The 104,260-nt window shown below is 37.0% G+C and overlaps 3 protein-coding genes across 3 annotated transcripts; all 3 read left to right on the top strand.

Annotated features, from left to right (window-relative positions):
- Nucleotides 1-48,560: 48,560 nt before the first annotated feature.
- On the top strand, nt 48,561-53,100 carry LOC135743730 (melatonin receptor type 1B). The gene is made up of 2 exons (XM_065261532.1): nt 48,561-49,464; nt 51,884-53,100. Exons 1-2 carry the CDS (start codon nt 48,660-48,662, stop codon nt 52,210-52,212), a joined length of 1,134 nt encoding a protein of 377 aa, XP_065117604.1. The 5' UTR covers nt 48,561-48,659; the 3' UTR covers nt 52,213-53,100.
- Nucleotides 53,101-66,563: 13,463 nt separating this feature from the next.
- Nucleotides 66,564-72,489, top strand: cyb5b (cytochrome b5 type B). Its single transcript, XM_065261481.1, has 5 exons — nt 66,564-66,896; nt 69,852-69,980; nt 70,268-70,294; nt 70,383-70,414; nt 70,511-72,489. The coding sequence occupies exons 1-5, from the start codon at nt 66,735-66,737 to the stop codon at nt 70,599-70,601; spliced, it is 441 nt and encodes a 146-aa protein (XP_065117553.1). The 5' UTR covers nt 66,564-66,734; the 3' UTR covers nt 70,602-72,489.
- A 674-nt stretch (nt 72,490-73,163) lies between these two features.
- On the top strand, nt 73,164-103,837 carry dhx38 (DEAH (Asp-Glu-Ala-His) box polypeptide 38). Its single transcript, XM_065261480.1, has 27 exons — nt 73,164-73,326; nt 73,843-74,202; nt 75,466-75,677; nt 75,763-75,918; nt 76,222-76,384; nt 76,477-76,595; nt 76,796-76,875; nt 77,542-77,697; nt 78,765-78,926; nt 79,821-79,928; nt 80,638-80,756; nt 80,855-80,992; nt 81,084-81,270; nt 81,998-82,183; nt 82,700-82,840; nt 82,923-83,033; nt 83,570-83,686; nt 83,771-83,878; nt 85,636-85,748; nt 86,007-86,215; nt 89,825-89,979; nt 91,497-91,652; nt 91,819-91,953; nt 92,049-92,174; nt 95,777-95,872; nt 95,959-96,080; nt 102,761-103,837. The coding sequence occupies exons 2-27, from the start codon at nt 73,883-73,885 to the stop codon at nt 102,840-102,842; spliced, it is 3,777 nt and encodes a 1,258-aa protein (XP_065117552.1). The 5' UTR covers nt 73,164-73,326; nt 73,843-73,882; the 3' UTR covers nt 102,843-103,837.
- Nucleotides 103,838-104,260: the final 423 nt, after the last annotated feature.

Here is a 104,260-nt window from a genome sequence, read left to right as displayed (position 1 = left end):
ACGGAATCCAAACGGCATGGCCGGTTTATAGCGCATTCGGTCTTTTCCGGTGCTTTCGGTTTTAACATTACGCAACTTAATATCTGACTCCAAAGATATGAAACGTATTGTAATATGAATCAAATTGATGTAATTTTGGAATTTGGATAAACATTTGACCATTCTATTTACTCATGTTAACATTGGACCCATTCATTCGATTACCAATATCATATCAGCCCACACCGGCCGTTGTGCGGGTTCTGAAACATAAACTCAACCACACCAGAGGTCCTGACTTATATAGCCCTCGAATAATCATTACAATTACCCTCAACTTAGTTAGGGTTAAATAACTAAACTTAACCGCACCAGAGGTCCTGACTTATATATTCCTCGAATAATCATTACAATTACCCACAACTTAGTTAGGGTTAAATAATTAGTCTATCCGTGTAACCAGAGGAAATGGTTGAAGCAACTGCCCCATGCTGGCGTGCCCTTAATTATCATTAGAAAATATTATGCAACCCAGCCAACTATATCCAACTTAATACAGAACTCAAAACTATAATTATAGTAGAGATACTGATCAGAGGTCCTGACTTATCATCTGATAGTCCACATATAGTAAAGTAATGGCTGAACCTCTAAGTTCATAGGTATAGACAATTAGCATGAATTTATACCCCGGTCGTAGATTTATGGTGATAAAGGATCTCGTAATACCTGTAGTAACTTAGAATAGTTAATGAAACAGAGAAGATAGAATGAATTCAAATGTAACAATTTATTTACCAGGTAAGAAAACATAATTCAGAAGCCAATTTACATTCCAATTCGAATACGAAAATCAAACGAAAACCCATTGCATACCTGGTAATGAGATGAAGATCTGGTTACAGATTCCTCAAAGTAAAATAACAATACATGATGCTGTGCCAGGACAGCATCATGGGGGTGCATTTCTCGATATTGAAAGTCCCGCCTAAATCTTCTACACATCTCCTTAAATAACCAGAGAACAAAGCATATAGGAATTTTGTACTGATTGGTTGTTGTAAAAACTAAAGGCTGTCCTTAATCTGTATACAGTGGGTGATTGGTTTATGCTCAGAATGGGAGGTGTCTATCAACATTGAATGAAGTTTCACATATACTTTAACATTGAATTCTGTTGTTATATGAGACCATTGTAACCACTTGCGATGAGACATTTCAATAGAAAATAAATAAGATACAGATTTTAGATTCTTTGTGCATGTAGCATTTCATATACAGTTTGCTTTTAGAGAAAAGAATACAAATGTATGACACCCTAAAGGTGTGTCTTTGAAACCCAAATGTGTCTCAGTGGGAAGTCCACTGTGAATCGTGGAGAGAGGCTTTTCTCGCGCACTCACTTTGCCCCCATGCAGTGTCCTTTGGGGAGGTGCTATCTTATTTAGGAAATTTTCTTACACCAGTAAACCATTCTCTGCAAGCATGTGAAAAAAATAGGTCATTGAAATTTAGCTCCCCTTGTGATGTCAGAAGGGGATACTATGGTATTTTGAGTTAAACACAACATGTATTCTGGGGACACCAAATATTTATTTTACATCTAAAAAAAAAGTCTTATGAAATGTCCCCTTTAAATTTTCACTGACAGCCTAAATTTAGCCTTGTTTTAGCCTAGACGTCTGGGCTGTGTTTAAACGCTATTGGACGTTTTTTATGCGCACTATTGCTTGTTGGGGTGTTGATTAATTATGCAAACAGAAAACATATCTATTGCACACAGTATACTTGTATTATTTTGACACTTCACTTACAAAACTTAGTGTGATGTTTGCCTTAGCAATTTATTTATTTTTTATTATCCCACTAGTCTATTTCTATTACTTTGTGTATGATTTATCTGTCAGGCTTTCATGTGAGAAATAAATCTGCATTGTGCTACTAGTTTCAATAGGTACAAACACTTTCTGTGTGGCAGGCAGTTGCATTTGAATTTCTAGATAACGTGCACAAACAAACAAAATCCGAACTTCAATTGATGTGCGTGTATTTGATGTCTGCCCTCTTTACTTTGCATTTCTGATGTAAATGAATGTTCAAAGCGCAGGCTGCACATCACAAATGTGGCATTTCAACCTACTGACTCCACAGTGTCCAAAAAAGATGCATCTCTAGCCAGCTGGGGCTGGAAAATCAATCAGAATTTATTAAAAAAATTAGACATTACCCGGTTAGTCTTTCAAATGTTAGTTTCATTAATTCTTCAAAGTTTATTTTTTAAAGGATTATTCCACCTTTATGAAAAAACTATAAAATATTTTTTTGCTGGTAGACCACTACTAGCATAGTTTCTAGCCTTTGCTGGAGTTTGTCCTGATTAATCTGTATGATCATCATGGTTTTTGGTGAAATTAGTTGACCTGTTAAGTTGCTGTTTAATCTAGTCAAGAACTTGTTGGAGCACCAGGCAGAGGATCATCTCAAACTGTTGACCAGCATATAAAACAACATGCAGAACAACATTCAGCAGTTTTGGAGTTGGCCTCTTAAGGTTGTTTTTTTCTTGAGTTTGTGGGCAGTATTTGAGATTAATGTGGTTAATTTAACCCAGGCTTGTTCTGCCTTGCACACAAAGATCCCTGGGGCTAAATTGTTCATGGATTTGTATTTCAGAGCAGCTGTTTAATATTTCATTTTCCCCTGCAATAAATGCTAATGTGCAATTATACGGACTAACATCTTCCTGAGTCTGAAACCACTACATAATTTTGTATGATGAGTCTAGTGTGCAACCAGTAGTAAAAAAAATCAGTTTGGGTCTCAATATAAACGCTTTTAAAACAGCCACTTTTAGCAGTAAGACTTTTTTTGATTGTACTGAATAGTCCAAATTACAGATCTGTAATTGTGAGGAAAACATTAATGTCTTCCAATCCTCACACATAAAATCTTTTTATGTTGCTTACCTTTGCAAATTTACAAATGGGTGTACAGAATGAGTGACCATTTTACTGTGTCTAATGTCAGTGTTTAGGTCATCTCATGACCTTCATTGACTCAATGCATCTTCTATGGATCCTCTAGGGGGGTTTTGATAGTGTCATGGTCTCATACAGGAAAGACCTTATTATACTGAACAATAGACCAGGTTAAAATAAGAAAAGACACAGTTTATGTTAGTCAACTTCAAATGACATTAGCATCCCAATACCCATTTCATTTCACATTTAACTGGGGAGCACAACTCCCCTGATAAAACCTTGGGCTCTTAGTTTAAGTAAGCTTTTTAAGTTCACCCTTGAGAGAACCTCAGTATGTCCTAACACGTCTTTAAATGACTGCATTATTTAGAGGAGAGATTTAAGGCTGCATTACCTTCAGTGGCAGTTTAAACATGTCTACATGACTGTTTGGCTATTGGTTGAAATTATTGATTTTCTTTCTTTAATGATGTCAAGTGTTTACTAGCAAGTTGTTACATTTCAGTGTTTCCCATACATAGGCTCTACTTGGGCGCTGCGCCCAGGTAAATTGCGACCCGCCCAGGTAAAAAAAAATCACTTTACGAATTTCCGTATTTTCTGAACTCGACTGGATGACCCGTGTTTTGGAGAGAGAGAGAGAGAGAGAGAGAGAGAGAGAGAGAGAGAGAGAGAGAGAGAGAGAGAGAGAGAGAGAGCGAAAGATAGAGCGCGAGAGCGAAAGATAGAGCGCGAGAGAGAGAGAGCGCGAGAGAGAGGTGGGGGTCGGGTGACCGTGAAGATGATGCACGCGTCATAAACTCATCATCCAGCGCGGCAAACTGGATCAACTGCAGCAGCACATACGGAGCAGCCAGGGAACACACTGCGACCAAAATGGTCGCATATGCTTATGTGCATATGTGTTTATAGCATCTAAGTTGGCTTCATTTTGCGTGCAAGCACGTTGTGTCTCTCCGGATGAGTGTCCGTTCACGTGCTCTCTGTTTCTCAATGAATTGGGCGCGACGCGAAGCAACCTCAGTGTCACATTGTATCCTTTCATGTTTCTGAACTTGAGCAGAGTTTTACCATTAGAGGTCTTTCTTCACTGAGGACGCGGGACCCGTACGGTTCCGGGTTTATATTTTAAATGGTCAGATGAGTCCGGGTCGGTCCTAGTTCATTACTTCGGGTCCCAAGTCTGATTAATATTGTGTGTAAAACCCGAGTCGATCGGAGAACGGCCGTGAGCGCTACCGCGCTAAAGCTCGAGTGCTGTTTTAGCGTGCCTCCGGTTTCTATGGCGATAGCAACTGGCTCTTGTCACGACCACGCGCCGCTTCATTTTCTTTATCCCATTTTTTAATCTTACAGTTACTCTCAGTTAGCACAGAGATTGTAGCAAAAAGCAGTGCTAATACTGAATGAGCAAAGCTCTAGCTGACTCAGGATATAAAAAACGCAAAGCTGTAATGTAAAGTCTGTCATCGGGACAGCAAGTAGACTTTTAAATCTGAAATAATTAGTGGATTAAGCTTTTTTTAATTGGCAAAAGAGAAATAGAAAGCAGAAGCAGTAAAAGTGCCTATATAGAAGTTATTAACATTATAACATCAGTCACATTTATAATCTATAGACCTGCACTGTCTATTAATATACTGTACATAGTATTGTATATAATAGAGTTTGATAAAAGGGGTCATCAAATTGCTTCATATATCAGTGCAAAAACATAAAGTTTTTTCGTGGTGCTTTGACAAACAGTGTCAGCTTTGTTTATGGCAAAAAAAGTTTGGGGTGGTTAGATTAATGAACTATAATGTGAAATTAATATGAATGTTTTATAAATCAAAGTATTGTGTTGTGTCACACATTATTAGTTCTTTGTTACATGTATAGTAGACCATTTTTTGTCGGTGGATAATAATGATCGCCCTTTTTACCAGCTACCACCACAAGTAAATTTCAGATCTGTGGGAAACACTGCATTTTGATAGAGGGTTATTGCTAACAATTTTGTTAGTAATCTGCATAATTACACATGCAATGTTTGAAACAGTACTTGATGCTGTGGGACCTGGCAAACATCTTCTGTGAACTGCATTTGTTCCTTAAAACTCATCTTTGAGCATCAAAACAGCATATGTATGCCATAAAATAGTTTGAATGTAAGTACATAGATGCTGCAGGTGGCAGTTCCAGACGTGTAGTTGATGGTTTCACAATGTTTCATGCTGATATTAATAGGGTAATCATTTAAATTGAATGTGTGATCAGCACATGTTTGCATTACAGACGTAGAGCTGAAGCAGCAATGCTGCGCTGAGTCCTTGCGGCATACATATCTTTTGCTCGGACAGCCTGATTCACGTTCATGTTTGTGACGTAGAAAACCATGGCAATTTGAAAAATTCTATTTTTTGAAGAAATTAATTGTGTTGAAGGATGAATTTGCACATGGGAATTCAATGCAAATGTCATCCCTGAAAAGTAAAGTTTTTACACAAAGTTTTTAACCATATTGATTTCTTACATCAGTGGTTCTCTAATGTTTTCGGCGTGCAACCTATGTGCCCTTTAAAATATACACAGATGCTTTAATATATTGGTAAATGGATTCTTTGAAAATTTATATTTTAAGTTTTGACTGCAAATGTCTCATCTACAATGCTGGAATTGCTCATACAATCACAATATAGTGACCAGAGGCTTTCAAGCTCAAATAAGGACAAAATAGCACTAAAAATAACAGCCCATGGGTCTGAAATGACATGAGAGTGAGTCAATAATGACAGAATCTTCATTTGAATGCACTGTTGCTTCAAATAAAAGAGCTTTGTGCTCTTGTAACCAGCTCTCTACACAAACACATGTCTGTCAAGAGTAGTCAAAGCATGTTTTAGTTGCCTATTCATACCAACTCCTGTCAGCCAGTGAAAAAATAGTTTGCTAGGGCTGTTATTTAAAAAAGTGTGTCGTTTGGAAGGATTACATTTTGCAGACAGGTCCCTAATATACACTCTAAAAAAAAGCATTGGGTTAAAAAAAACAAATTGGGTTGTTTTTAGCCAAACGGCTGGGTAAATATAGGACAGAACACGCGCTGGTGATGGTTTAATTTTTATTAAAACATTGGGTTAATTTTAGTTCATAAATGGTTTAAAATAATTTTTATTTTATCTTAATTTTATGTTGTTATTTTATTGCAGATAAAATACATTTATCACAGTTAACTTAATCACAATAAAATACATTTATAAACATTTATTTCACAAAAAAAAGAAAACTTTAATATATCCTCTTGAGAAGTGCTGACTGAAGTCTGTTCTGATGATGGTCCAAAATGCCCGCGACAGGTAACTTAACAACGGGGTTGATTTGACACAGCAGATAGCACACAGTTAAGATGCAGGATAAGCAACTTTAACTCTTTACCTGGACACAAGAAGATGTTAAGAAATGTATAGAGAGAGCTGCTTAAGAAGTTTATGCAACTATTTAAATATTATGCAACTTCATTTTTAACATCCAAAAAAGAGTAACCAAGGTATTTATGATCCTGTGGGCACAACTTATCATACAAGCTATATGTATATATGTAAACGTATTTGATTGGTTTGTAGATAGTGATTGCGGAAGTATTTGGTTGTTTGCGCAACCACTAAAAATTAAGGCAACCCTGGCCTTTAAAAAAATCCACTTGTCCCTGATATGCGAACAAGCGTTGATGTCGAGCCCTGCGAATTGTTTAGACTGCTCAGTAGAATAGGTCCAATCTTTACATTGTATTACATTAATGGAGAGGTATGTCAGTTCTTCCTCATTTTTGTCCATTTAATACATTAATTATATTATGCATTGCAGTGAGGTTGATCTCATAATATGTGCCCCCCTGAAAAAATGAAATGCTCGTCCGTGAATTTGTGTCTGGCACGGGTCTGGTTTTATGGATAAATATTATATTAATACCAACCTTCTTTATCCACATAAATCTGCCTCTCCACACCTGAAGTAAATTCAAATAACACTGCGAACCTAGCCAAGCGCTGAGTAATCTGACCCAGCATTTGGGTTGATGTGTCACGGGAGCGGTGGATTCATTCAACTGTCAGTAAAAACGACCCAGATATTAACCCAATATTGACTTTTTATAAATGCAGTCCTGTAAAACATTCAGTACATCTTATTCTCAAGATCTAACGCTCCGAGGGTGACATTAATCAATATTTCTCCTTTATGATGCTATATTTATAGCAGTGCCCTCATAAACTTGACACAGAGACATTTGGGACTGTATTCATGTGACATTTTGATTCCCTTATTTTTTAGTCTGCAATAAAAGTTTATCACTGATGTTTGTGAGTGTATGCCCGAACTTCCTCAGTGCGCCATCATGTATTGTATAATTCACAACAGGGTTAACTTTTGACAAAGCTTTTTTCAAACCATCAATTTGGTTTCCTGATGTTCCCAAATCTGCTTCGAAATATCATGAGCATTATGGGTGGGAGGAGATATTGTTAGTGCCCTGAATGAGCGAAATGCTCTGAAGCAGGTGAGTAGGATGAGATAATAACATGCAATATGTAAACAGCCTCAATTTTTGTTTGGCTTCATTCTCTGAGGAAACGTTAAGATAAAGGAGCCTTGCAAATAAAATAATACTTTAATTTCTAATGTGCACTGACGGCACCTGATAACAAAGGGTTTATGAAGTGCTACAGCTGGGGCTTCCAAACAAAGAAACAAAAGTTTTGCAAAAGATTGATTGGTTAGGTTGCCGTGGCATACACAGACAATGCTTTGAGCAAAAACTTAAAGTATTATGAGAAAGAACTCTATGTACACCTAAATGAAACGTATACCGTCTTCATTTTGATGTGAATATTATTGGATGATTCAACCTTAATATTAAACTTTCTGTGCCTTCAGGAAACTTTACTAATGTAAAATTCATGAGAAGTTAATGTCAGCTATCTTCTGTTCTTAATTCATGACTTTTTTCAAGTACTTTGACCTCCACACTGACCCTAACACATTTACCTGTCATGAAGTGACGCTTACACTGCTCAGTATGGACAACGGTGACAGTGGTTTTGTAATGCAGGGAGTGTTCTTGGGTTATTTCCGGAACAACGGTATTGTAAATGGCAATTAAAAATTCATCAAACATTAACCCTATCCTTAACCCCGAACGTCAAATAACTCAAAAATCTGCTATTTTTAGATTTTTTTTCTCACCCAATTGGCAGATAATTTAGCTTGTTTTAAGCACAAATTCAATTAAATTGTATAATTTTTGTCTAAAAATTAGTCTTATTTTCTTATTTCTTATTTTTTATTTTGCTCATCAAGAAAATACATATTGATTTAAGAATTTTTAGATATTTCTACTGAAAACAAAACAAAAGTTTTATTTGCGTTATCATATTAGCTTTTCTTGTGCTCCACCTTTTTGCCGTTTAGCAGCTGAAGTGTGGTTGACTGTGAGTGACATCGCTTCCAAATACAAACACGCCCTTTAGACGGTTTCAGCAGTAACAACATAAACAAGCGGCTGTCGCGGTCCGCACGTAACTTCCGGTAAACTCCGCTAAGAATAAATAACAATTAAGTTCTTTAAACGTAGTTTATTTATATAACAAGCAAAAAAAAAAAACACATAGAATACATAGGAAACCAAAACATTTGTTATTTTCGACGAGGCATTTGTTCAAGAGATCAGTTTAGCAAATAGTCAGACCATTAAAAAAAAGAAACGGGAAGTAAGGTTCGGATCCAGACGTGTATCACGTGCGTCCGATGAAACTGTCTATACTATAACCCCACCCCCAACACTGTGAATGACAAGTGCAGGCACTGAAAACGCAAATGCAAAGGGGATTGCAATTTCATTTGAGTTTTGGCAGGATTCGTACGCGACGCCAGAGGAAGTAAAATAGCAATTGAGACTGAAATATGGCAGGGTCGTAACGCGAAAGAAATAGGAAATTCAATTTTCCATTTCAAATTTGGCATACATTGTACGTTCGTGTATACGGAAATGCAAACAGTGTTTGAATTAAAGGCGGGGTGCATGATTTTTGAAAAACACTTTGGGAGTCGGGCCAAGTACCAAAACACACTTGTAGCCAATCAGCAGTAAGGTGCGTGTCTACTAACCCAGTGGTTCTCAAACTGGAGTCCGGGGCCCCCAGGGGGGCCGCGAGATGGTGCCAGGGGGGCCCCAGTTTTATGACATTTTTATAAAAAACATTTGTTTATCATGAATTCTGTGAAATTAAACCTAAAAAAAATAAGGCAGCACTACTTTGTATAATTTAATGTTTTGTTTAATTAATATGTGACGTTTTAGAACAGTTTTTTGTCATACATTTTCTTTGGGGGGGCCGCGAAGGAGTGCACCGTACACAAAGGGGGCCGCATGCTGAAAAAGTTTGAGAACCACTGTACTAACCGACTTCATTACCTGGGTTGTGTATGTGTGGGGCGGGTCTATAAAAAGAAGGTCCAGATTCTTTTGGGGTAGGGGTGTTTGTTTAGGTGATTTAAAATATCAACATTGGCTTTCAGAGATCATGCACCCCCCCTTTAAGTCACAATTTTTACACCCACAAGTAGAAAACGCAGCTGCAAATACAATTTGCAATTCCTTTTTAATATTGCCCACAAAAACACCCCACAGCGAATTCTAATATTATAACCCTGTGCAAATCTGGTCACTGGTGACGTTGTGCATCTAGCTTTCTTTTTGGTGGAAACTTGAGCCAAGGTTTGCTCTGGCTGAGTGTTTGCTCCAGCTTCTGTGCCGACACAGAGTCAGTCCAGATGGAAAATTGATATGTGTGTCTGTAGGCCTGTGGTCAGTGGTCTCTTACAGGGAAGGACACACACTGCGAGTCCACATCAGTCATCAGACTCGCTGTAGACTAAAAAGCAGCTAAATCAATGCTATCGATCAGTCAGAGAAAAGTGATATACGTAGACCAGTAAAACATTTGAATCTTTTGGTTAGGAGAGAGATATCCCAGCGTAATGTACAGAGTTAACTAATTTGCATTCTTATTGAAAGTACTTAGACTGTGGCTCTGTTTGTTTAAGTGTCCTGACCAACCTGACATTACAACATTGTCTCTGCCAGTGGCTTGAGGCTATATTATATAATTATCATATACTATAATGACTGTATACTGATTTAATGTAATTTAATTTTAAGTTATGGTTGACTTGCTGTATTTTTATGTTGGCAGATAGTAACAGAACAGACAAGAGAAAGTAACCATAGTGCTTAAAGTAGTAAAAAATTCTGTGATTATAAATTCAATTCAGTGGTATAAAGATTGATTTATCGATATTTAGACAACGTTCGATGACAGACACCACCTGCCTTTCGCTGCTTCCACCATTTTGTAGTTGCATCGCATTCTAACGCACAGAAACAAGTATTCAGTTAACAAAAATGTGCACTTTGCCAGAAATGCATAGAGTGACGTTACGTCTATGCAAAATAAACGTACCTCATATCGAGATTTTATGTTTGTTTTGCATCTTAATGGGTGATCACGCTCCACTTTTCGTTCCACTGACTTTCATTAATACGCCTGCAAATGCGTCAGACTGGAAATGCGAGTTTGTGCAAAGATATTTCGCCCCGTGCCAAAGTTCAAATCTGGTGAACTCTGACATACGAATTCATATCATGTGAAAACGTGACCTGTACATCATGGTGTAACCTTTCTCTACGGAAAACAAAGTTGGACAAATCGCTTCCCATAATCGATGTCCAAGAAATATTTGCATGCTCAAAGTCTAGTGTGACCGCCTCTTTAGACGTTTGATCAATGAATGGATCCATATCAATGTATTGTTACACTCCTACTCCTAAATACTAGAACGTCTATTAAATGACACACCAGACTGCAGTGGTATGTAAAACATATAATATGTAATTCAAATCAACAAGGGTTATGATCCGGTATTGACTGAGCTGCTTCCCTGACTCAATTTTTCTTTGACAAAAGTTGCAGCTTTCTGCCTACACATGTTAGAAGAGCAGAAGGTATTTGTTTATGCTGTACCGTAGCTCATACTAATTTTTATCATATCCGACAGACAGACAGACAGACGGGGGTGTCTGTCTGACTCTGCACGGAGAGATATCGCTTTACGTCTAGAGAAGCGGCAATGTTTTTCGATAAATGGTTAGCTTTGCAGGCATTTAGGTATATCTTCAACACTCCAAACCCACAATTTCATCAGCACCATATTTAGATGCATGGTCCCATTTTGCGCTTGTCGTCTCTTAATTGTTAATCACACTTTAATTAGTTGGTGCGGCGGATTAAGAAACCAGCCGCAGAATCCATGCAGAAGAGTCGTGTGAGGTGAAGTGAGCAGATTTACTTGCATTGTGTTTATACTGAAAGCTATTTCGATGTTTCCCTCCCTGTGTTATTTTACGCACCATGTGTGTGCCCTGATTTGACAGGTTTACACCTCTTCTGTCTGATCTTTTATTTCCACCTGAGCAGCATGCCTGCCGAAAGACCATTTTAGACCAGCATGGATGCTGGCTCAGGCTGGTTTCAGCTGGTTTATGTTGGTCTGTGCTTAGCTATATATATATTTGCCTAGTGTTTTACCATTGTCTGACTCACGTTTTTTAATTTCCTGTTGTGTAGGTGTGTGTTAGTACATGTTAAAGGGACATTACACTTTTATTAAAATATGCTAATTTTCCAGCTCCCCTTGTCATGGTTCTGCCAGCTTATCCTGTGTTAATCTAGTCTTGTGGCAGAATCATGACATGCCCATGTTCTGTGTGGGATCACGTGGTCTGAGAATTGGTTTTACTGGACCACGTGTTCCCGTTGTCTTGTCACTTTTACCTCACTCCCTTGTCACCCTCATTGATTAATTCATGTCACCTGTTGTCTTCATTAGTTCTCCCCTATTTAAGGTCCTTGTGTTTGTTAGTCTGTGCCTTTTCATTGTTGTACCATTCGTTGTTCAATGCCTCATTTCATCCGTGTGAGTACTTTGTCAGTTTAGTCTAGTTTATCCATTGTTTTGTGTTCTGTTAGTTTATTGTTCAGTGTTACCTAGTTTAGTGTCCCATCATATTCTGTTATCCTGCTTATGTTATTTTGCCCCCTCATGGGTTGTTAATTTCTATTTTTATGTCTCAATAAATTCCCATTTTTGTACATCTGTGTCTTGCACTTGGGTTCTGTATTGCGTATCGTGACACCCCTAGAGTTAAACATTAGATTTTTACAGTTTTGGAATCCGTTCAGCTGATCTCCGGGTCTGGCGGTACCATTTGCGGTAATACTTGTGTATTAGAATACACAAAAACACATGGTGCAGGGGTAGGTGGTGACGTTTGTGGTCAGTCGTCAATTTAAAAATTTTACTAATAATCCTGATGGACTTTACTATGAATAGACTTTACAAGAATAGACTTTTACAAAGTCTTTGTATGTTCAGCATTAATGTGCATACACTAAAAAAATATGGGTTATTTTCAACCCACTGTTGGGTTTAAACGGTTGAACCCTACTCATTGGGTTTTAAATTAACCCATGGGTTGTGTCAATGCCCAAAATTGTATCATTTTCTGGGTTAATTTTACCCAAAGGCTGGGTTTGTCGATTTTTTTTGACCCAGCGCTTGGCTGAAAATAACCCTTTTTTTTGGGTGTAATGCAATGGAAAAAGAAATAGACTTTTTGCACCCCGCCTGAGAGGAAAAAATGAAGCTGATTTTCAAGTTGCTTTTCTCACATCTTGCAAGGATGTATGAGTCCAGGAACTGCATGTTCAAATCGAATCTTTTTTTCTGAATGCATTTTGAACACATTGACCTTGTGCATTTAATGTGAAGGCTAAAACTAAAACGTGTTATTTTATGGTAACTGAAGGTTGCTACATTCATCTGTTTGATGTGTTGGATATAATGCATTTACCAGAGCTGTGAAAAATAACTATAACCCGAACCTCACTGTAGATGAATGAGTTGGAGTAAATGAAACGCAAGGCTTGGCTCAAATAGCACTTCAGAAACTGTTTTCTCCTACAGCCCTTCTTCAGAATAATGGGTTCGGCAAAAGATACCAAGGATAGAGATCATAGGCTAAATGGTTCATGGAGCAGTACTGTGAAGAAGGGTCATAAGCTTGGTAAAGAATGAATAGTATGAACAGTTTTTGTGACTGACTGGTCTCTGTTCAGGGTAACGTGTAATGTAGCGTCTGCTATCATCCCTACAGAAAAGCTGCTTGTGTATTTTCAGAAATATATGAGTGCACTGAAATTGGCGTTTCTATTTTTGGCTTACTTGCAACTGCCTAAGATTTGTGTTATATAGGAACAAAAGTGTTGGGATGCCCCCAACTAAGGAACAAGTTAGTGAGCACAAATCTTAATGCTACAGCATATGATGATATTATAGAGAATTTTGTGCTTCTAATTTTATAGCAACATCATATCGAACACTTCTCTATTTCAACATGACAGTGACCCTATGCACAAAGCAAGGTTCAAAAAGAAATGATTGATTCAGTCTAATGTGAAAGAACACTTGAACCCAGACCTGAACACCTTTGGTATGACTTGCATCACTTATCAACCAAACCCATCAATGACTTGTACACAAAAGGTGCTTCACGATGCCACTGAAGAACCATTTCTGTATAATGGTTCTTTAAAGCACCTTTAAGAAAAGGTTCTTAAGGTGAAAAAGGTTCTTAAAACTTTTGACTAAATGATTCTTTAAGGAACCAAAAAAGGTTCTTCTAAGGCATCAGCTTCTTGAGGTCTCATTCTTAGATGCTTTTTAAAAGGTTGTTCGGGTAGCACTTTATTTTACTGTACATGTACTTACCTTGTACATATGGTAAATATGGTGCACATATACATTATAAATACCTGTCATTAACTTACACTTGCCTGCAAGTACTACACATTTACCAAGTATACAGTTTGTACAGTACAGTAGTAGTTTTTGTTAGTTACAGTATACATACACTATAAGTACCTGTCATTAACCCATACTTGCCTGTAAGTAGTAAATACTTATATTGTACATTCATTTGTAAGTACAGTAGTGTTTCTTGTTAGTTACATACCTACACTATTAGCATGTATCTGGTATTACCCAGTACTTAGTTATACCCATAGGTGTCATTTACACTGGGGACGCTGGGGACATGTCCCCACCACTTTTTGAAATGGCTGATTTTGTCCCCACCACTTTTTTAAAGCATTTGGTTAAAATGTTCTGAGAAATCAAGCAATACCTGTGCGACATACACTGCAAAAATGACTTTCCTACTTTTTCTACTTTTGTCTTGTTTTCAGTAGAAATATCTAAAAATTCTTAAATTAAGATGCTTTCTCTTGATGTGCAAAATGACCTAAGAAAATAAGTCTAGTTTTTAGACCAAACATACAATTTAAGTGAATTTGTGATTAAAACAAGCAAAAATGTCTGCCAATGGGGTGAGAAAAAAATCTTAAAATAAGATTAGTTTTTTCTTAAAAACTTAATTTAAGCAAAATTTTCTCACCCCATTGGCAGATAATTTGGCTTGTTTTAAACTTCAAAAAAAGGATTTTTAAGAAAAAAAATTCTTAGTATTCTTAGTATCTTAAATTAAGATTCTTTTTTTTGATGAGCAAAACGACCCAAGAAAATAAGTCTAGTTTTAGACCAAAAATATGAAATTTAAGTGATTTTGTGCATAAAACAAGCCACAAAAAAAAATCTGCCAATGGGTTAAGCAAAAAATCTTCAACCTTTTTCTAAAAAAACACTAAATTCAAGAAAAATTCAAATTCAAAATTTTATTTTGGCTTGTTTTATGCACAAAATCACTTAAATTTCAAATTCACTTAAATTGTATGTTTGGTCTAAAAACTAGACTTATTTTCTTAGGTCATTTTTCACATCAAGAGAAAGCATCTTAATTTAAGAATTTTTAGATATTTCTACTGAAAAAGTAGGAAAGTCATTTTTGCAGTGCACACTGCAAAAAATGATTTTCAAGAAAAAAAATTTTCTTAGTATTTTTGTCTTGCTTTCAGTAAAAATATCTAAAAAATTATTAAATTAAGATAAATTAAGTCTAGTTTTTAGACCAAAAATATCAAATTTAAGTGATTTTGAGCATAAAACAAGCAAAAAAATCTGCCAATGGGGTAAGCAAATTTTTCCTGATTTTAGTGTTTAATAAAAATTTCAAGATTATTTTGCTTACTCCATTGGCAGATTGTTTTTGCTTGTTTAATGCACAAAATCACTTAAATTTGATATTTTTGGTCTAAAAACTAGACTTATTTTTCTTGGGTCGTTTTGCTCATTAAAAAACTACATCTTGATGTAAAATTTTTTAGATATTTCTACTGAAAACAAGACAAAAATACTAATTTTTTTTCTTGAAAATCATTTTCTACAGTGTATGTCTGGTTTTGTGGTCCAGGGTCACATAAGTTGCGTTGTGTGCTTATGGTGTGTTTTGCCCATTTTTATGCGTCATTATTCAATATTTTTCCCGTCCTGCTGTAATGTTTTTTCATCTGATCTTTTGTCCCCACCACTTTTCAACACAAACTGACGCCCCTGCTTATACCACTGGTAAGTACAGTGATGATACCATTTAATTACCATGTAGATTCTCAAAAGTAAGTACCACATATTTCTCTGTAAGTACAACATATTTACCAACAAAACATATATTTATCAAGGTAAGTACATGTACTGTAAAATAAAGTGCTACCGGTAGTTCACCCAAAAATTAAAATTCTGTCATCATTTATTCACCCTCATGTTGTGAGAAACCTTTATTAATTAATTTGTTCTGCACAAATGAAGATATTTTGAGCGATGTTTGTAACCAAATCGTTTTTGAGCACCATTGACTTCAGTAGTAGTTTTTTTTTCTACAATGGAAGTCACTGGTGCTTCTTTTTCTAGCTTAACTACAAATATCTTGTGTTCAGCAGATCATATAAATGTATATAGGTTTGTGACAACATGAGGGTGAGTAAATAATGACAGGGTGAATACATTTTTGGGTGAACTATCCATTCAACACTTTTGAGTTCCCATCTATTCTACAGTAGGCTCATTTTAGCTACTTTTCTTCATTCAGTCTAGGTAGTCCATTAAAAAAAATTGCCCTCAACCTGACATGGAGTCAGGGATTCAAAAGTACAAAGCCTGATGATCCATGTCATTACAGCAGGATTTGACAATATTCCAAAGAGCATCATGTGGCGCTACAGTGGAAGCAAGAAAATATGACCTATTGTGCAGAGGAGATACCATGGTAAATATCAAATTTTTTGTTAGTGACCTAAAAATGTATTGCATGTCATAACATGTCTTTACTTTGCAAAATCCAAGGAAAAAGCTGATTTTCATTGTGAATGTATTTACACTTTTTATTTTTAACCCAGCGCTGGTTCAAATATAGATATTTGCTGGGTTATTTTCTGTGACAATTTGGCTAAGTCTCATTATGCAATTATGAGATAAACACAGTTTGATTTCAGTCATTGATATAAAGGGCACATATTATGCAAAATCCCCTACAATGAAAAAAATCCACCCTCTCATTCTGTTTTAACATTTTCCCTGCCAGCATTTTTTTTAAGAAGTTGCCAGCCAGCACCAGCATTTTTTATGATTTTCACAAAAGTTTAATGCCTTCCAGAAAATGTTCTTCTTTAAATATATAAACATTCAATATATAAAATACAGACCCTCTGCTTTAAAAAAAACTTTCATCCTACCTGCAAATTTTGTTTTCTTTTTATCACCTCTCAAATATGGGTATGGGTAGGTTTCTTAAAAAAATACCAAATATTGAATGCAATTTTGAGATTTGTGTTTTTGTGAAAGACTTCTGATAGAAATCCTATTCAGAGCGATGATCAAAACACGCGCTGCATTTGGGGGGAGGGATTGCTTCCTGGTTGCATATGTTGGGTAAGAGCCATCTGGTGGATAATAGCGGTATTGCGGATTGCCAGATAAACTTATCTTTGGCAGGAAAGCTTTTTCTCTTAAATGACGAGTTTATTCGTCAATGGCAGGCAAAGAGTAAATCCCCATTAAACCAAAGCAATCTCATTAGACATGCTGTTTTGATTCTCTTGTTAATGTGACAAAACAAAAACAAAGCCCCACCCACAGCCACTGACTGCCTGGTTAATTTGACCCAAAAGCTTTTCTAAATGTGTTTTTGTAAGCTATATCTACACAAAGGAAGAAATTTTTGAGAATGTTGTGAGAATGTTGTGAGCCCCATTCAATTCCATAGTATTATTTTTTCCTTTTTTTAAAAGGGCTCATGGTCGTTTTGGTTACAAACATTTCTCAAAATATCTTCCTTCTTGTTCATCAGAGCAATGAAATTTGTACAGGTTTGTAACAACATGAGAGTAAGTAAATGATGATAGAATTTAACATTTTTTCGATGAACTATCCTTTTAACATGAGCTTACTTTGAGATATATATATATATATATATATATATATATATATATATATATATATATATATATATATATATATATATATATATATATATATATATAATCTCCTGTAATATTTAAGTGAACATGAGTATAAGAGAAATTTGTAGAAGTGTAAATCTCAATACCAATGTAAAATAACTGGGACATGTTGGTTGTGCTGTGTTGCCTGCTGATTCAACTTCAAGGTTACAGATTATAATAATCAGGTTTAGGATTACAGATAATACAGTAGATAAAAACAGACTGTGGATGCAATTACATATGTGTAATTCGACATTGGCTAATTTTTGCTCATTATATCAGAGATTAGAGCCTTGTCCAGATGACCCACACCATCACCTCATTATTATACACAAGTAGACCAGCGGTATTGGGTTATCCAAGGACTCCTAAACAGAGGGAGACAGAGAGAGCAAACAGTAATGAGCACAATAACTCTTTAAATATGTCCTGAAGAACAATGCTACACATGCTGTTCTTTAATAAGCTTTAAAAGTCCCATAAGAAAAGTACAGTATTGTACATTTGGTTCTGAAGAGCGCATATTTAGTTACATTTCATAGAGAGGTGTTTCTGTAATGTAAACTCAGAACTGCTTGTTTTTGTATTAATTATTCAGTATTGTTTTGTACAGTTGACATGACTAATGGTAGGTCTTTTTGTGCAAGTTTTATTAAAGTCTCAGCTCGTCCGTACATGTTTTTTTTGTCTGAGAAAATGCTACTGAAACTGCTGCTTCTGTAAATGTAACTGCGTTTTAATAAAATAAATAATTATCTAAATTAAATTATAAGTCACGAAATTATAAATAGTGATTTTTTTTCACAGCCTGTGCTTGTTTACTCGTGTTTATTTCTGCAAGACATTCATGACACATTTCACAAAATATAAATGTGACTTGCCTATATAGTGACAATAGCAAATAGCACAATGCTAAACCTTGATAATTAGTTCATCTGAATTAAACACGTGAATGAGTTGCAACCTAAAACATCTCAATCGATATCTCTTTGCAGACAATAACTGGCGTCAGTCCACAGACGGTTTTATCCTCCACTCAAGTGTTAATAAAATGACATTATACAGGGAAAACTATTGAATATACAGATGAAAGTGTTTGAAATACCATTTTCTTTTCATTACAGATTTTATGCTGTGACATTTAGACGACTGACAAATAAAGACACAAACCAAATTCATCCCCCTTAAAGTAAAAACTCCTAAATGTTTGTGCTACTACAGTGTACTGTATGTACTTTAAATTAAGACTCCTTTATGAATATGTGGCAGCGTATTAACAGTGGATCTTATTGAAAATATGAACTGATAAAGATAAGCAGAGATAACCAAAAATATCCTTTTTAGTCTGTCACATCATCTGAGAGAAATCATTCCCCAGTCTTTCATGCAACATTTCTTTGTGTGATATCGGATGTGGAATCAAAGCATTCAATTGAAATAATATTATTCCATAACACATTTCTGTAGATTTTCCTTTGTGGTTTTGTATGGACGCCTGGGGTCATCAGAATAATTAAAATGTACATAACTCTTTGAATGTTGGTGTCAATGAACCCAACCCTTTGGGTTATATATATATTTTTTGTTGGGTTATTTTTGGGTCAGATATAAAACTTTTCTGTGGAAATTTAACCAAATGGCTGGGATTGTCCCCTCTTGACCAACGCTGGGTTGAAAATAACTTTTATAAAGTTGAATGATTGTAAGTTTAAACACTTGGGGAAAAAACTGCAAGTACATTTTGTTGCTTTATAAACATTATAGTACAGTAACAGAAGGGCTAAGCTAATGTGGTGTAAAAAAACATTTAATTTTAGACCAGACATGTTTGAAAAATATAAAGTGTTAACATGCACAGAGCCAGCAACAAATATCATTAATTTTAATATTGCATTTATATATTACATTTATATTCTCCTAACGCTGTAAATAAAGGATTAGGCTATACAAATAAAGTAGAGAAATAAGGATAGGGTCAATGAAGAACATAAAATAAAAAATAAATGTATTAGTATAATAGTAAAATTGTAGTACTCACATGCTTTTCTCCAAAGAGACTTACAAATGAGAAAGCATTGCATTTAGTCTTTTTTCTTAATCTTTGAAAGCATTCCTACTTAATGTGAAATGTTATTGCTTCAGTATTTTATTAAAATATATTAAAAGCTTCCCATGATGTATGTTTTTTTAAAACTAATAAGGTTGTAATTGTTGATTTATTCTTTGTGTACTCCGTGTAGAGGCGTTCGTTACATTTCCCAGTTTAATCTCCGGCCTGGATCTCGGGAAGCACACGACAAAACACAGGAAATCTTGGTTCAGATGATTTATGAATGTCTTTCGGTGCTGTTTGCTGCTTGGTTTACCGTTTGAAAAACAATGCAGCAATCAGCAGGTAATCCATTACTGTGGACGAGATAATGACAGTCGAATTTCAGACGATCTTAATACACAGACAAACGCTTGCATAACCTTGCCAATCTCATTAGCTCAGCTGGTATAACATTATAATAAACTCTCCATGGGCCATTACCAGAGCAGAACAGGACTTACTGTGTTGCTCATAACACTATTATGTGCTGCTTAGATATGATATTAATGATGCAATCTATGATGCATACAGTTTTTAGTAATAATGTTCCAGTGATTGCAAATAATAATATACCTCTTTATTTACTGTATGTCCTTTTAGCCTCAGGGTTTCTTTGAGAAGCTGGTAACTTTTGAGGTCAAGTTAATTTCACACAGGAGCTCACCAGTTCACCCAGCCAGACCTCACAGGAATTTCGGATGTATTTAACGAGTTGGCTATTTTAATGAATTCAATACGAAGTGAATCGTACAAAAATGTATGATTATCATGAAAACAGCAGGAAACTGCAGGATCTCTTAAACCTAAATAAAAATAAATCCTACTTTCTAATTTTAAAGAAATTTCTATTTTTAACTTCATTCTGCTCAAAAACGCTCAAGATGTGTTTAGTGCCAAGAGCGGTCTCACACACATAGATGATGCCTATAGTAGACATTTAGTCCTAAACATTTTATTTTTTATTTTGTGTACATATTTCCTATATTTTCTGTTTGTATCTTAATAAAATAGATTGAAAAATAACTTCTAAAACAAAAAGTTTAGTGGTGGAGGCCTAAGACTTTGGCAAAGTACTGTAAATATGAATTAACCACCTTGAAAATACAAATTGCCATGAGATTGCGTTGGTTCATCCCAGGTTCATATGGTTCATAGATGTGTCTGATATCACTCCCTTGTTCACTTATTGACCAATCCCTATACAGCGAATGCTAGATAGTCCCCTATATGGGGAAGGACTGGAGCTAATGAAATTGAGCAAGCAATTTCGGACACTAAAGGGGATTGCACACCGGCCGCGCAGCGCCGCGCCACTCTTAAAAAATCGAACACATTAGCCGTTTCTCAATACCAAGTACGCCAAACTCGGACTTGTGTCCTTCGTAGTTCGAACTTGAAAGTTCAGAACGTACTGCTGACGCGAAATGCATTCTGGGAAACTTCGTTCCAAAAAGTCTCCTCTGATGCATCCTCGATAAAATGGGCGGATCAAGAACACATACGGGGATATTATCTGAACTTGGGCTTGATGCGAACTTTGAATTGGAACAGTACTTGGGCTGCGACTGATGACGTTTCACAAGTCCACAAGAACACAAGTACAGACAAGAACGCATATTGAGAAACGGCTATTGTTTTCTATGAGTATACGCACACCAGCGTCGCCAGGTGGCGCCTGTTCGCGCGGCCCAGCTGTGACTCAGGAAGTTGCTCAAATCCCTGTCGCGCCGCACAGCGCCACTCACATAGTTTAACATTAAATTACATCCTATTTGTACCAAATCATTAACGATTAACATTGGCTGCTAACGTATATTTAGCATTTTGAAGTAGACGCTATCTGACGAAGCTCGCGCTATGTAATGTGCACTTCTGGTTTACAATACCTCAGAGTTGTCCTAGACGCGACTCGACGCGGCGCGACGCTGAGCTGCGCGGCCGGTGTGCGATCCCCTTAACATAAAACTATATTAAAAAATTCAAGTTTTTTTTCAACTTAAAATTTTAGGTGAAAAATGTAAATACAAAAAAATGACCAATTAAAGTAATTTTTTAAGTTGATCCAACTTTTTACAGTGTAGTTGATAATAAAAAGGATAAAAACAACTACTTGGTATGTTTATTTACTAGTATGTTTATTTATTATATTTAACAAAATTAATTTCAAATAAAAGTTACTGTCTATCACATATAAAATAAGATTTCGTGTCTATATTATTTGCTTAATCTGTTTATTCTAGTGCTGGGAAAAGATTAATTGCGATTAATCGCATACAAAATAAAAGTGCATTTTTGCCTAATATATGTGTCTGTACTGTGTGTAATTAATTATTATATATATTTAAACACACACACATAAACATACATATATACATTTCAGAACATTTTTATTTATATATTCATTTTTATTGTTAATATAGAATATATAAAAATAGAAATAAATATATATCCACATGTAAATGTTTCTTAAAAACGTACATGAATGTGTGTGTATTTATATATACATAATAATTACATACAGCGCACACTCATATATTATCCAAAAAAAAAACACTTTTATTTTGTATGCAATTAATCGTAATTAATCTTTTCCCAGCACTAGTTTATTCTTAAAAAGTAAATAATATTCGTCAAAGAACGAACGTGAGTATATAATCATAAACTTGGTGTTTAGTATCAGTATCCTCCAGCTGATTCCAGCCATGCATTCATCTTTCGTTGTATCATGGGATAGATAGCGAGTGAGATAGTACATCAAAAGTACACTCAAAATAAGGCTGTATTCTAAAAATGACGCACTTCTTAGCTTCGAAAAAGTTGCTCATGGGTGCCCCCTCTATGGCCCTGTCCCAAATAGCGCACTTCATGTGGATTTTCGGTCTCGTGGCGTTAAATTGCGCATGCTTGCTTAGTCTACTAGTCCGTAGGGTGTCCCATCTGTCATTTTTACACTCCGAAGTGTGCTCATTAGCACCCCTTTTGCACCCTTGGTTTTTGGCCAAGCTCGAACTGCAGCAGGCTTTGCGCACTCTACCAAACCCAGAAGTCCTTGCGAGAAAGCAATCAGACCAATGAGACGACGGAAGGGAGGAGATCACACTGATGGGCAACTTCTCTTCCTATTTCCGCCGTGACATTCGAGTCTGTACCAAAATACGACTCCAGTGCACCCTCTTGGACTCGCGTTAAGAGTCCCTAAGGTCTGCACTACATGACGTCATCAAAGTGTGGACTCTGAGGAGGTCCACAAGTCCGGAGTGTGCCATTTGGGACAGGGCAAAGTACACTCAAAATAAGGCAGTATTCTAAAAATGGTACACTTTTTAGGTTTGAAAGGGTGCTCATGGGCACCCCCTTTACGGTCGATACGTGCCCTTGATGTGCACATTTTCTGATCCCGCATTTGTGCAAGCTTATTTCTGATATTCAGAGCAACAGTACATGAAAGTGCAGATGTATAGGAAGACCGAAGTGTTTAGGGTGCCATTTGGGAGTGCATTTTGGGTAAAATCTAGTACAGAAATGTAGGGCATGAGTTGTTCACTCAGAATTTGGACAGCACTACAAAATTGCAGACACCCTAAATAGTGCACTAAACAGTGCCTGTTTCTGCTCAGGAGCAATATAGAAAATCATGGTGTGTGGAGTTATGTAAAAAATTACTGTTCGATAGAAACAATAAGGCAGAGGATCATTATGATTGCCTGCCATTTTATGACCTTACAATGTCCTTTACCATTTTATTAGAAACATACTAAGGTCATGGCCTTAAAATGATCTGTGCACTGTGGAGGCGGATGTGAAACAGACCGTGCATGACTAAAATGCTAACGACGGTGGGATGTTTTTAAGAAATGTCACATCTCCAGAAAGTGGAAGCTATTTGCATTCCATACCACAAAGTACAGGCTCAACGCTGTGGGTAATTGGGCAGGTCGAACACTTTGGCTCTTTTGTGTCTCTTTAGAAAATTTAGGCAGTGAGGCAGATGATAGCATCAGACGAGCAGTGCGGTCATGCAGGTGGGCCGGTTACAGATGGCTATTATTAGCAGAAGGAAGAAGATGTCAACATAAGCAGTGCACTGTTATTTCTAATAACAAGCAAAATAAATAACAAGTAAATTACCTTAGCCACAGATCCTTGAATTCTTGCCTGACTACCAAACCTATCTTCGCAAAGCTGTGATCCATGCTCGCCATCTCCCATCATCTTTCGACCAAGTATTTGTTCAGAGGTCAGTTTATTACCCAGCCAGACCGATAAACAAACACAGGCCGGAAATTAACTTTGGGCCAGGCGTGTAACCGTGGCAACACATGTACGTCTGATGATACCATCTGTGTCCCAACTTGAAAGCTGGGTCCTTCAAAGGACGGATCCTCAAAAGCGAGGACTCATTCCTTGAAGGTTGCCTTACTAGCCTTCAGTCGTGTTGTTTGAACTGTGGGTTCACACCAGACGTGAGTTCAACGATTTGTGTGAGTAGATTACATACAAAGTCAATGAGTGCGTTTACGCCGATTATGCTCAATAAACTGATAACGTGTGGGGTCATGTAAACGGTTAAAACGGTTTTCCTTTATCGGGGAAAGCCCATAAACGGCGTAAGCAAAAACCGATCGGGACAGGTAGTTTTTTACTCATTACGCCGATTTCGCGTGGCATGTAAACACCTTAACCCGCTTTCTCACGGTTTTGTCCATGTGCGCATGTCCCCGCGTATGAAAGATAAACATCACACGCGGAAGTAAGCGCAAAGTAAGGCATAAAAGTCTCCGCTGGACTAAAGCAGTTGGCAGAGAAACTGTGAAAATAGAAGCTCATGTTACATTTACAGGTTCTGAAGACCTGAGAAGAGATACAACTGTACAGCTTAAGACAGATATGCCGTTGGCTTTTTGATTGACTATTATGTACTATAGGTGGTGACGTCACTGCCTGCGAGAAAACTGATAATTCTCCAAGTCCCACGTAAACGCAGTTGTCTGCATAGCCGGTTTATTGATTTGCATGTAAACGCATGAAAACAGTTTTCTATAATAAGCAGATTTTTTATAGTTATCTGCTTAATCTGTGCATGTAAACGTAATGTACTCAATGCAAAGACCCAATCATACAAATGGGATCAGATATGGGCGGCTCGTTTTCTGCAAAAACACGCACTATTCGCTTCAAACGCGTCTTCGCCCCAGTTTAAAATATTCAAGCGAGCGAAAAATTCGCATGACACGAAGTTAAATCCCGTGAGTAATCTTGAGCGAGCAACACGATGCCCCATGTTTGGTTTGTATGTAGCATTAGAATGCAGCCTTTGGAGGTTGCAGCCTTCGAATTGGGACACAGCTTATATGTCCCATTTAGGTACAGATATGTATACAATTGGTACCAATTTGTATCTTTGGTGTACTTATATGCACTCTTTAGGTTTAGGACCAAGTCTAATTTTAAAATTCATCCCTATGTCTCTGTGATTCACAAGGAAATGTCAGTGCTGCTGTGAACTGGAGAAAAGACAAGGGAACAAGCTGTTCTTGCACCGTTTTATCTGCCAGCCAAAAGCCTGTAAGGGTTAAGGAAGGAGGACAGAGGTGCCAGCTCATCCAGTCTAAGGTATGTGAGAATGAAATACTGCATGACGCCCCCTCTGGCTGTGCGAATGTCTGTGTTTGTCAGATGAACTGTGAGACTCGCAGGCCCTCAGATGTGCTAAACATGTCAGCAGAAGTGTTGCTGACTGTCCCCTGAATGACATGACTCCACCTGGGTTACATTGCACTTTGTCATTGTATTCTCAGCTGGGTAAACATGAGGATACACGGTTTTATTTTATCCAAAGAGCTGTCAAACTGTACTATTTTAAATACGCATCTGAAAGGCAGGGGGGTCAAGCAACTTTTTCGTGTTGACGTCATTTGAGATTTGAGCAAACAAATTATGTGCTGAATATGTGACTTAAATTGAAAAATGTAGATTGGAAAATTTCTGCCACACTTTTTCACCTTCACTAGTCATGCAACTTGGTTATTAAAGATACAAAATAGGTAACACTTTACAATAAGGTTGGGTTATACTTTATTTTTAAGTGTTTGTGTTACTGTAAATTACTCAATATTTAATTATATAATTACAAAGTAACAACATGTACTTACTATAGGGTTAGGGTTAGAAATAAGGTTTTGTTTAGGGTTAGTTGCAAGCAACGTTATTATTATAGTAAGTATAAGTAACGTGTAACAAAGACACTGTAACATAAAGCATCACCGGTGATTGTATTTGTACATTAGATTATGATATTAGGTGCGGATTTCGTATTCCACAGGTGTGTGCTTGGCACAACGTCACGCAATGCTTAGGTTGCTTTACGTTGGAGACGATAACTCGCGTCATTGTTTACTTTGGGGTACCTTTTGCATATCGTTAACATGTACTAATACAGACTTACACACCAAAGGACATGAAAAACGTGAGGCCCTGTTTACACGTACATGGTTATTTTGAAAAACTGAGACATTTCCCATTGTTTGCACCCTTTGTATACACGCAAACGGAGAACTCAGCTCTGAAACTGATTCTTTCTAAAAACCCCGGCCAAAGTGTAGATTTTGAAAAAAAAATCGTTTGCACAGTTGCATCATGTAAACTTAGACAAATGGGGGTGATTCTCACGAAATCCAGATTTAGAAGGTGTCCAGCATCAGATTTTTTTAAAAAGCCCTTAAAGCCATTTTTTTTGCACATATAACATTAAGGTCTGAACTTACTATAATCATTATTTTTAGAGGATTTAAAAAATATTTCCTATAGCATTATTTACATTTTTTAGATTATTATTATCAAAAATGATCATTACCGCAACATGATATTACATTAAATATACGCATTTACAAACTCATGTTTCGGTAATGAGAACTTAAAAGTTGTCTAGGTACTATGACAAACAAAATTTAAACTTTTATTTGGAGAGAAAAAATAAGAACTACCTGGTAGCCATCTTGAGTGTCACAGTCAATTATGTCCCTTCAAATATATATTTTTAAAATGTTGGTTCATTGAGGGCTTAAACAATGATTGAAAATTGTTGCGGAGGATGAGAAAACATTCTTGGAAACATTTATATTCCTTATTATTGTCTTTACATTTACCAATGATCACCAAATACCACATGTTTCTTTACTGCTAATGTAACATGCACTGAAGCTTTAAATATTTTTAATTATAAATATTTCCATGTCAAAGAACCCGAATCCAGTCATGGAAACGTTGCGGTAATGAAAATTTTCCCCTTAAATGTGGAAAAAAACAACAAAATTTGTTTGTATGATGTAATTTGAAAATATGCGCAAAATAATACATGAAGAGATGTTTGTAAACGTATGCTTCGTATTTTGATACTCTTAGTTTGCATTTACTTTTTTTATCAAAATGTTTCATGAGACCTCATAAGTCTAATTTCGCAAGAATCACAGTGTGCGCCAGAGCTCGCACCTACGCCAAAAGTGTGACCAATTCAAAAAAGGTACACAGCAAGTGATAGTTGCTGTTTTCGGGATTCTGATTGGCTTACGTGGGCTTGAGCTTCTTGTTACACCGCCACCTAGAGGTTTGGCATGCTCTTGACGGCATTTATACACCAGTACGTGTCAATGAACACTTTTTTGAGTTATTTTGAAACCGGAGAGGTTGAAATGTCCTTAACAAAAATAGCTGTCCACTTGTAAACAATGTCTTATTCGGACAATGAGCACATCTGGGGTTTTTTCGTGGGTCCGAGCTCATTGTTAGTTTAAGTTAGCTAATGTTAATAAATACAACCTTATTGTAAAATGTTTAAGAATTTATTTTGTTCATTATTTCTTATAATATTTTTATTTTTTAATACAATTGTAATATGTTGTAAATAAACAATGTGTACAGTAATGAATAGGTATTTTTGAAGGCAACTAAATTAAGGAACATAAGGAGCCGGCTCATTAGATTTTGCAACAGAGCCGACGTCTTCTGTCAAACCTGTGCGAAAACTGAAATTGCTCAAAGCCAGCCAATCAGATCAAAGCTTGCCATTTTCACAGCAGAGACTACGCGCATGTGAATTCGCTAATCTAATCGGCCACCATTCTTTCCGCATGCGACTCGAAAAATCCTGTGATAGCGTTTGACAGATTGAGTAGAGTTCGGTGTGGGCACAGCACTAATCCAAAAAATCAACATTCTCAACAAGCGTCCCTTCTTTCATGTTTGTGAACGTGTGCATGAAAACCACAGTGGCAGCTGTGTCACAGGCTCAGTAGAAATGAAAATCCCCCCGGATTACTACATAAGAACTGGAAATGGCTTCCAGCAAGAACGCCATGAGGTGCTGCTGAGAAACAGGAGATGGAGAAGATGCAATGAATGGACACTCATATGCCAGCAGAGATTAGCCATTCTCATGATTTTCCCGTGAAGCTCTGTATTTTCCGTCTCTAATCTGTGCCAATCAGACACCACGCTTCGGCTCATTTCAATGTAAGAATGAATAGCTGAAGGCAGACGTGATAAAGCTTTGATTGTGTGTACAGCTCTCTTTGCAGATTTTGATTAATAAGAGCTCTCCATTCCTCAGGGTGACTTTTAGATCCGTAGAATCTAGCCTTGTAGACTTAGTCACAAATTATACAAATGTTTTATATTAAAAAATGTGACAGCTAGTAAAGATAAAAGTATGTGGGCTACTTGCATGAGAATAACAGATAGCTCTCTTTATTGTTCATGTTGTAGACCTCCTTGAGCCATGTCACTGACTAGCAAAAGCAAATGGCAAATCTTGGTTCAAGACTGTGATATTAACAAAAGGATATTGGATAATTCGAAAAATATTGGACGGGCCCTTTGTTTCGGCCAACCCTAATTTCCTGTTTCATCATGAAATACAGCAACACTGACTTTTTTCAAACTTTGGGGTCTTTAGAAATTAAAGGGCTCATATCATGCCATTATTTAAAATTGCAATAACAATGGGTCCACTTTTAATGTTATTTTTTTGGCACAGAAACAATTATATTTATATATTACTAAATTATGTTTCACCACCTCTTTCACTCTCCAAAAAAAGTGCTTAAAAGGTTCTTCAACACGATGCCATACAAGAGTACCATTCAGTCAGAGAAACAACTATTTTTCTACCTCTTTATAATATGAAGAACGGAAAGGTTTTCAGATGTTAAAGGTTCTTTAGAGAACCATTTAACCAAAACTGGTTCTTTTCACTCTAAAAAAGCTCGTAATCATAGGGGACCATTTTAGTGCCATATAAGAACCAGACATTGTGATATAGCACCACTCATGGTTTTACAGAGCACAATATGGTTCTAAGCAAGTGCCACATAGGTGATATGGCTCTTAAAATGGTTCCACAATGATTACAAGCCAGTGAACCACTTTAAAGGACAAGTTCGGTATTTTACACATAAAGCCCTGTTTTCAGATTGTTTATGATGAAATAGAATGGTTTTGACTGAAATTTGGACATATGATGCTGTCCCGAAAACTTTCGGGTGTTTGTTCTATCACCTCCCACCTCTATAATGGCTTTATAGGTGCACAGGAATAGTCCTTTCTAAAATGCATTAAACTTTCGTTTACAAAGACGTGAAACTCACCGAGTGGTCAGAGGTGTTCACTGATATGCTCACACAAAAATTGCTGCAAAAGATGCTTAGCATTCGTTGTAAACTTGTCGTGTCACTTGCACAAATTTCTATGAATTTTTTTATGTGTCCGTGGCACAGCTTTCTATTTTGTGTCATTTTTAATTATTGTTTTCTCTTCCTCTACTTTTTTTAAATAATTGTCTCTTGGGTTTGGGGTTAGATTTGGGGTTTGTGTTAAGATGTACTTTTATGTATTGGATCTACTTTCTGCTTGTCTTGTTTTCTCCCACGAAGTCTCACCCATCTCTTTTTTCTTTTTGCAATTTCTATGCCATGTTGTTTTTAGCCGTCCTCTTCTTCTCCCTCCTTCTGGCCATCAACCCAAGGAAACAGCACAGTCACTAGTTGGATGTTTCCTCTGCACGTAACCAATCCAGGTCCATCTTCTCCTCCTCACTTAATCTCGGACTCTCTCAGACTATTTAAAGCCAAAGACTGGCCAATGACCAGCTTCATAACGCTCTCCAACCTCATCTGTGTTGCTGAGAAATGCCTACTGCCAAATACAGCCGAGACTTATAGACCACTGCCTAGTCATTTTTAGGATGGATTTCAAAGACTGTAAACTAATGTCGGGAATGATTTCTCAAAAATGCCTAATGCCATCTTCAGTCTATACGAGCAGGGGGTGCTTCACTGACCACAGCTGCCTTATAGTTGTTTCAAGGTTGACTAAGACTAATCATTTGAACAAAATTGTCACAAAATTTAAATCTATTGATTCGTGGCTGCTGCGTCCTGTAATTCTTCAGGCATCCCTCCTCCTCCCCATCTCCTCCTTTCTTCCTCTGTGCAGTTCTCTTGCAGGGGGGGTGAACTTGGGGCTCGAGCCCTGGCCTCAGGTTCGTTCTCTCTGAAGGTTCAGAGTTCAGGTTTAAAGCTCCCTTTGGTGACAGCAGGCCAAGTTTGTTTACCATTAATTATCAAGACTAAATGTGCAGGCGAACTCAGCAGAATAGCTTTAGCTAGCATGTTCCCCACAATATCAGCCTATAAGGCTCATGGATACTGTAATTTTTTACTATTAGATTTCACACAGCATAACCAAAACATTATAAGGAATATTTTTAATATAAGAGTTAATATTAAAATAATTAAATAATAATTATTAAAATATTATATATAAATTATAAATTAATATAAAATAATTAAATATTTTTTATTTAATAAAACAAAGTATTTATTATGCTTACTAGGACTAGATGTTAAAATCCCTTGATAATTAACAAAGTTGTTGTTGGAGACGTCCTCTTGAGTGGGGTTGGGTTGAGGAGGAGGAGAAAAAAAAAAAAAAAAACCCTGGTGCCTCCAATACACCACATCATCAGTTGTGCACCCCGGCCTCATTGGGTGTTTCAGCCTTTTACCACAATACACCCTCACCCGAGGATGGCCCACCACAGGCTGATCAGACCTGGGTGTGTGTTGCACTGGAGGCTCCATGAGGTCATTTGGCTGCCCATACGGTCTCCTTCCGCTTCAGCCACAGCCAGTGACTGCTTCTTTCGGCAGCGGTTGCAAGCTCTTTGATGGTTTTTCGCTGCGCCTGTCCTCTGATTCCAACCTCCTTTAGTAGCCTTGTGGTGGAACTAGCAACAAAGCCCCTGCAGCCCACTTCCACTGGACGCACGCTTACCTTCCAGCCCCGGTCCTCTGCTTCGGCAGCCAACTCTGCATATCGCAACCTTTTCCTTTCAGATGCCTCTTCGATGGCTTCTTCCCATGGGACTGTCAGTTCCACTATGAAGACATGTCGACAGGATTTGGACCACAGGACCAGGTCTGGGCGCAAGTTGGTCGCTGCAATTTCCGGTGGGAAGGTGAGCCTCTGAGCTAAGTCTACCCGCATTTCCCAGTCTCGGGCTGCGTTCAGTGGGCATAAGTCTGGAGGCGATCGATTGGTAGACCTTTTTTCCCCCTCCCGGACGAAGGATTTTGGTTGCATGAAGGTAGTTTTGCTTTCCCGGGGCATGGCGTTAATGGTAACCCTTTTACTCTCCAATGTAGCAGCGAGGCACTTCAGCACTTGGTTGTGGCGCCAGGTGTATCTGCCTTGTGTAAGGCTGGTCTTACAGCCCACCAGGATGTGTTTCAGGGTTGCTGGGGCAAGGCACTGGAGGCAGGCTGGGTCTTCTCCAAACCAGAGATGTAGGTTGGTTGGAGAGGGCAGGACATCATACGTGGCTCTGATGGTAAAGCTCAACATATTAGCGTCCGTGTTCCACAGTTCGCTCCAAGTGATCTTCCTCCTCTCCACACCTTCCCACCTCATCCAACGGCCTTGCTTTGCTTGGGACACTGCTCTGGCACACCTGTCCGCTTCCTCCTGATGGCGCACCTCTTCAACTACCAGGTGCCGGCGTTCAGCTGGAGTAGCCTTCTGCCATGTGGGTGTTGTTGTTCCCAACCCCAAACCCCCTCTGCCTTGCTGGACCTGGCCCACAATGTCTCTGTGTTTTAGAGCGGACTTTGCCTGTGCCACTGCTACACCTGACCTCCACTTCCTCCCTGTGGCTAAAGTGGGAGCAGCCCCTCTGATAAAAGGATCCCTGGATTCTGTGAGGGTCATTTCGAGCCTTGCTTTAGAGCATTTGTACTCCTCCACCAGGCTTGAGATTGGCAGGGAGAGTGCCCCATTGCCATATAGGCCTATGCTGCTGAGGCATCTGGGTAATCCAAGCCACTTTTTTACTTGCACATTCACCAATTGCTCCAATCGATTAGCATGGGAAAGGGTGACTTCGTAGATAGAGAGTGGCCACATGAGGCGGGGCAGAAGTCCAAACTGAAGGCACCAGAGCTTCAGCTTCCCTGGGAGAGCCGTGCTGTTGATCTGCTTCAAGCCACTGATGGTATCCTGCCTAAGTTGTTCCACCTGTTCGGCATCTTTGAGATCTGCGTTGTACCACCGGCCAAGGCCTTTGATGGGATTTTCCAGAATTGTTGGTATCGGCACGTCATTGATGTAGAACCTCTCATTTACAATCTGGCCCTTGACAATGGAGATACTGCGGGACTTGCTGGGTTTAAACTCCATTCGTGCCCATCTGATGTTTTCTTGGAGTTTGTACAGCAGGCGTTTTATTTATTATAATAAAAAATAAATATTTAATAAGGTAGGCTCAGAAAAAAATGGGGGTTTAATAAATTGGTGATTAATAAGGGTATACAGTAGTCGTGTTTACAGTTCTCCTTAATATTACACACACTGTTCTGTATATTAAATTATTTTTAGTTGTTGGAGAAGAATGATTCTTCTTACTAAGATGAACATTACGATTGGCTTTAGTTTTCTTTCTCTTTAAAAATTGAAGTTTTGCAACATATTGCTGCTTTGAAACTATGTTTCATATAAATTATAACAAAAAAATATTTAAAAACACACTAATCTAAAATCTAATCATATGCACAAAAAAAGCTAAATGACACTCCCCATGTATTACCATACAATTTGCATATGCACATGCATTTCCTTTACAATCTTTAATTATATAACAATATATTTTAACTTATGTGAATAGTATGAACCTGTTCGCTTGGTATATTTTTAATAGTAATAATGGATCTGGATCTTATGAGCCATGTATACAGGTACATTCCCCAAAACAATACAGAATAACCTGATTATTACCAAACACCATATCCTCAACAGAAGACGCATAAATACGTCAAGTACAGAACAGAGAGGAAATTACAGTATTATCACTTACACTGCTGAAAACTAACTACAAATAGTTTTACAAGATCTTCCCAGTGTAAGTGTTTTCACAACCTGAGCAGAAGGCACCGTTCCTGCCATCTGTCTCAAAGCTAATCATACAAACCATGTGAAATGTATTGTGTTCATAAATGGCTTTCTGCTGATGCTAAAATAAACCTGCATACGCGGGCCAAAGGCCAACCAAAGCACTGAAATGATGGATGAGTCCTTGGTGGTCGATAAGAAGACAAACACAGTTCTCTCTGTATCATGAAACCTGATAAAAGCATTATCGAAGCCCAGGGGATGGATAGGCTACAATATCAAGGTTTAACTCTCCGATATGTGATTTTGTCATGATGTTACGACAGAACTGATGCGCCCACTCTTGCACTGCTTCATTTGTGTCTCTCCGGTGTGCATGTGAATTTAATACTGTACATCATTTGATAAGAGTCCCAGTTATGATGAGCACAGATACAAGAGCTTACAAACAACAATGTCACAAAGCTAAAAAAAAAACTTAAGATAATTTCACGAAAGTCTAATTAAACACACAAATGTGTTTAACTTCATGCAGCACAATAACAGATCTAACTGAGCTTCTGGTCTTTTCTGAAACAGGAGACTAATGTTCTGATAATTATGTAGCCTATGACAAGGTGTTTTTTTATTTTTGTGATGATGTAACATTAAATTGTCAAATACAGTCGTTGTCGAAATGCTCAACTGAGATGCATTAAAAATCAGCTCTATACACTTCTTATGCATTTTGGCAGATGCTTTTATGCAAAGCAATTTACATTTCAGGTTTTACATTTCCTCATTATGTGTCTTCTCTGAATATAGAAAAAGTGTTCAAAAATTTTCCCAAGCTGTCACTGGGGCAGTGCTTTTTAAAAGGTCCTAATTTAGGTTTGTATACATTTGGCAACAATACCTTTGAGATACTAATATGCACTCTTTGGCACCAATTTGTACACCTGGGATACTATATATGAACCTTTTTTAAGTTCAAAGGTGTACTTTTTGAATAGGACCATTTAAAAAAAAATAGATGAGCTACAAGAAAGCTACAACAAACATCACCGTTACTACAGCCAAGTTTGGCACTTATTAGAGACCCCTAACCCAAATTATTAAAACATTTACACTTTCCTACCCAATTTACAGACATAAATGATACTTCAAATTGTTTGTTGTGCTTTTACATTAGATAATCATATTTATGATTTTTGGATGATTAAAAAAAAGCTTATTTGTACAGTATTTTTAAAGTAAATATTTTTTTTTAGGATGTCAAAGGAAACCAAGGTGAGTGTGGCAAGGGAAACATCTTATGATTATAGGAAAACTCAGAAATGTCACGAGTCCTGTCTGTGTTTCGTATGTTTTAGTGTGCCTTGTTTTTCTGTTGTTTCTGTGTTACTCCGTCCCCTTTTTTGTTATCATGGACATTGATTAGATATCACTCCCATCCCATTCACTGAAGGGCTGTCCACACGGAGACGCGTATCACTGTATACGTATAAATTTGTTATCATATTGGCGTTTCATCCACACGGATCCGGCGTTTTGGGAGACTGAATCCGCTATTTTTTGAAACCGGGTCCTAAAGTGGATAAATCTGAGGCTATGTCCACACGAAGCCGGTGCATTCCCTATCCGATAATTTTTTTTCCTTGCTCTAAAAAAATAATCCGTGAACACGAAACCACTGAAACCGGTTGAAAGCGGTGTAGTATACACGTGATGTGATGACGTTTTCGCTTCACAAAATATACGGATTGGCTGTACAGACGAAACCGCAAGGGTGTCGGTTTCAGATTTATCCACTTTAGGACCTGGTTTCAAAAAATAGCGGATTCAGTCTCCCAAAACGCCGGATCCGTGTGGATGAAACGCCAATACGATAACAAATTTATACGTATACAGTGATACGCGTCTCCGTGTGGATAGCCCCTTAAACCGACACCCTTGCGGTTTCGTCTGTACAGCCAAGCCGTATATTTTGTGAAGCGAAAACGTAATCACATCACGTGTCGGAAGCGTCACACGTAACAGCAACAACAATAACGGCGGATTACGTGATTGTGTTCGTGCTACAGAAGCTACTAAAGCCTACTAGCTTTATTACAGCAAAATCTATTGCTTCTATGCAATTGTGGTGACCAACAAGCGATAATGGACAACACCATACGTTGGCTATGCGCATGCTCAAAGTCTTCTTCTCCGTGTATAGTGTATATCTGTGGCAGAATTACAGCGCCCCATACTGGTCCGGCATATATACTACACCGCTTTCAGTGGTTTCGTGTTTACGGATTATTTTTTTAGAGCAAGGAAAAAAAATGATCGGATAGGGAATGCACCGGCTATGTGTGGACATAGCCTGAGAGAGCACTATCTCACCTATAATAGCTGCATCTGAAATCGCATACTGTGACAGTAGGTACTGAATTAGATGAAGTACTAATTGACTGTTAAAACAAATAGTATGAATATGGATAGTATGAATACATTTGAACGTGGGTGCGCAAGGCAAAAACTAAGCGGGTTAGTTGTCACATGGACCGTTTACATTGTTGCACAGGGTTGCGCGATTTGTTTTTCCTGTAATGATTTTACGTTGCCAAAAGATGGTCTCTTCCACAAATTTATGGAAATGTATAATGTTTTTCCAGAGATTTATTGATAGATGAGTTTTTTGGTGGCATGTAAGTAAATTGTTTCATCAGTTGGGTGTGTAAGATACCAAATCCAATGTTATGTCTAGTCATCTTAATCAGTGTCTTGTTGACTAAAACATAGCATCGTTTTGAAATATGTCTGCAGTGCTTAGCAACTTTTTTGGTGGGCTTAAAAATATTTTCACCCAGCGGGGTTAATTATAACGCTGTGTTACAACCAGTGTTCGAATTGAAGGGGGTCTGGGGGGGTCCCGGACCTCCTATAAGCCTTAAGGGACCCCCCATAAAGCACAAAAATATAAATTAGGGGGGTCCCCTGGTTTTTATTAAAATACTACATGAATTTAAAATTCTCATGTTGCGTGTCACAAAGCGAAACTGTCTTTATTTGTCCCAATTTCGCAATAAACTAATTCAAATGACTTCTGTCTGAAATAAATAAACTCGCAAGTGCGCCTCATGCTGTTTTCTGGAGGAATTGACAGACAAACAGTGGCAAATCTATCCTCTCAGTCTGACGGCTGGTCCACCCAGTCACACAAAATATTTTATTGGGGAAGCAGAAGAAATCACGCTTAAATGATAATAAATGATAGTCTCAACTTCGTTTGTGAGCGGCATTGACAAGTACATAAACCCTGTGCATGTTTGCTGTGATTGTTTTTAATGATAGAGAACACGAACCATTTGATATTTCAGATGAAATAAAACTTATCACTAAGTTAAGCAGATCTTACTTGTAATTGTCATCTATGTGACGCGACAGTCGGCACTCAGCAGCACATCATCATTTGAAATCCGTTTACAAGATGAATTCTCTTGTTATGTTAAATATGAAGTTTACATTGCGTTGTAAAAATGATGAAATTATCTTCATACGTGCTTAATTCATAATGAGAACGTATTAATACAAGCTTTTTTATGCTGCTATATTATATAACAAAATAAACAACACATGTCATTTTATATACAAACTATAATTCTATCTTGACAAGCACATTATCTGCTTCATGTTGGTCCGGTTTAATTCATTGCTTTTGTGTATTCATTTTCATTTTAAGCCTTTAAAAAGTAATTTTTTTAGATGCAATTTTGTAATATTTATAGCTTAAATTATCTAATATAATTTTTAAAACATTTAAAATCATTTTGCAGAATTCCGCAGATTTTTCAAAAACATTTCCAGAGATAAGGCAAAAAAAGTCAGCATATTTCGTCTGTCCCTGATTATCGCTCAAATACGCATCATTCAGAAATAAATAACTATATTTATAGAAAGTATCTTTTGCATGTGTTTTTTTAAACCTTGCAAATGTTAACATGCAAGCGATTTTAAAAAATTTGAGCGGAAGATGTTAAAGTGGGCTGTTTTATGTGCGCAAAGACAAGGACACGTCGCGCACACATACTTAAATGGCACTCATAAGCGGACGCACGGAGACGCGCGATTCCTAAAGCATGCAAACACAATATTATTTGGAAATACCACAGTCTTGGCACCTATTCTCATAAAATCATTCAGTTATGTTTTAAAGTAAGTGCAATCAGTTCAGAAAGAAATCAAATGTTTGTGTTGGTCTGAAAGTAGCAGTTCTTATCTGCTTGTGTTTCTGTCATTTATATTAATTAAACAACAGAAAACAAAGGAAAATCACTTCTGTATCTAAAAACAGATTAATTATTCGATGAAGAAGACAGTGTTATTATTCATTTGATTCTATTTATGTACCTAAATATATCTTACTTTATTTGTTACTTTGTTCTTTTCTATTTTTTCCTTATAATTTCTTAATTTGTTCTTACGTTATTTTCCCTCCCCCAGTTTTGCTGATCTGAAAGTATTCGATCTATGACTCAAAAAACGCAATGTAATCCATTTAACCACTACTATACTGTATAGTAAAATTATGTAATTTAAAAATGAGTTCCACCCTATTTCACCCCTATTCTGTGTAAAATTTCTGCCCTTGCCAGTGTTTCACACTAATTTGAGGGGTAAAAAATGTATTAGAGTTTGAGTTAAGGGTAATTTGGGGTTTCTTTGATTAAAACCAGGATCAGATGATTACTGATCAAGGACGATCACATCTTACTTTGTGAAATCACAGCGATCCTATGATAAGGGGGTGGGGCTTGGCCAGGGGGTGGGGCTTAGCTAGGGGACCCCTCATAAGCTTTGACATAATTCGAACACTGGTTACAACTAACCCCTCAGAACTTACGATATGAAAACAGCTAACGTTAGCGTAATTCTTGCCGTTGTTATAAATAGGCTACACACGAATGATTGCTGGCTGCCAACAAAATAAATGTGCCTGTCTTATCAAAAAATCGTGTGTCAAATTAATTTTTGTTCATATCTTGAATAAGGTCACGTCAAAGATCAAAATCATAATGAAATGAATGGCTAAAATCAGACTTTGATTTTCATTATCTCAGAATTTGATTTTAAGACTTTAGTATAGTTTTTACAGACCGGGTCACATATAAAAATGTTGTTGTTTTTTTTTGTCATAATTGTGCTGCTTTTTCTCACATATTTTGACATTTGTATCCATTTATAATTGAACTATGGTTAGATGAGGGATGAATATTGTAAATACTTGTCTATTATAGACAGATATATAAACAATATCCACTTCAAGTATACAGACAAAATAGTATTGAAATATTTGCCTGCAAACTTAATTTTTAGCAAGTGTTACAACTACCCCCCTGCCTGTTACAATTAACCCCACCTATGGGGTAAGTTGTAACGTTTGCACCTCTGTCCTGTTTGGTGTAATTGAGGTAAGTAATGGAAACAAACTTCGAATGGTCATTTGTAGCAGAGATGTGTGTGTTCCTTGTATAAAAATATAATTAATCAAACTGAAATATTTTTGGAATGATCGAGCCAAAACCAAAAAGCGTTAGGTTGTGCTCCGCTCTCCCCTACTACATCCAGCATGTTGATACATCACTTGATATACGTCATCTTAACAACAAGTTAGTCATTAACTGGAATGATATAAACAAGTGCAAATTAACCACAAGGGACAGCTGTTTAATATGTATTTGCATTTGAATAAAGCTGTGTTAACGCTTTTGGACATTTTGGAATAAAACAACGCCTATTCTTCTTCTTCGTTGCATAACTCCTCTCCCGGGGGCTCACAGGATAATAAATGGCCCATTGACTGAACACTTCGGCCTCTTGCCAAAAGAAGTAGTTCATCTGTGTACTTTTCGTCTACTGTTTTAGGAATACTATGAATTCGGATATACTACTCGCCTCATCTACTGCTTTTTGGCCTACTATATAGTATCAAAGTAGGCGTTTTTGGACACACCCCTTGTGTTATGCATATGGATCCACTTCCGGCTTCATTTCTCCCTGCAACGTTATAAGAAAGATGTTCCAGAGAATCTATTTCTTTCTACCATCACAATAGGACACAGAAAAAGATACAATCCAATCACTCTGTGTGCTTTGTTTCTCAAGTGCACACTTCCATATGCTTCTCTGGCACTTTCACAATATTGTTGTGTGCCACTGAGACGCTCATTAATTTTTAATTTGTGTTATTCTCAACACAAGAGATTGGCAAGAACAACAAATATGTTAGTTATTCCCATGCAAAATCTATTAATGATATGCAAATGAGTTTTGTTATTATCTGATCGGTGACAAGATTGTTTCGCCAAATACACATACGGGTTTGGAAGCTTATTTCCGTTCATGCACATTTCTGTGATATGTAAATACTTCAATTATAATGTGAAGAGAAACGAGACGAGACATTAAGCAATGAGGCATTGTTGAAATCCACCAAAGTGAAGTCACAGAGACAAACAGAGCTGGTGGAAATGAGAAGCAGAGCTAACCGTGGACAAAGATAAGATCTGAAGTCTTTTTGTGTTACAGTGAGACGGAGGCTTCATGGTTATTTTTCACAGCCAGAAGCAGCTAACAGTGTCTCATTAAAGATCCCTAAAGGTCTTTTGTATCCAGTAGATGTTGCCTGTAGAGATCTTTCCTTTTTATGTTGCAGCAGTTGGGACCATTAGATAAACCTTTGACTGCTTCACATTTTATTTTTAAATATATAGAGAACAGGTACCAACTATGGTTTCTGGTGTGAAAGTTGATGTAACAAGCTATATGTTACTAGTTGTCTTTGATTAATGGATACCAATATACAGTACTGTGCAAAAGTTTTAGGCCACCACGCTACCATTAGATTTGTTGTTTTTGCAATGTTCATATATAATTATTTCTCAGGTTCTCCGAAGATAATGACCAGGTAATGTTTTTTACAATTTCATACAAATATTTGGCTACTGCATAGTCTACTAAACTACTGATGATGGTAATAGGATAATAAGAAGTTTATTCCAAGAGAGTAGGCATATAATAATAAAGTAGCCTACCGCGTTTGCTGGCTTATAACGTTTTTACATGATTGCAGTTACATCACAAGTAAACAGTCTATAGTCTATGTCTACTGTATAATTTCATTTGTGTTCTTTTATTGTAATGTAAACATTACAAAATGCCATGACAAAGTTAATTGTGCACATTGCATTATTTCATAACATTGGTCGTTATAATGTCACTATACATGATTATGTTGTTGTTGCGCAACACGATCGCCCAAATCAGCATCTCTGTTGCATCCAGTGCCGACTTTTAGCTCACGCCAACGAGTAAAAGCCTGGCCAAGTGGGACTCTTGTCCGGTTCCTAACGCGGTCAGATTCTCTTTTCCTACTCTCTTCCGAACGCGCTTTCTTAACTTTTCAATCGTTGAGCATCACGTCTCAAATTTGCGTATGCAGTTGTTGTTTATAGGCTTGATCGACTATATCGGGCGCTACAAGAACCGACAGCCGGATGACGTCAAAGTACAGCGCGAATGATTCGTTACGGCACTTTGACGTCATCCGTCTGTCAGTTCTAGCAGCCGCACAAAGTCGAACAAGCCTAATGTGTGTGACGTCATTGCCGTACAGCAAGTCGTGATTCTCGCAAGATTTTTCAGGGGCGCTCCTCTCAAGCTTCAACGGCGTCCTCCCTGAGCTTCAACAGAAGGATGATTCGCCCTACTATGACTTTGTTTGCCACCGAAATAACTTTGAAGCTGTTATATTAAGGTAAAATAACTGCATAGTGTGTCTTTAAAAATAGGAAACAGAAATAAAAAAAATTACGAAGCCATACATGTGCATAAAATGACATCCTAACTCAACCCCAAAATTTAGACCCAAGCGACAATGGTCTCAAAAATAGAAAAAATGAGAAACCAACCAATATAGGAAATGACATGAAAAGATAGATGGTACTGAATGCGAAAGACTGTTGTATCATACAGATGCAAAATTGGACTTTGGCATATGCATTGCATGACTTTTAAAGCAGCGTGCTATTTATATGCAATTCATGACGGGTAGGAGTTTTAGCTCTATCCACAAGGATGTTTACCAATGCTTGTTTTAACTGTTGTTTGGGAAGCACTAAATCCTAAAACTATGCTAAACTAGTTTTGACATTGTTGGAAAACTTACAATACTATAGGTTTGCCAGTATCTGATTTGCTAAAAGCCATTGGGGGTGGAGTTTCAAAGACTGTGCTGTGTGCATGCTGTATTTTATTTCTTATGTATTATTTCAATATAATACAATTTAGAAAAGATACTGAAGTTTATATCTGGAATGCAGAAATATCTCTCAATATTTAATAAATCGTAAGTATCTGAGCGTTGGTAATAGCATGATTTCATTTATTTCAACGAGTGGCTACAGGCTACAGAAATTATACCGCCATTATTTCCCTGCACGTCTAATTTATCTATGAGATGAGACTTCTATTATATGCTTGATACAATGCCAGACTAAATGATTATATGGGCTGCTATTAAATGACCAGTGAATCATAATCTGAGCAAAATTATTCATTATACCTTTCTTACAATAATATTCATTAGCCGTCTTTGGGTGAAAAAATAAAAGCAAATTGTTTTGGTTTTACTAAATGTGTTTATAACATTATATTGGCAATTCAACAGTTCTGTTTAAAAAGGGTTCTTTATGTGTAAGCCAGACTGTAAAATCATGTTTTGTGATGTACTATTTCTACATAAAATCATCCTACATAATGTAAAGAACATTCTGTGAAAATATAACCTTGATACTTTTAACTGAGTAAGATCGTGTCAACGATTGAAATCAATGTGATATCAAACAATGATGCAACAAATCTCATTATTACATTATGAAACTTTTGCCTAAATTTCACAGACAGGATCACAATTGTTACACCATTTTTTTAGCAGTGATGGTATTGTGGGTGTGCACACAAATCACATTGATCATAGTACTGTAGTTTGTCATGAATTTTTAAGGAAAACATGGAAGTGTTTGGTAGCTTTTAAATTCATCTATGTTTGGATCCTAAGGAATGAATGGGGCTACGCTAAATGCTAACACATTCACGACGTGCTGTACAAAGATTAGTGCACTCATTGAAAAAAGATAGGTATGTATTAATTTGTCTAAGTTTAGGTAAGAACATATTAAAATATTGAAAAACAGTGGTGTTTTCCTTTAACAGTAACAACACTGTAATAAATGTCTGTAGAAATTAAAGTATTACTGGGTATTACTGGCAACAAGCTGCAAGTAACTTACTGTAGATTTTACATGTATGTTATTTACTGGCAACAGTTTGTTAAATGAACATGAAACATTTTCAGTTTTTATCTTCTACAGTAAGTTACTGGCAACCAGCTTCATAATTACAGCATTTTTTTACAGTGAACCTTTCATTTAAAAAAATGGTGAAATTAGCATGAACTATGATTAATAAATGATTGTTCAGTGTTAGTTAGCTAATCCATAAACAAACATAACCTTATTGTAAAGTGTTACCATAGTATTGTAGATAAAGTCACATGATAATATCTGAAGATCATTATGCAATGCTCCAAACTGAATTCAGAACAGTGTATTAAAGTAAAATAGGCAATAGCAGTCTTTCCCTTGTGAGACTGCCAAGACAACGTCTCATTATCAGTGTGGTAATACCTGGTGCTTTTGGATGCACAAAATCCACCAGCACACGAAAGTATTTACTCTCAATTATCATGGCAATAACATGCACTATCAGCTTGGAAAATAATGCTCTCCTTTCCATTTCCTGCCCTATCTCTCTCTCATTCAGTTTCTTGGCCAGACCATGATTACTCATTCTTGTCAACACAGTCAGCAGAGCCAATGAGAGCCAATGATAGTCTCAAAGGAAAGTTTGCAAAGCATTCACAGTGGCTCTGCCAGTCGCTTAATGTGGCAATGCTATTTCATTTACCCGCTGGGGTAAAGACAAGCAAAATAAATCAAAAAGGGAGGTGGTGTCATAATCTGCTATCTGTGTGATGATGATCATCATCAAGTCTGGGTGAAAACATTCTTGATCATCTTAAATCTATTCTGTCATTTCACTTTGCATCTTTTTATGTTAACCAGGAGCCATGAAGCTCTGAAATCGTGAATATCTGATAGCTGAAGGTTTGCCGTCTCTTATCTGATTCTTCTATTCTGTAGCTGATGAGATTTTGGTTTCTTTTGAGCGAAAGGAAAATAATCTGTGATGGTTTCTTTTGAGCGAAGGGAAAATAATCAAAGGGACTTTGAGATTGAAAGCAATGGTTATTACTGGCACACACGAGTCTCACGTATGCATGACGTACAGTGTAATAAGCTGTTGACGCACTTCATAGTTTAATGAACTTTTGTTTTGTGCAGAAAAGAGGTTGAGCCATTTAAAATGTGGGCTGCTTTTCCAGTTTCGTCTTGTTCGTGATGAATCATCATCATTTAATGAATCATAATAAGTTTGATGTCTGGACCTGCAGGATTGCTTGAGGGCTGCTTAATAGTCCAACACTGGCATACACACAAACTATTTCTGTTTTTTCCCTAATTCTGATTTTTTTTTCAGAATTATTTTGTTCTCATGGGCAAAGTGCCAAGCAGCTCCCGCTGAGTGCATATGCCGACGGACAGTTTCCTTTTGATTCGGAAAAGGTTAGGACATTGGAAGTCTGCCTAGCAGCCCCTCATCAGACGCCATACAGTTTATAAAATGTGTTTATTTAAGAAGCATTTCCCCGGAGGCAGAACCAAAGGTGATGGGTTCGAATCGATGCTTTCGAACTGACAAACAAGATCGATAGCTTTCGCTATTGTCGACTTTGTAGACAATCTGTGGTTACACAACACTTAAGCGATTTTTTGTTAACTGGGAGAAAAATGCCCTTGTTATTTTTATGCTTGACTCGAAGAAAAAATGGTCAAGAGGTTGAGAAGAGAACTTAGATTTACAATTTAAAATAACTTAACTTTCATGTAGGGCAGCTAAATGCCACTGTAAGATTGAAAACATGTTATTTCTCTATATTTGTAAATATTCATGATTTGCAGTAAAATCGAGTGTTACTGTACGCCCACCACAGCTTATTATTTTATACTCTAATCCTTTCTTTGTTATTCATTTTTATTTAAGTATTCATTCAGATCTAAGTTATCCAGGTTCAACCATGCCACCTCAATGCCAACTCATTGGTTCAGGGGTTTTTTCTGACAGTGTGGACATATATAGACATAGTTGATATAGAAAAATGATGCTAATTTGATTATAATTTCAAATAAGCGGCTTCTGAGAAATGTGGTTTAAATATATCCAGTATGGTCACAGGTGTCTATTTGCAGAAAGTGGGATGTGGGGGAGCAGATGTGATCAAGAGCAGTTCCCCAGAGATAAAACATGCTATTTTAGGGATTTGACTTAACCACGGACATAAACAGCTTCATAAATAGGCTGTGTGTGCATATATCCAAATATGCTAGAATTACATAAAGGGGTAAATAAAAAATGATAATTTTGTATATAAAAATGTATATTATCACAAGGAAATTATTAAAATGGAAATCATTGCCACCTGGACTGACAGTTTTGTTTTAATGGAGTATAAGAAAGATCAGTAATGTTCATTTTATCCAACCAATCTATATGCTATAACAACCACAAACTGCTGATAACTCATCTGTGAATATTCTTCTGCTGTTCCTAGTTAAGTAAATTCGAGGAATGTGTTAGGAGCCCATGGCTCAAGCTATCTATAATGGGCAGCAATTTAAGGCTGTTAGTGTGAACTTGTGAAACATCATTTGACATTCTCATACATATTCGCAAATAGATCGTCTGCATCTTTTCAATAACATCCGTTCCTTACATAAGCTGGTTTCTGTTTAGGTAAGTACAACGCTATCTCATTGGACCATTCTTATTCAGGTAAAGCCAATGTGTTCGGAGTATTCAGGAGATTTAAAACTGAACAGCGTGAATTATTTTGGTTGCATTATGCAGATATTCATTTTGTAAGTAATTGTGTAATACATTTGTCAGTGAATGGATAAAGATACAAATGAATGAAGAAAGGGCATAAAAAATAAGCTTATTACAGGTAGGTTTATTTTTAAAAAAGAAATCTGTTGCTATAAAATAAAATAAGTAAAAGTGATAAAAACTAGCAGTTCCTATTAAAATTAAGTGGCTTTCCACATGGCTCAAACCTTAAGTCTTATGTGTCTCTCTGTGTGTGTGTTTTCAGCAGTTTTTCGCTTTGCATGAACCAGGCTGCTACTTTATCTCTCTGCAGCATCTGTCATGTGTCACAAGTTACTGGTGAGAGTTATATAAACTCAATACATTCAATAGGGATTGATCCAAATCTCATCAGCAGAGCTGTGATATATACACATGTTCAGGCACTGTTGCCTGTTAACATCGGATGAAAGGTTTCATATGATCAAAAATAAAGGCAGAGTAAAAAGATACTGCATACATTTTATTTTAATGGTAAAATATGGGTAATCTGCAAGTAGGTCACAACCCCTTGTGTGTCTAAAAACAGAAAATGTAGGCATAAATACATGCTGATTTGTACACAACACAGATTTAATGTTGAATCAGAATTTCCTCTCACGTCCCACTCTCTCAATCTTCTGCAAGACAGCAGCAATCATAGCTTCATCTCACTCATGTCAGCTGTCATTTGGTGGGAGTAAGTATTGGAAAGGAAAAATAATCTTTTCTAAATCAAAAGATTCAGTCATTCACCGATCTATTTTTGCCATGCTGCACCTCATCTAAAACAGCATTTATTCTTATTCTTTTGTAATGATTATTAATGCATGCAGTTTTTATGACCTCACAGAATACATTTGTGTTTAAAAATCCATTTTCACACAGGCTCTGCAAAAAATTTGAAAGGTTATTAAACATGTAGAAGAAACTGTGACCTCTCATAGCACTTTCTCTAATATTATGTGATCGAAATGTTGATGTGTTATTTTAACTATATTAATAAAGGTTTTAATGAGTAAAAGCTACACTGAAAAAAATTATTAATTCAGTTTACTCATTTTTTTAAGGTAAGTGGTTGCAATCAATTTATTTAAGCTACATTTAAACAAAAAAAGACTAAAATAAAATAAAAAACTTTTGTTTAAATGTAGCTTAAATAAATTGATTGCAACCACTTACCTTTTTTTCAGTGTACACTGTCTTTTAACATTAAGAGAAACAGGACTAGACCACTTCATACAAACTTTACATATAGAAATATCAGTGTTTTTGTCACTCAAAGGTTGTGGCTTTGATACCCTGGGAACATACACTGCCAAATGCTTAAAGTGTCTACCAGATTCTTAAAAATGTAAAAACAGCTTTTATTTTTTTTAGACAATGCCAAAACAATATGTATTGCATATCAGATTATTAAAGAGATAGTTCACCCAAAAATCTAAATTTTGTCATCATTTCCTCATCATCATGCTGTTCTAAACCAAAGAAGATATTCTGATAAATGATGGTAAGCACACAGCTTGTAACCCTCAGAGGCGTCATGCCCATTCAAACTGAGGGGGCACGTGCCCCCTTGTTTGTTTGTTTTTTGCCAAATGGATTTTGCATGCAACCTCAAAATCATAAGCATCCATGCTGTAATTTGTCTTTTAATCTGTTTAATATGCACAATATTATCAATTTTGTGCTGCATCCTTGTCACTTTTTGGGGATTTTCTTCGTTTTGATAGTGTTACATTACTTTGTTCTGGCGGCAGGCGCTGCAGATAGCGCAGTCGCAGACGTCATTAGCGTCTGAGCGCGCTCACGGGCTCTTTGCTGTTGCTGCTGCATTTTGCTATCTAAGGAATGAAAACGTGTAAGAAACGCTCACAACATTTCCAAACCCCAGTACGGTTATGTGCAGTTAACCTCCTCTGTGTAGAAAATGTATGGTTTAAAATGTGACCGACTCTACTTTATATTAGTAGATTTCTAGATTCATCTTGGTACAAAACCAAAGTTCGCCAGAGTTCACGGGGGCACAGAATCACACATGCTCACATATGAGGTAAAATTTGATGCGTTACTCTAATAATTTTAACTACAATTTTTTTTAAATTCATTATTGAACATTAAAATCAATCACGTGCCTAGCTTATGTCATTTTCGTTGTTTAAATACTTTATGGATTTAAAATTACATTAATTTTATAGGATAATGCAGTTTTTGTGCAAAATGCATTAATGACACAATTAAACAAGTAATTTATTAAAACTTAAATAAAACATGCCGTTTCAGATGTAAATATGAAACCAATATGTCATTATTCCGATTGAATAGTATTTGATATGAAAGTTAGTCAACACTTTTATTTTGGAAGTTTTTGCATGAAAGCAGGGGTGTTCAGATTATTAGAAATGTAAGTGCCATGGAAAAGACTGAAAGCTCTATAATATTTCGTTTGATGTCTGTGTATGCACACATTTCTGTGAGATGTGCACCCTAGACTTCCATAGTAGGAAAAGAAATATTATGGAAGTATTGTGATAAATGATGATGAAGATATTTTGATAAATGATAATAAGCACAAAGTTGACGGTACCCATTGAATTCCATCATATTTCCTACTATGAAAGTCAATGGTTATAATCAGCTGTGTGCTTACCATCTTTTATCAAAATATCTTCTTTTGCATTCATCAGAAAAAATTAATTCATGCAGGTTTAGAAAAACAGGATGGGGAAATTTTGACAGAATTTTAATTTTTGGGTGAACTATCCCTTTAGCATTATTAACATCAGCTGCAAGAAAAATAAACTAATAAATAAATGCACATACATTTAAGTGCCACTCTAAAAATGGCTGGGTTAATTTTGACCCATAACGGGTAAATATGGGACAGAACACACAGCTAGGTTAAAATTGACCCAATGCTGGGTTGTTTTAATCCAACTGCTGGGTTATTAAACCCCATGGTTGCATAACAACAACCCAACATTGGATAATTTTAACCCAGCTTGTGTTCTGTCCAATTTTTCAGGGCTTCTTTGTTTACAGTTTGTCCCAAATGGTTTGTGCATAATATAAAGTAATTTATAAGCACATAAAATAGAAATATTTCTGTAACTCGTTTGGTTACTGAACTTACTGATAAAAATGTATAATTTGAAATGCACTGTAAGTCACTTAGGATAAAAGCATCCATCAAATGCAAAATATTTATATACAACTTTCCTGTTAAATAGTCAAATTATTAACATTAGCTGCCTAAAAAAATAATAAACATACATATAAATAAATATTTGTATATACATGCCAATCAATTAATTTAAGTCTTTTTCTGTGATCTTTTTCTCTCTAGTTTGTTTCAAAGTAAATGTGTATATCATTTAAAAACCCACTCCAAACACACCTGTAGTGACGTAATGATTGCTGCCCTTCAATTGAGTGTGATCACGTGACTCCTAACTTGATTTGTGACAGGTGCGGATCTTTACTGGAGCGTGTGCTGTGTAGTCCTGTTAAATTAATCTCTCATTGTTGGAAAAAAGTGATTTTTCAAATAACAATGGCTTGTTACTAACACACACCATGGAAATTAACGTCTCCATCCCGACACCAGTTGAGTATAATGTGACAGAGACGGATATAACGATACAGGGGACGCTAGAGGCTCACCGCCCAATCAAAATTGGGATAATATCAGTTTTGGGAGTGATGATAACGTTGGGAAACATCGCAGTGGTGATGGTCATAGCTTCCGCTGTATCGGGATGGTCGAGAAACTCCCGGTATTTCCTTTTATCGTTAACCGGAGCCGACTCGGCGTTCGGGTTGCTCATCATGCCTCTAAATCTGTGCGTCAGTTTCATGAAGGAATATAACAAGGGCCCGGACCCGTTCTGTCACGTGGTGGCGTTTTTTAACGCGACTATCTATTCCACGTGCATGTACACACTCGCAACCATAAGTCTGGAGAGATATATCGCCGTGTTTTACCCCTTAAAATACTCCACCCTGCTGACGAGGAGGAGGGCGCTGCTTTTGATCTCGTTCGCGTGGATCTTCCCACCCGTCCTCCTCGTGCCCATCTCGTTTCCAGCGGGCATCATTGAGGTTTACTTCTCGCGAGCGTCGCTCGTGTGCAACCCCCTGTACTCCAGCAACGTCACGTACTCGCTCACGTTGACGTGCTTCATCTTCTTTCCGTGCTCTGCTATCATGACCTTCTGTAACCTCAGGCTCTGGATAGCTGCTAGGAGACAGAGGGTCAGGCTGAGGAAACACAACTGGGGTGGAGGATACAGACCTAAAGTGGCCTTACGTGTACTCGTGCCCGTCATGACCGTGTACTACACCTGCTGGACCCCCTGCATGGTGATCATGCTTTACAATGGTGAGATATGTTTACATTGTGTTTGCAATCATGAGTCAAAGCCAAGATCATAGGTTCGAATCCCAAGTAACACACGTTGATAAGTTTTGTAATGATCTGTTTGTTACTTTTGATGGCAGCCTCTGTGAGATCCATAAATGTGATGTATACATGTAAAATGAATCATGTTGTTACACATCTGTATACATTTCTTTATTCTAATAAATACGAAGGAAGATATTTTGAGGAATGTTTGTAACCAAACCGATCAAGAGCCCCATGCTCTTCCATAAGATGAAAGAATATTATGGAAGTGAATGGGCATGAATGGTTTTATTACAAACATTTTTCAAAATATCTTCCTTCGTGTTCATCAGAACAAAGAAATACAGCTTTGTAACATCATTGTAGTGAGTGAATGACAATTTTTATTTTTGGGTGAACTATTCTTTTAAGGATATAAACTAATGTGGATATAGATAACACTGACATCAAAAGTATACATTGATTTTCACTGCCTTGCATTGTGTTGTTTATTAGATGTCTTGGGAAAACTCCCTGAGTAAAAACGGTTATTTCTGCTCCATTTTTGCATTAAACAACTGTCCCTTAAAGGGTTAGTTCACCCCAAAATCACAATGTAATCATAAATCACTTTTCCCTTTGGTGTTCTAAACTACCAAGTCCTGTGATTGTCTTCAGAACACATTTATAGAGATTTTTGATGAAAACGATAGGCTTGTGACTGTTTAATTTTTCACAATCAAGCCCAGAAAAGAATGAAATGCATCGCCAAAAAGGTCCATGTGCCATCAGTAGTTCAATAATAATAATAATAATAATAATAATAATATGAAGTGAATACAACACTTTTGTGAACAGAGAAAACAAAACAAACGATATTATTCAACAATTTGTTCTCCTCCGCAGTCATTCGGTGCGCGTTTACGAGCAGACTATGGCGCATGCACCGTGACCTGCTGACGTAGTTGCCAGCGTACAGACACAGAATACACTGGCAAGTAGTTTGTGCATTTATATGGGCTGTTTAAAGGTCACGTTCTTTCTGATCCCATTTTTAAACCCTAGTTAGTGTGTAATGTTGCTATAATAGCATAAATAATAACTGTAAAATGATAAAGCTCAAAGTTTTCTGCCAGGCGATATCTTTTCTTTAACAGAATTCACCTTTCAAAGCCTACAGCGAACGGCCGGTTTGGACTACAGCCCTCTACTTCCTGATTTAATGACGTCAGTAGAACAGTTTTTTGACTAAAGTCCACCCACAGGAATACGTCAGTCGCCAGCTAAGCTAACGGCAAGCTAAGAACCAATCAGAAGTCGTTACGTATTTCTGAAGGAGGGACTTTATAGAAAAACGAAGACATCAGCCCGTTTTGAGGACAGAGAAACGGCGCTATACAGATGAGTAATTATGTGAGAAATACCGCGTTTTTTTTAAATGTGAAACATGAACACATGTTATATTGAGTACTGTAAACACAATCAAAGCTTCAAAAACACAGAACGAATGGGACCTTTAAGGTATTGTTTACAATTCTTGCATTATGGCTTAAAAAAATGAAAGGAAAAAAACGTTGGCAACTATGTCAGCAGGTAATGGTGCATGCACTGTAGTCAGCTCGTGAACACACACCGAACGACCAAGCAAGGAGAAAAAATTGTTGAATAAAATCGTTCGCTTTGTTTTCTTTGCGCACAAAAGTATTCTCGTTGCTTCATAATATTATTGAACTACTGATGGTGCATGGACCTTTTTGGCAATATTTATTATTTTCAGGGCTTTGGAAAATTGGGAAATTAAACTGCAGTCTATGGGACAGTCACAAGCCCTCTCGGTTTTTATCAAAAATATCTAAAATGTGTTCTGAAGGACTTGGTGGTTTAAAATGACACATGGGTAAGTGATTTATGATTCAATTGTTTTTTTGTGGTGAACCAACCCTTTAAAGGCACTTTAGTGGGTATTTTAAACATGACTTAATCAAATTTAGCTGCTTCATAGACATTCTCTTTCTTTTTCTGAACAGGAATTAGAATTTTCTAGCACATATGTGACCTTTTCTGTAAAAATCCAGCTAAAGTCATTTTTTTGTGATTTAGGAGGCATGTTCACCAAGGCATTTTGCCTGTGGCCATCGTATGTCTTCAATTGTTTCCAATGAAAGTGTAGCGCTTTTCAAAAACTCCAGCATCTGGCGGGTTTTGTCCGTGCGGAGCGCCAGCGCTTTGTGTGTTTTCCAATTTTCACTCCTCTATCTAATCGCAGTCTGGTAGGGGTGGGACAAATGCCACAACAACCAACTGGCGCATTGTACAACAACTAATAAACAAAATAGAAGTATCACAGCAACCAAAGCGCTCTGCCGAAGAAACGCACACATAATTGTAAAGCTAATTTTACATTTTTTATTTTCAGCTATTTCAGGCAGTGGCGTCCCAGAGTGGGTAGAGTTTATTGCTGTCTGGCTACCAACCTCCAATGGCTTCCTCAATTGTATCTTTTACTTCTGGATCAACCATAGCTTTAGAAAGAAATTCCATCTGGTCCTTCAGAAACTCTGTCTAGGACTCTGTCCAGGCACTGACACGGATTCTGGTTGCGTCAGCTCCGCAGAGTCGTCCGTGATTCCTGGATGGAACAGTAACTACTCACTTCATGAGCGATTTTCTAGCGTGTCTTCCACCTGCACGTTATTCACGCTCACGAGAACCGAGACCAACATCCGTGAACCAGTACCGGCTTGAGGAACCTTTATACCTTTTGAAGTTTTAAGGTCTCGCCTCTGAGGTGTCATTAATTTGTGTCCAGTTCTAGATGGAAAATAACTTTACAGATAAGCTTCTTTTAATCATCATTCTCAAAGGTTTCTCTGTCCATATCTTTGTTCTTTTTAGTTTAATGGCTTTTGGTGCCTTTTTACCTTTTGATGGCACTATCTCATATTTACTCAGGAAATGTCATGTTTCTTTAAAGAAAGATATTGCATTAACACACACACACACATTTTTGCACACATTTCTTTATCTAGCAAATCCGATATTAAGTAACTGAGGAAAGTTAACCTTTAAATCTCAGTAATGGAGTTTATGCAGATAGGGGAGTAATTAGGCAGGTAATGTAAAGGTCAGATCAGCTATGCCTTTTGGCTTTAACATTTTCGCATCATGACATTTTCTTTTCAAACATTAATTTTATATGTCCAGCAAAGTAGGCCTTTTTGTTACATTTCAGGCATTCTCTATCCACCCAGGACCAGCAAAACCAAGTAAATGTATGGATATCAAATTGGTGGGCTGAAAAAAGCTGCCGTGCTCAGAGGGTGAAATTACGTGAAAGCACCACTTCTTGACTGTGTTGTAAAATTGAACTTTAAATCTGAATTTTAAATTTGTTTTAGCTTAAGCACTTGTTAAAAAATGTGAGTTTTCAAGGTGAAATGTCTGTGTGGTGGAGGTTTAAATAAGCATGCATATGAAAGCTGTTAATGGAAGTATTATACAGAAAAAAATTATGTTTGGATACTAAATGTTTTCTGTGTGTAAATAATAAATTTTTTATACTGTTTATAAATGTTTATATAAAATGTTAAGACTTCTGTTTGTTGTACAAAAAATAAAGCGTCAATGCCCACTTATTATCTACAGCATAACTTTTTGTTTTGGATGCATTATTACCTCAATCTAAAATCGGTACTATTTCCTGAAACACATGGACATTTTATGCAGCCAGAAATGATGATCGAATACTAAAAGTTGATGGTGTGTATAATAATTTTTTTTATACTGTTTATAAATGTTTATATAAATGGTTCAAACTGTTTTTTTTTTTTACAAAAAAGCATTAAAGCCCATTTATTATCTACAGCATCATTGAGGGGATAATTTACTCCAGAATGAAAATTTGATCATAAATCACTTACGGGTTTGGAACAGCACGGGAGTCCTTTCATCGTCTTTGGAATACATTTTTAGTTATTTTTGATGAAACCCAGAGACTTGTGACTGTCCTGTAGGCAGGCTGCTATATAACTGTCACTATTCAAGCCCAGAAAAGATTGAAATACATTGCCAAAAATGTCATCAGTAGTTTAATATTAATAATATGAAGTGACACGGAAACTTTTGTGTGCAAAGAAAGCAAAAATAACTTAAAGGAACAGGCCCACATTTTGGGAATTCAGCTTATTCACCGTATCCCCCAGAGATAAGTCCATACATACCTTTCTCATTTCCGTGCGTGCCGTAACTCTGTCTGACGCAGTTCCCGCTACCTTAGCTTGGAAGACTGGAAGTGAATGGCTCCAGCTAACAAACAGCTCCCAATAAGTGACAAAATAACGTGAACATTTTCTTATTTATGTGTTGTGAGTTGTATAGTCACACCGTGTACAAACAAGGTTATATGAGACAGCCATCTTTTAAACGTACAGAACTATATTCTCAGAAGGCGAAGCACTGCTACTTGAGCGAAGTGATTTGCATTTGTCTGAGAATATAGTTCCCAGTATGTATACTGTTGTGACTGTGTCTCATATGACCTTGTTATTTGTACACGCTGTGACTATACAAATCACAACACATAAATAGGAAAATGTTCACATTTTTTTTTCACTTATTGGGAGCAGTATGCTAGCTGGAGCCATTCACTTTTAGTCTTTGTGCTAAGCTAAATTAGGAGTTGTGATAATGTCGGTCTTGTTTACATCACCAATCCCAGGAAGTAAACTGTTGCCTACAATCCGTGTGTTTGCTGTAGTCAAAGAAAAGAGATTTACGTTGGAGATGATAAATCGCGTCATCGTTTACTTTGGGGTTTATACCTTTGCGTATCGTTAACATGAACTAATACACACTTACACACCAAAGGAAATGTTAAAACGTGAATCAGACAATAGGTGCTCTTTAAAAATATCCTAATATAGTCAGGTGCAGATATATACCTTTGAGGTACTAATTGCACAAAAGTGTACTTTTTGAATGGGTAATGCCCCAGTGACAGCAAGGGACCATTTTTTAGTCATTTTTCTGACAGTTGAAATGACTAAAGCAATATGTTGGCTTTTCTCTAAATATCCTGGCTCTGTGAGAATTCAACATAGCAATTGCCATTGTTTAAAAATCTGTTTGGATTCTTTTTTTGCTTTACTGCTTGTGCAGCAATTACAAATTTTACTTTTAGTTATAATCTTAAACCATTACATCAGTTTCCCTGTGTTTAAAATTATATTTGCTTAAACTGTCTGTAATTTTCAGTGCCTTGTGGCCTGTGAAACATTAAGATGTTCATGAGATGGCAGCCTGGAAGAGGAGAAAATATAAAACAGCTTATGTGTTACTGTGACAGTACCCACACATGAGCACTCGGGTATGTAGCTCGACACTTTCTGAGCAACGTGAGACCACTTTCTGCTCAAGCTTACGTACTGTGTGTTTTATCAAGGTGATATTTATAGTTTGTCACTGAAACATGAAGGTGTGATATGTAAGGGATAGTATATACTGTATGACAGATTTTCCCACATCCCAAAAAACAGTATATTCTGCATTTTTTAAAAGTTGTTCACTTAAAGTGCACATATTTAATTGCTAAAAAAATATAAAAATGTTGTAGCTCCAGAAATACTGCTTTCCTCAAATGCTCTGATTTTGTACAAAGCTCATCGATCTGAATACCACTGTGTCTCTGATTGGCCAGCTAATCTGTACGTTGTGATTGGCCTGAATAGCTCTGACGTCAGCTGGAAATGTAACGCTCCTTACCATGTTTGAAAGATTTGGTCACAATGCAATGCTAACAGGAGTTAACTTACAGGCTGTGAGTCCAAGCGGGAGGAATTATGATAATATCGGTCTGGTCTACATCACCAATCCCAGGAAGTAAACTGTTGCTTACAATCCGTATGTTTGTTGTAGTCCAAGAAAAGAGATTTACGTTGAAAATAACTTGCGTCATCGTTTACTTTGGGGTTTGTACCTTTTGCATATCGTTAACATGTACTTATACACACTTACACACCAAAGGAAATAACAAATCGTGATTGGACAATAGTGCCCTTTAATAGTTTGGTTGCCACATGGCAATATTTTTAGTTAGATGAAACCTATATTGGTCAAGTATGTGATGCACAAAGATTATCATTACACGTTTTACTGGAATAGGCTACTTCCTTCTTAATGGTCAATCGTCCATTGGCTGTGTTTATTTACATCTATGCATTTGGGGAATACTTCCATCTAAAGTTACTTACAGTGCAGGACAACTAGGGTTGCAAACAGGCCCGGTACTAGGCTTGCTGGACTGGGGGGGCAGTCAGGATTTTTGGGTGGGCAGCCATTCCTCGACTAAAATGATTCATACACTAAAATTATGGATGTTTCAATCCAATATTATTTTGCATAGGCTATGTCTTAAAATAAAGGGCCATTTATATGTCCTTTTGCACGTTCAAATTTTAAAAGTAGATCCGATTAGATTTATAATGATTTATAATGTTATAATGATTACACTTAATGTAGTTTTACACATTAAGTCACAGTTAATGAAATCAGGCAAGCAGGTGATATTAATGCAAAGCTGTACTAATAGCTATATTTTAATAATGTGTACACTGCATTTAATCTATTATAGATAAATTAAAGCCATTCTTATAACTACTCAACATATGCCTTTCTTCTAATAAACACTTGTTAGTAGGGCTGAAACGATTCATCGAGTTACTCGATTTACTCGATTCAAAAAATTCCTCGAGGCAAAAATTCTGCCTCGAAGCCTCGTTAAATTCCTATGACGCGCACTACACGCGCCGAGATCTGATTCACACGGACCGTTGTTCAATGTTCAGGAAGCACATCATAGCGCGTGGTACATTTTGAATTTAGTTGGCGCGATGGCGGAGCGAATATGTCCATAAACGGCAGAGAGAGACTGTCTAAAGGTTGGGATCATTACAATATCATTACATTCAGCATCTGAACCGAAAACATCCACTGCTGTTTCACCAAGCGTCGATGAAACAAGGTAACGTAGCTTCCGTTGATTTTAATCCCATACTGTATTTGTAGCGATGTCGTTATGCGGTTTGACTAGATATGATGTTTAGCTTTGATGTTTTTAAGTAGTAAACGTATTCACGTTCAATTGCAGGACAGTATAGATTAAAAAAGAACCCCTTCACACACACGCATGCACTACAGGCGTGTGTACCAAAAAACGGCACCACAGTGCAATCATATATGGGCAACTTGTAATCTGACATATTCTGTTCAATAATAATAATCTCTGTCTTATTGGAGTTTAGCATAAGGAAGTTATTCTCTCTCACGCGAGTCAGACCGATCGCGCAATGCATCACATATGCTTAAACTTTTATGTAGCCACGCAACAATAATTTCAGCATGCATTCACTGTATACAGCGGGACGTGATGTTGTGATTTTTCGAACGGATTCTTAACCTAAAATGCACCGCAATGCAAGTGATGCAAACCAAATGCAGCGTTCTATTGAAAAGTAATGTATGTATTTCTGCAGTACCAAAATGCAATGAAGCAACTGAACGTCTGACTGGGGTGTCACTCTTCCTCACGCACAGAACGCGTGCACACACACAAACACAAGTGCAAGTGCGCGCATACACACAGGTTGTTACCATAGCAAATAGGCTCATCCCAGAAATGATATATTATATGTTAAAAGCCTAATGGTAAATGCTGCAGGTGTAGAAATGTACATAAACCAGATATTTACTTTGATGTCAGGGCTAGATTACAGCACGAAACCAGTTGTGCTGTGCATATTAATAAATTAAAGTGTTTAATTGTTGGCACTGGCACTTATAAACACTAAATGGGTAAAAAATTGAAATAAATAGGCTTATTTCTTGGAGCCAAATACCTCTGTTTTTTTAGAAATAAAAGCCAAATGCTTGAACATTTTACAGCCAAGTCATTTTCGTTATGCATTATTTGTTTTGGTTGTTTAAAAACACACAAAAAAATTATCCGATTACTCGATTAATCGATCGATTCAGTGCTAGATTAATCGATTACAAAAAGAATCGATAGCTGCAGCCCTACTTGTTAGGCACTTTATTTCCACTTCTCGAACATTTTCTTCATTTAAAATAATGCATTTTCAATGTGATATGTGATAAGCTATATTTTCATTAATTCCTGACCCTATCATGCTGCTGCAGCAACCTCAAATATCACGAGAAAGCACAACGCTTTAAATAATCTATATTGAAACATCATGAAAGCATGACAAATTCGTCAAAGGTTATCCTGTTTGCCTATAACAGCACCAGACAAAAGCACAAGCCCTAAAATACTGTAAATGGGATTTGCGACGAGACCAAAGATAGATCACACTGCTTTGTACATAACACAGCAAGTTAGATATTATAATACAACGCAACATTATAAAATGCAACGTTTTACCTTACGATGACCTTGCGGAGTGAAAGCTCCTCCTGAACTTAAATGTCTGTAGATTTTTGTGTGTGAAGTTTTTTCTCAAACGCGAGCTGAATGAGATGATGACGATGAAAAAAACGCTAAAATTTGAATGTAAAACTGCACGCAATGCTCAGCTGTTACAATGCTGTATATTTACTGTAAAACCATCTTATATCAATTATATCTACTATATAGTATGCCACAACCAAACTGCATATTCTAATTTTAAACAAACAGAACTACGTCTAACAAACACATTAAATGTCGCTGGAGACTTGCCATTGGCTGTTGTATTTGAATGAATAAGTAATGAGGTGAGCCTAAGAAAGGATAAGGTGCTATTTTGGGCATGTTTTCCTATATAAAAAGTTTCATTTTAATATGTGTTGTGTTATTACGTTTATGTAATACTAAATTGCATCGTTTCTGATATATATTTTAAAGATGCAGTTTTTTTTAGTCACCGTCATAGAGAACAGTAGTAGTTTTCATGTGAGTTAAATACCGCTGAAGAGAGCTTCAATGCTTGAATAAGCTAATCAGGCAATAGTGGGCGGGAGCCGTAAACACTAGCTTTGCCAACAGAAGATGTTTTATGTACAAAGAGACGCCGTTATTTTATGGTTGGCTGAATATTTTTGGGGGGGCAGAAGGAAAATCTGGGGGGGCAATGCCCCCCCCAGCCCCCCCGTAGACCCGGCCCTGGTTGCAAAGGAGTGAAAAATTTCCAGGGGAACTTAATCTGGGAAATTTTGAAAATTAAAAAGTATGGAAATTTATATAAACTATATTATATACAAACATGAATAAAAAAAAATTTCAGGCATGCAAATCCAAAATCAAGCAACTGAGGAAGGTTAATCTACAACTAGGGTTACAAATGGGCAGAAAATTTCCATGGGAACTTAATCTGGAGAATTTTAGAAGTATAACAAATGGAAGTATAGCAAATTTATATAAACTATATTATTTACACAATGCATGTCTGATTTGGTCACAAGCACAAGTAGAATTTTCAAAAATGATGTCTTGACTGATTTAATTGTAAGTATAACTTTAATTGATTCTTTCATTAAGTAACACAAAAGCATAAAACATTATTATAGTTATTATAAAAGTAATACATAGCTTACATTTAGATATCTGATTTACTGGCTAGCCAGCTAGCTACTGTATAAACACATTTAGGTATTTGCTAGTTAAACTGTTTTATTACACGGCTCTCTGGAATGCTTGATTCTGATTGGTCAGTTGAGACATTTGCAGGTTCGTTCTTTTCAAATAATAACCGCTCCAAAGTAATAACGCATAGCCGGGGTACTACTTGTACGATTAAAATCGCTCCACGCCAATAAAGATTAGCCTACTGTTTGGCGCCATCTTGTGACAAACACTGGACAACCACAATTAAGAATGGAACATTTTGACATTAATTTTAACATGTACGGAAAAAAACAAAACATTTAAACAGTGGATAGAAGAACGAACAACGACAAGACACGGAGAGCTTATTGAGACTGAATTTGACAAAATAGAGCATGACAGCTACGAAGCCAACACACAAAAAAATACAGAATGGGCATTAAAACTTCTCAAAGACTGGCTAAAACAGAAAAAAATGGAGACAAGTATGAAGCAGAGGATCTTAATAAGGTATTACGATCATTTTATGCATCTGTGCAAAGTTTCGCGGAAGGATAAAAATGTTAATTTAAAACAAATATGCCAATAAAATATTTCAAATTCATATTCATGTCCAGTTTTTTTCTTATGTGTTAAGTAGCCGTGTAATAAGCGGGATAATGTAGAGGCAGCCGGTAGTTATCGGGAAATAAGCCCCTTCCAAAATGCAGCGTGTCGGAGCCGATGGTGTAGTGGGCCACACTCCGACATTTGGTTCTTTCGATGACCCGAGTTCGATTCCCGGCTCATGGTCATTTGCCAATCCCATACCCCTCTCTTCTCTTTGTACTTTCCTGTCCTCTCCTAAACTTACCATTAAATAAAAAAGGCAAAAACTGGCCAAAAATGCAAGCAGGTGTGGCTTGGGTAGGGGAATCCCATATGGAGGATTTTTTTAATTTCAGGGGGAGATTTTTAATTTTAGGGCGAGGATCATTTTTAGACACTACTTTTTTAATGATCTCACCTAAATGTTTTCTCAGTCAGTGTATTTGTCTTTACAGTGCTATAATGTTGTTGCACACTAGCTTACACAGCCAAGGAAGTTTTTTACTAATTTATGTAATTACGTGAACTCATGCAAAGATGCACATTTTGACATTATTTTGTGTGTGGGATTCAAGAAATTATATGTGCATGTTATGGAAGGAAGTTCATGAAGGGGGTGTGGCCCCAATGGCCCTGTGCATGTGACTGAACAATGTGTAGTGTAGAAATTCAACTGAAATTGTTTTAAAGCCTGTTGTTTTCAAACAAAATTATGCTGCAAGATTATTTAAAGCTCATTTGTAATTTTTTTAATTCGTAGTTTATTCCAATTAATATTCCCTGCATTGAAAGTTTCCAGCCTTGAAACTTTTGCAACCCTAACTACAACTGATAGTTCTCATAAAAACATGAAATCAATTGTGTGAGGTTAAGAGTCCACATAAAAGTTGGATCACATATAGTGTACGGTGTCTTTTCTTTATCTGGGCAGTGGGAATATCTCTGTGAACCTTGGTGCTGTTTCAGCAGCATCTAAAAAACTGCTACAGTACCATTATAGACCGGCAGAAGACGACATGATCAATTCAGCTCTTTCCTTGGTTTCTGTAATTGAGAAAAATGGAGGGATAAAGTCTCACCAAATCCTATTATGGTGGTCATATCAAATCAGCTTCTAGCGCTCTCGAAGGTTAAAATCAGACATAATGCTGATCAATGTTGTATAGAGCGAGCTTTGCTAGGCTGGTTTTAGGAGATAAATCTGCATAGGTCAATAGAGATCGCTCTACACCCCTGCTGTTGTGCTCTGTTCAGTTGTGTGTTTAACATTTATATCATTTATATAACGCTTGCATGAATGAGGATTGAACATAGAAAATGTGATTTATATTTTACGAAAGAATCGGTTTAAGTAAAAGAATAGGAATATATAATGATCTTATGAAAATCCACTGAGCAAATCCATAATGACAGGGTTGCAAAATAGGAAGCTATGCAGCGACACCATGGGGGCTGCACATCTCTCTCATAAATGCATGGAAGTGTTAACATGGAAGCAAACCTTCGCAGTGTGCTTCATCTGCTAGCCAGTAGAAGACTTAGCTGTTTGTTGTCATGGTGATGCAATTACAATGAACGTTGAAGATCATGTGGATGCCCCTGTGCCATTGTGAGGAGATGCAGAAACCAAAAGGGGGCACTCAAAAGCTGTCATAGCCAAATAAACATAAACAATAAAAATGATCATTGCTCATTTACTGTTGTTTATGGAATTGATCCATAATAGAAAGCAAATTAGAGGTAAAATGAGGTGACTCTTCGATGAAAAGCAGTTTTGTTTTCAAAATGACATGCACTCATGATTCATTCATAACAAGACTAGGAAGTTAATGTATGTGTTCATTTATAGTTCAGTGGTAGAGCATTGAGTTTACAGCACAAAAGGTCATAGGGTCGAACCCAGGAAACACAACTATGGGTAAAAAATGTGTACCTTTGCACTGTAAGTCACTTTGGGTAAAAGCAAATGAAAAATATAAAGACCTTTTAACTTTAAAAGATCAAGGAGAATTAATTCTGACAACACCTTGTTGTTTTACCTTCCTTTTGTGGGATCTTCGATAAGTTGCTTGGAATTCACAATGAGTTTTTCATCTGTCTCAAGTCTTAAACAGGGTATAACTGCACAGTACTGTACATTCAGCTTGCATTTGCAAAAGACTTTTAAACCCTCGTGTATTAAAGACTGTGGGCGGATTTAATTATCACCGTCGTCACGCCTCTTCAGTGAGCCTTGACCTTGGATGCTTTTGTTAGGCCCATGTTCATGTAACGTTCCCTCCTGACCCGTCTGATCTGAAGCCTGTGCAGAAGATGATCTCTTGTTGTGGTGACATATGGAGTCACCTTGAATCATGCCATATTTCAACATGAGATTTCTTACTCGTACAGCATTCAATATAACCCTGTGCACCTCTGATGTTACTGACATGGGGTAAATAGTTGTAGGAAACTTACTGTAACATACTGTGACACTGGATCTGACATGGGTTGATGATTTCTCTCATCCTTTAAAAAAAACACTAGTTTTTCATTTAAAATGGTATCCCCAACAACATTAACAGAATGGATTTGTAAGCATCAGGCTTTTGGTAAAATTCACAGAGGCATTGAAATGATTCATCCATTTTTGCTAAGAAAACTCACAATGCATCTCTCCATATGGTACGAGACCAAAGTAGAAATCACCATCCAATTTCCCATGTAAACATTTCCCAGCTGTTTTTTTGAGCTCTAATCTGAGACTCAATCACTCAATTCTTCTAGAAAATGCTAGGATGGGGATAGTACCAGTGAACCATTGCATACAAGGTCAATTTTTTTCTGTGCTGCTGCTTATTTTGGCTGATTTTTGTCTACATGTACTTAATACAGCTGACAAAAAGTTTTCAGAATTTGTGTTTAAGTAAAACTTATGGATTGATTCAATTTAAAAGCGATTTGCAGTACACACTATTCAAGCTGGTTGGGGAGGTACATGGGTTATGTCAACAGTATTTGGCAGTCAAGGCAAGTGATTTTTTTGCTTGTTATATCAACACTAATTTTTTTTATATCATCACCGGATCTAAATGAGTTTACTGCCCCCATGTGGCTATTGAAAAATCTTGTCTCACCTAAACTGCATTTAAAGAAAATAAATCTAGCATATTTAAGAACATTTAAACTCAGTTTTGCCATACACAAACTACATTACCCTTAAAAGATTGAGGCAAGTTAATCAAGCAAGTCAACTGGTTTATTCCCATGAACAAGACCTGAACATATGCAGGTTAAAAAAAAACGAGACATTATGAAAACCTGGCTTTTTCATGTTTAAGTGCTATTTGTGTGTCCCAAGTCCTTGTGTCAACCTACACTGAAAAAGAAAGATTCATTCAATTTACTCAAAGTGGTCGCAATCAATTTTAAGCTATTTAAACAAAAATTAGAAAATTTAAAAAAAACTTTTAAATGTAGCTTAAATACATTGATTGCAACCACTTACCTTAAAAACCAAGTAAATTGAATGTTTTTTTCAGTGTAGAAAATGTGAAAATCAATAACCCAGTTACTTCGTTTTGGTAAACCATTCTGTGCTAGCATGTAAAAAAACAACAGGTCATTGAGATTTGGCTCCCCTAGTGACGTCAGAAAGGGATATACCGCCCCTTAATCTGCACAATCCAAACATGGCACTGCCATTTAGGGCAGAACTCATTTGCATTTAAAAGGACACACCCAAAACAGGGGGGGTTTGCTCACAAAATTGCATACATTTTAACATGCTATAATAAAATGAGATGGTATTGTGGGATAAAACTTCACATACATACTCTGGGGCAACAAAAGATTTATTTGACATCTTAAAAAAAGTCTTGTGAAATCACCCCTTTAATTGAGGTACAACAATCCAAAACATTTCAATTAACCCCAACAAAAAAAAATCCCTATTACTAGAACATTGTGTCCCATTTTTGCATAGTGTTTAAAACAGCCTCCGTGTGAAAACAGTTTAACAAATGAATACTAAAGGAAAAATACAACTTTAACACAAGCAACATAACTTAAATCTTAAGTGTCCATGTGCAAATAAAAAAAACTATACATAGGCCTAAACATTTACTAAAACAAGTTAAATTAAATCTGAACATCATTAAAAATGTGAACTTGTACACGTTTGGTGGGAAATCAAAATAACCAAATACAAAACAAGTCAGTGCTCGGTGAAAACTTTTGTGCTCATGGTACTGATTATACAGGTGGCAGTCTTAAACTTATAAGATCAAAACCCCCACCAATTTCAAAACATCCCTTATTGAAGACTTGCCCTGTTCAAGCAAGTGTGTCCGCATGTGTGCTATTCAATCAGTGCAGCAATGCCAAACGGTAGGGTCAAAAGAAATGCACATACAGAGACGCCATACTGGAGAGAAACCATACACAGCACCAACAACCTGTATTAAGAGAAAGTCCATACTTAACAGTAAAATACCAAAAGTTTTCAAAAGCATTTAGTTTATATTTGCAGGGGTAAGAAAAATGCATCCATGGAGTGATGTGTAAAGTACACAGTAAGATGTTCAAATAACCCCATAGTTCTAAAACAAAGACTGATGCTCAATATTAAGGATTAAGTTTCTGTAACTGGAGCTGTTGGCAAATAAAACTTATACTTAACTTATACTTTTGAGAAGTGTGCACATCACAAGGGAAAAGTGTGACATGCAAAGGTATTAATAAGAAGTTCAAGTAAGAATCGTACCTTTATAGTATACATTAAACAGTCCCTTCTGGTCAGTGGCAAGAATTCAGCAGCTGGTCTTTGGTAATGGCTCAGAAAACCACAAGACCTTCACCTGAGAGCATCCATTTCCCTTGCATGGATCCATCTTCTTCTTCGTCTTTTTGTTTTTTAATGACAGCTGGCAACCAGCGTAATTGGGTGCATTTGCATGGATCCATAGCACATGCACTTTTTTTAACATGGGTCTGCAGGACACCACCTGTTGTAAATGATCAATGATGTGCCAGTGAGCACAGGTGTGCCACACATCACAATGACATCATCAGTTCACCTGTTCCTGTCAAGTGCCCTAAATACACTTCATTATATCCATATGAATATCAATAAGGAATTGCTTATAGGTCTTCATTTAAAGAGATATTCACGACTTTATGCGGCCCTGGAAGAACGGACAGGCGGATAACGTCAAAGAACCGCGAGAGCGAGTCTAAATTAGACGTCTCCGTGTGATTTTTCGAATTGCTCTCGCGGTACTTTGACGTCATCTGCTTGTCCGTTCTTCTAATGAAAGAGTCACAGAAATTCATATGGTTTAATGATTGTAATGGGAATTACGCGGTTCTTTACTACTAATGGATTAGCTTTTATCGGTGGGATGTCAAATACCAGATTGCCAGCACACACCATTAAATCCTGCTGAATAAGGTCTAAAACACTACAATGAGGAATTTCGTTTTTTAAAAAATAATAAACAGCAGATGGTTCATTTATAATAGCTATAAATGCAGATTTAATCCAGCACAGTAGGACCAGAAATTGTTTGGGCTATGGTTTATTGGGCTTGAATCTTGTTAAATACTCGTAGGAATATTTATTATTGTTTGTCTAAACTGCTCCTTCAATGTTCAGATTAGTAATGACGTATCTGTTTTTCTTTACACATACAGTATCAGTACAGTGCACATGGGACTGTTTACTTATTGATAAGATATGCAAATGAGCGAGAGTTTTGTAGCACAGGATTAAAAATTGTCAACAGTTCCAATCACTCAGCAAACATTTACTGAGTTAATTTTAACCGGGACAGTGATTCAGAAACTGGCTTTTAAAAGAAATAAAAAGAAAGACATTATTTATCAAGACTGCACAATTCTTTTTTTATAAACACCAGATAGCATGTACAGTGCCATATATCATATAACAGAAACAATTCACGTGTCTCAACAAGAAGGAAAAAGAAGAAGAACAGAAGAAAAAAAAGAGAAAGAAAAAAAATAAAATAAAAATTTATAAAAAATAACAAGAGGGTACATAGATATACATTTAGAAATAAATATACATTATATCATACCATTCCAAAGGATATTACAATGCAATTTGAGTACAGAAAATATACTTTATAGGTCAGCACCATTTATTATATTTTACTTTTAATATCATGTGAAAATGTTAAAGGAGGTGCATATATTAATCACTTGATTGCTTTACTATTTTTAGATTTTGACATCACATCTACAAACATTTTTATCTCCTTTTCAAGTAACGTTACCATAAAAAGAGGTTTGCCTTTTCTAAATTTGCATTTATGGATGTAAAATTTACAAAGAAATGAAATAAAATGTATAATAAACTCAACATCTTTTAAAGAGTGATTCTTAACAAAATAACCCAAAATCACATGTTTATAAGATATAGCAAAGGTTTTTATGATATTATCAGCAATGAAAATCTTCACATTGTTCCAAAAATGTTGGGTAACAATTTAGAACTAGTTAAAATAACATTTCTAGAAAAAAATCAATTAAATTTTATTTATATAGCGCTTTTCACAATTGTTTAAATGTTTCAAAGCACATTGGAAAAACTTGCCGAAAAACTTGCCGGTGTAGCAGGTTTTTCCAGTAGTGATCCCTTAAATACACTTTCTCTTTTTCTCTTTATAACAATAATAATAATAATAATAATAATAAAACTATAATATTTTTTTGAAAATGCATTAAGTCGCAATTTACAAAAAAAAAAAATGTTTTAGGACTTTTAAGAATGAATGATTTTTACAGTTATGCAACCGGAAAAACGGGTGTGACGTGCGGCTGTGTCACGCAAGCAACTCATGATGCTCAGCTCTTGATTCTGATTGGCTGTTATTGGAAAGAATCGAACGTTGATTGGCTAGTTTGGTTTGAGTGAACGATTGGGTAATTTCTTGTGACTGGTGGCGAAACTGTACGCCGGGTGAACCAGCATTGAATTGCAGACGGTTCGGCTAAAATTCCCAAATCCAGGAAAAAAGATCACGGCAGCAAACTTGCGCATCTGAATTTTTTAAGGTTAAGTTACTATATTCAAAGAAAAATGAGTAAAGAAACTGTCAGGAAGGTTGAAAACAACAGCACACCGGATGAGAGCAGTATGCAGTATTATACACGTCAGGAGGTTCAAGACCATAATACGAGCGGAGACACCTGGCTCATTATCCACGACAAAGTTTATGATATCACAGGTTTCATGGAGGAGGTAAGAAGCATCTAGTGTCCCCACTGTACTCAGTCTTGTGTGTTTTAACACCGTGATAAAGTTGGTGTGACGTTTGACGCATAACGTACATCGTCAATAGATCCTGAGTGCATGAGCATAACTGTATAAAATTGGTTTTAAATGGAAAGCATTAGAACGTAGAACTGAACACAGATGTCAGTTTATTTGTTTTAGTACTACGCCTCAATGCATTGCAATGGACAGGACGCTCTTGAAGTGACGCGCTAAAGCTTAGGCCATGTTAGGGACCGTCTACAAAGTACGTAAAATCGGGAAAAACCGGTCAGTGGTTTTCCGTCATTTTTTTTTTTAAAGTTAAACTGTGCATTAGATTCTTCGAAACATATAAACACTCATCGCTTGCTGTAAGAATAATGATAATAATAGTTTTTTGTATGGTTATTTTAAATAGTATAATATAAAAGTTTTTGAATACAAAGCACATTTTTTGTTTTCAGTTTTAAAGGGTGTGCTTTGATATTATAGCATTTGGAAGCTGGTTTTAGTCACAGACCTACCGCGAAATACATACCATTGACAGGCTCTTAATCGAAGTGCTAAACAATTTACCATTCCTTATGTTATTCATATTTTTGCCCTTACATTTCTGTGTCTATCTCAAACAGCAGCCCATCATACACACTAATGTCGCAGTCATTTAAAAAATCAAGGTTCGAATCAGATGCTTGCATACCAACATTTACTGTTTAACAAGGAGTAATGACACAAACTAACTTTACAGTATACTTTCACATAATTATTATCACAGTGTACAGTGAATGACCTACTTTTCACTGTAAAAAAGAAAAAGGAAAAAGTTTAATGTATGGTGTTAAATGTCGAACCTCCACATGTGCATAAAACTATGTTCTAAAATTCTGTTTTACAAGTTAAGTTCAGACATACATGTTAATGTTATGGTAGAAATACTTCACTTCATAACAGTGAAACTATTCTTTGCCACAAGTTTACACACTTCCATTTCATGTGTTGCTTCAAGTGCAATTTACTATAAAAATTAATAAATAATTAGTTGACAAAGATAACTATTAACTGTTAATCCAACATAAGTCTAACAAATAATAATGTCTGACCGATGTCCTAAGTTGGAGCAGAGGCAATGTCAGTATGTTGAAGCCCCCATTAAAACAGCATTGCCACCATCTAATTACATAATGCTTTACGACCAGAGACAAGCCTCTGTCACGGCGGCATAAATAATACTAATCTAATCATGTTAGATAACTCTTTATCTGAGCTTCATCATGGATCTGTTGCCTCATCAACGACAACTCTGTATATCTGAGTTATACGTTGGTTTACTGGTTTAGTTAAGAATATGGAAAAACAAAAGCGAATATATAATAGAATAATTAGGGATGTGCAAAAAATTCGCCTGCGATTCTCATGCGTGTTTCATCAGTAAAGCCGGTTCCTTGATAAGTATTAAATCGCCATCAGCTGCTTTCAGATGGAGCGGCATTTACTACACAGAGCCGTAGTTCACAGAGAAGCTAGGCAAAATCGCGTTCAACGACTCCGATAATCTATGCTAAACCCATGTGACAATGTCTAGCTGTATCAGCTGACGTTGTCTGTACCTTATATGGGGCTCAATGTTATCTTAAAGGGACACTTCACCCATTTGCATTAAGCTTTCTATAGTTAGAACCCCAGTCATGTTTTTGAATGGTCATGCATCATTTCCTCAGTTGCCGCTGAGACAGGAGAAATACAGATTTCAGTGTTGCACTTCCTTCATTCAACGATGTAAAAATCATCATTTTGCATCATTGAAAGAAGGAAGTCCAATATCTTTGTTGAGGAAGTGAGACTACAAACACCCATTTTCTCGGTCAAATAGGCACCAAATTCTAAATGTATGTTACATTTCGACTACAAATATGACACACTTTCAATAAAGATTAATGTTTCTATGGGTGAAATGCTCCTTTAATTCCCTTGCTGTTAGTGCCTGCATCTAAAATTCTGAATTTCTTTTTCTGTGCATTCAGTTTGGCAATTACAAGCTGCACTGCTAGTAAATTTATAACTTGCCAAATCATAAATAAATCCAGTCCTGTCTCCATTTTCTAAGCGTGGCTTGTTTTATTTACTGTTGGTTACTAGGTTACCAATACCACCATCATTCCCTTAAGCAACTTGATGGAAACGCACCTAATTCGCATATGTTTGTTTGTCTTTTTTTGAATTTTGAAAAGATTTGCTTCATGTTCCGATGGAAACCCAGCCAATGACATTAGTGTTCAATGCCAGCAGAAGTAACAATATACTGCTTCAAGTCAAAACAGAAAATGCGTTACGTCATGTGAAAAGGACCCATCAAGGCAGATTAAAACAGATCAAAGAAACATTGTGTGTTCTACAGTTTAAAACCATTAAACCACTGTATGCTACTTTTACTATTTATTTTAAATGAATGTCTAGCTAACACTTAAAGCCATGTTTGCAAATCAAACAGATTGATTTTCATGTTCATAATCGGTTAGTTTTTTTATGGAGCAAATATTTAAATGTTTGCAGTTTTTTTGTTAAAAAAATACACCAAAATCTTTAGTTCTGTTTGTACTGTGAAAAATGCAGATTTACTGCAGATGTTGTGCAATAGCTCTGCCTGGAATTATGGAGGGTGTACAAAAATGTCCCAGAGGTTATGTTGTTTATCTTGCTTTTGAACACAGGTCATCTTGTTATCTTACCCAGTAAAGGGGATGGATTGAACATTTTCAGAAAATATGATATGTGATTTGAGTAATGCCTATTTATAAGCTTAAAATACTGTGCTATTGGATTGTAATCACAAAGTTTGTGTGGTATCAAATGATAACCATATTTATCCATCATGGTTCAATGAAAAGGCATTTTTTAGTGTAGTATATTGCATAGTTAAAACCCTTCTTGATTCTTTTATAGCATCCAGGAGGTGAAGAAGTTTTGCTGGAGCAAGCAGGTACAGATGCAACAGAAAGTTTTGAAGACGTGGGCCATTCAACAGATGCCAGAGAGATGCTTCAGCAGTTTTACATTGGGGAACTCCATAAGGTGGGCTTTGTTATTTTTCTTATGCACGTCTTTGTTTAAAAGTTTCTGTAGCATTAGTCAAGTGCATATTCCATAAAGGGGCGGTTGGACAGGCTCTGGGGGAATAGGGCTTATCCTAGTCCAAGACTAAAATGCATGTTTGAGCTGCCTTAATGTAAATACACTTTGTACTGACATTTCATAACATATCAGTCCCATTGTTTTGTCTAAAAATGCACACCATTATAGTTTTTTGTAAAAACTGCCCCAAAAGTATTAATGCCAATTTCTCCCCTTTCCTGTTTTAGGATGATCGAAAGAAAGAATCAAAACAGGTTAGAAAACAAAAACTAAAAAAAGTTTTAGATTTTACTCTCAAGATATTTTTTATTTGTTTTAACTTGATCACTTTTTTTGCTCTAGGATGTTTACATTACAACTTCAAAGGAGTCCAGGTCAGATTCTTATCCAGCATGTAAACTACAGTGCATTTACTTTGTCTGGTGCCTAAATTCGTTGGATTTAAACTGGTTTATTTGGCTTGTGTTTAGGTCATGGACCACCTGGGTAATTCCTGCCGTAGCTACTGTGCTTGTGGGCATCATGTACCGATATTACATGTTGGACCACAAATCGTCATGAAGTCTTGCGATATTTCAACATCAATTGATTTCCTTTGTCTGGAGGCCTTGACTTATTGGACACAGTGAGCCCATGAACTCACTGCTCATTAAACATCTGACCATCCTACTTCTTTAGGTTTCACCCACCCGAGGGTTTGGACGTGATAAATACACCATTAGAGCATTTCCACTTTTCTACCAGGTTTTACCACACATAGTAGTACCTGCAGGACCGATCTGTGTTTATCATTATGGTTTTTCATAGTCATACCATATCTGATCTCGATCACTTTTTCTGCCATTAGATTCTGTCATAGTGTCTTTTCTAAAAATGATTCCAGTTCTTAGTAGCTGATATCTCGACAAATCAGAAGTTCACATTTTCCACTTGGCTGCTAATTTAATGTTTCACAGTGTAATGTCTTTAGGTTATAACCCATGATTTTGACCAATGATTTGAATATATCCCGTTCCTTGTTGAAACAGGGGCCGCTTTCGGAGATCTACCTTCTTGTAGAGTTTATTTCGTGCACCGCTCATATGCATTTAAGGAACCAGAAGACATTGACAAACTATTTTAAGTGTGTTTGAATTGGGTTTAAACTCTTCTGGAAGGTACATATCCACGAGAAGCTCTGTCTTAGTGTCATGCTATTAAAAATAAATCACTATTTTAAATACATTAAAATGTAAATGAAAGCATTTACATATCGTCATTATTTTAAATATAGTTATTCAACGTAAGACAACGTACAATTGCTGAAATGTAAGATTTGTAGCATACAGTAGGATTACAGTCATACAGTGCTTTAAAGTTGCAGATACATACGCTTTTCTTATACATTTAAGATTTGTATAGTGCGGTACCTCTATCGGCAGACTTGAGATTGACTCTTGTACTCTGACATTTTTTAATTCTGCATTTATTGAGACGTATTTAAGTGTTTTACAAACACAATTTGTTTTAATGTGGGTGAGAACATTTTTTGGGAAGTCTTGGATTAGTTGAACTGTTGTACAGTGTGTAGAGTACCTGTTCGTATATTCATCGCACGTATGCATTTGCTTCTCTTATTGTTTGTTTTTTAGCATTGCAAAACTTTCAGCTTTACTGGCTTTAGCTTTAAGGGCAATATATAAAATATTATATGCAAGTGTTGCCTTTAACGTTCAATGTTAAGTAAAACAAATCGTTTGGTTGCATGTTCATTCACGTTTTGCTCACATTCTGTAGCTCTGTTGTTACATCTTGCGTTGTTTGTAAATGTTGAATTTACAGTTATTCAGGTGGTTTATGAAATCCTTCATAAAGTATTTGTATGCATTTTAATTATCTACATTTTCTTGGTGTGTATTATTTTTAACACTTTACAATAAGGTTGTATTAGTGAATGCATTAGCTAACACATTAAGTAATAATGATCTTTTGTTAATCTTCGTTAATGTCAATACAGTTGTTAATGTTAACGTTTTTTTTTTTTTTTAAAAAGGTATTAGTAAATGCCGATATTAACATAAACTAAGATAAAATGCTGTAAAAGTATTGTTCATTGTTAGTTCAGGTTATCTAATGCATTTACCAATGTTAACAAACACAACCTTATTGTAAAGTGTTAATGTACAAGAAAGTCATGCTTGGTTTTCTTCCCAAATTGTCATGTCTTGTTCAATGTCACATTTTCCTTTAAAATTACACCCCGGCAAATGAATACTATTCTTCTTTTACCATTGTGTTCAGCTTTGTCCAACTGCTGATGTTCACATTTTCATGTTTGTGTGAATTTTACATGCTAAGGTAATACTAAGATAATAACATTGTCCTGTTTTCATCAGACAACGTTTCATTGGTGTCATGGTTTACATTTAGGCTAATGGAGAGAATTATATAATAAAAGTAAGGAAACATTGTCTTTGTCTGCCTGAATTTGTGGTACTTCAGGGTAAAAATGATAGACATACTGAATCTATATGAATTTCAATAAATGTTAAAAAAATTAAACATAATTGCGAGTTGTGATAATTTTTTGTATGCATCTATATGTTTTTACTTTTGACTAAATTAACATGCATAAAAACATTCACTCAAATTCTAAAAGGTATTGTAATATTTCATGGAGGCTCAAAGCACAGATAGCATGAGTTTGGCACTGTAAAATTAGTGAAGAATTCTTATTGACGTGTATTCAGTTAATTCATAATTCGGTGCCGCAAGAACGGACGGGCAATGACGTCAAATGACCGCGAGAACAATTTGAGAAATATACGAAGTGTAATTTCACGTCTCGCTCTCGCGCTACTTTGACGTCATCGCCCTGTCAGTTCTAACAGCGATGCATGAAGTCGAACAAGCCGCTCAACGATAATTGTAATCTCGCGAGATATCGGCGCACTCGTTATTTGCCTTAAATCTATGCTGCCTTCAAAATTCGACCTGAAGAAGGTATCTTAGGAGAAATGAAATAATGCAAACATTGAAATGCTGCCTCCGAAAGAAGCATTTTAGAGGTTTCGGACGCAACCACGAGACCTTTTCTCTTTTCAAGCTTTCGCGCATGCGTACATGACATCACGGGGCTGAGAATGCTGGGATAGTAATGGCGCCCTCCTGCATGCATTGTTGACGTTCACCGCTAAATTGTTTTACGATTAATGCTTTTATTTTAATACACATCAAGTAACGATTGTATTATGTAAGAAGTTTATAAGTAGTGAATTATTTGAGCACTGTGGATAGCGCTCGAAAGGTAAGACTCGCGTTTTCTCTTTTTAAATGAGTAGTAAATCGCTAACCCCTAATGCTGTTTTAAATGAACCTAACGTTTAGAGAATATAATTTTATACTTATACAGATACTTCACTTTCCTCATACCACCTGTATGTATATATGAGTCGAAACACAAATTCACATTGGGTAATTTGTGAATCTGAATAACTAATATGACGATTGATTCAAATATTAAGTTCAACGTCCTGATACCTGATAATAACTAGTGGTGTACCGTCTGATAGTGTGATTAAATTGTCTGTATTTCCAACAGGCCAACCGACACCAGTATTGTGTTTGATGTATTTCAGGGAGTTGTTACGTTCATAGGTTTGTGTAATAAATATGAGTATTGAATGTAGAAGATGGTGTTGTTTATTTACATTGACATGGCAGCGCTGTTTTTTGTCTGGTGGCTAGGGTTCAAAAGATTTACCATAGTAGCCTAAAAAACAATTAATAAACTAATTTAGTTTACTTTCTGTGTTGATAACAGTTTTTTAATAGCCTGAACAGCAACTGAATACAGTGTTGAGATGGAAGATGATGATGCGTCCTTGCATCGGTTAGAAGGCAGTGACCCGACGGTGCAGGTCGGAGGTCTCATTGTAAAGAAGAAGAGCGCTGCAACAGAACAACATGTGTTCAGGGTTCCAGCTCCACGCACTTCTCTCCTGGGCTTAGATCTGCTGGCCGCCCAGAAACGTAAGGAACGTGAGGGCAAGGAAATGCTGGATGATCAGCCCAAAAAATCCAAGGTGTCATCATTCAAGGATTGGGAGGAAGGGAAAAGTGATTCAGATTCTGATGATGAAAATCAGGAGGATGGTGACAGCAAGAATGTGAAAAAAGAAAGGTGAATTATTTTGTTTGTGTTCATGTCAGGTTACTTTTATTAAATAAAAGAGTTTGAGTTCTTAAACGGGACATATCATGAAAATCTGACTTTTCCATGTTTAAGTGCTATAATTTGGCTCCCCTTGTGATGTCAGAAGGGGATCTTCTTATAATAATACTGCTCCTTAATCAGCACTATCCAACCACAGCACTGCAATTAAGTGTTGAGAGAGAAAATAATTGACTTTCAATTCCAACAAACCACCATTATGGCGATCAGTGTTTGCATTTCATCAGCTCATTTGCATTTTAGAGGACACACCCAAAAACGGCACATTTTTGCTCACACCTACAAAGTGACAATTTTCACATGCCATAATAAATGATCAATGGGGTATTTTGAGCTAAAATTTCACATACATACTCTGAGTAGGGTCACGGGTCCACTTAGATCTGAAAACCTGAGGTCCGACCCGATAAATATAAATAAATGTGTTTTTGCCAAACGTACCCGAACTTTTTCGCGTGTGTGCGTCAGTGTCCTTTTCAAACCTCTCCTCTGTTTGCCGAGCCTTTGCGACATTGCGTGTCTGGCGGTAGGTTAATTTTCATTGAGACAGACATGTCAGTCAATTTTAAATGTACATTTTAGCGGTTACCTGGGTGTCGTCATCAAATAACAAAGTAATGCAAATGGAGCAGCTCGCCAAATTGGTTGCGAGACCAGCGGGGTTACTTTCTGTCTTTTCTCGGGTTTGTCTCGGGTCGGGTCTTTCTTTAAAAAAAATATTTATGCACATCGGGTTCGGGTGTAAAGTGATTCGGGTCGGGTACAATTCTTTAGACACGAGAAGACCTCTAACTCTGGGGAAAGCAAAGATTTATTTTACTTCTTAAGAAGTCTTGTGAAATGTCCCCTTTAAGAAAATATTAAATGAGATAAGTGCACCCCACATATAATTGATTCTAGCCACTTTGTAGGTGCGGGCAAAACCCAAAAGCAATTTTTGGGTGTGACCTTTAAAATGCAGATGAGCTAATGAAACGCAAACACTGATCACAATGATGGTGGTTTGTTGAATTGAAACTCAATTGTGCTGTCAATAATTTTTCTCTCTCTCTCTCTCTGTACTAAATGGAAGTTCTGGTGTTGGATAGTGCAGATTAAGCGGCGTATGTTTTCAATTGCGTCCAATGAAACAGTCTGTAAACAGGAACAAAAATAAATGTATACCATGCAATCATATTTAAAAGGTTTACTGTGTACAATGTGTCTCTACAGGAAGTACCGTGTAACTGGTTCCGAAACGCCCTCAAACCCGGGAGGGGTAAGTGAGGAGTTCAAACAGAGACATCAACAGAGAGAGAAAGACAGGCGTGAACACGGTGTTTATGCATCTTCCAAAGAAGACAAGAGCAGGGACAGAGACAGGACAAGAGACAGAGATCAAGATCGCTCCCGTGACCGAGAGAGAGAGAAAAGAAGAGACCGAGGTAAGTGATGTGCTGTGAAATCTCATTAGTGTTTACCCAGAATTCCATGCTGTGAACTTAGTTTTCCTGTATGGGGTTTGTTCAGACGAACGTGAAAGCAGTCGAGGGTCCGGCAGCAGTCGCTCCGAGCGTGGTGATGGCAGCGCGAGGAGTGAGCGATCACAGAGGGAATTTGGCTCGGAGCGTCTCAGCCGCGGCGGGCGTAGAGATGAGCCTGAATCTCCACGTAACAGACACAAAGGTCAGTGACACTCCTAGATATGCTCAAGAATATTATGCTGTTGACTGTTAATGTGGGTGCTGCTAATATTGTTATAGTTTTCATCAAAGTGGGATCACTACGTAACTCTAAAATATTGTCTAAAATATGATATTACATTAGTATTAAATGACCATCCTTTATGGATCAGTTGTTCTTTTCTTCATTTTGATCAAATGCAAAGTTAGCTTTTGTTTCTAGTCTCATATGTCCAATAAAAAAAACTGCACTTTTCAATGTCCGGATCTAGGATCAACAAATGTCTTGTTTAATGTACACACACAGAATTGGCCACTCCGTCGCGGTCCAGCTGGGACGAAGATGATAGTGGTTATAACAGCTCTCGCCACTCCCATTGGGAGAGTCCGTCTCCCTCCCCGTCCCATCGAGAGAGCGAGCGCTCGGAGCGCAGTCATCGCTCGGTCCGAGACAGCGAGAGGAAGGACAAGTATGAATCGCATCACCATCTCACTAAATAAAGTTTGCTTGAATGGGTTTTTTTGTGCATCAGTGGTCAACTTTGTTGCTTTTGTTGTTTAGGTCTGTTAGAGGTCAATATCCAGCGGATACTCCTTTACCAACTCCTTCATACAAATACAACGAGTGGGCTAATGACAGAAAACATCTGGGCTCCACTCCTCGACTGTCTCGAGGGAAAGGTTAGGAACAGTGAATGTTATAGAAACTAGTATGATGGTTACTTTTTAACTCTGAATCTGCAATTCATGTCAGAATTTTGCAGTGTTAGAAATTATTAGGCCACTTTTTTTTTTAAAGGGAAGTTTTAAGGCAGGATTTTATTGAACATTTTATACTTTGTTGTTATTGTGTTTCATTATTATGTAAAATTTTTGTTTAGGAGATAAAAGAGAGGATGGTGACAATGGCATCACATTTAATGATGAGGATGAGAAAGAACAGTGGGAGGAGGATCAGAGGGTGAGTACATAATCCCCATTAAACAAAGCAGTCTCATTAGACACATTGTTTTGATTCTCTTGATAATGTGATGTCACACTGATAAAGCCCCGCCCACAGCCACTGACTGACCATAGTTTCTGCCCTAAGCCAGTTGTACGCTGTCCGCCATATCTCAATATTGAGATGCTTTTGTCTTAGACTGTATTTACAGAAATCAAATCTGAAAGCACTCGCTGTCTCTTTGGGTATGGGAGTGAGGAACTGTAGCTCATTTGCATTTAAAGGTACAGACACGAAAACAGTGCATACTATAGTAAATGATCTGAGCTGAAACTTCACGGACACATTTTGGGCACATCTGCGGCTTATAATATACATTATATATTGTAAAATGGGCATAACAGGTGCCCTTTAATGTTAAATTAAAAACATAAAAGGTCAAAAGCTAACCTAAAATGGATCCTATTAGCTATATTGATGCATGTCCTGACTCCTGGTTATAATCTGCATGCATTGGATATTAAAATATTAATGTAATAACTTTTCAAGGCTTTACTTTTAAAACAACTTTACTTGGAAAACATAACATGCTGTGTTGGTGTTTGGGTTACCAACATGAATATTTTTACCATAAGGTGGTGCTTTGGTGAGTACAAACTGTGATATTGTGTCTTGTCCTAATAGCAAGCGGATCGTGACTGGTATATGATGGATGAGGGTTATGATGAGTTTCACAACCCCTTGACGTCCAGCTCAGAGGAGTATGTGAAGAAGAGAGAGCAGATCCTACAAAAACAGACCCAGAAACGCATCTCGGCACAGAAACGACAGATCAATGAGGTACTTCCAGAATCCACATTTCTTTAAAGTCGCCATGAAACGGAAGTAGCGATTGCCTTATTTTCCCCGTGGTGACGTATATCCGAATGAAACGGCTTTTGAGATGAAATAAGGCAGGGCTGGATTTGAATTTGTCCATCGAGATCTGATTGGATCGTTTGAAGTTGGGTCGTGTTGCTAATTGCTAATCACTGCGATCTTCTCCCGGACCCCGCCCACCTGCCATACTTTTGACCGGAAGTGAAGAGAGATCGTTTTGAGGAGGGGAGGAGATTTGCATTTTTGATTAAAGATTATGAGCACACACGAATTTTTAAAAAATAATGAAGCTCACAGATAAGTCATTTGTTAATAATACCACACTATTAAAAATACATATATAGTTTTTCATTTCAATTTCATTGCGACTTTAAGGAATCATTTTAATATTATTTACTAACCTTGGTGTCATTCAAACTCCTGTTGGCTTTCTTTAAGATTTTTTTTTTAAAAATGGTGTCAAAAAAGGACACAAAAGTGTAATAACTTCACGCCACTTGTGCAGTTTATTTCAAATGTCCTCCTCAAAGCATACAAATGGGTTTGGTGAAAGAAAATGCAATATAATTTATTGTCTGATGAAGTTTTTGACCTGTGCCATTTCTCTGTGTGCACATTTATGAAGTTTCAAGATAACAGCTGTGCCAACCTGATCTTGATTGTGTTCAGAGATTAAAAATGTAAAACATTTTGGGGCGGTTTCCCAGACAGGGATTATCTTAAACAAGGCTTTAGTTTAATAAGGAAATATAACTAGTTTTAATAAACATTCCTTGTGTGCATTATGAGGCGAACAAAGGGCACTGATGTATTTTTAAGATATGTCAGTGCAAGTTCTTTTCAGTTGGGACAGCTTTTTAAATGTTTTTGTCTAGGACTAGTCTAATCCCTGTCCTGGAAACCGCCCCATAAAGTGTGATTTAGAGCTTTATCAGCTATAAAGGATGGTTGGTTATTGGGTTATATTTGCCAAAATTTGCATCTCTAACATGTTGTTTTCGTACTTACGTGCCTGCGTCTTTCTGCAGGATAATGAACGCTGGGAGACCAACCGCATGCTTACCAGTGGAGTGGTGCAGCGTCTGGAGGTGGACGAAGACTTTGAAGAGGACAATGCTGCCAAAGTCCACCTGCTCGTCCATAACCTTGTGCCACCCTTCCTGGATGGGAGGATTGTCTTCACTAAGCAGGTAAAGTTCATCGTGCTGGTCTCTTAATCATGTATCTGCTTATGATTGGAAGCATCATTGTCAAACTTGGCATGGCAAGGCAACTTTATATAGCATATTTAAATCATATTAAAGAGAAGAAAAATCAAGCAGACCAAAAGGCACATGAAAATAACAATAAAAAGGATATTTAAAATCACAAACAAAACCTAGATACATGATATTTTAAAATAACTATAAACAGGAAATAAATTTGATATTACACAGCACCGAATGTAGTCCCCTTGGTAACTTTCAATAGCAGGGGACTATTTTCGTGCACTGCATAATATCATTGCACCTTCTGCAGCCATGTTATGGCAGCAAATCCTTGATTATTACACTGGAATAAGGCCATACCCGGAGATCATCTGAATGGATTCCAAAACTGTAAAAAACAAATGTTTTACTCTAGGGGAGCTGGAAAATGAGCATATTTTCAAAAAAGTGGAGTGTCCCTTTAAATAAGTAAGCTTTCCATTAATGTATGGTTTGAGAGAGGATAATATTTGGCTGAGATACAACTATTTAGAATCTGAGGGTGCAAAAAATGAAATTATTGAGAAGATCGCTTTAAGTTGTTCAAATCATGTCCTTTGCAACACACATTACTATTGATAAATACATTTTTAATATATGGAAATTTACAAAACATCTCTACTTAATATCCTAACGATTTTTGGCATAAAAGACAAATCTATCATTTTAACAATGATTGTCAGCTATTGCTACAAAAATACCCGTGCTACGTCAGTGGTTTTGTGATCCAGGGTCACATTTTATAAAAAGACTTGATTTTAAATCAATTTTATATAAAACATTATTTGTGCATCCTTTCTTTAATTGATGATTTTGTGTTTGATTCTGCAACTCCAGCCTGAACCGGTCATTCCAGTGAAAGATCCGACCTCAGACATGGCCATCATCTCCCGCAAGGGCAGTCAGCTGGTCCGACGCCACAGAGAGCAGAAAGAGAGAAAAAAGGTATGCATTTTGTTTTATACAATACCGGTCAAAAGTTTGGAAACACTTGACTGTAATGTTTCCCATGACCTTTTATCTGAAAGTGTATGTTTAAATCAGTGTTGCCAACTATTTTCAATGGATAGTAACTAAAGCCTGCCTGGAAAGTCGCTAAATGTACCTAGATTACGTCATTACGTAATTAGCATATCAGTTGCTAGATTTTTTCACTAAAGGGGTCTGAAGACTTGATGGATGTTCTAATTAAATCGCCAAGTTGGCAACACTGGTTTAAATGTTTAAGATGACTTTTGTAGACAAAAAAAAACTATTTCTTTAATAAAAAAAACAATTATTGAAAAAATTATTTTTAAAATGGATGACATTACACTAAATATTGAAGAAAAGCAGCCAATAAGAGTGCAGAATAGATGTGAACTCCTTCAATGTTTCAAATGCATCTCAGGGTAAAACCTTGAGTAGTGTTTTTTATCCCACGAATAAGATTTAGCAAATTCTAGGCAATGGGTGATTACATTTCAGATGTTTTTGATTAATTTTAAATGATTTTAGTCACAAAATAATTCCTACAGTTACATTTGTGTTACTCCATAGTTTTGATGAGTTTACTATTATTCTATAATGTGGAAAAACAAATAAAGAATGAATGTTTTCACCGGTATTGAACATTTGTAGACGCTGCTCTCAATGTAAATTTTGTATATGACAGGCTCAGCATAAACACTGGGAGCTGGCTGGCACCAAACTGGGCGACATCATGGGCATCAAGAAAAAAGAGGACGGAGGCGAGGGGAACGCTGTAGGAGAAGATGGAACTGTGGATTACAGGTACATAATGTTCACACTATCTTGTGTGCAACTGCAAGTCGCGTTGAATAACATTATCTGCCAACTGGTTTGCTCACAATACATTTTAATCATCTCAGAACGGAGCAGAAGTTTGCCGATCACATGAAGGAGAAGAGTGAAGCAAGCAGCGATTTCGCCAAGAAGAAAACACTATTGGAGCAAAGACAATATCTGCCCATATTTGCCGTTCGCCAGGAGCTGCTGAACATCATCAGGTTCTGTTCGGTGTCTACACACAATCTCACACACTTGTACTGGGTAACCCCGTATGCTAATGTAACTTTGTCTCTTCTATCTGCTGTGCAGGGATAACAACATTGTGATTGTGGTGGGGGAAACCGGCAGCGGTAAGACGACTCAGTTGACACAGTATCTTCACGAAGACGGTTACACGGGTTACGGCATGGTGGGCTGCACACAGCCACGCCGAGTGGCAGCCATGAGCGTGGCCAAAAGAGTCAGTGAGGAAATGAACTGTAACCTGGGAGAGGAGGTTGGTAGCTGACATCTCAATTGGAAATAGTGTGCTAATGCTGCCACCTGGTGGATTTTGAGTAACTAGCATGTTAATTCACTTTTGGTCTTCACGGCCTGTAAATAAAATGACTGACCAAAGTATTTTTAGACTGACCCTAAATTCACTTAAAAAAATGGCAATGGAATAAGAATTTTTTTTTTATGTACTTAAACAAGAAAAATTCAGCAAAAATTGTCTTATTCTCTTGGCAGATTTTTTTTGCTTGTTTTAAGCACAAATTCACTTTAATTTGATATGTATTGTCTAAAAATTAGACTTATTTTCTTAACAATTTTCGATATTTCTACTGAAAACAAGACAAAAATACTAAATAAGAAAGTCATTTTTTGCAGTGTATTAATATAAAGTTTAATTTAATGATATAGTTAACATTATCCCCTGGTTTCACAAACAAGGCTTAAGTCTAGTCCTAGACTAAAACACATGTTTGAGCTGTCTCAATTGAAAATAACTTGCACAGACAGATCTTAAAATAAGCCAGTGCCAGTAATATCCTTTTCTAAGGCATGTTTATTAAAGATCTTAATTTAACTTAGGCTTAGTTCTGGCTTTAGCTAAGCCTTTTTTGTGAAACTAGGCCTATATGTTATAAAAGCAATAAGCCATTGAGTTCTATGCATAACATTGTTTTGCTTAAGTACATGGTTGAGCCCTCTGCTTACTGTTGTAATATGTATACCAGGTGGGTTACGCTATCCGTTTTGAAGACTGTACATCAGAAAAGACCGTGATAAAATACATGACAGATGGTATTCTCCTGAGGGAATCTCTGCGGGAATCAGATCTGGATCATTACAGTGCCGTCATCATGGACGAAGCTCATGAACGTTCCCTCAACACGGATGTGCTGTTCGGTCTTCTCCGAGAGGTGAGCGATGATGGTCTTACACTTGTTTTGTACTGTACGATTTCCTGCTGGGCCATGTGGTGTCACATCTCAGAAGCAGCCTATTTGATGAAAATACACATAAAAACTAAAGGCTGGGTTATTTTGGGTCAAAAAGGAACAATCCCAACTTGCTGGATTGAAATTTATGGTGGGTTGTTGCAGCTCAAAATGCTGGGTTGTTTTAACCCCTTGTTGGGTTAACCCAACTGGGGGCCGCGAGATGGTGCCAGGGGGGCCCCCGGTTTTATTAAATACATTAATTTATCATGAATTCTGTGTAATTAAACCTAAAAAAAAATAAGGCTACTTACCAACAGCACTACTTACGCCGAAAATGTTTGAGAACCACTGGGTTAACCAAACGGCTGGCTTTGTCCTCTTTTTTTACCCAACACTGAGATGAAAATATTCCAGCATTTTGTTGAGTGTAAATAAAAATAATTTTGTTTCCTTTTTCTACCTTATTTATTTATAAATCCTCTTTTGCTTTTTCAGGTGGTGTCTAGACGCTCAGACTTGAAGCTCATTGTCACGTCAGCCACCATGGACTCGGACAAGTTTGCGTCGTTCTTCGGAAACGTTCCTATTTTTCACATTCCCGGCAGGACGTTCCCAGTAGACGTCCTGTTCAGTAAGGTGAGGTGTTAAAAGCATCTTTAGTTAAGTTTTAATCTCCTATCTGAGCTGTATGCTGAAGATGAGTGGTGTTGTGCTTTAGACTCCTCAGGAGGACTATGTGGAGGCAGCCGTGAAACAGGCCCTGCAGATTCATCTCAGCGGGATGACGGGTGACATCCTCATCTTCATGCCTGGTCAGGAGGACATTGAGGTGAGGAGGTTCTTTCTTTTGAATAAAAAAAGCAACATTTTAGGATTAACTGTGACCCTGTCTGTAAAATCCAGGCTGAATCTTGTAATCTAATGAGATTTGGAGATTTTAGATTTTTCAATCATGGATCTCAGTCTTTGACATGACCTACTCACTCCTTACATTATGAAGGATAATATCATGTAGTAAATTACAATTTTCTTTTTTCTTTGAATAATTTCTGTCATTTATTTGTAATATGATGTTTGGAGTTAAGGCTGCATTATATTGAGGAAAAATGTGTATGATGCAATAATGCTTTAAGTTTGCAAAATCTATTGTAACTTTAATAAAATACATTTAAAGACGCGTGAGACATTCTTGTGTCAGTCACTTTACTAAAACTTTGACTTTGCATAACCTTTTAAAGTGTTAAAATAATTGTCAAACTATTGCAACATGCACATTTGTGACTTTTTTTAAAATTGTGATATATTGTGCACTGCAGCCCTATTTTGAGGCTTTGCATAACAATTGTAATGTCTGTCTTGCTATAGGTGACATCAGATCAGATTGTGGAGCGATTGGGGGATCTGGACAACGCTCCTCCTTTGGCAGTGCTGCCCATTTACTCCCAGCTGCCCTCTGACCTGCAGGCCAAGATCTTTCAGAAGGTAATGTTTATGGGCCACATCATTAGATCATCTTCTACATTCATATATTTAGATGTGAAAACTTAACTTTGCTCTTAATGACAGGCTCCAGATGGAGTGAGGAAATGCATAGTTGCTACGAACATTGCCGAGACGTCTTTGACGGTGGATGGGATCATGTTTGTGGTTGATTCAGGTTATTGCAAACTAAAGGTAACATCAATCACACAACGATTGTGGCGCGAATAAACTTCTTAAAGGGATAGTTCGGCCAAAAATGATATTAAACCCATGATTTACTCACCCCCAAGCTGTCTGAGTTGCTTATGTCCATTGTTTTTGAGACAAACACATTTTCGGATATTTTAGAAAATGTTTTAGATCTTTCAGTTGATTAAATGTAATGTTACGGGGTCCACCCATAGTCCACTACCTTCAAGTCCAAAAAAAGTGCGTCCATCCTTCACAAAATAAATCCAAACGGCTCCAGGATGATAAACAAAGGTCTTCTGAGGGTAATCCGTGCAGGTGTTGTTGTAGAAATATCCATATTTAAAACTTTATTAACGTAAATAAATACCTTCCGGTAGCGCCGCCATCTTAGTCGCGTCCGCATTCAGGATGAGGGCTTACGCAGCCTACGGAGGCAACGCTGCTGCTGCTCTGTGCCCCCGCCCTCCGAATTTGTCATACGTCACTAAGAAAAGTGCGTACACTACGCTAATACTCTCTCCTGAATACAGAGGAGTCTAAGATGGCGGCGCTACCGGAAGGTAGTTATTTTCGTTAATAAAGTTTTAAATATGGATATTTCTACAACAACACCGCGTAGATTACCCTGAGAAGACCTTTGTTTATCATCCTGGAGCCGTTTGGATTTATTTTGTGAAGGATGGACGCACTTTTTTTGGACTTGAAGGTCGTGGACCCTGTAACATTACATCTAAAACATTTTCTAAAATATCCGAAAATGTGTTTGTCTGAAAAACGATGGACATATGCAACTCGGACAGCTTGGGGGTGAGTAAATCATGGGTTTAATATCATTTTTGGCCGAACTATCCCTTTAAAGGATTAGTCAATTTCTTAAAAAAATCCAGATAATTTTCTCACCACCACGTCATCAAAAATGTTGATGTTTTTCTTTTGTTCAGTCGAGAAGAAATTATGTTTTTTGAGGAAAACATTCCAGGATTTTTCTAATTTTAATGGACTTTAATGGACCCCAACACTTAGCAGTTTTAATGCAGTTTAAAATTACAGTTTCTAAACGATCTCAAACAAGGCATAAGGTCCTCGAAACGATTGTCATTTCTGGAAAAGAAAAAAAATGCCCTTTTTTAACAACAACTCGTCTTCGCGCCAGCGCAACATCACGTAATACGTCATCATGTTGAGAGGTCACGGATGATGTATGCGAAACTACGCCCCAGTTTTTACAAGTGTGGAGAAAGAGGATTGTGTGTGGAATGATACTAATTAATGTCTTTGTGTCAGTTTATTGTTTAAAATGGTCAGCAAATGTGCATTTCGTATATGTAACACCACGTGACCTTTTCATGTCACTACACAATTATGTGGGGTCGCGCTGACTCGTCACACAGCTGGAGGAAGAGGAGAAGTTGTGGTTTAAAAGTGCCTATTTTTATTTTTCTTGCCAAAAATGACAATCGTTTAGCAAGATAAGACCCTTATGCCTTGTTTGGGATCGTTTAGAGTCATTTGACACTGCAATTTTAAACTGCATTAAAACTGTTAAGCGTTGAGGTCCATTAAAATGAGAAAAATCCTGGAATGTTTTCCTCAAAAAACATACTTTCCTCTTGACTGAACAAAGAAAGACATCAACATTTTGGATGACATGGTGGCGAGTAAATTATCTAGAATTTTTTTAAGAAAATGGACTAATCCTTTAAGCTTGGGATGATGCCGAAAAACTAACAGAAGTCTTGTTTCCTGTGATCGTTTAGGTGTTTAATCCACGCATTGGCATGGATGCCCTGCAGGTGTACCCCATCAGTCAGGCCAATGCCAACCAGCGATCAGGAAGAGCTGGCAGGACAGGCCCAGGGCAGTGTTACAGGTAAGACCGACACTTCATCAGCTTATGCAGATATAGCTTGAATGCACTGTCACAAGTCACAGTTTGGATATACATGAATTTTTAGACAGTTTATCCATTTAGTAAAGAAGCATCAGACATCTGCTATTCTCTTAGGGGTGTCTTGGTGTCGCAGTGACACTTTGAGAAGCTCAGAAGTTGTTTGGAAATGACTGGTGAGGTACATTTACAGATCGTAAATAAATAAAACCCTGACTGTATTGTGTGCGTTTTCTTTAGGTTGTATACTCAAAGTGCTTATAAGAACGAGATGCTCACGACCACTATTCCAGAGATCCAGAGGACTAACCTGGCCAACGTTGTGCTGCTGCTCAAGTCGCTAGGAGTGCAGGACCTTCTGCTCTTTCACTTCATGGATCCTCCGCCTGAAGACAACATGCTGAACTCCATGTACCAGCTGTGGATCCTGGGGGCGCTTGACAACACTGGTGAGACCTTCAGTAAATGCCTCACAGATAGATTCACATGGAGTAGTTCACCCTAAAATTAAATTTAGCCCATTTTTACACCCCCCAAGCCATCCAAGATGTTTATGACTTGCTTATTTTAGCCAAAACACAGTCAGTTTCATTGTGTGGTACGAAGCGCTCGACTCACTCGGTTTGCTTTTCCATTGCAGTTTAGTGGGTGGGAAATGTATGCCCTGTACACATTACAAGCAACTTTGTCGCTGTGTGTCGCTCGTTTCTTTCTATGAGGTCTTTATGTGGCATTTCTAGATCTGTTTGTCATAAACAAATGAGTGCTGTCCACTACTGATGGATGGATCCACTACTTCCCCCTTACCGAAAAGTCGCTTATCATTTCCATAAAATTAAACTTTTCTTAACTTTGTCACGTTGCTGGACATGCCCATCCGGTCGCCAGCGGTCACTGTCGCTCTGCTTCTGCTAGTTGCTGGTAGTCTGAGCGGCCCATTATTGTTACCGTTGCACCACCGACGTGACATCATCGCAAACGCTGACACAAACGAATGCTCAACACGTTTCTTGCTTCTCAGCATGATCTTGCATTTAACAATGACTCTAGTAGTAACAATTCTCTCTGACCAATCAGTGATCTGCAGTGTTACACGGCACGTTTCAGTATCGGTATCAGTGTTCGAATTGAAGGGGGTCTGGGGGGGTCCCGGACCTCCTATAAGCCTTAAGGGACCCCCCATAAAGCACAAAAATATAAATTAGGGGGGTCCCCTGGTTTTTATTAAAATTAAAATACTACATAAATTTAAAATCCTCATTTTGCGTGTCACAATGCGATACTGTCCATTATTTGTCCCAATTTCGCAATAAAATAATTCAAATGACTTCTGTCCGAAATAAAGAAACTCGCAAGTGCGCCTCATGCTGTTTTCTGGAGGAATTGACAGACGAGTGTCTCTATCTGCATGTGGAGTATTTTTTACCTCAGTTGCGGTGAGAATCTTTAGTAATCTTTAGGTTAAAGGGTTTTTTTAAAAATCTTCTCAAACAATTATTTTATAACAGTGGCAAAGCTATCCACTCAGACTGACGGCTGGTCAACCCAGTCACACAAAATATTTTATTAGGAAAGCAGAAGAAATCACGCTTAAATGATAATAAATGATAGTCTCTTTAATACTTAGCCTATCACTCAACTACGCATCTTTCAGAAATAAATAATTATTTGTAGAAAGTATCTTTTGCATGTGTTTTTTTAAACCTTGGAAAAATGTAACATGCAGGGCCGAAGTGGGACTCATTTTCAGCCCTGGGGTTTCATGTCTTAGACCGGCCCACTTTAGTTCACCACTGACTATATTAAAATAATATAATTAAATCCTCAGTGCACTATTCTTTGCAGCCTTGCAATTAATATATTTTCCAAAAATATTGTTTCCAATTCAATGCAAATAGTCTAAAAACAGTTATGTTTTTGCCATAATCATGCAGCCCTACCATAAGGTATTTTAATATTATTCAATTAAACTTATTCAAAAACTGCTGAAAAGGATCAAATGTTTTCCCCTATACTTTTTCCCCTAGCGTTTTGCATGAAATAGATGAAGAATAACTATTAATAGATTAATCATTGTTACATATATAACTTACCGGTAGATATAAAAAATACGACATTTACCTTTTATCAAGTTATCAACTGCTGAAAAGGAACAAATGTTTTCCCCTATATTTTTTCCCCTAGCGTTTGCATGAAATAGATGAAGAATAACTATTAATAGATTAATCATTGTTACATATATAACTTACCGGTAGATTTTTACCTTTTTTTTTACATTTACCTTTTATCAAGGTATCAAGTTGCGCTCAAGTTTATTTTAAATCTAAACGTGCAGCAAGTGCACTCAAATAGACGCGTCTAAAACAAAACTTGTGTTCACAGGCGACCGCTTTGAAAAGCAGAAGGCGGCGGCGCGTCATGCGTTGTACATGCGTTTTAAATGAATATGGACCCTAATTATGATTATGAACGCAAGAATTACTTCGTGGTCGGAAGCTGGGGCACAATCAACTTGGTCATAAAGCGGTGGGGACGTATACCACCCGCAAATTACGCGAATGGGGCTGCTGTGAGTGCTGGGGACAGCAACCTTCAACCTGGTGGCATGATAACTATCTTTAAAATTATGTATCTTTAAAAAGATTAATTATATGTAATTTATACAGTGAAGAAGACAGTGTTATTATTCATTTGATTCTATTTATGTACCTAAATACTACTGTTAGATCTTGCTTTATTTGTATCTTTGTTCTTTTCTATTTTTATATGCTCATAAGTTTTGCTGATCCGAAAATGATTCAATCTATGACTCAAAAAACGCAATGTAATCATTCATTTTACCACTACTATATAGTAAAATTATGTAATTTAAGAATGAGTCCACCCTATTTCACCCCTATTCTGTTTTAAAGTTCTGCCCTTGCCAGCGTTTCACACTAATTTGAGGGGTAAACTTTTTTTAGAGTTTGAGTTAAGGGTAATTTGGGGTTTCTTTGATTAAAACCAGGATCAGATGATTGTTGATCAAGGACGATCACATCTTACGTTGTGAAATCACAGCGACCCTATAATGAGGGGGGTGGGGCTTGGCCGGGGGGTGGGGCTTAGCTAGGGGACCCCCCATAAGCTTTGACATAATTCGAACACTGATCGGTATGTCTCGCTTGAAACCTCAACCGAGGAGGTACTAGGTACAGGTCACTGTGGAAAACCCCCAAAAGTGAGCTGTGCCGAGCCGTACTATCCAAAGCGCCATTAAATAATATCCTGGCCCCTTTTTCAGCTATATAATGCCATTAGATAGTGACCATTTTTTTTGTGCATCTGTCCATAAAAAACTAATTGATGATGGAAATTTTTTTTATTATGGAAGTCAATGGTGCCCAAGATCTGTTTGGTTCCAAGCATTTTCATTTGTGTTCAGCAGAACAAAGATATTTATACAGGTTTGAGAGTAAATGATGGCACAATTTTCATTTTTGGGTGAACTATCACTTTAAGCCTTTTGTAATCTGGTTTACTTTCACTCACTTTGAGAATTTTTTATTTGGGTCTAAACCTTTTAACCCACTAGAGTTTAAGTAATATCAATATGCAAAGACCGTGATTTGGTAGTGATGATATTTTCTATGGAAAGGAAACTGGTTTGAAGGGAACTTCTAGCCTGACGTTGTCATACTCAAGTTGTGGGCGGGGCTAAGATCGGCTGGCACCCAGGCTAGGGAACTTCAACAACAGCACTGGAGTAAAATATTAAGCTGTTGGAACTAAAGTTAAAGTGTCAGATGAATCTCTATTGCATTATCTCTCTGGGTTTGTAGGGATTTGTCTGTGTGAAGCTCTTGTCCCATGTTAACAGCAGATTATTTCTGATTAAGGTTTACCTGCTGAAGTATCCACTCTCTCACTAATCTTCTTAGACTTTTAAATCTTCTGTGAAATCTGAGCTTCTTAAACGCTTGATCTGAATCTCTTTTTTTCCATCATCAGCACTTTTGGTGCTTTTATACTTTCGTTTGACTTCTAGTATTTGATCTGGCTTTCTTCTCTCATCTCAGGCGCTCTGACGCCCACCGGACGTCTCATGGTGGAGTTTCCGCTGGATCCGGCTCTGTCTAAGATGCTGATCGTGTCATGTGACATGGGCTGCAGCGCTGATATCCTCATCGTTGTTTCCATGTTGTCTGTACCATCCATCTTCTACAGACCAAAGGTAATATTCCCAATGTTTAACACACAAAGTAAAACTATATAGAAGTTAAAATAATTAAACATCTTAAAGACAGAGTGCATGATTTAAAAAAAAAACACTTTGGAAAAGGAAGTCGGGCCGAGTACCAAAACACACTTGTAGCCAATCAGCAGTAAGGGGCATGTCTACTAACCGACGACATTGCCTGGGTTGCGTATGTGTGGGGTGGGTCTATTTAAAGAAGGTCCAGATTCTATTGGGGTAGGGGTGTGTTTGTTTAGGTGATTTCAAATATCAACACTGGCTTTCACAGATCATTCACCCCGTCTTTAATACACTGTTTGCAGAAAAAATTATTTGAACAATTTAATTTTATGGTAACACTTTACAATAAGGTTGTATTTGTTGAAATTAGTTAAAGCGTAACTAAACCCCTGGTCAGAGCCTGACTCCACCCACTGGCAATATTTGAAAATGCAAGAAAAGTGGGCAGATCCCAAGGAGATAGAGGGGACGAACTAAGTGTGTGGTGAGATCGTAACAAGGGTGTGGTGAGCTTGAACCTGCTTACGTCACGAGTCATTTTTTGGACCCAACATCCAATAGGAAAATTCAACTGCAGTAGCCACCGTTCAACCTGAAGAGGGCAGCACTCAGACGTTTTTACACCATATATTGTAGTATTGAAACACTTTATATCCAAATGTCAAAAAACTTCAAAATCAATGAACAGCACTAATAAAGCCCCATTCTTACAGATTATTAACTAAAAAAAGTTGGTTTAGGGTTTAGTTACGCTTTAATGCATTAGTTAAAATGAACTAACAAATGAACACTAGGTCTACAGCATTTGTAATCTTGTACAAAAATCTGTTGTATCTTCAGTTAATGCACAATGAACTAACATCAATATTTGTATTGGCATTAAGTAACATTAACAAAGAATAATTAATGATGACAAACTATATTGCTCATTGCGAGTTCACCTTCATTAGCAAATGCTATGTTAATGTTAACAATTTTTTAGTTTTATTTTATTTTTACTTTGACAATCCATAGTTATAAATAGTACTACTCTTTATTACATGGTCCCAAAACAATACTAGTCGGAAATCACATGCTCGCCTTTCAGTTCAAGGATGTATTGAAATGTAAATGCAAAATAAGAACTGGGCACTTTTACCATTAGAAGAAGAACCATGGGAAAATGATGACCCATTTATGGTGGCATTGATAACAACAGCGTGTCCATTTAGCAAAAAGCACCATGACTTTGGTGTCATTTGTCCATATTACCACCACGCCACAAATCACTTGGTCATTATTTTCTCATTTGTCCACACCAGCAGGCCTGGTCCACTATTGTGTTTTGGCCCACGTATGTTACTGGGAAATTTTGTGAATATATTGGACAAATGAATCACTGACTTATACTGTGCAATTTCTGTGTAGGCCCCAGCCCTGTATGTCAATGAAGTTTATTGTAAATCTTTTATTGCTATGTGTGAGGATGCTGATTCTGCCGTCACTTTGTCTAGGGTCGTGAGGAGGAGAGTGACCAGGTGAGAGAGAAGTTCTCTGTACCTGAGAGCGATCACCTGACTTACCTCAACGTTTACATGCAGTGGAAGAACAACAATTACTCCAGCATCTGGTGTAACGATCACTTCATTCATACTAAAGCCATGCGCAAGGTACATCAGCCTTCAAGCACATTCAAGTTCATTTCTTAAAGGGGCTGCATCACAGACTTTTCCTAAAGTCCAAATCTTTTTTGCACCACAATTTGAAAAACATTTGAATTATTATAAGTGTTTAATTATAATAAGAGTTTGTGTTAACTGTGTTAATGTGTCACAGGTGCGTGAGGTCAGAGCTCAGCTCAAAGACATCATGGTGCAACAGAAAATGAATCTGATCTCTTGCGGCTCAGACTGGGATGTGATCAGAAAATGCATCTGTGCTGCTTACTTCCACCAAGCTGCTAAATTAAAGGTACACACAGTACACAACCTAAAACCAACAGGTTCAAGTATAGCATAGATTTAAAAAGGCAGTCTGTGAAGATCCATGTTTTTCTGTGTGTTTAGGGAATAGGGGAGTACGTGAACGTAAGAACCGGAATGCCGTGCCATCTGCACCCGACCAGTGCTCTGTTCGGCATGGGCTACACCCCAGACTACATCATCTACCACGAGCTGGTCATGACTACTAAGGTATTTCACCTGCTTTACTTTCAGCTCTGGAGTGATGGTTAGTGCACTTGCTCTGATACACTGAGCAATGATGAAAATGACACTTTTTAATAAATAATAAACAAAGAAACAAAGTGGGTAGTAAGCTAAAAACAAAGTTTTTTTTTCCATTGTTGCCAAGTACATTTAAAATGTTTAACTATGGTATAAAGAATACATAGAAAAATGTATATTTTTAATCTTTATATAAAACGCTTCATTTTAAGGTTACAATACAGTTCATTTTGTAGGGTCTTTATACACAAATTATAATATAGTTATTTATTATATTGCATTTCTGTCAAGAGATCCTTCTAAAAGTTACACAATGCAACTTAATTAAGTTTTACTCTGCAATGATTTATTAGTTGTCTACGTCTTTAGGAAACTTAACAGCAGTGGCGACTCGTGACTGCTCTTCTGAGGGGCGCAAATTCAAAATATGGGTCACAAAATTCACGCAAGACAATCGCAAACGCGAGCATGCACACAGGATCTCTTGACACGCAGAAAACATATTTTGAAATAACGAACCACGCGCATGACGGGCTTCATACATGTTGTGACGAACTTCGCATCGTGCGCCCTCGAAAAAAGTCTCCGGCCGCCACTGCTTAACAAAAATCTAAATGACCTTAAAAAATCTTCTGAAGTGTAACGATAGTAAAAATCAGTCACATGACAACAAGCACTTAGGCAGCGTTGTGGATGTGACTTTTTCAGTCAAAATTAAAATATAATTTCTCAGGTAATGTATTTCTTACCAGTATATTGGTAATAAAGTAATGTCAAGTAATAAAAGAATTTTAAATAGCGTGTGACATTTCAAGCACCCAGGCTCTCAAACATCACACGCTATTAGAAAGTCTTTTATTAGGTACAATTTTTATATTTTTGGAGACTTGGTGTGCTAACTTCACTTTTCTGATATGATTTATAGTTGAGCACGCATGTGAGGTTGATGTGCATGCTTTGTTTTCTCTTTTACCACTATTTTAAACCTTTTGTTTTTATATTTTCATAAAACTCAGATGATACTCAGACCAGACATCGGATGTCATTCTATACTCATGTTTTCTGTTTAACTCTTTCCCCGCCATTGACGAGATATCTCGTCAATTAAGAGAAAACGCTTCCCCGCCAATGACGAGATTTTCCGTCTTTCCGCAATACCGCTACTATCCACCAGGTGGCGCCCTTCCGCAACTTTTTAAACCCGGAAGTATTGCCCTATGGCAAGCGGCTGCATGTCCGTGTCTGTTTTAAAGATCGCTCTGAATGGGATCTCTATGAAAAGTCCGTCACAAACATGGAATTATCTCTGCTTTTTGCTCAAAATATGGTGTTTTTGCAAAAACCTACCCATATTCAAAAGCTGATTGCAAAAGAACCACTAAAGGTAGGATGAAACGGTTTTTTTTTTGTTTCAAAGCAGAGGGTCTGTTCTTTCATTTGGTATATTGTATGTTTATATATTTAAAGAAGAACATTTTCTGGAAGGCATTAAACTTTGGTGAAAATCATGAAAAACGCTGGCGCTGGCTGGCAACTTTTTTTTAAAACGCTGGCGGTGAAAGAGTTAAGATAAGGGAATATACATTGGGTCAATGACGTGACGTTTATTGTTTTGTGACTGTATGGTTCAATTTAATGTAAAAGGGTTAAAATATCAAAATAAATTAGCAGATTACTTGCATACATTCTCTTTTTTGAAGACCAAGTCTAACATTTCTGGATTTATTTCATTTTGAAAGAATATTTGGGGGATAATTGCATAAATAAATAAAATGTCAATATGGTGACCGGTCTGTGTCAATTGGTCTACCTTTTTTTATGAAAATATACAAATATTCATAAAAAATGTCTAATATGATATTTTTTTTTACATCACTTGTCAAAGATAATTTGGAAAACAGAGCTGTTTATATTACAAATATTACAAAAACCCATTAAAATTTACATTTAGAAATAAAAAAAAAAATTTATTTTCGTGCAATATTTTAAAATGATTTTTTATGATTAAGTATACATGCCATCAAGGTGGATAAAATATTTAATATTTCTCATTCTGTGGGGCAATTGGCGGTTACACCATTTTACATTTTCAGGTCTATTCAGTCTTAACTTTAAAGGTAGGGTAACAGATTTGATCCTGAAACATTTTTAGTTATGCTGGTTAAAAGTCTCCTCACATTCTGATAGCAATCACTGTGTTAAGTTGTTTAAATGTATTTGTAAAAATTTATGTCATCTGTGAAAGGCGTAGGACCAAAAAATGTTCAACAAATCATAGATTTCGGTCCGAACGGACGTTTCCTTTTATGTCCCTCATACGTAAGCGTAATTTGAATTCCCACCGCGCAGCGAGTCCACGCAGATACCATACGTCATCGGCGCGTTCACGTGCGCTCACCTCCTGTCTGTAAACAGCGAGAACACCAAACTTTTCTGCTGAATTGACAACCTACACAGGAGCAACAAAACTAAAGACATCTTTTATAACAACAACAGCAAAAACTGCCTGGATGAGCAAGAGCAAAAACCCAAATTAACATCTGTAACTTTACTGCTTTACCGCGAGATGCAAACAGCTGCAGGAGGCAAAGGGTCTGAAAGGGTCGTTGCACTGTTTATTTTGGTAAGGTAGGTACGCGATATGTTTGTATTGAGATGGATTCAGATATTCTACTTTGATGAAACGTTGTGTTGCTTATGAAATTTGTGTTCGTTTTCCGGATTAGCATAACGATATAGTTACTACGTCTACACAATCGAACGTGTGCTTAAACTAATTCTGATGTAAACCAGTTGTTTATGTTGGTTATTTTGGAAGTGTTATTCACTTTGTACTGCAAAGTTTTCTCACTGGTGAATGAGACATGAGATGTGACCGTCTGATCTGTGCGTGTTCATGTGTTTGGAAAGAGGCGTGACTTTGGATGGCGATTTGACTTGAGGGTGGGATCGGGATTTCATTGCTAGGCGGCTACCCGTTAGCATTTTTCAAAATGTGTTACCCTACCTTTAATAAAAATGGTGCAAATGTAATTTTTTATTGCATAAAATCAACATAAATACACTGTGCATTGAAATATACATGATGCATGCATTTAAAACAAGTTTTTATTTTTAAGATTTTTGAATTTCTCATCTTGCCAAACCGTTTTTTTGTCCCTGACCCATTTATGGATGTCACAAAGAAAGACACATTTTTGGAGACACACACTTTGTAGGAATCCTGTTCCTGTGAATAAAAATGCCCAAACCAGAAGCAATTATACAAGAAATTGAGAAGGAATGGCTCTTAAAGAACAAAATAAATATTTTAATTTTCATGTGTGCATTTATGAGCAAGAAAGCAATGTTATAGATGTGACATTTCTCCGTTATGAATGTGACAATTCTAAAAGTTGCACTTAAAAGTGGTATGTGTAAATTTTAGCGGCATCTAGTGGTGAGATCATAGATATGTATAAAGGCTAGATGTGTTACAGCGGAGTACAACAGATGTCTTGTGAATATTTAATGTAATGGCCCTCCATAGTGAAATGTGATTTGTTGATGTAAGCTTATGTGTTTTACAGGAATACATGCAGTGTGTGACAGCGGTGGATGGTGAATGGCTGGCTGAGCTCGGGCCAATGTTTTACAGCATCAAACACGCAGGGAAGAGCAGACAGGTGAACAACACGTTCTTAAAATATTACACCACCAAAACGAGTTTCTTTCTCGTTCTCACTCACGTTGGTTTCGATCACTCTTTCAGGAGAACCGACGGAGAGCCAAGGCAGAGATCACCAGCATGGAGGAGGAGATGTCTATGGCACAAGAACAGATCAAAGCACGCAAAGAGGAGCAGGAGAGGAAGAACAACCTCGGCAGCGTCAGGTTAGAGTCACTTTCTTTGCTAACGTCCAATCGAGCCCTCGTACAAAATCTAAATCATCTTATTTAGCAGTAAGGCCGACGTGCTGAAATACTAATGTGGCAATTTTTGTGAACGCTATTATCCCCGGCCCCACGCTGCCTCTATCTTTCTCATCTCTTTCCTCACCTGCCATCTTCTCGTCTCGTCTGCGATGAGCTTTTCTCACCTCTCATCTCCGCCGGAGAGAAAAAGAAATAATATTGACCCCTGCCTGATCCCCATTACTGGAGCAATTTAAATTGTGCCGCCGCAGAGGGGGAATAGAGGCAGACGCTAATTTTCACACTAATCCGGGAAATTAATTTTACACACACCTGTCAGATCCACAAAAGCGCAGGAGATGAGTTCTGTAAAATAACACCATTAATTAATCTGGACTTTATATCTTTGTATCCAAGCCTTCGGCTGACTGTCTGCATGATGGACGGCCTGACAATAATCACATTAAAAGTGCGGATTAGACTTTTGATTTGAATGATAGGGGAAATGGATAATAAAGGTGCCGTCTCACTTTTGGGTCCTGATGCCTTTGTGGGATTTTTAAATATGCTTGTAGAACGATGCTGTCTGATCTATTGATGAGATTAGAGCTCATCTGACCTCTGACCCGAATCAGGCCGCTCAGAGGACTGCTGTGTGTGCCGTATAGACAAATACCTTAGGGCAGTTCACAAAATAAATATAAAAATTTAGCTAAATGAAACGGAATAGCAGAGATCGCACCACAACTATAACTAAAAAGATACAAGGAGCGATGTCTTTGTGATTACTTACGTGAACGAGGTTTTTTTCAGCTGATTGGTTGACAGCCAATCAAATTGGTTTGAATTTAAATGTGCCATAGAATGTAAAACTGTATAACCTAGGCATAGATGAATAATAAAAGTTATACATGGTATAAGACTGAACAAAGGGGAACTGGAGCGCTGCTGGTATCCCTTGTATCCTCTGGTGCTCTTGGAAGGGTAAATATTATTGAAAAAGAATTGGAAAAACAAATTCCAAGTCCAGGCACTTAGTAGGATGCAAAAGTTAAAAAGCCTTTATTAATATACAGCTGTTTGTTACCAACACCCTGATGGGCCAGTGGGCCGATACGCGTTGGTGTTTTAATGTTTTAGCCCTTGAATATTAATAAAGGCTTTTTAACTTTTGCATCCTACTGAGTGCCTGGATTTGTTTTTCCAATTCTTTTTCATTATACATGGTATAGTTGTACATGGTAATGACATATCGTGAGCTTCAAACACAATTGTTTCCTTTCTCTTATGTAAACCTTGTGCATGTAAAAGGCCGCTGGAAAACAGGACATGCATGCACAGAATAAGCGGATAACTATCAAAAATCTGCTTGTTATAGAAAACTGTTTTCATGCGTTTACATGCAAATCAATAAACCGGCAATGCAGAAAACTGCGTTTACATAGTACTTGGAGATTTGTCAGGTTTCTCGCCGGCAGTGACGTCACCGCCTATAGTACATAACAGTTGTTCAAAAAGCCGACAGCATATCTGTCTTAAGCCATACTGTTGTATCTCTTCTCGTGTCTCCAGAACCTGTAAATATAACATCAGTCGAGGGGATACTTTTATGCGTTAATTTGCGCTTACTTCCGTATGTGACGTTTATCTTTCACACGCGGAGACATGTATACATGAACAAAACTGCGAGAAACTGGAGGAATGAGCAAAAAACTACCTGTGCCGATAGGTTTTTGCTTACGCCGTTTATGGGCTTTCCCTGATTAAAGAAAAACATTTTACGCGTTTGCATGACCCCACATGTTATCAGTTTATTAAGCATAATTGGTGTAAGACTGTGCATGTAAACGCATTCATTGTGACTGCATTAACTAGCATATAGCGCTAATTCAACAAAGTCCTTACTGAAAAAACAAAAATTGGCACTTAGAAATGTCCATTTCCAATCTCCGAATAATTGATTGATCCTCAAAATCTGTATCTTTGTCTGATACAGACTCAAACATAAGGTCTGTTTACACACACACAGAAATCCTAAGGTTGTAAATGGACATATAAAACCATCTCTGGATAATTTTCGCACTTAGTAAAGCCACATACCTTCTATGTAGTATTAGTAAAAGATGTAACGTATTGTATCAATGCATTGACGAGATATCTCGTCAATTAAGAGAAACCGCTTCCCCGCCAATGACGAGATTTTCCGTCTTTCCGCAATACCGCTATTATCCACCAGGTGGCGCCCTTCCGCAACTTTTTAAACCCGGAAGTATTGCCCTATGGCAAGCTGCTGCATGTCCGTATCTGTTTTAAAGATCGCTCTGAATGGGATCTATATGAAAAGTCCGTCATAAAAATGGAATTATCTCTACTTTTTGCTCAAAATATGGTGTTTTTGCAAAAACCTACCCATATTCAAAAGCTGATTGCAAGCAGAGGGTCTGTTCTTTCATTTGGTATATTGTATGTTTATATATTTAAAGAAGAACATTTTCTGGAAGGCATTAAACTTTGGTGAAAATCATGAAAAACGCTGGCGCTGGCTGGCAACTTTTTTTAAAAATGCTGGCGGTGAAAGAGTTAACATAAAATTACCTCAGGTATACAGTGAAATTGCTTATGTAATGTTTTAAATCTACTTCAATGACTACGTCAATAGATAACATGATAGATTACACGAACTACAGGGTTTCCATGGGTCCTTAAAATCCTTGAAAGTTTGTGAATCTGGGGGGGGGGATTCAAGGCCCTTGAAGTTTCTAAAAAAAAAAAAGTCCATATGATTCCCTGTGTGTAGTGTAGGATAATATCATAAAAATTCTAGACTTTAAGCACACGTGCTAAACTGTTCGCTTTAAATGCCTTTATCTTCTGTATGCGAATGTTGATTCATACCAAAATGCTTTTTTGCATAGTTGTGTTTGACACATGAAAACGTTTAGGGTATATAACTGTTGTTACCTGAGAAGGGAACGAGATGATGCGTCTCCCTTACCATACTTCCTGCGTCCCTGTAACGCCGTCTTTGGCAATATTTCAGATAGCGATATACTTCCTGGCTCCCGTGTCACCCTGTCTTTGTCATTAAGCCTCACCATTGGTTGAATTTGATATACACATTCAGACGCACTTACACCTGGAGGCGTCCCCAAAGTGTCACCGCAGTGACGCAGCGCGAGTTCCCTCGAAAGGGAACTGTAACAATGTATCTTTAAAGGTAACACGATGTAACCTTGCTCTCACTTGAAATGTGTCCCCACATTTAGTCCTTGAATTTGAGGGTATCTGACCTGGAAACTCCTTGAAAGGTCCTTGAATTTGAAGTCAACTAAGGTGTGAGAACCCTGAAGCTAGATTCACTGTTTAGTGATATGCGAAATGCAGCGTGCTGAGGACGTCTGCTGGTTATAACCACTGTAAATGCAACAAGTACAGCATATTTACATTTTCATTGAACTGTAAACAATTGTGAAAGTTTTTATCAAAGAAAATCAACAATATTAGTTAATGCCATTAAAGATAAATGATTTGCGAGTGGGTGAGTGAACATAGTTACATCATAATCGTCTGGTGGTCTTGCACCAATATATGTCCCTGGACCACAAAACCAGTCATAAGTCGCACGGGTATATTTGTAACAATAGCCAACAACACATTGTATGGGTCAAAATTATCAATTTCTGTGGATGCAGTTGTTAGGACTTCATTTGGACACATTTAAAAGCAAATTTCTCAATTTTTAGAATTTTTGCAACCTCAGATTTACAAATAGTTGTGACTCAACCAAATATTGTGATGTATAAATCTCTATACAAAACAATTGACCCTTATGACATTAGTCAAACAAAAGAAAACTATAATTTTATGTGAAGTTAATCAAGTTTTACATTTGTCATCATTATTCAACCTCAAGTTCCAATTCCAAACTTGTATACATTTCTTTGTTCTGCTGACTACAAAGGAAGATTTATTGAGGAATGTTTTGAATCATGGAGTTTTGAAGCACCATTGACTTCCATAGTAGGAAAAAACCTATGGTGCTTTAAAACGGTTTTGGTTACTGCTGGAAACAAAGCAAGATATTAAAGGCAAATAAATGTATACAAGTTTGGTTACAACTTCAGGGTGAGTAAATGATGACAGAATTTTTAGCACATCAAGCAGCACTCTCATCTGTTTATTCGAATTTCGTTTTGTTATTTTAAAAGACACACTTCTGACACACTTGTGTGACTCGACACAGAAGTGAGAGGACGAGAGAAAGTACTGAGGGACATTGAGTTTGTGCTGGATGTGGGTCGTGACCTGATGGATGTAATTGCAGGCGGTGTGAGAAGGGGAGCAGAGTTCAGTGCTGTAATTAAAGATGATAGATCTCCCTGTCAGCTGGATCAGATCTGGGTGCTACCACTCCCACAGATACAAACTGTCCTTTTCTCTTTCTAACCTTCTTGTCATCGCTGTTCATACTTCTCATGTGGCATTAAAGTTCCCATGAAATCAAAATTAAAGTTTTTTTGGCTGTAAGTATAAGTTTGTAAGCCTTAAAGGGATAGTTCACCCAAAAATGAAAATTCTGTCATCATTTACTCACTCTCATGTTGTTACAAACTCATATACATTTCTTTGTTCTGATGAACACAAAGGAAGATATTTTGAAAAATGTTTGCAACCAAACCGTTCGTGGACCCCATTCACTTCCATGGTATTCTTTTTCCTACTATGTTAGTAAATGGGGTCCACAAATGGTTTGGTTACAAATATTTCTTCAAATATCTTCCTTCGCGTTTATCAGAACAAAGAAATTTATACGGGTTTGTAACAAATTGAGATATTTGAGTAAATGATGACCAAATTTTCATTTTTGGGTGAACTATCCCTTTAAAGGACAAGTTCGGTATTTTAGACTTAAAGCCCTGTTTTCAGATTGTTTATGGTGAAATAGAATGGTTTTGACTGAAATTTCGACATTTGCGGCTGTCCTGAGAATTTTCGGGTGTTTGTGTTTCAGCTCAGACCTCTACAATGGGTTTAATGGTGCACTGGAACAATCCTTCCTAAAATGCATTAAACTTTCGTTTACAAAGACGTGAAACTCACCGAGTGGTCAGGGGTGTTCACTGATATGCTCACACAAAAATCGCTGCAAAAGATGCTTTCCAACAGCTGTTTTAGCATTCGTTGTAAACTTGTGGACCTTTTTTTTTAAAACGCCTCACACCCGTATATTCTTCCGTTGAGGGCTTGAATAATAAACACTCCAGCCCAGGTGGTGGTGCTAATCCGCCTTTGCCAATTGCAAGAATAGAAACAAAGTTCCCGGCGCGGAGTAATACCGTACCTCACAGGACATGCAATACAAGTCAATGGAGTGGGACAAAACTACGATAAAACCTGTTGGAATGCGTATTTTGCAGCGATTTTTGTGTGGGTATATCAGTGAACACCCCTGACCACTCGGTGAGTTTCACGTCTTTGTAAACGAAAGTTTAATGCATTTTAGGAAGGATTGTTCCAGTGCACCATTAAACCCATTGTAGAGGTCTGAGCTGAAACACAAACACGCGAAAATTCTCAGGGCAGCCGAAAATGTCGAAATTTCAGTCAAAACCGTTCTATTTCATCATAAACAATCTGAAAACAGGGCTTTAAGTCTAAAATACCGAACTTGTCCTTTAAGGGCCGTTCACATTATAACTATAACAATAACTATATTAGTGTCCACATTATAACGATAACTTTATGCTAATTCGCTCACACGTGGGGCACTCGAGCAAATACTTGCCTTTAATGACATTAACTTTGATTGGATATTTCTTGTAATAAAACCTGTTGCAATTGTTTACATGTCACCGAATATGTAAATATGCTATTCTTGTTGTTGCATTTACACAGCGGGTAACCATGTCCTCAATAAACTGCGTTTCTGAAAGTCTAAACAGTGAATCTAGTTTGTGTAAAATAAGTTCATATCTTACCTTTTGGTGTAGTCAGTGTGGTATGCTCGAAAGTGATCCCAATGATATCGTTCGTTATATCTTTATTGTTATGTTGTGAACTCAGCTTTTGTCTTTAATGTAAACGTTTTTTTTTTTTTTAAATATATTTTTTTAAATTATCGTTATAATGTGAACGGACTTATAAAGGGATAGTTCGCCCAAAAACTTTGTCATTATTTACTCACCCCTCATCCCCATTGTCTTTCTTTTTTTTAAGAATCTAAATGCATTTTTTTTTGTGTGTTGTATTTGTGATGTGCTTGTTTTGGGTTTTTGGTTACTATGGGAGTGGATGGTGGTCGGTGCAAAAGTTGTCCAAATGAAGTCCTTAGCAACACATTAATAATGATAAATATAGTTTTATATATTAACAGTAGGAATTTTTTTAACTTAACATTTTTGTAAATATAAAAATATTTTTTTAGTTTTTTTTGGCATTTTAATTTTTTTATTTTTTTTATTTTGATGCATACAATGTATTTGTTATTGCTGGTCCAGGGTCACATATATTTAAGGCCTCTTCTTAATGTTTGGTAGGTTTAGCAAAATTTTAGGACTTTGTGTAAATATGTTGTGCCACTTTTACAGTTTTACACATTATATTTTTAACAAATCTACCTAAAATTTAACACTGAAAAATCTCTTTTCATTTCCGAACAGGGCAATAAAGATCTGCACCCCAGGACGGAAAGAGGAAGCTCCCATGACACCGAAACGAACACCTGCACGATTCGGCTTATAATGCATCTTAATAAAGTTTTCTTGTATAGTACAAAATGTCATCATGATGTGATTTGAAAATGGATGAATGCCATTTAGTTCATTGTAATCGTCTTTGTGCAGTTGTCTAGGTTGGCCACCAGTAGGAGCACTTGTATAAGGGGAAAATCATCCTTCATCTCAAAGTGTTGTTTGTGTCTTTGGGACTGTCTGGATTGAAGAAAAAAGTGCATAATAGCACTACACCTGATTTTACAGGTCATGCATTGATGTAAAGTGAAATGCAAACACAGGTCATTCTTCAACATATTTATCCAATGAGCTCAGAGACGTTTATCAAAATATTCAGCTTGATTATTTTCATGTATTATTTCACCAATGCGTTTTCGGTGTGTTTGTGAACAGTGACATTTATTCATGGACTGCTGTAATATTCACTTTATAGTGGAATTATAATTTTCTTTCAGCTTTGTTTTTACTTGTGAAAATTCTTTGTTTCGGAGAACAGAGCGAGCGTCCATGAATATTAACTTCCTGTACTTTGATGGGTTAATCCCCTGCTGATGTACCATGTCTTTGTTATTCAGACAAATACATTGCTAGAATATTTCATCATTCCGCTGGAATCAACACTGACCAGCGAGGAGTCCTATCCTACATCTTCTTTGATGCAATTGGGCTGCAAGTCATTGAGCAGATCTACTGTGTACAGAAAGAGATGACATGCTTAGACTGCTGTGAAGTTAGATAAAAAAAAACTAATCAACCGCTTTCCACTGAGGGTCATTTTATAAGTGTAGTTTGCAAGTCCTTTCTAGCGTCAGGCTTTATTTTCAATGTGTACTGTACAGTATATCTGTATATTGTGTTTGTAGGGATTTTTGCATTTCTCATTAATCTGGCAAATTGAAAATGGGAAATGCCATGTTGCTAAAGTGTAAAAAAGTTCACATTGTCTGACTTGTGTTACCGTTATACATTTTGTATCGAATAATAAATTTGATATATCAAAAGCAACGCGCTTGTTTGTTACCATTACTGGTCGACTGGTAGAGAACTAAAACAATAGTTTGTGGTTTGTATGTTAATGACACAACTGAGATCTCAACACGATATCTATACAAAATCTCACCATTTATTAATGTTTTTAAAATCAAGCATTGTATCTGTTAACATGAGTAATGCACAATAAACTAACACAAATAACTGTATCGGTATTAATACACATTAACAGAGATTAATAAATGCTATAAAACTATATTATTCATGTTAGCTAATGCATTTCCTAATGTTAACAGATACAATTTTTATTGTAAACATTTTATTTTTTATAAGTTGTTTGGTAATACTGAAACTTGCAAAGGAAAAATAGTTGCATGGAAAGTGGATAATAAAATATACTGTTGTCCATGTTTTGCTGAGGTCAACATGACTGAGTAT

This window comes from Paramisgurnus dabryanus, chromosome 2 (assembly GCF_030506205.2).
Source record: "Paramisgurnus dabryanus chromosome 2, PD_genome_1.1, whole genome shotgun sequence".
NCBI lineage: Eukaryota > Metazoa > Chordata > Actinopteri > Cypriniformes > Cobitidae > Paramisgurnus > Paramisgurnus dabryanus.
Note: the sequence above shows the minus strand (reverse complement) of the source record. Positions and strands in the feature narration are given on the sequence as shown.

What these genes read in the sequence shown, in the direction of transcription:
- LOC135743730 (XM_065261532.1), top strand. Translation starts at nt 48,660, where the DNA reads ATGGAAATTAACGTCTCCATCCCGACACCAGTTGAGTATAATGTGACA. An exon ending in GGTGATCATGCTTTACAATG is followed by an intron (nt 49,465 to 51,883) that starts GTGAGATATGTT and finishes TTTTATTTTCAG; the next exon opens with CTATTTCAGGCAGTGGCGTC.
- cyb5b (XM_065261481.1), top strand. Translation starts at nt 66,735, where the DNA reads ATGAGTAAAGAAACTGTCAGGAAGGTTGAAAACAACAGCACACCGGAT. An exon ending in ACATTGGGGAACTCCATAAG is followed by an intron (nt 69,981 to 70,267) that starts GTGGGCTTTGTT and finishes TTCCTGTTTTAG; the next exon opens with GATGATCGAAAGAAAGAATC. An exon ending in GAAAGAAAGAATCAAAACAG is followed by an intron (nt 70,295 to 70,382) that starts GTTAGAAAACAA and finishes TTTTTGCTCTAG; the next exon opens with GATGTTTACATTACAACTTC.
- dhx38 (XM_065261480.1), top strand. Translation starts at nt 73,883, where the DNA reads ATGGAAGATGATGATGCGTCCTTGCATCGGTTAGAAGGCAGTGACCCG. An exon ending in AGAGAAAAGAAGAGACCGAG is followed by an intron (nt 75,678 to 75,762) that starts GTAAGTGATGTG and finishes GGGTTTGTTCAG; the next exon opens with ACGAACGTGAAAGCAGTCGA. An exon ending in GGCCCAGGGCAGTGTTACAG is followed by an intron (nt 85,749 to 86,006) that starts GTAAGACCGACA and finishes CGTTTTCTTTAG; the next exon opens with GTTGTATACTCAAAGTGCTT.